This window comes from Denticeps clupeoides, chromosome 17 (assembly GCF_900700375.1).
Source record: "Denticeps clupeoides chromosome 17, fDenClu1.1, whole genome shotgun sequence".
Classification (NCBI taxonomy): domain Eukaryota; kingdom Metazoa; phylum Chordata; class Actinopteri; order Clupeiformes; family Denticipitidae; genus Denticeps; species Denticeps clupeoides.
This window is the reverse complement of record NC_041723.1, coordinates 18173550-18295445: the sequence shown is the minus strand read 5'-3', so window position 1 is coordinate 18295445 and position 121896 is coordinate 18173550. Positions and strand designations below refer to the sequence as shown.

The 121896-nt window shown below is 41.8% G+C and overlaps 7 protein-coding genes, 1 long non-coding RNA gene, 3 other non-coding genes and 1 pseudogene across 25 annotated transcripts in view; 4 read left to right on the top strand and 8 right to left on the bottom strand.

The window, feature by feature from the left end:
* Positions 1-1996: 1996 nt before the first annotated feature.
* ppcdc (phosphopantothenoylcysteine decarboxylase) lies at positions 1997-6803 on the bottom strand. Of its 3 annotated transcripts, XR_003742915.1 has the most exons (6): positions 6525-6803; positions 5935-6030; positions 5716-5844; positions 5471-5639; positions 2449-4874; positions 1997-2338 (listed from the first exon to the last, which is right to left on the bottom strand). XR_003742915.1 is itself a non-coding variant. In XM_028958936.1 (5 exons), the coding sequence occupies exons 1-5, from the start codon at positions 6645-6647 to the stop codon at positions 4768-4770; spliced, it is 624 nt and encodes a 207-aa protein (XP_028814769.1). In that variant the 5' UTR covers positions 6648-6803; the 3' UTR covers positions 1997-4767. The 3 variants fall into 3 exon arrangements, 2 of the variants coding, with proteins under 2 accessions (XP_028814769.1, XP_028814770.1); XM_028958936.1 differs by having other exon boundaries at positions 1997-4874; XM_028958937.1 differs by having other exon boundaries at positions 1997-4874; positions 5935-6071; positions 6525-6656.
* Positions 6804-7128: 325 nt separating this feature from the next.
* hacd3 (3-hydroxyacyl-CoA dehydratase 3) lies at positions 7129-11318 on the top strand. Its single transcript, XM_028958930.1, has 11 exons — positions 7129-7376; positions 8193-8235; positions 8308-8381; positions 8457-8621; positions 8702-8750; positions 8859-8969; positions 9240-9367; positions 9496-9608; positions 9767-9873; positions 9953-10084; positions 10511-11318. The coding sequence occupies exons 1-11, from the start codon at positions 7296-7298 to the stop codon at positions 10585-10587; spliced, it is 1080 nt and encodes a 359-aa protein (XP_028814763.1). The 5' UTR covers positions 7129-7295; the 3' UTR covers positions 10588-11318.
* Positions 10392-20993, bottom strand: ints14 (integrator complex subunit 14). 2 transcript variants are annotated; one of them, XM_028958922.1, is made up of 13 exons: positions 20578-20644; positions 20359-20387; positions 19970-20201; positions 15696-15803; positions 14598-14753; positions 13565-13683; positions 13336-13478; positions 13153-13245; positions 12926-13070; positions 12711-12844; positions 12142-12260; positions 11810-11875; positions 10392-11707 (listed from the first exon to the last, which is right to left on the bottom strand). In XM_028958922.1, the coding sequence occupies exons 1-13, from the start codon at positions 20596-20598 to the stop codon at positions 11453-11455; spliced, it is 1620 nt and encodes a 539-aa protein (XP_028814755.1). In that variant the 5' UTR covers positions 20599-20644; the 3' UTR covers positions 10392-11452. The 2 variants fall into 2 exon arrangements, with proteins under 2 accessions (XP_028814755.1, XP_028814756.1); XM_028958923.1 differs by lacking the exon at positions 20578-20644 and adding an exon at positions 20890-20993 and having other exon boundaries at positions 11453-11707.
* LOC114767572 (uncharacterized) lies at positions 13998-14147 on the bottom strand (annotated as a pseudogene).
* Positions 20994-21006: 13 nt separating the features above from the next.
* Positions 21007-33427, top strand: slc24a1 (solute carrier family 24 member 1). 2 transcript variants are annotated; one of them, XM_028958908.1, is made up of 11 exons: positions 21007-21164; positions 21547-22858; positions 24161-24223; positions 24834-24942; positions 26325-26375; positions 26676-26756; positions 28180-28271; positions 29441-29695; positions 29785-29874; positions 29984-30150; positions 31546-33427. In XM_028958908.1, the coding sequence occupies exons 2-11, from the start codon at positions 21722-21724 to the stop codon at positions 31793-31795; spliced, it is 2295 nt and encodes a 764-aa protein (XP_028814741.1). In that variant the 5' UTR covers positions 21007-21164; positions 21547-21721; the 3' UTR covers positions 31796-33427. The 2 variants fall into 2 exon arrangements, with proteins under 2 accessions (XP_028814741.1, XP_028814742.1); XM_028958909.1 differs by lacking the exon at positions 26325-26375.
* Positions 32615-64149, bottom strand: dennd4a (DENN/MADD domain containing 4A). 8 transcript variants are annotated; one of them, XM_028958898.1, is made up of 32 exons: positions 63882-64149; positions 59486-59815; positions 58958-59204; positions 58346-58415; positions 57988-58157; positions 56349-56587; positions 56161-56227; positions 56000-56058; positions 55740-55884; positions 54151-54326; positions 53656-53756; positions 52249-52467; positions 51372-51517; positions 50994-51020; positions 49206-49339; positions 48226-48358; positions 47895-48101; positions 47649-47777; positions 44742-44892; positions 44016-44138; positions 42914-43057; positions 42311-42415; positions 41344-42215; positions 39732-39957; positions 37107-37198; positions 36852-37027; positions 36370-36535; positions 36067-36285; positions 35830-35950; positions 34813-34969; positions 34665-34729; positions 32615-34561 (listed from the first exon to the last, which is right to left on the bottom strand). In XM_028958898.1, exons 2-32 carry the CDS (start codon positions 59797-59799, stop codon positions 34425-34427), a joined length of 5337 nt encoding a protein of 1778 aa, XP_028814731.1. In that variant the 5' UTR covers positions 59800-59815; positions 63882-64149; the 3' UTR covers positions 32615-34424. The 8 variants fall into 8 exon arrangements, with proteins under 8 accessions (XP_028814731.1, XP_028814733.1, XP_028814732.1 ...); XM_028958900.1 differs by having other exon boundaries at positions 41344-42212; XM_028958899.1 differs by having other exon boundaries at positions 42311-42412.
* On the top strand, positions 35919-40546 carry LOC114767302 (uncharacterized). The gene is made up of 3 exons (XR_003742919.1): positions 35919-36995; positions 39346-39554; positions 39706-40546. It is a non-coding gene; the product is annotated as an uncharacterized LOC114767302 (long non-coding RNA).
* An 848-nt stretch (positions 64150-64997) lies between the features above and the next one.
* trnaq-uug (transfer RNA glutamine (anticodon UUG)) lies at positions 64998-65069 on the bottom strand. Its single transcript has one exon. It is a non-coding gene; the product is annotated as a tRNA-Gln (tRNA).
* Positions 65070-65620: 551 nt separating this feature from the next.
* trnaq-cug (transfer RNA glutamine (anticodon CUG)) lies at positions 65621-65692 on the bottom strand. The gene has a single exon. It is a non-coding gene; the product is annotated as a tRNA-Gln (tRNA).
* Positions 65693-65966: 274 nt separating this feature from the next.
* trnaq-cug (transfer RNA glutamine (anticodon CUG)) lies at positions 65967-66038 on the bottom strand. Its single transcript has one exon. It is a non-coding gene; the product is annotated as a tRNA-Gln (tRNA).
* A 230-nt stretch (positions 66039-66268) lies between these two features.
* rab11a (RAB11a, member RAS oncogene family) lies at positions 66269-69194 on the top strand. Its single transcript, XM_028958935.1, has 5 exons — positions 66269-66600; positions 67334-67529; positions 67620-67813; positions 68220-68300; positions 68705-69194. Exons 1-5 carry the CDS (start codon positions 66561-66563, stop codon positions 68839-68841), a joined length of 648 nt encoding a protein of 215 aa, XP_028814768.1. The 5' UTR covers positions 66269-66560; the 3' UTR covers positions 68842-69194.
* A 2241-nt stretch (positions 69195-71435) lies between these two features.
* The window catches only part of megf11 (multiple EGF-like-domains 11), a 124585-nt gene continuing 74124 nt past the window's right edge, over positions 71436-121896 (bottom strand). For 3 of the 4 annotated variants that reach the window (XM_028957890.1, XM_028957893.1, XM_028957892.1), the window contains exons 7-26: positions 114488-114734; positions 113197-113317; positions 112652-112788; positions 110953-111165; positions 110266-110440; positions 105964-106084; positions 103448-103611; positions 102630-102732; positions 92897-93043; positions 89331-89465; positions 83841-83969; positions 82932-83060; positions 81651-81779; positions 81152-81280; positions 80113-80346; positions 78262-78380; positions 77620-77674; positions 75017-75076; positions 73804-74001; positions 71436-73094 (exon numbers count right to left, since the gene is read on the bottom strand). In XM_028957890.1, the coding sequence (XP_028813723.1) occupies positions 72919-73094; positions 73804-74001; positions 75017-75076; positions 77620-77674; positions 78262-78380; positions 80113-80346; positions 81152-81280; positions 81651-81779; positions 82932-83060; positions 83841-83969; positions 89331-89465; positions 92897-93043; positions 102630-102732; positions 103448-103611; positions 105964-106084; positions 110266-110440; positions 110953-111165; positions 112652-112788; positions 113197-113317; positions 114488-114734 (2921 nt within the window). In that variant the 3' untranslated portion in view covers positions 71436-72918. The remainder of the gene's footprint in view (positions 73095-73803; positions 74002-75016; positions 75077-77619; positions 77675-78261; positions 78381-80112; positions 80347-81151; positions 81281-81650; positions 81780-82931; positions 83061-83840; positions 83970-89330; positions 89466-92896; positions 93044-102629; positions 102733-103447; positions 103612-105963; positions 106085-110265; positions 110441-110952; positions 111166-112651; positions 112789-113196; positions 113318-114487; positions 114735-121896) is intronic. The other variant, XM_028957894.1, reaches the window with a different exon arrangement.

Here is a 121896-nt window from a genome sequence, read left to right as displayed (position 1 = left end):
ACCTTCCGTTTATATAATTTTTTTTTTTTTTAAGTCAACTGAGCATGTACCTAGACAGCAACAATATCCATGAACTATATCAATCGGGATTTAGACCTCATCATAGCACTGAGACAGCGCTGGTTAAAGTGGTTAATGACCTGCTGTTGGCCTCTGATCAGGGCCACATCTCACTGCTTGTCCTGATTGATAAGCTGGCTGACTAAATCATAACTCTGGATAGCCTTTCTATCTCACCAAAGTAAAGGATCTAGGTGTTCTCATTGATGCAAGTCTCATTTGATTTGCATGTAGATAATATCACTAGGATAGCATTCTTTCACCTTAGAAATATTGCAAAAATAAGAAATATCATCTCAATGCACGATGCAGAAAAGTTGGTCCATGCATTTATTACATCAAGGTTAGATTACTGCAATGCACTACTGTCTGGATGCTATAGTGGGTGCATGAGTAAACTCCAGCTAGTTCAGAGTGCTGTGCCAGAGTTCTAACTAGAACTAGGAAATTTGACCACATCACCCGTCTTACAATCACTGCACTGGCTACCCATCAAATTTAGGATTGACTACAAAATCCTACTTTTGACCTATAAAGCTCTAAATGGTCTCGCCTCGCAGTACCTGAGTGAACTTTTAGTTATTTAAGACATAGACTAGACCCACTAGACTACCACCACCCCGGCTACCAAGACCCGCCACACCCCACTAGGCTACCAAGACCCGCCACACCCCCTGTGATCAACGGGTGCGGGGTCACTAATGGTACCCTAAATGCAGAAGGTCTCAGCTGGTAGCAGATCCTTCGCCTATAGGGCTCCGCAGTGGTGGAACGGCTTGCCAGCCAGTGTTTGGGACTCAGACTCAGTTTCAGATGTGTTTTCAATCTAAACTGAAAACACATCTGTTTTCACTGGCCTTCTGTTAAAATCCCAGTCCACTTTATCATACAGTCACCCTGTAAAGCACAGACAAAATTCACCTCAGTTAGGCTGTTTTAGTTAGGGTACCAGGCCACTGTAGCTCCGATATACCACTATAACCACATATTTCATTATCAGTCATGCAATGTCACCATCTGCTGCTGCTTCTGTTTGTTTTCTCTGAGACATTAAATCAAGCGCACAGACTACTGGCAGACTCCAGTGAAGAGACAAGCAGATAAATCCTGGTTCCTGGCAACTGCTAAATGAGGACTTAGCATAAAATGAACCAGAGGGTCATCACAGCAACCACCACCTAAACAACTAAAGTTACAGGGATTTTTCAAATGGACCAGTAGCATCATAATGGACATTGTACACCAAGAGACTGGACTACATTTTGGACTTCTCCACCTCTACAACTGTAGGCTTTTTTCTCTTATTGGACAATCACAAACCCTGCACTGACACCACTTGTAGGCTCACTCTCTGTATCACTTCTTCCCAAGGTTTCTTCCTTTCTTTTTTTCTCTCTCCTAGAGGGGGGTGAGGGGGGTGTCAATGTGTTTTCTTTATTTTCATGACCATTTACACTGAAGGCATCAAATCTATGAATGAACACATGTGGAGTTATGTACTTAAGTTAGGTACAAAAAGTAGAGACCTGGCCTCCACAGTCACCGGACCTAAACCCAATCAAGATGGTTTGGGGTGACCTGGGTGAGTATGTCTGCAAGATGTATGTTTTTTATCCATTTAAATCCATTTATCCATTTTATTTATTTAATACGAGAGTGGCAATCAAGATGGTTTGGGGTGAGCTGGACTGCAGAGTGAAGGCAAAGGGGTCAACAAGTGCTAAACAGCTCTGGGAACTCCTTCAAGACGGTTGGAAAACCATTTCAGGTGACTACCTCTTGAAGCTCATCAAGAGAATGCCAAGCATGTGCAAAGCAGTAATCAGAGGAAAAAGTGGCTATTCTGAAGAAACTAGAATATAAAACACATTTTCAGTTATTTCACCTTTTTTTGTTAAGTACATAAATCCACATGTGTTCATTCATAGTTTTGATGCCTTCAGTGAGAATCTACCAATGTAAATGGTCATGAAAATAAAGAAAACACATTGAATGAGAAGGTGTGTCCAAAATTTTGGCCTGGACTGTACAGTATATATGTGTGTGTGTTCCAGTGAAAGCATGTGAGTACCCGTTGGTGCTGAGCAGGTTGGCATGAGCACACAGTGGCAAGGAATTACATCAGCAGCTCTTCTCAAAAGATGCTAGCATGTGAGTGTCCCTTGGCTCCATCACCAAATAACCCACGGGGGGAACAGCAGGAAGTGTCACGGGTGTTTACCCCCAACGAGTGTGACAGCTCAATACACAACAGTCTGCTGGGAGAGACGTTGCCCACCTATGGAAAAAAAATGCACACTGGTGATTGCTTTTTAAGCCTATTAACAGTAAACAAGATAGATTTATGCAAGTATGATGCCTGCTCTGATGTTTTATCAAATTTCAAACCTTGTGAAAGGCACAGTGATCCCATTTTTCTGTCTCACAAACAGAAACTTCCTGTTGCATGCTGTGTCTGACCTTCAAACTGCTCGGGGGATGATGGATCCCACATGTATTAGCAAGAAGTTCAAACAGCCATGATGTCACTTCCTTTGAGGCGCTACATAACTAAATAAAACACTATCTCTCTCTTCCAGCCAATAGCAGGCGGACAGCTCACTGCCCTAGAAATTAAAAGCCAAACAGAAAGCACCACGCACCTACTGTACATCTTCCTGTATTTTTTTCCGCATCCAAAACCACAAAAACATAGCAGTTTGCAAAACAAATTAGGTTATATATGCTGCATGGCAGAGGGATAACAGATTTTATCAGGATACCTATTTTATCAGGACATATATAAATTAAAAATGTCAAATGAAATGCTGGATCAGAGCAGGTTCGATGCTCTTCTCTCTTACTGAAAAGATTAGCATCATATGATTAATACTGCAAAATTGCAAAAGAGCATGTAATTTTAAACTAGAACTTTCTTATTTTGCAATGCGGTCCATGTGACATGAGCTGAAACAGGAAGTGTTCACTCATTCTGCTTATCTTCTCAAAACACTGAAAGCTTGTTAGGTTCATGAAATCCCTGTGTCATTTAAAGTGCCACCAGAAAGTTTTCACAGCCCTTTACCTTTTCCCTGTTGTGTTACATTACAAAACAACTTTTTAGAAAGATGTATCATTTTTAAGTTTTCACACCCATGGATTAATCTTGTTGTTGAAGAATCATTGGCTGCAGTTTGGCACACCTGAATGGCCAGATCTGGCTGCTGTAGAAAACCATCACACAACCATTCATCAGACCACTTGACTTTCCTTGTTATGGTCTGAAAAGCCTTATTGTGCCTTTTGGCAAACTCTGTGTGGGCTGCCATGAGTAGCGGCTTTTACCATAAAGGCCTGATTGGTGGAGTGGATTAGCTATGGCTGACCTGGGTGGTTTCCCATCTCCGCAAGGGAACACAGGAGCTTGACCTTATAGTCAACATTGGGTTCTTGGTCACCTCTCTGACCAAGAAATAGCAGAGGATCAAAATACCTATGTACCTAATGAGTTTTTGGAAAAAGTAATAAAATGTCTGAAAACATGTCACTTGGACCAGAAAACAATATTCAACTCGATAGAGGTTGTAACTTAACAAAATATGAAAGAAGGGCTGTGAACACTTCCTAGTGGCAATGGACCTGAGGAAGACGTAGCAAACACTCTCACACTGACAAATACTGTACAAAACACCAAATATGACAATCAACAATAAGTTGCATTACTTGTAAATACAGCAGCAATTACTTTAATTGCACATGTACAGTACAGGCATGTTGTCATCGCCTGAGTGAAGGAAGGAAAAACACAGTTCGATGAAGAGCAATTGTGATGTTCCATTCACTGCTATTAACTATGTGAAAGTAGCTTCATCACTGCAGTTGATCACTGGCTCCAGCAGCCGCAACCCTGCTTAGGAATAAGCTGTCATGAGATGAGTGAAGTACCGTCATCATATATTTTTACCATTTTACCACTGCTAGCAGGTTAGCATGCACGCTTAATTCCACATCACTGCAACACAAGGCATGCGTCTGACATAACATCAGTTTTTGACCAATTTAGTAAAATAAACTCTCACACATTGCAACATCCACATGAAAGGAAGAGCCACAGTTTGTCCATGCCAGCTGGCCTTCTTCCCATAGTGAATCCAATTGTGCACTCATGTCTTCCCCAGGTGATGCACACACAAAGGCATCACCTGGGCCTACATGTAAAACACATTTTACATGTAGTTAAATTTCATGAATAAAGCTACAAACTGCATAGTCTTACTTGAAAACTGAATTTCCTCAAATATGTGCTGATCGAACAGTGTCTTACGCAGTGTCTTACAACCAAACTTGAATTCATTAAGATCTATGAAGCAAACTAGTGGTTACTGTGGCTGAGAAAAAAGCAAGTGGAACATGAGACAGAAACGGGGCTTAACTCACAGTGTCCTTTCATTGAACCAAAATGCAAGATCACTGAGGTGATATGTTTCTTAAGACACCTCAGATCTCGACAGGAAACGCGGTGCACGCGGTGGAGCATGGATACCCTGCATTAATGATTCAAAATACAGTGGTTTTGAAGCACTTTCATAATTTCATTATACAGACAATGCTAGGACACAAAACAATCACATCTAGATCATTTTTATAACCTCATCACAGAAAAAAAAAAAAGAGTTGTTTTAATCACATGATTAGTTGGGTTTGGTTCTGATATCAAGGTCGGGTCTGTTAAATTCTGTCAAGTGTCTCACTCCAACTTGACTGTGCAACAGGTTTCTGAAAGTGTTGTTTAACTGCATCCACAATTGTCGATACTTCTGCCATCGCACCTTTACCTGTGGGAACAGAAAAGCCTTATGTTGAAAGGCTCCTCTGTGGATGACACTGTCGTCATTAAGGGACAAGTAATGCTACAGCCTCCTGTTGGACTCACATATTCCCAGTAAACAAGATGTTTACTGGACATAATACACACAAAGTATCTGAAATTTTAAGAAATCCATCTGATGATTTTTTCCAAGTGAAGTGACAGTCATTGTGCAACACTGCAGCACAGAACACGGTGATACAAAGAAATGTATCCTCTGCATTCAACTCATCACCCTCGGTGAGCAGTGGGCAACAATGAAAGGCACCCGGGGAGCAGTGTGTGGGGATGGTACATTGATCACAGGGACCTCACTGGCACCTAGGCGGTTCAAGATTCGAACCAGCAACCTTCCGATTGCGGGTCTGCTTCCTTACCCTTACAAGGCCTTTGCATAAATATTATGCCAAATTATTGAAGTTAGTATCTTATGCATGATGTTACAGGAGACTGAGCTGTGCTGAAACATCAGAATTGTCATTTTAGCAGTGTTAACATTAATGCCATCAAAAGACCAGCTGACTGCATTTTGAAGGATGCATTTGTAAAAATTTAACAACACACCTTCATCTCCACACACAAGCTTCTTGGCAATGCAGGGAACCTCCATGTAACCAAAGTCTCGCAGCAGAGCCACCTGCTTGGCAGTGATGGGATGGTGCCACATGGCCGTGTTCATTGCTGGGCAGAAGAGCAGCGGTCGGCTGGGGTCCCAGGCTCTCACTACACATGTCTGCCATGACAAGCATTATCGGGGTTTGACCTATCTCTTTATATCTGCAAACACATGCCAGCTCAACTTCACCCACCAGGAGGTTGTCACAAATCCCACTGGAAATTTTGCCAAGTGTGTTTGCATCCAGGGGAGCGATGACCATCAGGTCAGCCCAGCGGCGTAGCTCAATGTGCAAAACAGGGTCTGAGCGCCGGGTCCACATCTCAACCACAAAGGAAAAAAAGAATCTATCTATATAAAACCAAATGACAGAACTATTAGCCATTCACGTTAATTTGTGACAGTAGCTCACCTCCCACTCGTCCTTATCACTGTATACACGGACGGGCACCTCTGCAGGGCTGTAGAAGTGTGTGGCATGGTCAGTGGTGATGACTCGCACAGCCACCTGCACAATAAACAGGGGAACAGCTCATTCCCCAGTCACTTCTAAGAAGCAGAAGATGAAAGACTAGATCAGCCGTGTTTAGAAGTTTACCTTCTGACTTACATGTCGAGGGAAAATGTATGTATGTATGTGACCTTGTACGTGATGTGAATGATGATAAAAATGCCAATACAGCATTTAAAATGTAATGAAAGATGTAATAATGCATGTAATGTAATGTGACATCATACACCAAACATCTTTAAATTTAGCCATAACGACTGAATTGTATTTTAATCATGCAATACTTATACATTTCGTGAATTAAATGTGTTATTAATTCACGAAAAAAATGTATAACAGCTTGATATAACGTAAAGTACGTTTTGAATTAAAATGCTCCACCGCCATCTGGTGGGCAATAACGTCTATCTCTGTTTCAACAGTCCTGAAGCCACCAATTCTAGACAGGCGGCTCCAGGCCATCAGAAAACGACGAGCCGGGCATAACTCACCCCTGGCATTTCCAGAAGCTGGGAGACCAGCAGAGGGGTTTTCAGCGCCGCAACGCTGCCAGTTACACCGAGCAGCACACGAAAGTGCGGCCGCGTACAGGCGACACCGGCGCCTTCCTGCATTCTGCAACCACAGCACGGAGCTGCTTCGGCGACCTGCTACGGTATCCTGAAAAATACGCCTGCCAATGCGGGGAAATAAAAAAATAAAACCACCGCAGAACAAAGTTTTCCCCCTTTCTAGCGCGTTTGTTTTTGGGGTTTTGACAAATGTGACGTTATAGCGCCATCTGCAGTACCGGAAGCTGTGCTGTAAAAAACGTAAATGAACAGATGTAAAATTAATATAAAAATTAAGCTTTATGGATTACATGATATTATACTGCCTTTATAGTTAAATGCGGTGGCTCAGAGAGCAATATGTTATTTGATCTGTTTCTGTTTATATGTACTAATAAACAATCTATTACGTATATTAGTTGTGTAATTGCGTATGAATGTGGAATGAATTTTTCTTTATCCATAAAATGTCCACTGCTTTTGGGGGATGAAATGGTTTGTTTTGGGCAGGATTCCCGCAGGCCGCGCGTTACTCTCGCGAGATCCAGCAGCACAGTGCACGAGCCCGTCACGTCCGCGGAATGCGGGGTGCGCGCACGCAGGCAGGCAGGGTCCGCTGAGTATTCCGGGCAGTTGTCAGAATCCCTGGAAAACGGCTTCATTCCGCTCTCCGCCGCGGTGTGCACTGCGGGCTGCTCGCTCCTCCCGACGATGCAGACACTCACGCCGCACGTGTACTGGGCCCAGCGGCACGGCGAGATCTACCTGCGTGTGGAACTCAGCGATGCACAGGTAGGTTGATCGCGGGACCCATGCAGACTCCTGTGGACTCTGGGATCCAGTAGGCCTGTCAGCGTGATCGATATTCGTGGATCCGACCTGGAATGCACCCAGTAGGACGGATGTGGAATCATGCACTATATGCTTTCTTTACGTCTACACATGGGTGAAATTGTGATCAGGACTTGATCCTGCTGGGCCACAGATGGCATCTGTTGTGACAATAGGGAAAGCATCTATTATTTATAATGACACACGCGTCCATGGTTCCTTAACACTGTGTACGACAACTGGTAATACAACTTTAACAGTCATTGCACACAGAGCTGGTACCACTAGGAGTGTGAACAGTAGAAATAAAGCACAGAGTATGCACAGTATTTTAATACTACAGTAAATGTGCAGATATAGGTTGTGGTCTAGAACGTTGAGTAAACACGAAACATTTACATTTACAGCATTTATCAGATGCCCTAATCCAGAGTGACTTACAATCAGTATTTACAGGGGAGAGTCCCCCTGGAGCAACTTAGGGTTAAGTCTTGCTGAGGGACACAATGGTAGTAAGTGGATTTGAACCTGGGTCTTCTGGTTCACAGGCGAGTGTGTCACGAGCAGCAGTCATATGAACCCACTGAGAACAGTGGGGTATTGGATTGCTGGACATGTGCAGTGCTCATGGTGAAAACAGGTTTGATGCAAATGAAGGTGTGCAGCCGCTGCTGGTCACTAGTTTGTGTCATATTTCTCCACCAGCTCCACCCCCTCTAAAGAAGAACAGGAGGAGCTTGCAGTCTATTAATCTCTTCTGCCTGTTTTGTTTTGCAGAACCTGAACATAAGGGTTCAAGAAAACACCCTCTGCTTCAAAGGTAAGTGCTCATTTTTTCTGTATGCAACGGGTATGAAGGATGCCCGACTGATTGTGGGATATTTATTGCTAGGCCAGGGTCATGGAGCGAAAGGAGAAAATGAGTACGAGTTCAGCCTTGACTTCCTGAAACCTGTGAAAGCAGAGGTAATGAGGGCCACTTTCTGCTTATCATGAGGGAAGGGTCTTGTCTTTTAGGCCTTTTCTTCTGCTTCTGCGCAGGTGACACACAGGTCCACCCAGCGGCAGGTGAACATCACAGTGAAGAAACGAGAGCGTGGCTGGTGGGACCGGTTGGCAGCTCAGGAGAGGAAGCCACTCTTCTTAGCCCCTGACTTTGACCGATGGCTTGATGAGTCTGATGCAGAGATGGAGCTGAGAGAGAAGGTGATGCCGTGTGTATTGTATTATGTATATTATTGTCTATATCCTACTTGTTTCAACTTTATCATTGTTTATATGTGCAGGAAGAAAAATTAAATAAAATCCTGTTTGAGTCCAGGATTCCCAAGGACCGTGAGTGTGATTTTTTTTTTTTTTTTTGTTGGGGGAAACATAAAACATTGAAGAAACCAAATGTATAAGCATTGCATCATAAACAAATATTTGTGTGTTTCATTGCAGCTTACCTGGGCCTGAAAAAAGGATACCTCTTCATGTACAATTTAGTCCAGTTCCTCGGGTTCTCCTGGATCTTTGTCAACATGACTGTACGTCTTTTCATTCTAGGACAAGGTAAGAGCTTCTTTGGCCGTAGACAGACATTCGGGGGGAAAGAAGATGATTTCCTGTGTTAAATTGGGTGTTCTGCAGCGTTACTGCACCACCGGAAAGTTGACTTGATGCCTTCTGCAGCTTCCTTTTGTAAAAGATCCTGTAATGATTTGCAGCCCTGATGCAAATCTGTGCAGGAAATGTTGATAGAGACTTGTTTGTGATCATGAGCTGTGCAGCAGCAGCAGCATCTGCTCAGTTTACCCCAATGCACCCCACCTTTCCCAACAGATTCTTTCTATGACACCTTCCACACCATTGCCGATGTGATGTACTTCTGCCAAATCCTGGCAGTCATTGAAGTTGTAAACCCTGCTTTGCGGCTGGTCCGAACTGGAGTCTTGCCTCCCCTCATTCAGGTTTGGTACTTTTCATATGGAGGTTTTTCAGGGTACCTAGTGGGCTCTTCGGGTCTTACACAATGTGTGAATAGAACAAACTGTAACATATAATGTATATAATGAAATGTATGTGTTATTTTTTAAAGGTTTTTGGGAGGAACTTTCTCCTTTTCATCATTCTTGGTGCACAGGAAGACATGCAGAACAAGCCAGTGGTGTTCTTCATTTTCTATTTATGGAGCACTATTGAGATCTTCAGGTAAAGTAGGGTGTAGATTTTGAGTACCTCTGTGTTTAAATACTAACTGGTCACATTATAACTCTTGATTGTGGGTGGCTGAGTGTCGGAATCATTCATGATGACCATACAGCATGTCTGGAATCATAGTTCCTTGTTTCTGCCGCCGCTGCGACCAGGTACCCTTTTTACATGCTGGCCTGCATTGACACAGAATGGAAGTTGCTGACTTGGCTGAGGTATTCTTTGTGGATTCCTCTCTACCCACTGGGGGTGATTGCCGAAGGTGAGTGACATTTCTGCTTCATGAGATGTTTGCCAAGATGAGCCGACAAATTCTGCTAAAAGCAATTGAACATTTCCAGCTGTGGCCGTGATCCAGTCCATCCCCATCTTCGATGAGACAAAGGTTCTCAGCCTCCCACTGCCCAGAGCGCTGGGCACATCACTGAGCTTCTCCTACATCCTACAGTTATACCTAGCAGTCATGTTCCTGGGTGAGTTGTCAACGCTTCCTATATAGTGGATAAAAATACTCAAATAATCCCATAATAATCATTGTTATCAAGAAAGTTTAATAACCCCTTACATCAACTGGACAAGGGTTGCCTGATAAGACACTTTCTGAAGGTTAACAGCCAGTTGTATGTTCAATCATGGCATACCCAGAACTTTCCCATAATGCAGCGGAGGTTCTCCCGCAATGATGATGGTTATTTGCATGCTTGTTTATTTCATAATGCTGCCTCCCAGTAATCATGCAAAGCTGACAGAGCCAGGAGGAGAGAACGTAACAGTGTCCTTTATGTTTATCCTGATAAAAGTAGAACCATGCTGGTATAATATAGAAGCTTTAACCTTACGACCACATGCATAAACAGCACGTAAACGCTATTTTCTTTTTTTTGTTCATGATATTGCAGGGCTCTTCATCAATTTCCGCCATCTTTACAAGATGAGGAAGAGGCGTTTCCGTGCCAAAAAGAAGAAAGCCAACTGAGGTTGTGCTCAAGGCCTTCATAATTCCATCACCCTCCCATCTGTATTCTCCCCTTCCTCCGACTGACGCCTTTTGTTAGAGTAACAAAGACAAGTGCATTGTTATTAATGATAATCCTCATTTATTAATAGCATGGTTTAGAAGTAGAATTATTTTTTTTATTTATTGACCAAAATGAATTTTTTTTCAGTACCAATTTTACCCAAAAAAGTGAAAGTTTTTTTTTAAAACCCCCATACTATAAAATGTAATTTTTGCATGGACCAAGTAAGCCTTGTGGAGGCTACAGAAGCTAAAAATTGTCTTTATTCTAAGCCTTGAAAGAACACATCTGAAACTCAACAATGCCTGACTTCTAATTAATTTCTGCTTAAAGGCACAAACTAAACTAAAAATGTGAAAGATTATCTTCTATATTTTTCAGAATAGAATACCATATATTCTATTCTATATATGTGGCCTTTACATATTAAAGTGAAATTACCTACAGTTGCAGATAAGCAAATGAAATATCATCATCAGTCCAGATATTTGAGTAACTATGTCTAGCCCCTGGTCACTGAATGTTTCCTTCCTCCACTGTCGCTCCGACTACTGAAGAGAAGAATGCTGGAATCTCAGGGAAAGTGGAATTTTAAAAATACCTTTTTTGTGTGTTCAACATTGGAGGTACAGATCCTGCAGAATGGCACGTGTTAATGACTTCATTTAAAAATAAAGATTTAAATTCAGTTGTTGCAGCATTACTTATAATGCATTAGACATAACCTTTATTACAACCAAAGATCCGTTTTTATTGAATATAAAAATTATCTGTACAATATTCAAAAAAGCCAGCTATCTTTAACAAAAACACACAACCACCCTACATCCTGTCCCCAGCCCCGCCTCCAGAGAAGTCTGTATGCAGCGGGGTGATGTTGTGGTTGAAGGCAGAGTACTGGGAGTCGCCTGTGCTGGCCAGTTTAAGCTGCTGGGCAGCGTGGGAGAGCTGGAAGGCGGCGTCTGGGTGAGCCGAGTCCGGAAGCAGGGTACACTCCCTTTCCAGAAGCTCAGCCACACCCTTCAGCAGCTCCCAGAAGCCGAAGGCCAGGGCTGCTTTCCGCAAGCGGTTCAGCTCCTGAGCAGATACACATGCAAATATATTTCACACACACAATGCAAAACAACACAGAGACTAGACTGATGGTGGCACAAACGCTTTAAGGAGCTGGAAACTCGCCTTGTAGAAGGTTTGGGTCTTCTCCGGCAACTTCCTGGCATTTCTCAGGATCTTCTGCACATCAGTCTGTAAGTAAAAAAACAGAAAAGTGGCAGGGTGGTAGTAGCCTAGTGGGTAAGACGCTCGCCTGTACACCAGAAGACCACAAAGACCCAGGTTCTACCCCAAATATTACCACCGTGTAACCCTGAGTGTCTCTACGGGGACTGTCCCTGTAACTAATGATTGTAAGTCACTCTGGATAAGGGTGTCTGATAAATGCCATAAATGTAAAAAAAAAAAAAAAACAATGTCGGGTTTATCTCTTGGTCGTAATGACTGATCAGCAGTACCTGCAGGCCATTGGCTTTGATCCACACGGTTACGTTTTGAGCATAGCTGCGCTTGTTCTTGGGCTGCAGGGGGAAAGGACTCTTGCTGTCGTCCTCTCCGTAAGGGTTCTCAGCAGCGTCTATACGGTCAGACAGATCCAGGCAGAACTTTGTAAACAAAAACAGTTGTTTGCTTACAGAACATCTGATTATAAATACACAAGACTTGAGTGTTTTCTCTGAGCGCAGAGGAACGCCATGCCTCTCCTATGCCATAAATGTTTAACTACTGGTCTGTTTAAAACAGCAGCCTTCTAGAATGTTTTAAAGTGTCACACCTATCCAGTAGCACACAACACAGCCAATAAATAAGGTTCTCTGCTTAGTGACAGGAGCTTCTTTATCCCTTTATGCATGCTTCTGTCATGCTTATAACCCTGTTATAAAGCTTATGGCTTAAGTACATGCTGATAATAATAATAAAGAGGAGTAAGGCTTCAAATCCATTTTCAAATTAGGTACTCCAATCATGCAATGTCCCAAATGTTCCCATTTCTTCATAAATGAGTTATTTTCTCTTCTGCACTAACCTGAAATGGGTCCCAGTTGAGAGATTTTACCCAGCCAGGGTAAAGGCTCAGGGCCAGGCTCAAAGAGAGACATCATGAGGTTGGACTTCTTCTTGCTGTCTGCCTGCGAGTAAAGCATCCCATACCACTCTGGGCTGAGGGGGTCGAGGTTACAAAAATTATTTTGATTTAACAGTACAAACTGTACCAATCAAATAATTAAATCTATGCTTTACCCCAGCTGAACAAGCGCCACCATCCCCTCCACCTTCAGGCTTCCATGCAGCAGGACACAGAAGTTGGGACTCTTTCCTGCCATCTGGTTGGCTGAGGGTTCCTCTTCTGCATCTTCAGTGGTGCCGGCCCCCACCTCGTCAACCTCTGAACAGAGTGAAGTACAAAACATGCCTGAAATGCTTTTTCTTATTTTAAATATCTGTCTTTATTATCTGTGTGCAGTGACCTTTATTCACAGCTATGGGCAAGACCAGATGCCGAGACAAGACGGGGGGGCTGGAGATGTCAGCAATCTCAATGAAGCCCACAATCTCCAGATCTGACAAAATGAGAAATTATTATTTGAGACTTTTTCTCATATGTGAAAGCAAAAAAGTAAGATTTTACCTGGGTCCCCTGTACTCAGTACCTGTCTGAACAGCCTTGGGTATGGGGTCCACCTCCTCATCAACCAAAACAGGCTCAGGCCGGGGGAACACCTGCACGTCCGATGCCAGGTTCCCACAGTGCAGAACTGCATAAAATGGGGTGTAGGCCTGGTCTATCAACTTCCTATTAAAATAGGAGTCAACATGACCATTTGAGTGAAGACACCTGTATGCATGCACACATACAGAAATATGCTTCCAAACACACACCCGAACATGGACTGGACACTTTTCAGGCACAGTGGTCCCTCCATAGTGAAAATCTGGCCTTCCCCTCCATTCAGACCAATGAGTTGCTCCAGGTTGTCCATGGCATCAGTAGATTGGAGCTGGAAACAGTTACTCACAATCCCACTGACCAACATAATGCAAACACACTCTTGACCTACATTAGGGACGGGTATTACACTTGCACAAGGATCAGCTTGTAGATCAGATATTTGAATTCTCAAGGGCATTCGTCTGAAATATTTCCTCTGCATTTAACATCACCCTGACTGAGCCGTGGCCTGGGGAGCAGTGTGTGGGGATGATACCTTGATCAAGGGGACCTCAGTGGCACCTTGGTGGTTCGGGATTTTAACCTGCAACCTTTCGATTACGAGTCCGCTTCCTTACCTGCTAGGCCCCCACTGCCCCAAAAAAAGAATCGGAGCATACACCGTCCTCCACTAAAAACAAATTCCCACATTTGGAGAATTTGCAGTGGTCAGCACAGCCAGAGGGCAATAGCTGAGCCTCAGCCTGGGTGAACCGCCTTCCTGATCATATATCTCCTCTGCCACGTAAGTATATACGTAATGCTAACTGATGGTGCCAGGGTGATATTCACCACAAATTCACTGGTTCAAACCCCACTTGAAAGTGAAGTGATTGTCACATGTGATACACAGCAGCACAGCACACAGTGAAATTTGTCCTCTGCATTTAACCCATCACCCTGAGTGAGCAGTGGGCAGCCATGACAGGCAACCCTCTGATTACGGTGCCGCTTCCTTAACCACTAGGCCACCACTGCCCCATTTTATGCACTTACTACCATTGTGTCCCTGAGCAAGACACTTAACCCTGAGTGTCTCCAGGGGGACTGTCTGTGTAACTACTGATTGTAGGTCACTCTGGACAAACTTTAATAAGTATTACTTTAAAAAGTAATAGTTTTTTGAGCTTAGAAAAATGGGAGCATCTTATAATTAAACCAATACAGTAGGTAGTGTGAAGAATTAAACTAGCTGTCTGGTACCTCCTCTACATTGGCGATGCACATGATGAACATTTTGGCAGGGAAGGGGAAAGGCAGAGGAAATTTCTTGTCTTCCACGCGCTGCTTCAGTGTGTGCAGAGAGTGGCGCAGAGAGCCTCTACCAATCCCCAAAGCTCCATCTGTCACCAGCACCACCTACAGGATGGAGGATGAAAAGAAAGCAGAGTTTTGCCTGTGTTTGTTCACACATGAAGAATCACCAGCCAAAGTTTTACAACACACCAATTTTTCCTGTTTTTTTTTTTTTTTTTTTAGTTTGGTGTCTCACTGTACTCTGAAACAAAAGCATTGAACAAAATAGTATATATTATAACTGAAAAAATAAATAAATAAATAAAAAATCGTCACTTTAAAACTTACCTCTGTTGCACTACATGGTTTTGCACTCTCCACCATGTGCCCTTATTTGTATATGGTGTTTTTAAAAATTGTATATTGTGTTTTTTTTTTTTATTGTATTTATTCCTTGTATTCAATGTTACTGTTACTGTTTTTGTATTTAATGTTACTTGTATGGGTCAGAGAGTAACGTAATTTCAATTCTCTGCATGTCCTGTACATGTGGCAGAATTGACAATAAAGCTGACTTGACTTGACTTGAATATTATATATTATATATATATATATATACACACACACACACACACACACACACACACACACACACACACACATACATACATACATACATACATGAACCCATGACAAACTAGCAAGAATGTTGCTGTAAAATGCTGTGGAAGCATTTAGCTTCAGGGTGCAGACACTGGATACGGCAGAACAGCCCCAGATCATCACACTTCCTCCTCCATGTGTGACAGTTGATATCACACACTGAGGTACCATCCTCTCAACAAAATCCTGCATGATGAACTGAAGACTTTTTTCTTAACCCAATTTCTTGTTCTCTTAAAAATCACCTTTTGAATAATTCTGAAAAGTACATTGTTTTTCTGTTTTGGGTAACCTTACCATTTGAACTTGAAATGCTTGAGTTTCAATTAAAAAACCCATAGTGTACATTTAATCAACATTTCTTTGTACATCTGTGTAAAAGATAAGGAGCCCTGTCCACACCTGGCAGGGACAGGTGCTTCCCCACTCCTGCTGCACAATGTTGCTGACTCCATGCAAGGCAGACTCCAGGCAGGTCTTGTCATAATCCTCCAGGTTACTCAGTGCTTCCTGCATGCAGAAAATAGGACACAGAGTTGGCATATATAATTATCTATATACAGTACAGGCCAAAAGTTTGGACACACCTTCTCATTCAATGTGATTTCTTTATTTTCATGACCATTTACATTGGTAGATTCTCACTGAAGCATCAAAACTATGAATGAACACATGTGGAGTTATGTACTTAACAAAAAAAGGTGAAATAACTGAAAACATGTTTTATATTCTAGTTTCTTCAAAATAGCCGCCCTTTGCTCTGATTACTGCTTTGCACACTCTTGGCATTCTCTTGATGAGCTTCAAGAGGTCGTCACCTGAAATGGTTTTCACTTCACCTTCACTTGTGCCTTATCAGAGTTAATTAGTGGAATTTCTTGCTTTATCAATGGGGTTGGGACCATCAGTTGTGTTGTGCAGAGGTCAGATTACTACACAGTCGACAGCCATATTGGACAACTGTTAAAATTCATATTATAGCAAGAATCAATCGGCTAACTAAAGAAATGAAGGTCAGTCAGTCCGGCAATTTTGTGTCCCCAAGTGGAGTCGCAAAAACCGCTACAACGAAACTGTCACACATGAGGACCGACCCAGGAAAGGAATACCAAGAGTAACCTCTGCTTCTGAAGACAAGTTCATCCGAGTCACCAGCCTCAGATAACGAAAGTTATCAGCAGCTCAGATCAGAGACCTGATAAATGCCACACAGAGTTCTAGCAGCAGACCCATCTCTAGAACAACTGTTCAGAGGAGACTGCACAAATCAGGCCTTCGTGGTCAAATAGCTGCCATGAAACCACTGCTAAGGAGAGGCAACAAGCAGAAGAGATTTGTTTGGGCCAAGAAACACAAGGAATGGACATTATACCAGTGGAAATCTGTGCTTTGATCTAGGGCTGCAATTAACGATTATTTTAATAATCGATTAATCTGTCAATTTTTTATATTAATCATAGAATCGGATAAAAAACAAAAAAACATGAAAAGGATTCATTTCCAACCCTTTATTCAAAAACAGAACCGAAATCTTTAGAAAGTGCACAAACATGTTGCTCCTTGAGCTGTTATAATAATAATAAAATAAAAATGGACTAACACAAAACATACACATGTATGCTTTACATCTGCCAAATATAGACTTTTTTTATTTTAAATAAAGTGCCACCTGAGCTGCCAGAACGATAAATAATTTATATTAAAAAAAAGAACAATACAAATCAGAAAATGTAACAGGATTTGTTTGAATGTCAGAACTTGTTCTCTACACTACACTGCAGATGCACACACTCACAAACTCTCACACTGACACACACACACTGCAAAAAATGATTTTCTAAATTATTAGTTTTGTCCTGTTTTTTAAGCATCACTTAATTTTCTCATTCCATTTTTCTTGTCTAAGATTTTTTAGATATTTGGACTGGAAACGAGACAAAATTACTAGGTAAGAAAAGCTTTTTTTGCAGTGTAGCTATACATGACAACAAATTGAAAAATGAATGGTCCAAAAAAGGCTAGTGAATAAAAACATGTCTTTAGTCTTTTAATGCAAAGTAACTATAGCACCCCTGCTTTACTACTGTTACAGCATTTATCAGATGCCCTTATCCAGAGCGACAATCAGTAGTTACAGGGACAGTCCCGCTGGAGCAACTTAGGGTTAAGTGGACACAATGGTAGTAGGTGGGATTTGAACCTGGGTCTTCTGGTTCACAGGCGAGTGTGTTACCCACTAGGCTACTACCACCCTCCGTCGTCCACGCGGAGACGCAGAGAACAGTGTAGGTGGCGCTGTAAGTCCCCGTCTAGTTCTCCTCCGGGGTGAGTTAAACACCAGCACCAGGGACATTACGTTCCTGACTTCAAAACAGAACAAAAGTAGGATTCTGTAGTGACTTCCCCTGCTGCTGAACTCCCTTCTTCCTCCTCAAACACTCCAACATGTTTGCATTTCAGGTGCTGGATCATTGCCGTGGTGCTCCCGTGCTGTGCCATGTCGCTTTTGCAAATTTTCGCACAGATTTCTCTGCCTCCGCCATGTATCTGTCCTCTACCTCCACTCGTTTTTATTTTTGCTCTGCGCTGTCTATGAGGCGGCAAATTCAGCTAGCATCTGTGTGTTTGATAAATTTTTTTTAATAATCAAACATCTCCGCGTCGCGCAACACAACGAATCGATTAGGAAATTTGTTGCCAACTCTTTTAGTAATCGATTTTTATCGATTTAATACATTCGTTGTTGCAGCCCTACTTTGATCTGATCAGTCCAAATTTGAGAACTTGTGAGCGGCAGAAAAGTTGAAAGAATGGATTCCACATGGCTGGTTTCCACTGTGAAGCATGGAGGAGGAGGTGTGATGGTGTGGGGGTGTTTTGCTGGTGACACTGTTTTTATTAAAAATTGAAGGCACACTGAACCACCATGGCTACCACAGCATTCTGCAGCAACATGCCATCCCATCTGGTTTCCGTTTAGTTGGACGATGATTTATTTTTCAACAGGACAATGACCCCATACACACCTCCAGGCTGTGTAAGGGCAATTTGACCAAGAAGGAGAGGGATTGAGTGCTGTGGCAGATGACCTGGCCTCCACAGTCAACAGACCTGAACCCAACTGAGATGTTTGGGATGAGCTGGACCGCAGAGTGAAGAAAAAGGGGCCAACAAGTGCTGAACACCTCTGGGAACTCCTTCAAGACTGTTGAAGCTCATCGAGAGAATGTGCAAAAAAAAAAAGAGTGTGCAAAGCAGTAATCAGAGCAAAGGGTGGCTATTTTGAAGAAACTAGAATATAAAACATGTTTTCAGTTATTTCACCTTGTTAAGTATATAACTCCACATGTGTTCATACATAGTTTTGATGACTTCAGTGAGAATCTACAAATGTAAATGGCTCATGAAAATAAAGAAAATACATGTAATGAGGAGGTGTGTCCAAACTTTTGACCTGTACAGTACATAAAGCTAGAAGTGGGATACATTTATGCACACAATTTTTTTCTTTAAAAGTCCAATGAAAATTTCACATTGTGAGATTATTTAACCTTAATACGTGTACCCCTAGCCTGTCTATGGTCGTGCAGTGGCTAGAAATGGCAATAGGTGTTAAGAGTGGTCGTTCTGCTTCACAGTTTATAGAGTGGCAGCTTGGATGGTCTGTTCTGGAATTTGTCGTTATAAGGGGAAAGGTTACCTCCCGTTTCTCATGCTTTGTCCACTCAGAATTTCCCACCCCTTCCATAAAAAAGTAACTCCACAGACAGTTATGGCTTCCAAATGTGCTAAGCATTGCAGTTGCTCTGTGATTGGATGTAAAAATGAGACTGAAGAACCAAAAACGCAGACATGATTTCCTGTCTAGGCCAAACATTGTGTTTGGTGAATGGTGTTGATTATGTATTTTCCTGCTCACTTCTATAGGTTGCTCTCCATTTAAAGCTACACCGAAACAGTGCATCCTGGGGAAATCTCATTGTGGGACTGGCTCAAAGTGGCTGTAATTCTGCACCAAGGCTGAATTTCTGAAAGAGACTTCAGATACAGTATTGGGGAACCACGAAGACCGATATATAAAAGCAAGAAGAAATGAGAATGAGGATGAATGATGATGAATGATGTCTGAGAATGAGGTTGTTGTCCAAAAAGCAGCATGATCATCCCCGAAACAGTGATGAGTTAACAGGGTTGATCAGTTAACAGTCCGCATCTGTGTGTGGAGGAGGGATTAGAGGGTCTGGGAATATGTTTAGCACTCTGATGGCTTGTGGGAAAAACCGATTTCATAGTCTGGAGGATCGGGGGTATGAAGTAGGGATGTGCAATACCACTGAATTCCATTTCACTTTGATACCAAGTAAATTTTGTACTTTATACAACATAAAAAGTGTCTGTCCTGCGGTACATGAGATTTTCTGGAGGTGGGGGTCTGGTTCGGTCTTGGATACTGAGCTGCTGGGGGGCAGGGTTGGTGCTGCCCTTTTCTGTGATGTCACTGAGTCACATTGATTGATGAAGGAGTATTTCTACCGGCACATTTACTTTCAGTTGGAATGCGGTACAGAAATAGAAAACTGAAAATATAGATACCATTTTTAAATGTATTCTCATAATCGCAGGTATTACAAGAATGAACAGTACGGAAGTGAAATGTGGGATTTAATCTTCTGTACCTGAAGGGTGTTGTAATCTCGGGTGAAAGGCACCATGAGCTCCCAGAGAGAGGAGAAGGCCACTAGTGAAGTGAACTCCAGTTTGTAGTTGGTCGCCATGTGCTCGAACAGCATGGTCAGTCCATGGACGGCCAGGTTTTTCCTCTGGAACTCCTCGCTGCCCTCCTGCGACACCGGTCGCGTCATGGACAGCGAGGAGTCCATCAGGACCACAGTCGGCATGGCTCCCGACCTGAAAGGATCACAAACCTTATTTCACAAACTAAACTGCAGTCTCATCGGCGAAAGGATATGTGGATATAAAGCTCTGTACGATGTAAGCGTAATAATTAGCGGGAGGAGGAACATGCCACGCGTTCGGAATTAAACACATAAGAAAAAGCATTTACCTGTGGTATGTCGAAGTGAACTCTGACAGCTAAAAATAAAAAACGGCTAAATCAAATACGCATATTCCTAAGCATATTGTATAAAACTGAACAATTCGCAATTTAAAGTTAATTTGAGAAACTATTCAACAATGAATTCAAGAGCTATCACTGTGTTCGGAATGCGCTGGAAAAATATCACCGGAGGGAAACATGGAACTGGAGATAATGCGTTCCTACCTTCAGCGCTACGAAAGGCATAATGAAAGAACTGCATTTAGCTCGACATCTTCCACAACGTGTGCTCTAGCTAATTACTTGCAATTAATTTCCAAATTAAGATAATATATTAATCATTTTTGCTGACATGCAAAAAACAACGGTTGCCACAGATAATTTAAAAATGTGTTTATATTATATTACAAATATGCACGTTATAACTACGTTTTTCTTTTTGCTCATTTGTTAAATGTTTTATTTCTTTTTTCCATATTATTTTTGTTCCCTTTACGATTTATCCTAACAATAAACAATAAGAACCATATAATTTACCAACTGGTCCGCATATGTTGCGCAATTAAAGTAACTGTGCAGAAAACGTCTCGGCTGTGTAATGAGAGTGTTGTTGAAGTGGTGAACGTAATCCTCTTAAAAGACTTCAGGTATTATGTATAATGCTGATCCATTGTGAAGACCTGTCCTGCGGTGCGTCCTGGTTGACCTGAGCCGCTGTGCGCAGCGCGCACTCCTCTCCCCGCAGCTCCCGGCGCCGCTGCTGCTGCTGCCAGCTGCCAGCTGTGGGCACCGAGTCCAGTCACCCATTGCAGGTAAGATTTACTACTACTCTCATCCTTTAGCTAATAGTCATTTGTCTTACCGAGATTTATTCTTGAGGCACCATCACTGTCAGTGGCAGAATAGGCGCTATTAAATGATGACCAAATTGTGGTCCCCTTATGATAAAAAACAAAACAAAACAAAACAAATGTGGTTTTATCATAACCTGCACACCTATACCATTTTTGCAAGTTTTTGATAGCTATAAGATGTAGCTGCTATGTTGCACTTTAGCCAGGTGTCCTCAAGCAGGGCTAGAGAACCTCTTGAATAATAAAATATTACAAGTGGTTTGTGAAGAAACCACACAGAAGTCTGCAAACCTGTTGCTTGATCCTTAAAGCCGTTATTTCAATTCTGTGATCCCAACAGGGCTGGAGAACACACACACCAAGTTCCCAGAGAATGAGATGAAACACTCTGTGTCTGAATCTCTCTCTCCCCCAGCTTGTTTTGGGGGGAATCTTGGGACTTGTTGGATTATATAGCTCACATATGCACATTTGCACTCTATAGCAAACAATCACCTTTGGTTTGTTGGGGAACAATGTATCTGATGCGGAGAAAGAGACTTCAGCTGAGCAGGATTATATTTCTTCTCTCTGGAGTTCTTCTGTGCTGCATATACCAGCTGTCCATTAGAGCCAGGCTGCCAGAGCCGTTGTTGGAGGCTCAGGTTGGAGATGGCCCTGTTGAGGGCTTCAAAGTTGAACATACTATGGATGAGACTGGAAGCAATACTGCGCCCAACATCAGTACAAAAAAGCTGGACACGTCCAATCAAACAACGGAGGAGCCTCCATCAACAACGTCTGCCACCAAGCCACCAGTAGCAGCCATAGCGCCAGCAATTACAACAACTTCTACTACTTCTTCTATGACTTCTACTACCACAATCACACGGCCTACAAAGTCAACTCCATCAACAACATCCACAAAAGAGAATCCTCAGCCAACTACAACAAACAGGACGATCATTCACTGCATCTATGTAGATCCAGACCTACCCAAGCCCACTCCTGCTCCAACACTGGTGCCAATCACCACTCCTCACGCTCCCAGCACTACAGCCGCCCCACCCGGAGATACCCCACACATGAAGGGAGAATACCCAGAGGACATCTTCTCTGTGGAGGATCGACGGAGAGGCTGGGTGATCCTTCACATCTTTGGTATGATCTACATGTTTGTGTCCCTAGCCATTGTGTGCGACGAGTTCTTTGTACCTACCCTGGGGGTTATCACAGACAAGCTGGAGATCTCTGATGATGTTGCTGGGGCAACATTCATGGCAGCTGGAGGTTCAGCCCCAGAGCTCTTCACTTCTCTTATTGGTGTCTTCATTTCTCATAGCAACGTTGGAATTGGAACAATTGTAGGATCAGCAGTCTTCAACATCCTTTTTGTGATTGGCATGTGTGCCCTGTTCTCCCGAGAGATACTTCACCTCACCTGGTGGCCACTCTTTAGAGATGTCTCATTCTACATCCTGGACCTCATCATGCTCATCATTTTCTTCCTTGATAATTACATAATGTGGTGGGAGAGCATCATGCTAGTTGGAGGCTACGCCACGTACGTGTTCTTCATGAAATTCAACGTGCAGCTTGAGAACGCCTTCAAAGGGCAGCTAAGGAAGCACAAGAGCATCGTCAAAGTCATTGCAGTGGAGGAGCCTGATAAGGTGTGTGGCCCAGTTTTCACTCTGACTCTTATATTGTAACACATGACCTGAAATTTTGCTCACAGTTGGGTCATGTAATCCAATGCTATCTTTATGCCATATATGTGTGTGTGTGTGTGTGTGTGTGTGTAATATTTTTTTGTAATATTTACTATAATGATCATTATATTTTATACATAAATTAATTGGAATTTGGTTGCACAAGATACTAATAATTACAATAAAATACTATAGTAACAAATGGAACATACATCTGTCATTATGTCTTTTTAGTATAGCATTTAGAGAGGGCCTGGCAGAGTGCCTTGGACGGCATAGCAATCTTTGGTCATGGCGTGAGCAGATTACAGGGTATTGGTTTGATTTTCTAATGTTTACCATTGTGGGTACTTCCATGTGCATGCATGTGGCTGCCTTTGATTATGAAAGACGTGATAGAGAGATTTAAAGAGGTATATTTAGGCATAGTTTTCTTCAAATTAACCACATTAATGATTCTGTCTCTTTTTTTCTGATATAAAATTGTCAGTTTAGACCCTACATTTTGCTCAGTCTGCACATGATGGAAGAGAGGTTAGGAAGACCCAGATTTATACCCCTACACAAAACTTTGGAGTGCATTCATCTGTAATTGAGACCTGAGACTACACTGACACTCGTAACAAGTGTCTCACCTAAAAACCTTTTATTTACTTACATTTAAATGCATGCATATTTGCACAGTACATGAAAAATACATAAGATACATAAAATAATTATAATTTGATAATTACAGGTTATGTGTCACACCATCAAACCATCTGTTTGGGCTTCATTTATATTATAAAATGTATGTGTCTGCTATCACAATCACAGCCAACACACAGTCTCATATTACCAAGGCCTTAACAATGCAAAGCCAATCACCCACCATAACCTGAAATCCTTTGAGTGGCTACAGTGTTGCACAAACATGTCTTTGCACAAGTAATGTCTTTGGATCTTATATAGTTTAGCATCAGAGGGCTTCCTGTAGTTTTAAGGTGCCAAACTGCATCTTTCAAGGCATCGATAATATAGTCAGCATCTGAAATGACAGGATGCAAAGTAAGTAGAATGTACTGAATGTACTCTGAATAATCTTAATCATCAACACTGAAATGTGAACAAAATAAAATTGATTAGTAAAGAATAGAAATGAATGCAAATGTGAGACGTACATCTTTCATCAAACTGAAAGCTGTCTGTGTTTCATGAATGCTGTAACATGACACTAAATGTAGAGCTGCACTCGCTTTACCATAGCCATTTTCCTGTTTTCAGGATAATGGAAGTTCAGCTGAGGACAATAGACCTCCTGGGCCAGAGGACAAAAATCGACTGAAGGTAAAACAAACCAGAACATGTTCATGTCTTTGATTTCACCTTTCACTTCTGCTCTTGACTTATATGCCTAAATAACAAAATGTTAGTGTGTTTGTTACAATTGTTATAACAGAAACTTGATTTCTTTTGAGAAACATCATTAAGAAGCTTTCAATGAATCTGCATTAATAAAACGGCCATGGTTCTTGGCAGTTATGGGTAAATTAAATATTGAAAGTGATTAGTTGTCACATGTGACACACCACAGCACAGCACCCAGTGCACACAATGAAATGTGGTCTCTGCATTTAAGCCATCCCCTGAGGGATGCAGTGGGCATCCATGACAGGCGCCTGGGGAGCAGTGTATGGGGACGGTGCTTTGCTCGGTGGCTGGGGATTTGAACCGGCAACCATCTGATTAAGAGTCAGCTTCTTTACCTGCTAGGCCACCACTGCCCTGCTAGGCCACCACTGCTCCTTGAATTTAGATTAAGTGGTGTGTGTGTGTGTGTGTGTGTGTGTGTGTGTGTGTGTGTGTGTGTGTGTGTATATATATATATATATATATATATATATATATATATATATATTTCGTGACTGTGATGATGTGACTGTTTTTCTTTGAACAGTTGAAACCTGCACTGCAGCGAGGAGGAAGTTCAGCTTCCTTACACAATAGCACCATGAGGAGCACCATCTTCCAGCTGATGATCCACACCTTAGACCCACTAGGAGAAGGTAGAAACTCACTCACTTGTCAGTACTCTTGTTTTCTGGTTTGCACTGGACCGCTGGGATTGATATAAATATAGATTTTATACTGTTTGTGGCATTATGATCTTCATGGCGTAATACTGAGAATCTGATTAAGTGATTTGTAGCACTATTATCCTTCTTTTTTTTGAATGTCATGAACATCTTTACTGATGTTAGCCATGCTTTTTCATGTTGTCAGAAACATATTATGTATAAGGTGATAAGTATAGATCTAATGATATTACCACAGAAAATGCTTGAAGATGACTGAAGTCCATTTGTCCTTCCCGTTGTAAAAGGGATTAACAAAGTTTCCAAAAGGCAGCACTAAGTCCAGCTTGATACTAAGCAGATAAATGCCATTCTCTCTCTCTATCGCTCTGGCCTGAGATGATGAGTGAGGGATGACAGATGTTTAAATTGTTCATATATGAAATATTCATGTGAATAATGTCACAATTACAGCCTAGTAGAAGAGTGTTTTTTGTAGTTGGGAGTAGGAAGTTTTCTATTCTTCACCACTGCAAAACGAAATATGTATAATGTCAAATAAATCAGAAGGGAATTTGCTTTGTTGGTTTGATAATGTAATTTTGCATGGCTGGATAGATGTGTCACAGCATTGTCACCCTCAGCTGTGTTTGGTCAGAGTACAGGTGGAGTGGGTTAGGTGTGTTTACCGCCGTGATCTCTCGTGAAGGGGGTATGTGAGGGGGTCTCCATTTAGTGCTGACCTTCAGTGTCCAGGACCAAGTTGAGAGGGCTCCACTGCTGCAGCTCATTAAGCTGCTTTTGATTGAGCTCATAAAAGCTGGATAAGGGCCAAGCCTCCACCAGCACAATCCCTTCATCTCACTAGTGCTCTCTCTCTCTTCCACCGTGTGTACCCTAAAAGTGAAAGCTGATCTTATTGATCCCTGTGATGCTTTGTGTCATACAGATTTTTTGTTTATAGGTATAACTTTTTTCAGCAATAACAATATCGCTGTTGATAAAAAACAATGGAAAATTTTCATTGTCAAACTCAAATCAAGTTAAAGCAAAGGCACATTTAATTATTCCGGTGATATACCTTAAGTAGTACTGAATTCAATTAACATGTAAATTGTTTTTAAGATGTGCTTTGAATGTTAAAAGTTAAAGGCAATTCATTATTAAAATGCAGTATTGTTTTGAAACATGATATTTTTGTACATTCACATTCTTATAACTTTGTTAGAAGTTATATCACACAAAAACCATCACTCAAATAAATCACTAAAATACAACCTCTCTGCTCATTAACTCTGACTTTTATGTTCTGAGATGTTGAATGTCAGATTATGGCTTTTGTAATTATGTTATCATTATCGTTTTTTCATTAGAAACCATATTTAATAGAGATATAAAGCCTGGCAGTTCATTTCAGGGTGAAGGTAAGGAACTGGGCCTGCCGCAAGATCTGTGTGGTGTCTGTCTGATGAATGCATCTAATGTGTAATCCTTTGAGCTTGTAATACTTTTGTGGCTTATTGATTTTTATTTTTCCTGTAAATGAGATGGTTGCTTTACGTTGTTGTATTCCATTGTGAGTGCATGTCTGTTTTATTGCTGGATCACCTTTCAGTCACCATGAGACATTATTGAGAACTTTAGAAGACTGTGAGGATTACAGGCATGTTATCATATCTGAGTGCTTTACAAAAAACACTGACTTGTCTCATTTTGCTTCACAGTGAAATTCAAAGACAAGGCTCAAATTCTGAATGATATGGCCAAAGGCAAAGTTGAGAATAAGGAGCAGGCAGAACCTTCTGGTAAGTCTGTCTTTTTGGCCCTGTGGCTGTATTTGATTAGGTTTTGCTCAGGGCTTTTGAATAACAGCAACCTCATTGTTCCTCCTCGCAGGTGAGATGTGTCTGTGTGGAATAATGATGAGCATAGCTTCCTCTGTAGAAATAGCACACCTGCTGCTGCTGTGGAGTATCCAGGATGAAAGGGGGAGAGGGAGGGATCTCTGCCAGTAATCTGCCCCATTGTCTCCTCTCATAAAGTGCCTTGCATCATCCCCACCACCCCTTTCATTTTGGGCCCAAGTGCTGCTTTACACATTAGCTGTCATAATAACTGAGCTGGACTTCATGCATTAAACATGAGATGCTGGATCAATGAGGCTGATGTGACCCTCATCGGCACGGTCCCCATGTGCTTCTCTTTACCTCACTATTTACTGAATTGAAATGCATGTACTGTTAAATGGGTGTTCTGTATTAAAAATATTACAGTAAAGGATATTCAAGAAATATACCATACTAAATATACTTTAATCTAATATATTTATATTATTTATTAAATAGAAAAGTACAGTGCATCCGGAAAGTTGCAACCGTGTCATATTCACATGTAACTGAGGACACTGAAGCTGGTTTCTCTGCATGTATGCACTGTGTGGTTTATTTTGCTTGTGCAAAAAAGGACCAACATAAAAGAAAGTCTCTGGATGAGTAAGATAATCATCCAAGCATTCCCAGCAGACGAGGTCAGTAGGGCTAAGACAGAATACATGTTTGTGAATGAGAAATACAGCAGGATAGTTGCTTAAATAATTTTAATGGTTGTAACAGTGAGGGACAGAAACATTAACACAAAAAATACAAAATAATGCATTTCAAAAAAGCTATAAATTAATTAGCATTTCCATGAATTTTGTTTCACTTATTGGATCAACCTATTTGTGCGCATCTGCATTCTGTTTTGTGAAAATAATCAAGTAGAAGCACAGCTCCACAATGACAAATGAGCATCTTGTTTCCTGTCTAAGACTCTTACTCCCCTGACTATGAGAAACTAGCTGCATCTTCCCAGTGACAGCGCTCCAACTAAGGTCCCACTAATTTACACTTTTCCAATTTGGAGAATTACCTAGATTTGTCTGCCTGTTAAATATGTAGAAAGGCAATATCTATTGAATAATATCAATTTATTGTTAGATTAGTTCTGTTTATTTTATCTGTCTTTTATTACCCTGTGAGTACTGAATACATCCATTGCACATTGTAATGTTATACTCAACATGTCTTGAATGGGTGTATAACTCGAATGGGTGTCTTTACACAATATCCGTTTTTGATTTTTTCCAGAATAAAAAGAATGTATAAAGGTTCTTCCAAACATCCATTTGTGCTTGTGCAGATGATATATGATTTGATCTCTGTTGTGTGATTGTATGTAAAATAACAGATGAAGACCAGAAAACTGAACAGAAGGAATCTAAGGAAGCCGCACCTGAAGGAACGGAAGAGGAGGCAAAGGAAAAAAATGATGGAGGGAAAGTAAGAGATAATCTGGGCTTCAAAACCCTTAATTAAAGTTTTAGCACATGAGATTAGTTATCATTAAAAATATTACAAAGCTATTTTAATTTGCTTTATTAGAAGTCTTGGTTAAGAATCTCATTATTCATGTGATAAGACAAGTGGATAACCCTAGTACAGGGTTAGTTAATTGTTTAATCAATACACTGTATCTGGCATATTAAAAACCATTATATAATTACTCAAGTGATCGAAAGAGCAGGATAATTGTAACAAACACACTAAACAGGATCCATGTGTCATAGTGATTGCTGAGGCAGTGGGTGCGTGAAGGAGAAGGAGCTGATAATGATGCTGCCAAGGTTGCGGGTTTGACTCCCGTATGGACCATGTTTCATTTATGGAGCACTGGTGGCCTAGTGTGTAAGGAGGTGGATCCCTATATGGAAGGTTTCTGGATCCCGGCATATGATAATGTAAATCCTGACCCACTGAGGTGCCGCTAAACAAAGTACGAAGGTACCCCACACACTGTTTCCCGGGTGCCTTTCATGGCTGCCACTGCTTGCTAAGAGTGATGGTTAAATGCAGAGAACACATTTCATTGTGTCACTGTGTACTGTGCTGCAGTGTTTCACAATGACAATCACTTCACTTTCACTTCAAGAAATTGAACTGTTACAGATATAAAGTTCACCAGTATGTATTTTTTAACACTGTAATGATGTATATACTGTTCAAAGTTTTAGGCAGTAGTGAAACTAATTAAAGGTTTTTCATCTTATCAAAAGCAACTCCAGGAAGGGACAATCTAAAAATGCACAAATAAGGATGTAAAGTAATGTAAAGTTTCGCAGCTCTGTACACAAATGAATAACAGGATCAGTCCTCCTTGAGATGCTCAGGGTTAAATATCTTGCTCAGGGACACAATGGTAGTAAGTGGGATTTGAACCTGGGACTTTGTGGTCTTCTGGCTCATAGGTAAGTGTGTTACCTGCTAGACTACTAAATAAATGGCGGTTTGGTATTCAGACCCTTGCACAGGAATTTATATTAAATTTCACTGCATTTTAAATCTGTATGCAGGTTTACAAATTGGATATAATTCAGAATGATAATTATTAGCGTTCTTGTAGACTATTATCACATGCTCCATTATAGGTCTGCTGTTTCTCTCCATTTCAGGAAGACCAGGAAGCAGAGAGTCAAGGTGAGGCAGAAGTCTCGGATGGAGGCGAGGAAGATGACAGTGATGATGACAGTGATGATGACAGTGAGGATGAGGATGACAATGAAGAAGATGAGGCTGAGGAAGAAGAAGCTATTGAGGAGCCTTTGTCTCTGGAGTGGCCAGACACTAGACGCAAGCAGGCCACGTACCTCTTCCTGCTGCCCATCGTGTTTCCGCTGTGGCTCACGGTGCCTGATGTCCGGAATCCTGTAAGAACTTCATTGTAAAAATAAAAAATCTGAAGGTTACCATGTGTACCATGCTGTCAGGTACATTTATAATCTTCTTCATTTTACAGGCATCCAAGAAGTTCTTTGCTATTACATTCTTAGGCTCTATAATATGGATTGCTATTTTCTCCTATCTGATGGTGTGGTGGGCACATCAGGTTTGAATCTCTATTTTGCCTCTCTTGTGATAATTTTACTTTTGTTATTTGCAATATATTAATGATGTGCCTAAACAACTTTTCCATTGATCACTGAGTTCTTCTTCAGGTTGGTGAGACGGTTGGCATCTCAGAGGAAATCATGGGTCTTACTATCCTGGCCGCAGGCACGTCCATCCCTGACCTCATCACCAGCGTGATTGTGGCTCGGAAGGGTCTTGGGGACATGGCCGTATCCAGTTCTGTGGGCAGCAACATCTTTGACATTACTGTGGGGTGAGTTGGAACCCCAACCAATGCACAACTACACACACCAGCCACAACAGGTAAAGTGAATAATACAGATTTTCTCATGACACTGTTATACATCAATGGTTGGCTATACCAGGGAGCAAGTGAAAAGGCTGTATGGAGATTTTTATTATTATTTTGTATTTTTTTTTTAAGTTGTCTGGGAATGGTACAGTAAAGACACAGACTGTGTGACTCATTTATTTAAACGTGCCACACATAACAGTCAGCTCGGGTTCAGCTCGGGCTGAATTCTAACAGGCCGAGTTGGTCCTGAGTTGGTCCTGACTGCTCACAGAACAGCTCACTCACTGAGCACTTTCAAACGGCAGATCTTCCTCTTTAGGGAATATTTTGATTAACTTGTAACCTTCTTATTGTCTGACTTATGTATAGAAACTACAACAGAGTGAATAAAAGATTGTATTCATAGTTGAGGGTCCTAATTAACCAGAACTGATCACTTAATTGATGGTAACATGAAAGCACATTTGTAAGTCGCTCTGGATAAGGGCGTCTGCCAAATGCTTTAAATGTAAATGTAAATTACAGCTCTACTATAGACTCTATATAGTCTGCAGTGTAAAACAAGGAGAATAAAACAAAAACCTACAACTGCTGTTTTTGCAAATAAAAGTTTATAATTAATTATTTTATTCTTTTAATATGTGTACATAACTCCACGTGTTCATTCATAGTTTTGATGCCTTCAGTGAGAATCTACCAATGTAAATGGTCATGAAAATAAAGAAAACACATTGAAGGTGTTAACTTAAAAGCACGTTGCAAGTCGGTCTGGATAAGGGTGTCTGCCAAATGCCTTAAATGTAAATGTAAATGTGTGTCCAAGCTTTTGGCCTGTACTCTATATGGGAAGGAATTTGGGTTGTGGAGGTCCTGACTTGTCTTGGACACAGGCAAGGGGGTATTCAGGGAAAAAAGATTGGGAACCACTGATTTAAGGGATACTATTGTGGCTTATCTGTGTGTAATCTGAATATTAACACTTAGTTAATGAAAGATTTAGACTTTTTCCACTTTTTGTGCTCTGCAATATTGGTATTTTGACCTGATCTCATTATTCATAAAGACTACAGAACATCCCAGGTACAACAAAACTTCAACATCCCTCCAATGCACACAGCACCTGCATTGTGAATTCAATTCCCATTATTTAAAAAGTTTAAAACAATGTTTTGTCTTGTTCACCTTGTATTTTAGTAGACTCTTCACTTTAATCCGCATTTCACCTCATTAAGTATTTCAATTGTTATAAATAGGCTATACATTAATAGATAATATACAATTATAATGTGTAATGTAGTTTGTGGTAGGACACCCACATTTAGGTAAATTCACACACATTATTATGCTCCCCAGGCTGCCGGTGCCCTGGCTGATGTTCTCCTCCATGAATTCCTTCGCACCGGTGGCAGTCAGCAGCAACGGACTCTTCTGTGCCATTGTACTGCTCTTCATCATGCTCCTTTTTGTCATCATTTCCATCGCATTCTGTAAGTGGAGGATGAACAAGATGCTGGGATTCACCATGTTCCTGCTCTACTTTGTGTTTGTTGTACTGAGTGTCATGTTGGAGGATCGCATCATCGTCTGCCCCGTGTCCATATAACAGCCCCCCTTGATTCTTTAGCATGGACTCTTGTTGGATCTTCCACTGTAGGTGCTTAATTTCCAGCTTTATTGAAGGATACTGTTGATGATACATCTGGTGCAGGTTGCTTCAACTCCACTCCTGGAGAGCCACAACCCTGCACAGCTTAGTTGTTTCACCACGCTTGATTCTGCTCCAGAACTAGGTGGTAATTAGCAGAGACGTGGAACCAGGTTGATTTAAAAGAGGGGAAGCCCAAAATGGAGATGGCTACCCCCCCCCCAATCTAGTGCATCTTGGTCTTGCTGACATTGATTGTAAAGTTTGTTTGTCATTACCTCACATCACACATCTCAGTATGTTCATGATAGGAATTTAAATCATACTGTAATTTAAATTCTGATCAGTCTCATATTTTAGAACAAATCTTTGTGCTGCTGATATCAACAGCAAATTAAAACATATATTTCAGAATTGCAGGGCTTATCACATGATTCTGGTTTCAGGCACAGGCATATCTGCAAAAAAAAAAATGAAAATGGTTTCTCTTGTCACATTGTCTGCATCCCATTTGTCTCATTTAGGTCCCACATGTATGTAAAAATATGCAGTCATGTAAGAAAACCACATTTTTTAATCTTGCAATGAAATTTGCAAGATTACACATTTCATTTTTTTGATGTAAACAATTTTTTCCATCCAATTTAGTAAATGTCTAAAACACTACAACATATTAAGAAATGTTTTTGAGTGTCATTTTGTGAAATTCATATCATAGTTAAATTAGCAATGTAATGTATGTATATAATCATTTCTGCAAAAAAAGTGAAAATTGTAGCATTTTCATAGTGTTTTTATTTACATTATTCTGATTCAGATTCTAATTAGTCAGATTCTAAACTAATGCACATACAAATTTAAATAACAAGAATTAAAAACAGTAAGTCATATGTGTAAGTGTATAAGACAGTGGCCCAAAACTGAATTAACAGTATCATTTACAGTCACAAACTGGTTATACAATAAGCTGTTATAAAAAAATTTCATTTCATCATTTTACTTCATTATATTTTTAGCCTTATGCAAAAAAGCCAGGTAACCTGCCACTGTAACCTTCACATAAAAAGTCAAAAGGCAACCTTTTTTTTTGTTTTGTTATCTTTGGACAAAAATGTTATCTGGCAGTCATTTTATTATCCCTTCATGTGGTTCAGTGCAAGTCTTTTAGCCTAATTTATGAAACCTTAACCGTACATGTTCAGTAAGTTAATCATTTTCCTCCCAACCCCGATATGCTAAAAAATATTGTACCAGTTAAAGATTTTGGTAAACCAGGCCATTATAAAGATTCTCCACTTCATAACCAGGCAGCACTACTGCTATCTCAGCTCACTGGAGTACTCTTGATGAACGCATTGCACAAAGACAGACACATATGAGAAGTGTTTAGCAGTGCAAAATTAGTTATGTACTAATATAGCTGTGCACGTGTACCTTTACTGCAGATCAGCTCACTGCTGTCACTATGTTAAATCCACAACTACATAGCATCACATTTCATGAAATTGTACCATACAAGATGTTGCCTTTGAGAGGATAACAATAATTGTTGTATACTACATATTCCATTAAAATTTACAGCAACAGTCAGTTTTGGATTGGTTTTGACACTTCCAATACCAGTTCCAGTTCTAGAAGTTCAGTTCAGTTCAGTTCTCTGCATATAATTCTGATTTCTCCAGGTAAGGTACATAAAACATAAGTCTCCATTTGGTCTTATTCTGTAAGTCAGCACCTGTGGTATGTCCAGGATCAAGACACTCACAAAAGACATCAAACGCCACTGGTCATCAGGACCTCAATACTCTGTAAACACAAACCGTGCTCCCTCAAAATAAAAGCTGACATTATGAACTTTTTCTGTTTTTACAAATGAATATATAAGCAATTTAATCAAATACCATAAAATATACCTGTATGATACATTTTCTGCAATACATCGATACACTATGTACAGCATAATGTGTGTTTAACATTTAAAGACAAGTGCCCCTGTGGTACCATTAGAGTGGAATGTGAAAAAGCTCCGAGTTACTATTGGGTTACATTGATTGTGCTTATCTATTAAGTGCTTCATATCATATCTCATATATATATATATATATATAGAGAGAGAGTTTAAAATTGAGTGTCATAATTGTTGGTCTGTAATTCGTACTGGTCCCAGTTCCCATCAAAATTGCAGTCAGCCTCAGCACTGCAATACTGCTCCTTATCTCAAGTGACAGTGCCATTTATTTCCTGAGTGATTCTAATATATTTTTTTTTGTTTTAAAGAGTGCAGTGTAGAAAGGAGTTTGGTCAAGGTGGTGGCATGTGAGAGCAGAGTTCACAATTAACACACACACATTTAAACAGGAAATACTGACAGGCTTGTCACAACCTCTGACAAATCAAAAGTAACAGTCACAGCAAATGTGTGGTGTTCTCCCTCATGAAACAGGTGAGAATGGGACTCATGGAAGTAGCTTTGGTCAAATGTAACCAATTGGGCAGATGTAGAACAATCAGGTAACACCCCCCCATACCCACAACTTGCTTGGAGTAGTCTCAGGTCTTTCAGAAGGTGGACTGGTCAAGGTGAGAGTCACAGACTGGGCAGCCCTACAGTCTTGCGGCATTCCATCACCCCCGCGCTGGGAGGCCGATCACAGTTGTGTGTCAGTTTGACCTGACTAGGGGTCAGGCGGTCGTAGGCCATCTTATATTCACGGTCAAAGGCATCTGTGTCACAAAAACATAAAAAACAAACTGCGTTAGCACAATTTTGCAATAGTGATCACCAGAATGTGTCTACAGCACAAAATTTCAATCAAATGAAACTTACCAATATTAATGCTGTTTTTGCCCAAAGCCACCAAAGACAAAAACAAAATCTCTCTGTATAAACTCCTGTAATGAGACACAGAGCGTTAAAGAGTCAGATGAATGAATGACAATGACTCCATGGTGGAAGAATGTGACCCCATCCTCACCTCTGTCTGCTGAAACTCAGCTTCTCTCCCAGCAGCTTGAGGACCTGGCTCAGGGGCTGGTACACTTCGTTCCTTTTGATGCTCTTGACCACGCTCTGCAGCAGCTCTGTACTCGGCAGAAGCTCACAGCCGCCCTCCTCCCACTGTGTATTCACACCTGAAAGCAAGAAAAAGGGGAAGATGCACAAAACAGGCCAACTCCCAGATATACATTCCCTCTCTAAGCATGAACCAAAGACATGTAGAGCTAAATTTAAAATATCCAAAAAGACATACTTCATGATGCATGCTGACATCTGACATATAGACTTATTAGGCCATCAAATTACAGCCCACATTAAATATGTTTCCAAACTTCTCTTCTTCTCTATGTGGTGGTTCTTTGGCATAGTAGGTAGAAAATGGTTCTGAGCTTTGATGGGCACCTCTTGTGAAAAAAGGACTGGCACAGTATAAACTTTTCACAAGGCTCTAGTTTTCAGGTGTGGGCAAACTACTGTTGGTACAGAATTGCCCAAATGAAATTATGACTGCTCTCATTTGACCTTGTCCATGCAAAAATGGAACTAAGGAGACACTAGCCACTTGCAATTAGGTTTTGCTTTCGTTTATGGTGCAACCAATGTCTGGAATTGCGGGAAAATTGACCATGATGTTAATAAACAGAAAAAGACCAATTCTTTACAAAGCAAAAGAGATGTATGTGTTGCGCAAACAAGAATAATGTGTCAAGGTTTCACTGAACCAGGAATAACATGCAACACATCTCAACATGCAACATTTAACTAATTACATTAATTTCCAGCACGTTTCCTTTCCTGCTTAAGCTAGCAAGCCTTTCTCTGAAGTGAAGGGTGATCAAAACTTCATATTTACACCGGAATGTAAATATGAACACAGTAATGTCTGATAATTCAATGTGGCCCATTGGCTAAAAGGATTGCACACCCCTGCTTTATATGGACTTATTACTACTGTACTTAAGTTAGTTGGCAGCTAGTTGTTATATTAACTTACCATTCAGCTTTTTCCATACCATGTAGCAAGGCGGGATGGGATCCTGGTGGAGTTTGGGGTTGTCCCACAAAATCTGTACCAGGACGTTCCTACTGTCCTCTGAGCTGCTGGCCTGAGGCACCTACAGAAGATCGAATCAAAACGGATTACATGTTTCTGCATCAGCTTAATTATTTTCAGTCTAAAAGTTTGAACACATTTCTACATTCAGATGGTTCTGCTAGCCACTGGACTCACAGGTTCAGCGTGTTGACAGTGCTGGGAGCTCAGGATTAGGCCAGGCAGGCAGCTTGGCAGCTCTAGCAAGCGGAAATACCACACCAGGTTCCAGAATACTATGGGGTGGTGATCCACAATGGCGGCTGAAGAGAGTGCCTGGTGACCCTCGTTTTCCAGTAGGCTCTCCAGCTCCTTCCACAGGACCAGTGGGCTCAGGTAGGGCACAGTCACGAGTTCCTTCATGAAACATTCAGCATTTATGAAACATCAAAGCATAGTAATGATGTGGCAGAGACAAAAAGACAAAAACATTCTTCTTACTGTTTTGGTGGAATGGCTGAGAGGACTGTCTGTAGAGGGCTGGAGGCATGGTGGGACTGAATCCAGGATGAGTGAAGCACTGGAGTCATTGGGTGTAGAATTTTGCTTACCTTCAGACTGGCCCTCAGTCTGAGAGGCAAAGACTGTAGAGTCTTCAGAAGAAGACCTGAAGATGCATATCACAAGATCTGTCTGTGTGACACAACTTTTATAGGGCCCTTCTTGGCCCTATCTTTAATTCTGAAATCTGTGGAACACACCCATTCCCGCTTTTTGTTCCATTTAGTAACTAGATGGTTACAAATGGACTATGATTCTGTTTCATGTGGTTTTAGTCTAAACAGGTAGAAACAGCTCATAAAAGGTCAGTGCTAGGTTTGGGTAAAGTTGTATGCCAAAAATTTGTAGCATAAACACCTTGTAATAATTAGTGTCCGATTATTTATCAAGCTTCAGAGGAACAAAAATGTACATATGCCGACCTTTTCTGGTCCTGCAGGTCTCTGATCTCCACGTTGAGGAGTGGCAGGAATGGGGAGCCACAGAAAGGGCAGGTGCTGTTGAGGTTGGAGTCATCAGCAGTCCAGCCGGCCATGATCTCCTCATTGTACACCAGACACTCGCAGGTGTTGCAACATGAACAGCTGGATAACAGCACCTGAGAAACATCCAGTGGCTCTTAAACACCCTTCGCATACTGTGCTTTCTGTCATGAATGTAAAAAAGCAGACACTCACTTCAGCAGCATAGACATGGAGGATGTTTGCACGGTGGCTTTCTGGAGATGAATCTGCAGTCAGCGCAAGTCTGGAAAGGGCCACAGAGGAGCCTAGGAACAAAAGGGCAGTTCAGGAAATCTGAATTTAAGAATGCATCCTACAGTGCCTAAGCAATGATTGGTGCAGAGAAGGCCAAAAATCTTTGAGCTTGGCCAGGGTTGGGATGTAATGGAATATAAACCTGAAATTAGAATACAGGTTATACTAAAAAAAGAGTGCATATTAAAGGTAAAATCAAGGCTGTTTTAATGCATTTATATGCAGCAAAACATTATATGGAACATACAGTGGGTTGCAAAAGTATTCGGCCCCCTTGAACTTTTCTACATTTTGTCACATTACAGCCACAAACATAAATCTATTTTTTTGGAATTCCATGTGAAAAAGACCAATACAAAGTGGTGTACACTTTGGTGGAACGAAAATCCTACATGATTCCAAACATTTTTTACAAATAAATAACTGAAAAGTGGGGTGTGCATAATTATTCAGCCCCCTTTGGTCTGAGTGCAGTCAGTTGCCATAGACATTGCCTGAAGAGTGCTAATGACTAAATAGAGTGCACCTGTGTGTAATCTAATATCAGTACAAATACAGCTGCTCTATGACGGCCTAAGAGTTTGTTTAAGAGAATATTGGGACCAACAACACCATGAAGTTCAAAGAACTCACCAGATAGGTCAGGGATAAAGTTATTGAGAAATTTAAAGCAGGTTTAGGCTACAAAGAGATTTTCCAAGCCTTGAACATCCAACGGAGCACTGTTCAAGCGATCATTCAGAAATGGAAGGAGTTTGGCACAACTGTAAACCTACCAAGACAAGGCCGTCCACCTAAACTCACAGGCCGAACAAGGACAGCGCTGATCAGAAATGCAGCCAAGAGGCCCATGGTGACTCTGAGATCTACAGCTCAGGTGGGGGAATCTGTCCATAGGACAACTATTAGTCGTGCACTGCACAAAGTTGGCCTTTATGGAAGAGTGGCAAGAAGAAAGCCATTATTAAAAAAAAACCATAAGAAGTCCCGTTTGCAGTTTGCCACAAGCCATGTGGGGGGGACAGCAAACACGTGGAAGAAGGTGGTCTGGTCAGATGAGACCAAAATGGAACTTTTTAGCAAAAAAGCAAATCGCTATGTCTGGCGGAAAACTAACACCGCACATCACTCTGAACACACAATCCCCACTGTCAAATATGGTGGTGGCAGCATCATGCTCTGGGGGTGCTTCTCTTCAGCAGTGACAGGGAAGCTGGTCAGAGTGGATTGGAAGCTGGATGGAGCCAAATACAGGGCAATCTTGGAAGAAAACCTCTTGGGAGTCTGCAAAAGACTTGAGACTGGGGCGGAGGTTCACCTTCCAGCAGGACAAGGACGCTAAACATAAAGCCAGGGCAACAATGGAATGGTTTAAAACAAAACATATCCATGTGTTAGAATGGCCCAGTCAAAGTCCAGATCTAAATACAATCGAGAATCTGTGGCAGGATCTGAAAAATGCTGTTCACAAACACTGTCCATCTAATCTGACTGAGCTGGAGCTGTTTTGCAAAGAGGATTGGGCAAAAATTGGGCAAAAAGCTGGTAGAGACATACCCTAAAAGACTGGCAGAGGTAATTGCAGCAAAAGGTGGTTCTACAAAGTATTGACTCAGTGGTCTGAATAAATGCGCACACCGACTTTTCAGTTATTTATTTGTAAAAAATGTTTGGAATCATGTATGATTTTCGTTCCACTTCTCAAGTGTACACCACTTTGTATTGGTCTTTCACATGGAATTCCAATAAAATAGATTCATGTTTGTGGCTGTAATGTGACAAAATGTGGAAAGGTTCAAGGGGGCCGAATACTTCTGCAACCGAATGTATTATATGGAAAAAACATTATATGGAATATATTCAGTATTGAGCAATCACTATTTTGAAAGTATTTGCCAACAACTAATGATGAAAATGATTTTGCATAATGATGTATGCCGCTGTCTATATCTTTACTGAACTTCCAGTCCCGTTCTCATAAACATGCTAATGAGATTAACCAGGGCACAACTACCCTCCCAGTGCTGCTAATGAAGAGTGCGAGGCTTACCACCAGTGTGTGTGAATATGTGTGTGTGTGTGTGTGTGTGTGTGTGTGTGTGTGTGTGTGTGTGTGCAACTGTGTCAGATCCAGACTGATTACAGAGCTCTCCTGCAGGCCACACAGCCATGCTGATTGAAGACATCCAATCAGAGACCCACTTCAGAGCGAGCCAGACAGGACACCCAGAGGACACCAGGTTGTCTGTCTGGTGCCCTATTTGCGATCAGCAAGGCAGACAAAAAGAGGAAAACACAATCCCCCACCAATACATAACAACATGAAAGCCTGGGGAGAACACAGGCAGGAGCTTGGAAAGGTCTCTGGTAAGTGGTTATGAAAAATGAAAACCTGCTTCAAGAATCTGTTTCGAACAGATAAATGCTTCCACTAATCAGAATTAGCTTTAATGGACTGAAAGATTTATGGTCTCTAATCAGGCTGTGGCACTACTTCTGTTTATGCTTGACCTGACAGGAGCAATATAAGATGTGAACACCCACCATTCAGGGACGACCGCCGGTAGAGTCTAGGTGGTGCTGTTGGGCTTTCCAGGCTCTGGCTGACCCTGCGAGGACTCCTCCTGGGCCGTGGGACTGGAGGAGCACCGTCCCGTTTGGGGGAGGTAAATCCATCTGGGTCAAGGCTGTTATCCCCCTCAAAGAGAGACAGGCATTCTGGGTCACATGACCCTGCAGACGAGATACTGACCCGGTCTGAGTTCAAATCCTGCAGAAGAAGAAACAGAAGACCTCACTTCATGTATATTTGGTATTGAGTTAAATAGGACCAACAGCGAATTGCTTGGTGCACAGTGTTCAGGCCTAAATCAGTCAAAACTATAATTTAATTTCTTAAAAATACTCAAACCATACCTGCAGAGTAAACACTATGACACACGAGGTTCTGTAGTAAACAGAAATGCAAACAAGAAATGATTCATGAATTTCTTTTCTCCAGTTAAAAAATTATTTCCTGTATACAGTGCATCCGGAAAGTATTCACAGCGCATCACTTTTTCCAGATATTGTTACGTTGCTGCCTTATTCCAAAATGTATTAAATGTTTTTTTTATGTAGAAAGTCAACTTCAACCAGTAGCTCTGACCAGTAGCTATTTTAGATTTTGCCTCCTAACTTATTTCTTTCAAAATACAAAGCAGATTTTGAGGCATTTGTTACATTAATAGCTACACGGTTGAGTTTGTTGAGGAGTAAGTCTTCTGTTCCCCCTTTTCAAAAAGACTCTGTCTTTTGTTAAAGTTGAACTCTGTAATGTTATACTCTCAAGTTCCTGAGTGTTCATTTTCCAGAGTGTTCCTGAGTGTTTCCTGTGTTGTTTATGTCTGTTTTTGTTTATGTCTGTTTTTGTATGACAATTGCAATCTAGTTCCATTTAACATTTGGTGATCATCTGGTTTGACTGTTGCTGTACATAATGTATGTCAACTGAAAGTGAAGTGATTGTGATACACAGCAGCCAGCACATGGTGCACACAGTGACAGTTGTCCTCTGCATTTAACCTATCACCCTTAGTAAGCAGTGGGCAGCCGTGCTGAGCAGTGTGTGGGGACGGTGCTTTTCTCAGTGGCCCCTCAGGGATTTGATTATGGGGCCGTTTCCTTAGCCCCACTAACTGGATATTTTTATTTAATTTTTAATGTTTAATAATTATTATTTGATTTGATTGTTTACTGTGTATGTGTGCAGGCTTTTTTTCCTCTCAAAGGTGTGCAGGCTTTTTTTCCTCTCATTAATGCTGAAAAAAAAAAACACACACACACACAGGCCAAAAGTTTGGACACACCTTCCCATTCAATGTGCTTTCTTTATTCTCATAACCATTTACATTGGTAGATTCTCACTGAAGGCGTCAAAACTATGAATGAACGCATGTGGAGTTATGTACTTAAACAAAAAGTGGAGACCTGGCCTCCACAGTCACCGGACCTGAACCCAATCGAGATTATAATTTTGAGGCCTTCAGTGAGAATCTACCAATGTAAATGTTTTTTTTTCCTCCTGTATTAGATTCTTCAATATATAGTCTCCATAGCCTCCAAATGTTTGACTTGTACAGTATCTAAAGGGAAATGCTAAATGCAAGGTGTGTACCTGCTGCAGAGAGGTTTGGGAAGAGAGCCTGGAATAGAGGCGACTGGCCTTCTCCGCCACGCCCTTCCCAGCTGACAGGAAACTTGTCTTGAAGACGTCCAGGGTGGGCGTGAGCAGTGAGTCCATGGAAAATGAGGATGGGGTTTGGGAGGGGGAAGAGGGCGAGATCAGGGAGGTCGGCCGTTCCTTCTGCCTGCACCTCGGTGCCCCCTGAGGGAGAGAGGGTGAAGAAAAGAGGCGGCTGCGGGGTTGGGGGTGCGAGTATGTGTGGTGGAGGCGGGCTTTGGATGCAGACATCTGGCTGGGGGAACTGAGGGGAGATGGGGTGCATTGGCCCTTGTGGTCCAGGCAAAGCGAGCGTTGGCTGCCCGGACTGTTCAGGTTGTTCATGTAGAGTTTGATCTCCTCGGCCAGGTGGCGGCGTGCTGTTGGGGTTCCTGGGTTCTCCTCCTTCTTCTGGTTCTGATTCTCCACCATCAGCATGGACAGTGGGTCGAAGCCTGTCTCTATGCCAGTTCTCATGGTCCCGCTCATGCCACTGCCACAGCTAATGCTCCTCTCCACAGCCACTGTCTGCCTCAAGTTTGCAGTGCTGCCTCCAGAGCTGCTCTCCATGGTAACGCTGCTGCTGATGCTTCTCTCCACCTCCAGCTTTGTGCCTTCTGGCTGCTCCTTACTCTCCAACTCCTCCTCTTCTTCCAGTTCCTTCTGGTTTGTACTGGGGGTGATGATCAGAGAGCTGGGTCTCACAGGCCTATGTGCAAAGATTTCAAGAGTGTTGGGCCTTTTGCTCTTCGGCTCACATCCAGAGAAAGAACTTGCGTTGGGACAGTCCACCAGTGAACCAGCAGGTGGCCCAAATGATGAACCTGCTAGGAATTAAGAAAATAATGAGGTATTAACAGCCAAATGTGTTTATGCTTCTGAGAGGATATTACATATTTTTAACAATGATGTGTTTCCTGACCAGAGCTGTTATAGCAGATACTGGCAGAGCTGTGCTGTGCAGTGCTTGCAGTGAGGTATGGATGATGGAGAGATTCCTGGTCTGATCTGGAGGCTTCATTTACTGCTAAGAGATGTCATTCGTTTCTGCATTTATACTCACTAGACACTGTGTTAGCTGCCCAACTTGATGCACTCATATGAACCCCATACCAAACAGTGTCAACATCAAAGCTGTTTGGAAAACTATATAATGACCCAGAACAGTCATTTAGCCAGTAATGCATGGAGTAGTTGCAGGCTGACTATACATCAGCAGTTCGACAGGTGTTAATATTATTGAATTTTGTGTTACACTGTATTTATATGAAAAAGCAATATAAATAAAATTTTATAGATTAATAGATTTGACAACAAAATAGCACCAAGCACAGGGTTGCAGTAGACAGGCATCGGGTCAACAAGAGTGACATTTCATTTCAGAAAACATTTAGGGACAGAGTGATCATTCACAGCATTTATCAGATGCCCTTATCCAGAGTGACTTACAATCGGTAGTGACAGGGACAGTCCACAATGGTATTAAAAGGGGTTTAAACCTGTGGCTTTGTGGCGAGTGTCTTACCTGATTGGCTACTACCAGCCTCACAGGGGCTGGAATATCTGGAGTCTCCCTCTTGCTCCTTCACTTCTGAGTCCTGCTCCTCAGCGCAAACCAGTCGCACCTCCTCTTTGGACAGGGAGTCATAGCCCTGGTCAGACTGACCACCTGTTACAGACATAAAAACACACTAGTAAATATCGTTTAAGACATTTACATTCACAGCATTTATCAGACGCCCTTATCCAGAGCGACTTACAATCAGTAGTAACAGGGACAGTACCCCTGGAGCAATTTAGGATTAAGTGTCTTGCTCAGGGACACAATGGTAGTAAGTGGGATTTGAACCTGGGTCTTCTGGTTCATAGGCAAGTGTGTTACCCACTAGGCTACTACCACCTCCACCTAACAAAATTTACAAACATTTACATATTGTTCAAGTGGCACACAAACACAGATAATATAAAAAATTAACTATTTAAAAAGATTACACAGTTTAAAAAATAGCTATGAGAATCTCTCACAAATGGAAACAGGCTAACATGTATTAATGCATGTTAGCCCGCACACACATCTTAAGAAATTCTCCCCAAAATAGGCTTCTGAGTCACACAAAAGCCATTATTGGTACGTGGATTTAACATCAGCATTACAAGCTGCCTCCAGAGGAGAGCTAAAATAACACCATTAGTCATTCTGGCCCCGCCCGCTCCACTCCATCTTTCCCCTGCAGATCTCTGTATCTCGATCTCGTCTCCTGCTCACCAGATCTTGTGAAGCTGATGCAAATCTGTCAAAGTTTTCTGTCAAAACCTCTGACTGGCACTCTCTACAGCTTTTACACTTTCATCCAGCCATGCAGCTGTAGAAATGTCACCTTCTTAATGTGTGTGTGTGTGTGTGCAGGATTAATGAAGAGACAAAAAAAAAAAAAAAAAACTTGACAGAGTATTTTTTCCCCTCCTGTTTTATGTGATCATCTTATGAAAGCAACGCAACTACACAGAGACTAAAAATGTGCAGACAGAGAAAAGTGATAAACTGGAAGGAAGAAAAACAACACAGATGAGTAATGATGCAGGAATGGAGACAAGGACAACAGGCAAGCTCAGTAATCCTACAGAACCTGTGCTTGATCTGTCGTCGCCGGAGTCCATCTTTGTGAGGTCGGTGTCGAGGGAGCCACGCTCGGCAGAATCATTCGTGCTGTCCAGGCTTCCGTGACTGACATTGTCAAGATCGCTGCCATCTGCACAACCACAATAAAATTGGGGAAACTGTGTAAGCCCTCCAAACCAATCAGAGGACAGAGCATCAAGCAGATTCAACAAGGACACATACTTACCAGATTTCATTTACAACAATAACAAAAAAAGTGCTGATGCTTGACCACATGCACAGAAATATTTTGTCTAGACTTTCAGGATGCTGTTTAATTTGGGTGCAGAACCAAGACATGCTGTTTCAATAAACGCAGCCTCACACATGTCTCCCTGTAATGAGGCGTTAAAGAAAGGCCCTGTTGGGAATAGGAGGAGACGACATCCAGAGCAGGCTGTGATCTATCTCTGCTCATCTAAATTGGGCCTATTAATACTGTGCTGTGGTAGGGAAACGGGGGCTGGTGCAACTCGGGCAGGGAAAGAGTTTTATAACACTGGAGCAGCAAAAAAAAGTTCTCCTAGCTAATGGAGAATGAGGATAGCTGTTAATAGCCTTTGGTGGAGAGTGGGTGTGGGAGTAAGGAGAGTGGGATAAATTATGAATTTTGTTCTTTTCCAAGGTAAAACTAAAGCAGCATGCTGTCCAAGGAAACCTGGTGGAACCTGGTGGAACCTGGTGGCGTCTCTACCTGAGAGCTGAGCCTCTTGTTCCTTCGGGACGGCTGGCTGCCTCCTCCAGACCTGTTTGAACTGAACCACACCCAGGAGGACGTTTCTCAACTTGCCCCACAAGAAGTAACCCCCCCTGGTGGTGGAAGGCCATGTGCTCTCCAAAACAGCCTGCAGAAGACAATACAAAGACTGTGAGACACACACAGCCCACACAAACATACATAGATTAAGAGAGTAATTCCACTGTGCAGCCCTCTCATTATCTTAAATAGCTTGTCATGCTTCGCTGTAACGACCAACTGTAATTACCACGAAAAGAACTGGATCAAATCTCAGTTGGACCAGTGTGTGTGGGTGTGTAAGGGTGTGTAACTGTGTGTTCACGTGTATATCCTAATTAGCAGGCAGACAGGATGTTCTCCTCTGGAGAGAACATTTCTATAATTCTGACTGTTTTAGTTTTTAATATGTGAATGATTATGTAAATGATGAGAACATCTAAAACCCTGTCTCTGTCAGAAAGTGCTAATTATCTTCTCCCAACGTATTCTACTCCGTTTAAGAACTGGACAACTTTGCAGCAAATTAAGGAGGCAATTATAACTTTTCTTTACTTAGTAATGAACTTTTACTAAATATTTTTTAACATGAGTCCCCATACCATAAACTGGACCTTTCATCTGTTGAGCTTTTGTCAGGATTGGCTCCAGTGGATAAGAAGCACCGTGGTTCTGGCTCTGACATTTTCGTGGACTCGGTCATGAACTTGACCTTGCAACTGTTGAGTGTGTATTTTGAGTTCTGGCAATCGCGCCACGTTTATTTATTATTTGTAATAAAATAATAAAGTGTGAACGATAAATACATTTGTAAATAAATAATAAAGCGCTTTCTTCCCCCGTCAGCTCGCCGACGTGACAGCTTTACCGCACAGTAAATGTTGTATGAGGGTGTATTTGAGTGATGTCCCCCACCCTAGGTTCAGCTATTGCTTTTGTCCCTCCCATTATAGTTTTTAATCACAAATATCTGTAACGGTCTCTTTGCTCTAACTTAATGTCATCCAGACATCAATCTAATTCAGGGCTCTAGAAGAAGTGAAGTGTAAGCGAAGTCATTGTCATCGTGAAACACAGCACACGGTGACACAACAAAATGTGTCCTCTTCATTTAACCATCACCCTGAGTTAACAGTGAGCAGCCATGAAAGGTGCCCGAGGAGCAGTGTGTGGAGACAGTACTTTGCTCAGTGGTGCTTACCTGCTAGGCCAGCACTTCCCTAATTTGGTTCCAAATTCAGCCTAATTAAAAAATCGGGAGGTCACACCGTTGTGACCAGCCATTTGGGTGGAAAAGAAAATCTCTGTAAACCTCAGACTTTGCTTTCGTTGCCACTGCAACCAGAATGTAATCGGCAAGACCTAGTATTCATTTCACCGCCTCAACAACCATTTTAACTCTAATCGAAATGCTCACCTGACCACTCATTTGCCACTCATGCCCAAGTAAAATGATAGAAACCACTGAAAAAGCACAATGAATCTAGTCCCTGACAAAAGTCTTGTCGCTTATCTATTTTGTAGAAACACCTGCTATTAACCTGACTTTTAATTAATAAATTGGTGTTAGAAATAGCTCATATGAAAAGCTAAAACCCTACCAAATGATGTTTAATGCATTGAAATTAACTAGTTTCACTGAAAAAACATTTTTCATTTAATCAAGACAGAAAGGTCAAATTTTGACAAGACAAAAGTTTTGTCGCCTATACAGAAATTGAACAAATTTACTGCAAATACAAAAATATGTCAGCAAATTAAGTAGTGGTGCTGTGAGATCCAAATTTAATAGCTTGTATGACTTCCATGAGCTTGAAGGACTGCATCCATGCGGTTTGGCAAGGATTCATACAATTTATTGATGAAGTCATCAGGAATAGCAAAGAAAGCAGTCTTGCATGCCTCCCAGAGTTCATCGATATGCTTTGGTTTAATCTTCCATGCTTCCTCTTTCATCCTACCCCACACGTTCTCAATGATGTTCATGTCTGGTGACTGGGCTGGCCAACCCTGGTGCATATTGATCTTCTTCGCCTTGAGGAACTTTGATGTGGAGATGGAAGTATGTGATGGAGCACCCTCCTGCTGCAGAATTTGGCCTCTTTTATGGTTGGGGATATAAAAGGTAGCTAAGATTTCTTGGTATTTCAGACTATTGATGTTGCCTTCCATCCTGCAGATCTCTCGCACACCCCCATACTGGATGTAAACCCAGACCATGATTTTTCCACCACCAAACTTCACTGTTTTCTGGGTGAATCTCAGATCCATGCGGGCTCCAGTAGGTCTCCTGCAATATTTGCGGCAACTGTGGTATAAATCAGATTAATCTGAAAAATTCAACCTTCTGCCACTTTTCCAGCTTCCATCCTATTAGCAGGCTGTGGGTCTTGGCAAATGCCACACGTTTTTTCCAATTGTCTTTTGTTTAGTGCTGGTTTCTGGGCACTTATTCGAGGAGGCCATTTTGAGACAGAATCTGACAAACTGTTCTGGTTGACACAGGGACTTCAGGGACTGAAAATTGACTCAGTGGGCTTTACCAAGATTTGAATTTTAAAATACTTTTTGACAGTTTCGTTTTGCACTGAAACATAATTACAAAAGCTGTTGGGAATAAAATGAGCCATTTCTTGTAAAAAAAAAAATCTTGATTAGAAATATATTTCAGTGGCACGGACGGAAATAGGGCTACTTGTTCTTTCTCTTCTTGCATGCTTCATGGCTGTACATCAAACACATTAAATGAAGTTCATTTTTCTCTAGAATTGTTATGTTATGATGTTTCAGAGCCGGTAATTTTTCATTTGAACTTGAATTATTAAATCTAGAATGTGTAGAATGTGTGTATATGACAGCACCAACCCTGTTGTAGTAGCCATAGGTGATGGCATTCGGCTGCACGCCTGCTTTCTTCATCTCAAACAGCACGCGCACCGCCAGCACGGGCTGCCCATACTGCCCACACAGTTGCATCAACACGCGATAGCAGACCTACAGTGGCAGAGAGGAGATGTTCATAACCACCCCAGAACAAGCAGCTGCACATGGATGGATGGATGGATAAAAGGTGAAACAAGGAGGATGTTTAAGAATGTGTGGGGGGCAGACCTCGTCTGGTGGCTGCAGCTTCTTGTCCTCCATGTTCCTCAGGACGTCATATGCGGTACGAAGCGCCCGCACCTTGGAATGACAGGTGCTTGCGTAAGCGGGCAGGCAAATGAACCACAGGCCATGGCAGTTTCGAAGCAGGCATTTGGACCACATCTGAGGGATGGAGGAGTATGTCTTGGCCATCTTCTGAGCTGACTTGATCTCCTGAGGGGAGAGTGAGGTTTGAAAAGACTGGCCTAATTGACAACAAAAAGAATTAATGCTGAATCAAAGCAGTTAGCACTAAGCTGGTGTTGGCTGCTGGAGGGCAGATGCAGGGGGTACAGACCTGTTTGGAGCGTCTGAAGATGGCTGCAGGGCTGGTGGGGCTACTGTGCTTCATGGACAAGGTTGCCATGGAGATGTGCGCAACCTCCTGGGGCTGGCAGAGCTCAGCTCTTAGCACAGGAAAGCCAGCATAGCTGCAGATGGGAACATGACATGAGTAATCTGCTGGATAGCGTAGTATCGATATCAGTAGTTTTTATTCTATGAAGTATTCTGCTACTCGCACTATGTGGCAACAAACACTGAACAGACTGAAAACATGCTGCCTGGGAGTCCTTTCTAGTGGAAATAATGCAGATTACACCAACATGTTTATTACCTTCAAATTCAGAAACCTTTTTCTTAGACGAGTAATAAAAGCGCACACTTATTAACATCTATGCTATGAACATAGATGCATACAGGAAAATTGGGTTTCTTCTATAAATGTCCCCATCTATATCAAAACAGCAAAAGAATCCTATGCATGCCATCTGAACAGCAGCATTTGTAACTACACATATTATCTATTGGGTTCAGCTCCTGGTATCATATTCTAAGATACTGTATTGATGTCAGTATCAGTATATTATTATAAACCGCTTGTCCTGTTACATTGAGACGTGGCAGTGGGTGGGATGTATTAGCTGCAAATAAACATCCCAACCCGCCACAGTGCCACTGAGGTGCCACTGAGCAAAGCACCATCCCAATACATTTACCTTTACATTTATGGCATTTATCACTAATGGCCCTAATGGGTCTTCTGGTTCATAGGCGAGTGTGTTACCCACTAGGCTACACCACCCTTACACTGCTCCCTGGGCGGCTGTCATGGCTGCCCACTGCTCACTATGGGTGATGGGTTAAATGCAGAGGACACATTTCACTGTGTGCACCGTGTGGGTTTGTCAAGTTTTCTCTCTATTATCTTTTGCTTGACCACATGTATGAATTATTTGCACATGTGCATCCTTTGTGCTTCGTGTCTCTGTTAGGTACCTATAGCAACCTGCAGCCTCCTCTCCCTCGTGGGCTGGGGGCAGGTCCGGGGGGCTAACAACAACGGTGTGCTCACTGCGGTGAGACTTATCGAGTTCTATGAGCCTGGAGTCCTCTGGCCTCTCACTGTCCACCTGAGGGCATAAATCACACACAATCATATCTCATACACATCAAGCAACAAGCAGTGAGCCAAGACCTTTTATGACTGACAGCGCAGACAAAAGTGTCTCTCCCTATGCGAGAAGGTCCGATTCAAACCGGCCAAACATCCTCCCATCTGGCCCCTGCCCCTGGAGCCTGTTGACCTGAAGTTAATCCCTTAATGTGACGCTGTTCCAGGACACGAGACAGCACTCTGCCATGTTGGTGAGGCTGCCAGCATTTCAAGTGCTGGTCTCAATCCATCTGATGTTACAGATGTATCAGTGTGGAAAACTGTATTTTCAGAGATACCTGCCAGAAGCACAATCAGAGACCCCACCCAGGACATTCTAAAACACATCTCTCTTAAAATACATAAAAAAAAACTGAATAATGAGATTCCGGGTCTTTCTGTGGCTCAAGCAGCATCCAAGACAGAATTATTCCAGAGCTGTAGTCAATGAGTTCGGCACAGTTAAGATCCATTTCATATAACCGGAACCCTAAATAAACAATTGCAACACCTCACGCATCAGCAGCGATACGTGATGCTTATACTCAGGGCCACCAATCACTTCCCTCATCTTCCACTCGGCTACGTTAACCAAATTACCCGACTGACTGAGTTCAGGGCCACAGGGCTTTGGTGTTGCTTTTTTTCTTCTTTTTTCCCCACATGTGATGTTCCTGAATCAGCTTCCTCTCTCCTCTCTAAACTCTCATTCCACCCCCCTCACAAAATTACACTTAATATCCATATGCAAACACAGACGCACAACTTAAGGCATAAACACAGGGTCCCACAGGTAGGCCGTGGCAGGATAGGGTCCTCGCTGTTGCTTGTGTTTGTAATAAATACAGTCTCTGGGGGAAATGTTGTGCTTAATTTTTCTCTGAGGTGAGAGCTGTGGCTATTTTGTCCCTCACTGCTGCAGGAAGTCCTCTTTCACACAAAGGGATGGATTGTGTGATGAATGTGTGTTCTGGATTTGCAGAAAGGGCCGCTTGCTAGTTATCTACAACTATGTGGATTTGTAGATTCCCAAACACACACACAACTGTAGCACAATGTCCAGTCTCACCTCTTTCAACCCAAATTCCCTCCATGAACATGCAGGTGGTCAGTGAATTTCATGATCTATACCTTAAAGCCTCAAAAATGTCCCCAAAGAGAGCAAAGTAAAGTACAGTGAGTCAGTAGCAGGGTCCTCATGTGACATGTAAAGCCCTGGAATGTGGAAACGTACAATGGCATAGAGCACTCACCCTTAAATAATGTATCTGGGTCGGCGTGAGTGCCTTCCTTCCCATCCGAGTACAGAAAAGTCCAGGCTACGCTGTAACGCTGACGTTATTTATTTTAGTTTTTGCTCGAACAGTTTATCTCAGAAACTCGAGAAGACAGCCCGGGTGCATCCAACATTATTGAGATCCAACGCACTCAGTGGAGTGTTATTGTAGCACAAGAAAAAAGGTGAATTAGCCCTGTAGCTCTTGATAGCTCTGGATTGCAGAATAAAAATCACTTGGCAGTGGATAAGTTGGATGAGTAGGAGAATGATATCGCCGAGTGCAAATGCTTTGACAGTTGAGACATTTTAAAAAGATCCCATTTCTAAACTTGCATGACCATGCCTTCCTTACCTTGCTTCCTTTCTCCAGGCCAAAGAGCTTCACGTAATAAGCAGTAAAAAGTGAGAGATGAGAAGGTCGACAAGAGAGAAAAGGTAGATCAGAGAGATGCAGAGTACAACAGTGAAGACATAAAACTCTGGGTGAAAATGTTGCAGTAGAAAGAGAAAAGGCAGCAAAAGAGAAATTGAACTAATTACTCCAAAATCTCCACACTAATCATAAGAGCATGTTAGACCAGTGTTGTTATAATTATCTGGTATGTTCTTTGCAAGGTCTTTTCATTTTTTTCATCATCTTGGGTTTCCTCTGATCTTTTGTGAATAAGCAAATGTGTTTATTTTTTTTTCTTTTTAAACATCGGAACAAAGGAATGGCTGCTTGTTTTACCTTGTCCACACAGTCATCAAAGAAGGCCAAGCTTGCATCTTTGTCACTAACAAAGGAGCACTCCTCTATAAAACGGATGAACATCTGAGTCTTGGTCATCAGGGAGTAGAACTTGTGATGGGAGCGGTCCCGGCTCTTTAAAAACCCTGAGGGAATGACAAGAAGCTTTGAGCCAACACATACTCAAACAGACGTTCCTTGCAGGAGCAGAGGGAACACCTAAAAGGTGTGAATCGCTCATCTTCTGTATGTCTCCCAGATGAAACCCTCAGTGCGCTCAAAGGAGGCTTAAATAGATGCATCTAAAGTCGTCGTCACCGTGGAGACGACATTCTGAGGCTGAGACTCCCACGTCTGTAAACAGTAAAATCCCAACTGTCTGGGTGCTTATGTAAAAGGCAGCAGATGTGCTCTGCAATGCTTATGTCTGTTAGTCATACTTCATTTCCAGCAGATCTTTAATGAAATCACAGAACTAATTTCAGGGGTTAGTTAAGGCAGACTTCCAGATTCCCACATTCATACCAGATGCACAGAGCTCAAGTCATATGTGGATTAAAGATTGTTTTAATCTCTTCTCTTTCTCTGTGGGTAATGCAGCAAAATGTAAAAAGTTTGGAAAAAACACATTTTAATAAATTGATAAAGTTGTGTCACTGTCATAATAAATCATTCATCAGTTAATGTAAGGCTAAGTGAAACTTTTTTCATTATTCTTCATCTTAACAGTATCAAACTAGATCTGGGTACCAAATTATATCATTTCACTTTTTCCATTTTTTAATACTTAAATCAAACTTGATCAGCCTATTAATAAATAAGGTATATGGCATTCAATTTGATACTAACTGACACTAAGAACGATTTTATCACCAACCCTGCAGGTCGAAGAGTGAGCTGGCATCTGTTGCCTTCTCTGAGGGGGCTTCTGTGATGGGCAGCAAATAAGACCGATACCCCTTCAGGATGGCTGCCATAAAACGTAGAAAAGCCTCCTGAATTTCTAGTTCCAGAGTCTGTAGGGTCTTCCCCCCGAAGCCTGGGTCACGATCACTCATGGTTTCTATCTGGCCATCCTCACGTGTCACCACGTCACCTTCGGGGAACACAAAGCCTTGTAAGCTACCAGACTTCAGGTGAAATAGATATTACATTATGTAAATCTTACTTTACATAACCATTGGGCCACTGCAGAAAACAATTACAATTTCACTAGATGAACCCAGAGTTGTAGGGTCATATTAAAATATGAGCCCATTTTTGCACTCAAGCCATGACTGGTGTGAGAACATCTGCATAATCCTCGGTCGAGTAGACATTCCTCTACAGGGCTGCATATCAGCGGCCCAGATAACATCTCCCTACCCAGAGAGACAAGCCGTGGGAAAGGACAATTACTCCCCTTACTTCGGGTGAATGACAGCTCTTTCAGCTCTAACAAGCTTGATAATTTCAGCTATAAACTTCAATAAAGACATTAATCATTATTGTACGGTGTGCAATATATTAGCACAATCTGCAACTATGCATCCCAATTTGTATATATAACCCATTTTAAAATGGGTTTCTAACAGATTTCTGTATGAGGTACAATTCAAATATTTCATTGTGCTGTACATTATGCAAAAAAACAGATATTAGTTACTTCCATTGTGTAAAATTTAATTGATCAAACACTGAACAAATATCACAAAGAGCTGTGAATAATAGCAATAATAATCAATACAAATAAATAAAAAAGAACACAACTTTCTGTAAGTAGGTCATCAGGAGCAGCATTTATATATTCCACAACTGCCAGCAGTTTATTTACCATAGCCTAGTATAATAATGCACATACTTTAAGGTGTGGCATCACATGACCGGACTTGTGGGCAGCATTGTCAGTGCTATGTAGTACTGAATCTGAGTGGGTTTTTTCCCTCCCATGTGCTACACATAAGGGTAGAATCGGCTGTAAAAAAATAAAATAAAATCACTTCCAACTACTGGCTGAACAAAGCCTACCAGCAGCATTTTTCACTCAATTCAGACCTATTACGGACACTCTTGTGTCTTGTATATAATGAATGTGTTCCTTTTGCAAGATGTTTGATTTAATAAGTCTAACTTGACATTGTAACTGTGATGCAGCTGCTGCTGAAATATCATGTAGACCTTATTTCTGACTCCAGAAAATGTGCTTTTTTTGGATGAATTCAGAGAACCGGGAAGGTCTGCTCTGGAGATAAACAGGGGTTCTGTTCCACTTTTCAAATAAAACCACACCAATCCCACCAATCACCTTCTGCCAGCTGTTGGTAGAGATTGCTGAGGGTGTTGATTAAATGCTTGGAGGCTTTCCTTGGCAGGATCTTCCATGTCAGTGTGCGCCGATCTTCTTTGCTGAAAAACCACCACACATGTTTGTCATTAGTGCCATTAGTGAGTGCAAAGGGCAAGTATAAACTGAGGAGAATGGGGATGGGAGCAGACCACAAAAACACCCAGATGTCTCTCTGTCAGTTCACCAGCTACATTCTTCAGCTTCGATTTACTTCAAGTCAGTGTGAGCATTATTTACACCAGGATTAACTATCTGACTAAAATCTGAACCCTTTGAGGTTCTGTACATTCTTCAGACCAGCTGAAGGACACTCAGCATGTTATTCCACCTTGACACAGACAACTGGCACCATTACGTTCACATAAAACATGAAAGGCCAGTCGGAAAGGGTTCAGGTCAAAGGTCACAGACAGTGAATGGCAGCTGAGGATGGAGAAGAAAAAGGTCACTCACTGTGAAATAGTGTTTGTGTCCAAATCCACACAGCTGACATCAGGTGGGGGTTCATAAAGGTCGAAGTACCGTGAGTCCACACCAACGATGAAAGGACAGGGGGCACTGAGAACGTCCGCCAGGGCGAGGGGGCATAGTGGGATATACGGGCAGGGCCAGTGGAAGGGGAAGATCATCTGGAGGACAGAAAAGAGACCAGTGTTATCTTAAAATGTCCTTCATCACTGAACACCACAGACAACAAAACCAGCTGGTGACCTCACACAGACCCAAAAGGCAGACAGGCAGGCACACAATTATTAAGACCACCCAAGGACAGGTCAAGCCTCTCTGACTGAAAAACCAGTCAGACTACAAATTCTCTACAGTCATTCCAAGCACCAGAGGGGGTACAAAAGAGCTAAACACTTCTTTTGGGCTTTTTAGGAATTTCTATGCAGATTTAAATTTACAATTAAAGCAATTGTGAAAAATACAAGGGTAAGTATCTTTAGACCTAGCACATCAGCTCCTGAACCGGCTGCACTCCAACGGGAAGTCGAGGAATTAAAGCATATTATTATTAAAGTGTATTAAAGTGTTTTATTTCATGTTGATTTAAATAGTTGGTGATGGGTCCCTGCTGGCTCTCAAGAATACATGGGAGATAGACCTTGGTCTAATACTGCAGGAAGATCTGTAAAAATATAAAAAGCATGTCAAAGGATGCTAGAGTGCATTTAATCCAAACTGCTGGCAATGTAAATCTGAAGAGGGCTGTCTTCTATATGCTATATGGTCTTGTGACAAAGTGTGAGTGTTCTGGAGGAGGATAGGATATGACAGATATTTCTTAGAAATTGGAAGACCGAGGGAATACCTTCAGTCCAAGAGGGAACTGTGGAACTGGAAAGAGCGGCAGCATGTGAAAGGAAGTCCTATAGGAATGCTGGAAGATTTGATTTGTATGACTGTAAATTGGGCAATATTTATTGTTTTATAGTGGAAGCTATTTATATTGATTTATTTATTTAATCCCACTCCATGCTCAGGTTCCATAATTAATAACATAATTGTACACAACCAAATTCAATCTGTAAGCGGTGAGGATTTGGTGGGGTTGGGTGTGGGCATTTTTTTTTTTTTAAGTGAAGTGATTGTCATTGTGATACACTGCAGCACAGCACACAGTGCGCACAACTAAATGTGTCCTCTGCTTTTAACCCATCCTGCATGGTGAGCAGTCGGCAGCCATGAGTTTTTGTTTCTAGTTGTTTCTTTCTTTGTTGATTTACTCAGTTATACCGAGAAACAATACAAAAAGTCAAATCACACGAAAAAAAGAAAAACAAGGGTCCAATCGTACCTTATAGAGAATAATTTTCTTTTAAGAGGGGAAAATGAAGTGTAAGGTGTAAGGTTTGTGTGTCTGATAGTTAAATACTCCATCCTATTTGAAGATCCAGACTAAAGATTTGTAAATCCAGGTCACTTGCAAGCCTAAAGCTGGACTGGCATTATCTCAGTCAGCAGACAAACAGCAGAGCAGGCCTCCACAGCTAAACCTACAGCAAGTCGGGATTGAAGCGCTGGCTCTGACTGGCACTCACCGAAACCAGAGCCTCGGCCACACTTGTCAGCACGGCAGGACGCAGGGAGTGCAGCAGGATCTTGTGCTCGGTGACTGCCAGCACCAACAATGCCACCGCATTCTTAGGGCCCAGATTCAACAGCAGCGTGGAGAGACGTCCTCCGCTAATCCATATAAAACAGCAGTGACGGTAACACACAACACATTTTATTAAAATATCCATCTGTCTGCTTGAGTAAGATCGTGTCAGTGTGGCTATTTGTTGGGGATCAGACTGACCTCAGAGGCAGTGGAGAGGACACAGGCTGGCATAGCATAAGGTTATCATGTGGAGACAGCTGGGAAAGACACACACAAAAAAAAACACTGTTTAAACGCTGAGCCAACACTGAAGCCTCACACAAAAGTTACAGTGTGGGCTAGATTAGCCCAGAACTCACCTGAACAAGAATGCGAGGCCTTTGAGACGATGGGAATGGAACCTTGTGCATGAAATGACAAATGTGTCTGTAATAGAAAAAAAAAAAAAAAGAGCAGAAATGACCATTATGCCATCATCAGCACACAACTGCCAATCAAGCAATACCACACCTTCATCCACTCAATAAACCCAGTTCACATGACTCACTTCTCTATTGGCAACAAATGTGGGCCAGAGATCGAGTAGCGGTACAGGAAGGTTAGAAAACTCCGGAAGGCATCAAAGAAGGGCCAGTGTGACAGCAGGCAGATGCTCTTGTTTGTGTGGACGTCGATGGAACCATCAGGCCTCTGGCTGCCACTCTGAAGGTCCAGCTGGGAGCGCTGTCGCTCAGTCAACTGGTCCTCAGGGTAGGGCTCATAGAACTGGATGGCGGCTCCATACACCTATAAAATTCACATAAAAATAGAGATTAAGCTATTTATTAGAAACTGCATTTAAAGGTGACCAAACATAATGACTTTTAAAAGGCAAAATCTGCACAAGCATCTGGTGTTCGTGCCATTTTCTGTCAGGCTTTCACACTGTCATGACCTCCTGATGGCAAAGGCAGTCATTTTAAATTTCTTTACACAGGCTGTCTGTAAAGACACCCAAATCAAGGCCCTTACTGATCCTGGCTACAACCCAATAACAATAAGATGTTTTTTTAAAGGGTTTAAAGAACAAAAACTGCCTTCAACGTCTCCTCCCACACCACAAACTTACTTGTTTTGACTTAACAAAAACTGTATTCTTTCACAAGTAAAAATACATCCGGGATGTTCCTGCTGTTTTCCACCATTACTGGCATGAAAAGGAGATCCCGCTGGAAATGTTTTCTATGTGGCACAGTCATGATCTGGGGCACATTTTCCTTTAAAGGTTGTGCTGGACATGTGGAGATGATGCACTGGGCATCCTTCTTACCTGTGTGGTAATGACTGGGCCTTTCACCTGGATAGAGTTCACAATGGCTGCCTGATGAATAGCACTCAGCTTTTAGTGGTGTTTTGTGGGCTATGGTCTTAAACTTTAGATCAGCTGACGAACAGCATGTTTAAGCTGATATTTGCATGTACCCAGGAGTGTATTCAGTGGCGGGTTTTAATGCAGATTCCTACACAGATCCTGTGCTGATTTTCCGTTGAATTCAACACATTCGGGTTACACTCAGAACAGCTGCTTTGAGGTCATTCTTACCTAAATTAATAAATGATAAAATGGTGAAGAGCCTAGAGACATTTGTTGGAAGATGCCTTCAACGTCCCCAATCATCCACCTCATACATGCAGCAGACCAAACAAGGCTGCAGTTATTTATTATTAATTACACTGTCTGGATGTGTGTCTCGTTTGGAGATTGCCTTTGTAGGTCACATTTCATCCTTTTCAATGCTGAACTGTTTCAATGATGTGTCTGCACCATGGTGGCTGCTGAGTTGTTGATACATGTTTCTGAATGATTAGTCATGGCTCGAAAACGAACCCCATGCTTGTGTCTGATTTTTCATAAAATATTGCGGATAATAACAGCTGGGTCAAAGTGTGTGTATGTGTGTGTGTTTGGCTGGGCCTCTATGGTGTATTTTTGCCAATGGTTGTTACTACTGTTTTGTTATTATTGTACTATTTATTATTAATAAATAATACTGAGCAAAGCACCGTCCCCACACACAGCTCCCCAGCTGTCATGGCTGCCCACCACGTGTGATGGGTTAAAAGCAGAGGACACATTTCATTGTGTGTACAGTGTGCTGTGCTGCAGTGTATCACAATGACAATCACTTTCACTCAGTGACTCTCACCTTTTCACCAGAAGCTCCAGTCAGGACAAAGGTTGAGAAGACAGGCACGGAGTACTTGGTGTGGGAGGGCCAGCACTCTATGGAGGCTCCCATGGGGAGACAGAAGAGCGGCACGGACTCAGGCAGGGGAAACGACTCATAGTCCTCCTCTGGATATCTACACAGCAGACCTGAACACAACACACCATAAACCAATGCAGTAAACTCTTCCAAAGCTCTGAGCTCGAGGAAAATATAATTACAACTGACATGACACCAGCAACAAACATTAATTCCTAGAAATCGACATGTCTGAACAATTTTGCAATAGTGAACACTCTCCAGAGATTATCACAACATCACCGTGCTGTTCATGTACCTGCTTTAAATGCAAGGGTGTTGGTCTTGGCAAGAGACTTCTTGTAACACAAATACACAGAAGATCCCCACTGCAAAATGGAAGAAAAAATATGAATATTAATAGACAGACCAACCTAAAACTCATTAGCACCCATGTGCTGAAGTGTAAATGTCAAGTCACTGTTGTTAAAAACAAAGAAAACATTAATATAAAGACATAAAGAAATAAGATATAAAATATCATAAAAACAGAAGAATAAAATAAAGCACACTTCTGTCCAATAAGTACGTTAGTCAAGGGACAGATGGGTTGTTCCACAACCTTGGCCCAATCACCGATAAAAACACGCATATCTGTTTTTTTGCAGTATCCCATGTGATAATATGCATATATCTGCATATATATATATATATATATATATAATGCAAATAGAAATTAGTATTATAAATGCACCTGATAACCTTTCATTTGGAGCTTTGATGACTATACTCTGTGATCCTTGTGTACACTAATTCCCCTCATGATCTGGCTGTCTATCCATAGTGTAATGAACAACTGTATAGACCAGACAGAAGTGCGGAAGGAGGGCCAAGTTGATGTTGCTTGTTGTGCATTAAACTTTGTGCTCACCATGCTGCTGTTGAGATTTTTCTCCACCTTGCAATAAGCATGTGGAGCCATCTCCCCTTTGCCTGGAATGATGACACAGATGTTGGTGACAGCCAGAGAGGCATGCGAGTCACTCTCATGAGCCCGGCGGTACGTGATGTAGATACGCTGTGAGGAGGAGCTACTGATGTTGGCCGGGCGCCCACATGGCGTTGTCTGGATCATGTGACAGCCTGGCTTCAGCTTCTCTCTCCACTCATACAGGACCCTGTATGACATCCCCACAAACACAGGCAAAAAACAGAAGCAAAACACACACGTTATTCATCAGAATCAGCTTCTTCTCCAGAACTGTGGTTTGCTGAGACAGCCACAGGAAGTGAAACATTTGGACAAAATTAGAACTAACAGCAAAGCTGCAAACATCACACAAATCCTGCATAACCTACCTACAGGGGGTGACCATGTACACAAAACACAGCCTAAAGACAATTTCATCTGGTTCATGAAGACACCACTCTTCATGTCCATCTGGCCCTGCCGACTCACCCCAGGTCCGTAATGGGTGGTTTGTCCCTGCCCCTCCTGTAGCAAAGGAAGATCTGGGGACCCATGAGACTGCCGCCATTGAGCTCAGCCGGGAGCCCCGAGGGGGTGGTCTCCAAGCAGGTGTACCCACGGGGCACATCCTCCCCGTGTGATCGCAGGATCACCGCGATGTCGGTGATAGGTGCCTTGGGCTGGTCTGCCATCCGGTGGCAAACATCATCAAAGTTCACCTCCTCTTCCAAAGGCTTAGATGAATCTGTGAGGCCAGCAACTACAAAATAGTCGGCTACGCGTGGGCTTTTGTCTTCCATCATGTTCCATCACCCTCCACTGTTCAAAACACAGAGAAAAAATGTTAAAAATGTGTAAGTAGGTCACATATGGTTCACATTACAGGATGCCACTCAGTTAAGAACTTTACATGAAACTCTGTACACTCAGAAATGGCACTGAAACTTAACTTATTGAGCAATAATACTGAATGAATGATGCACCAAGAGAAGGAAATGATTGTGTAAAAAGTTAATTTTTTAAAAAAGTACATATGATTGAAATCCCTTGCGCCCTTCTCCGCTTGTAAAAGTGGAAATGGACGTGACTTAGAAAGCCAGACAGTGTGCTAGCATACCTCCTGTAGAATGCAGTGGGATTCGTATGTGACAATTTACACATTCTTGTGGTCAGTAAGCACACTGGCAGGCATACACACGCCCTCTGACTTGGATGCACACACACACACACACACAAATAATGGCAAAAACTTTTTTTATGTATAAATATCATCTGGAATTTGTTACCTATGAAGTATTCTTGCTGTACATAAAAGCATATTTGAGCTGGTGCATGAGAACCTCCAGTAAGTCAGAAGAATGTGCTTACTCCATTGATTTCTAGAATACGAGCATACGACCTCTATGATGGCTGAACACAGAGAGGTGGCGAGGGTGACATTAAAAGTGGATACGAGGCGGTCTGGCACACCGGTGGGGTTCCTGTCCAGTTGGGCCTGTTTTTTCTCAAACAACAGGCCACCAAGGACAACCTTAAGATAGCTATTTGAGGAAGTGGCAATAATGTCCCTTTTCATTGTGCGCTAGTCATCCTTGTCTAATATGCCACATACCCTCCATCTGTCTCTACACTTCAAGGAACACACGGACCCCAGAAAGCCACATCATGTGACCCTTGTCTTAAGAGCTTTAGCTTAAGGACACCAACCTACTGACAGACACATGTGTCAACTTTGCCCCTTCCTTTTATCTGACCCTTCTCAGAATAGTGTGTACATGTACAGCTTTTACTTATCCTGTAAATGTGGATAAGACGTTGACAAAAAAAAAACACAATTTACGTACAAAAGGATGATTTTCGGGTGAAATGTTGCCCAGACATTACAACTCTGCCTAATCTCCTTTCAGGACTTTAAGGCTGCGAGGGCTCAGGCTAAAAGGAGCCACTGTGGAATCCTCTCCGCCTGTCTCCACTGGGAGAGTGGGAAAGCAATATAAACTGCATTATCCTGGCCAACACTCTCGCCAACTTTCACATCACAGCTCTACGCTCAGCCGAGTGACCCTGTGCACCAATAAATAAATAAATAAATAAATAAATAAATAAATAAATAAGAAGATTCCACAACTCTTGATTTGCTGCAGTGGGCCTGACATAATCCACAAAAACAAGTCTGGAGTCACCCGCACATCCAAGATTTTATATGGATATAATCTTTGGACACCAACTAGCACAACATCTGAGGGGCCATCCCACACAGCAGTCAGAGCAGAGGCTTCAAAATTATAATCCTCACCATGGCAACAACAGTCTCAAAAACATTTCCTCTTAGGCTGCAGGACTATGAGAGAACATTCTGATCAAAAGCAACCCAGAGGAGGTGTATTTACTGGGATTTCAGTTTTTCTGTACTTTTGTAAATGATTTTAAATTTATGAAACTAACAGCACTAAGCACTAACTAATGGCCTTCCTCAGGAAGCTATTAGTACAGTTCTGAAATGTGTTTGCATCAGTTCCCTGCTATCATTTTCTGGCCAGATGAACGTCAGTTGCCAATGCAGTCATTTCCAGATTGAGAAACTCTGTAGAAACATCACCAGAGTTTGGTCAATATCACCCAGAAGCAACTGGGATTGGGCTCTCTGTGAAAGGACCATGCCGGAAATCCAGCCATATGTGGCTAAAACTAGACAATTGCGCTCGGTTTTTGTCTAAAATCCGAAGAGAGGGAACTTCTTTCACATGAAGAGTGAACAGACAAAAAAAGAACTGACACTCTTTCCCAATTATGACTCATGGACAGAGCGATTTTGAAGAGACGCAGACTGCTCCTTCACTCCCTCTTTTTCACATGATTATGGTGACATGAGTCACAAAAATCACCTGTCAGGAACAATTATTCAAATTAAGAAATTTCCTGCAGAGTGTATTGCATCAAGCCCATATCTACATCAAGTAAATTTAGTGTTTATGTTTTAGTCACTTTAAATAACCTTTAAGTCAGTGCTACTGTATATTTTTTTAAAGTGAAGTGATTGTCACATGTGATACACAGCAGCACAGAACACGATGCACACAGTGAAATTTGTCCTCTGCATTTAACCCATCACCCTGAGTGAGCAGTGGGCAGCCATGACAAGCGCCCGGGGAGCAGTGCGTGGGGACGGTGCTCTGCTCAGTGGCACCTCAGTGGCACCTTGGCGGATCGGGAATCGAACCGGCAACCTTCTGATTACAGGGCCGCTACCTTAACCACTAGGCCACCACTGCCCAGCACAATATTAATAGTTTATAATATTTCAATGGATGCTTCAAATGACATGGCAAAATAACCTTTGAGTTGAGTTTTAGTGTGTAACGGTCATCTGAGTTTCATGTATTAATCTATTTGTTGGTTTTGTGTCAAACTGGTATGCTGTTTCAGTTGAAAGGCGTGGTCTGTCTGTTCTAACAATTTTCTGCTCTATTAGCAAGGTGTGCTTCACAGACAACCTTGAGACAACCTGTCCAGAACAAAAAAATAAATCCTGTTTTCATCCCAGACAATAGCAACACACTTTGTGGTTTGCAGAGGGAATGATAACATCGGCCTTCTGGCTTTTAGAGGTGTGGCGGAGAACCTGGCACCCCACAGTGTCCACTGGATTGCGAGGTTCCTAACATACAGCTGTGCTCCAGGGGAGTTTGGCCAAGCATCTGGTCCTGCTTATCCCATGGAGGCGGACATTTGATTCTTCTCTTGGCCTTGCAAGAAAATGCAGACTTCCTGAAAGGAGGGGACTAGGAAGCTATTCCTATTCTGCAGAGCAACATCTGCATGCCTGGCCAGGGTTCTCCCCACATATGCTGCTACAGAACAACATCTGACAGAGAGAGTTCATAAAGCCAGTTTATAAAAGTGACAGAAATTAAAATGTAGCCTGAGTGTTTTTTAAGGGGAGCGTCCCACAGTAATGGAATGACGAAATGTTAAATTCTACATTTTAATCAACACCCATGCCTCAGGCTAGTAGCCATAAAACAAGAACATGACAAGTAGAAGCAGCGCCATTCATCTTTCTGGTACACAAATCAGACGGTGACTGTGTTGGATTTGTCAGTTACTGTAACATTCCGACAGATGTGGCCATTCGGTGACGATATCCTGGAAATCGGATTATTCTGACATTAGGCCTGCTTGATGGATGCCAAGGATCACATGGCTGGGCGTTTCACAAAAAAGCTTGCTGCCAAGGCCTACTCCACTTTACAGAAAAAAAATATTCCCATTAAATTACAAATTATTTAGAGGTTACCATAACAACGAATAGAGAATGGATGGGGGGAAAACCATTGCCGAACATTTCTGGACTTTATGTACACTGTTTATTACATAAAAAAATGCAATCAGTAGTGAGAGGGAAACCACCCATCTAGTAACCACAACAATTAATATTTTCACGTTTCTATACAGACCGTCTTCATTCCACAACACACAGCTGCTCAGAGGTCAGGGAAGCCGTATATGAGCACAGGCCTGCAGACGGAGGGCAGTAGGTGGATGTGAGAAACAATGGTCACTGGCCACAGCATCAGGCTCTGCTCCCTCTAATAAAACAAACGCGGTAACCAACACCAGGAGCGCAGATGTTCGAGTCCGTCCGTCGCCTCTTCGTTATGGAAAATGCATGCAATACGGTGCGAGGTTCGTGTATTTTTCAAGGCGTGCAATGACAGACGGCGACACACAGCTACATCACACCAAGCAGACGGTCACGCACCGAATTGTACAGTCTGGCACGCAGGCGTCGGCTTAACCCACGTATTTAATTCCGAATAAGATAAGGAGATGGAAATAAGAGTAAATGGTGGTAGTCGATACCCGTCGTTGTGTTTTGTTATACCTCACATGTGAAGAACTCGGCGGTTGTTTACAGATGAGCAGCTCCTGGGCGCGTTTAAATATCCAGACGCGCTCTCCTTCCAATTCAGCCGGGCGTCTGGGAGAAATAATCCACCATTTTCGTCAGATGTAATATTAACTCGCCTCTCGGTTTGTCGGGATGATAAGCATAACACAAATAAAACGAGTCGGTGCGCAAACGTGCCGCTCGCGGGATGCGCCGCGCTGCGCTCGAGCGGAGCGTCGCTCGTCAAAAGCAGTCGTGCGCACACGTGACCGCCCACAGGCCATCTACGTCACTCTCCAGCACGCCCCGGCACAGACGTCGACGCAGACCCCCACACGGTGTCGGGGTCAGGTCTTGGAGACGTGGTGAATTGTTGAGCACGCCGCACGACGGCCAAGAGCAGTGCTCGGCCCAGTTTTATTCCAATTTACTCATCTTAAATTCCAATGGATTCCAACAAGAAAGGCAGCGCGAAACTAGCGAAATGATAAATAGATATGTGAAGTAAAAGTAGTGCAATACTGCTGTTTATAATGGAACAGTCAAATAATAAATAATTTTACTCAATATAACAGAGGTAGTGTGTGTGTGTGTGTCAGTCCAGAGTGGAAAGTCCCTGAGTGTTCAGGTGTCTGATGACCTGTGGGATGAAGCTGAATAAACATATTGACTAATTGTAAAAATACAACTTATTTTATTATTTTTTATAAAAGCTTTGTTTTATTATTGTTGTCTCTGATATTCGTTTTAGCTGTATGTATTCTATTGGAGGTTTTATTACATTACATTAAATGCCTACTGTGCACAAAACATTGACGAAGTTGGAAAATAGCGCTTTACTGTCCTCTTGCGGCCTTTAGCTGACAAATCATTTTCCTCAGTTCCACCGTCAGGTTTCATGGTCCTCTTTCCTCTAGTTGGTTTGCATTTGTTGCACCTTTAATGTTATATTTCCTTTGCTTATAGATCTTATAGAAAGCGAGGGGAATGTTCCCACACATGCCCCCGGCATTTTGAACAAAACGGGTTTTAATAAGGATAACTGAAACATGCCCTGAGAAGAACATACAAAAGGAAAAAAACATCCAGCACAACATTGGGTTAGAAAATAGGTTCCACCGAGATTTGAACTCGGATCACTGGATTCAAAGTCCAGAGTGCTAACCATTACACCATGGAACCGCCATGTCATTTCGCGGGTCGCACTGTGAGAACCCTCTTTTTAGAACTCTGGAAAACCTGGACTAGTTACCTGGACCATGTCTTAAGCAGTTTTATAGAAACGGATTTCATAAAAAAAAAATTAGAAGCGAAATTTGAGTGTCTGGGGCATCACTTTTCACTGGATTTTGTTTTGATCCAGCAATTCTTTCATCTGGTCATTAGAAACACAGATTCACTGTAAGCCTATTTAACACCCACAGCTGTCATTGTTGTTCTTCATAACACATGTCTTCATTTTGACTCCATGGAATTTTGAATAATAGCGAAAATGTGTTATTTTACAGTTTTTTTTGGCAGTGTGGTACTCGGAACTGAGAGTGCACTATATCATGGGTCGATGTACAATGTCCGTTGTCATGTTTTTGTGTTGTGTGTTATTTTAAATTTCCACTTGAATGTCTTTTTGGACACTTTGAGTCTCCGAAGGGTCTCTCCGTGTACTCTGTATATAGTCAGATGAGGACAAAATTCACTTCGAATTTGCGGAAAGGGAACTCCTCCAAAAAGATAGGTCCCACCGAGATTTGAACTCGGATCGCTGGATTCAGAGTCCAGAGTGCTAACCATTACACCATGGAACCGCGACTCAACGCTGTAGTGTGCCGTGACCACCCCAGGGTTATAAGGGACATTGCACCCCATTGCATATGTAGGTCTTCAACGGGGCAACCTCGTCGTACTAAAAGTGCCTATTTAGTCTTCAGGTCCCCAAGCCTCGAATCATTCTATGACAAAATATCTAATATGAGCAAAAACTGCGTAGCTATAAGCAGTGAAGAGCCAGCGAGGCTCCCATTTTATAATACGGCAGGTCGTTTGATTCGGAGTTTAAAGTTCAGTAAATCATTTAAAATTAGGTCCCACCGAGATTTGAACTCGGATCGCTGGATTCAGAGTCCAGAGTGCTAACCATTACACCATGGAACCACTGCGTCAGTAACACAAAATGTTCATTTTCATTCATTTGTTGCAGTTCGTTTCAATATTGCAGTATATTTCGCGAAATATATGTACTTTATTTACTAGTTTAAAAATGCACATATTTCTTTCTAGTTTCTTAATAAAACTCAATGTAACCAAAAACGAGTATATTGCAGAGACACATTAACAGTTAGCTCCAAAATGGGAAAAAAAGCGCTGGACGTGTCGAGCAGAAACACGCAGCGTGTGACCCCGAGCCGGGGCTGGCCATTGTTAACCGGCTGTTAACGAGGCAACGTCCCGGGCTACCGGAAGAAGGCGTCGAGCTCCGACCACAGGAAGGGAGCTCGCCTCGTTTTAACAGCGGGAGAGGCGCAGCCTGCCGGCGGACCGCCAGACTGCTGCTCCCGCAGTGCAGCGCAGCGTCGCAGGGGCCGGAGCCGCCTGTCTTCACTCTTAGCAAATTAGCACGCCATTTTACGAGCTGCTTGGGGTCTTAGTCGCTTTTTCCGAAATTAAAACTCCAAGATGGGAACGAGAGACGACGAATATGATTATCTGTTTAAAGGTAACTCCGATTCTTGCTCCATTACGTTACATTAAATGACTGTTTATTGTTTAGCGAGGCTATGTGACCGTATAATGACAGAATTAGCTTCTTAGCCGGATGGTTTGCTGAACGTAAAAAACCGACTGATTACCAGACGAACCGTGATGTTTGCGTGCTTGGTTCTCGCTGTAACATATCATGATCGTTTTATGTATATTGTCGCTGTGTTGTCATTGTTAAACGTCCCTGCTCGTGCACAAGATGGGTGGGTTTGTGGCGGCGTAGCTTGTCCTGCTAAATCGAGCTAACCGTCAAATATGTTATCATGTGGTGCGCGATTTTTATTTGCTTTTCCTGGACGCGCTGCTGAGGTGTGGCCCTCGGTTTCATGTACGAGGATAGTGGCCTTCTTTCCTTATCGATTAAAAACGCCCGTGTTTTCTCTAAAGTGAATCTTTCGTTCAGTTAGTTCTCCTTCCCCGAAGCTTAAGTATGATTCCATTCTTGTAATTTATGTTATTATTAATTAAGGCTGATTAATCTTTCTCAACATCTGGTGTGCGTTAAGATTAGAATAAGGGTTTCCAGTTACCATAGTGGGGAGGTTTTACGGAACGCTATATAACATTTATCCAGTGCAGATTTTGGGAAAGCCAGCCATTGTCCAGGTCTAATTATGTTTTATAAATTATAAACCAACAGTAAACTGGTGTTTGTCTTTATATTCTGCTGGTTTGTGTGTCTGTTTCAGTGGTCCTTATTGGAGACTCCGGTGTGGGGAAGAGTAACCTGCTGTCCCGCTTCACCCGGAATGAGTTCAACCTGGAGAGCAAGAGCACCATCGGGGTGGAGTTCGCAACCCGCAGCATTCAGGTGGACGGGAAGACTGTGAAGGCCCAGATTTGGGACACTGCCGGTCAAGAGCGCTACAGAGCAATTACGTCAGCGTGAGTTTGCGCCTCCACTGTAAAACAATTTCTCTAACTTGGCTTAATTTGGAATGGGATGTGTGTGTTTGTCGTGCTTGTGCCCGACAGCTATTATCGCGGGGCTGTGGGTGCACTCCTAGTGTATGATATTGCGAAACACCTGACCTATGAGAATGTGGAGCGCTGGCTGAAAGAGCTACGAGACCATGCTGACAGCAACATCGTCATCATGCTGGTGGGCAACAAGAGTGACCTGCGCCACCTGAGAGCCGTACCCACCGACGAGGCCCGGGCATTCGCAGGTCAGAAGAAGCACTACGCAGCTGGCGGCCGACGCCTTTATGGTTCAGACGTCTGTATTTGATTCACAGAGGTCATTTTAGCCCTTCAAACCTATGTGGCCCAAATCCATTGCAAGCAGCTTCATAGTATAAGAGAAGAACATCTATATACAAATTTGGATAGAGTTCCATTACACCAGTATTTATTATAATTACTTGTGCTTTGCAAAGGCTGCTCTAATGATTAAAAAATAAATGGTGAATAGAGTTTTTGTGGGGATGGAGGAAACATTTATAAGTTGATGTGGCAATTATGTGTTTATTAGGCTTTGGGTACTTGTGATGTGGTCTGAATTTTGAAGGTTCTTGAGCTTTTAAGTGTCCCTGATGTATTATCAACACTGATAGCTGTCTCCATGCCCTGCAGAGAAAAATGGTTTATCTTTCCTGGAAACTTCAGCCCTGGATTCCACCAATGTGGAGACTGCCTTCCAGACCATTCTGACGGGTGAGACTTTTATGAATGTGATTGTAATATCTGTATAAGCGCAACCTTGCACTGAATAAATATCTGGAGCAGCGTCGGTGTTTTGTTGATGAGAAGCACATCGGAAGCTGAGTGATAGGAGAAGGGGAGGTGTGCAGGGACAGAGATGAATTGTGAGCAACGGCCAACCCCTTATGAATGACCAATCAAAGCTGGCCTTGGTGGAGGCGCATTCACAGTCTTCCTCTGGCTCTACGTGATTGTACTAAAAAGCTGCTGCCTTTCACATGCTGTTCTGTCCTATAAATTTACTGATTGATCACGTTTTGTCTGTAAATATAAAATGTTAATTTGCAACACAAGGTTACTGCTAATAACAAGGTTGTTGCTTTGTGACCCACTCACCTCCTCCCTCATCTCTGCAGAAATCTATCGCATTGTGTCCCAGAAGCAGATGTCAGACCGCCGAGACCATGACATGTCGCCTAGCAACAATGTTGTGTCCATCCAGGTGCAGCCCACTGAGAACAAACCAAAGATGCAGTGCTGCCAGAGCATCTAGCGGCCCCCGTCCCACCCACCCCATTCCCTACCAACGGCATCCTCATGTCTTCATTCCCTCTCCTTTCCCATCTCTGTCCCTCGCTCGCTCTGCCCTCCCTCCTCGTCTTCCCCACACTTTAAAGACTGCTCCAGTTCTGGGACGCAGCTGCATGGCTGCAGGGGCTCATGCCGCGCCTCCCCACCCCACCCCAGGGCTGTATGTCCACAGAAGTCCCCACCTGCAGTCTCTGAACTTGTTTTTTTTTTTTTTTCTTTACTTTTCTGCCATGGTAGGCTTTTATATTGCAGAATTTTAATAATCTGATGTGCTGATCTTCACAGAAATGTCTTAATATATATTACATGTTACAATTTTGGTTTGCAATGTGTGTTTGTTTCATGCTTTGAGTCTTTTGGAACTGAACGGCTCCCCTGATGTAGCTGTTTCTTCTTTTTTGTTTTGTTTTGTTTTTTGAGCGGGTGGGGGGCTGAGCTGCAGTGTTTGGATGCTACTGTAGGCGCTGTGACGGCAGGAGGTGTTGCAGATGGGTTATTTGGTTATAAAAGGTTGACACTCTGAGCACAGCCACGTTTTTTGCTACCTGTTCTCTTAGCATGTACAGAAACACATGAGGCTGTATTTCAATGACTTGCTTTCGGCGCAGGACAACACAGAAGATGTTTTGGCATGTTAAGTTCCGAACCTCCTCACTGAGGTTCAGTACTGGTTTCAGTGCCTTTCTTTATGGAATGTCACAAGGGGATGCCTTCCCGTTCATGCATGCGCTTTACATGCAGGCCTCATCTGGTTTACTTTTCTCCTGCGCACGTCACACACTTGTTCTTAATTTGCTTCCCTTGGTATGTCTGCCTTTTAAAACGCCGGCCTGTTCTGACTTGCTCAGACACTTAAATTTTTAAGCCTCCATAAAGTTCCCAACCATCCTTCCTGGGATCAGCAACACCTCTGCTGATCTCGTAATGTAGTTCCGTAATCACCACAAAAATATTTGTTCTTATGGTGGAAAAGTCACACCCATCCATTTGTTGTGGTTCCTTTCACATCAATTTTAGCTTCATTTATTAAGAAGAAAAAAGAAAAAAACTCTAGCCCTCTGGGATAGTCTGAAACTATTGAGGCAGACGCCGCCAATCCCTCGCAAAGTCCAAGAATTTTGCAGAGCATGTTCGAACATGTAGCATTGCGGCAGTGGCGCACACAACACACTGATCGCCCTCCTATGGCAAGGACGTATAGGCCCAGCACACTGCATGGCTGACATGGCCACTTGACTGATTCACAGAACGTTTAGCTCAGACACTCACACACTCTCGTCCGTTCGCACTGAGCACCGCCAACAGTGTTGTTCCCTACTTTACAAACAGCACTACAATGAATGTTCTTTATATCTGTTATTATTCTGTATTTATTCTGTGGTAGCCTGTTCACCTCAGCTATATTAATATAAATATGGATGTGAATGATAGCCCCGCCCCCAACACAGTACTAATTAGCTTCATGTGGGTTGAATAGCTACCAGTAAATACATTTGAGGAGTAAGATGCACCTTGTATATTAAAATTCTTGCCTAAAGTATAAAAGCACTCCTGTGTTTTCCAGCTCACCCAGAGACCATCTTGATGCTGGTAAACAACTTCCATTTTCCAAGACTGAAATAGTTGTTGTGTAATGTGGATTTCATGGCATATACTGATGCGCTGCAGGCTGGGCCAGGGTTCGGTGTCCGGGGAGTAGTAGTAGTAGTAGTAGTAGTTGTTGTTCAGGATGATTTGCTTAAGTGCTTAATTTTCAAAAATTGCTCTCTCTGGGTTCCAGCGCTGACCCTGCTCGCAATGTGGTGCTAGCCGGTGATTTAGTACTGAGGTAGTATAGGGCAGATATAGGATAAATAGAACAGACATTTCTTTTTCAGAGCAGAGTCGCATGATTGTATTCATTCCCCCCCCCCCAGAATTTACGGACTCTGAATGTAAACGGAACTGCATCCATTCTGTAGGGCCAACGTGGAAATGACCAGAGGGGGTTACTTGCTGAAACAGTTCACATGACTGTTCTAGATGGTCTATTTCTGTACGCTGTTTGCGGCTTTGCTGCTGACTGGTTAACACAGAGCCCTGGGGCCACTGGTGTGGCCGTATGGGGCAGCAGTGCCAATGATGTGAGGGTACAGATGGCATTGCCTTGGTCCTGCCAGTCTGGTGCAAACAGCCCAGTGTGAACTGACTAGTTTACCTTGATATGATATTGTTGTGATTTATTATTATTTTTCACATACTGCCTCAGAAACCATTTTTATTTTAATGTCTGTGCTGTGACTTTTTTTTTTTTTTTCCATTTTAGTTTCTTTTTGTATTGTTCTGATTTATTCTATTACTCTATCCACTGTAATTCTAAAATGAAAGTCAAATAAAAGAAAAATTACAATTAAACCTTATCTACTTTTTTTTTTTTTTTTTTTCTCCGTTAGTTATGGATTTGATATTGGGCCATGTTTTTTAATATGGTTTATTTAATTACTGTAACATGGCGAGAGGAAGTACACTGCTTCACTGTAGTATTTATATATAAGATATGCATTAATGATAACCAGTCAAAGCTTTTTATTTCAGATCTTATAACAAAACATCAAGCAGCATTGAAATGACATGAACCCGGGGTGGTGGTGGCAGGACATGAATTTTAAACAGCTTGGGTGAAACGTTGGCATGATTGTCAAAATGTTATTGCTTCTGGAAGGACTAATGAGAACCTTGTTGTGAAAAGTATGAAGAACTGAACCTCACAGCAAAATGGAAATTATATACATGGCCTGCAATGGCATCATGCTGAGAAAATGGTTTAGGTTTGTATTTTTCTGTGGCCTTGCCATCTCAAAATGTCCTTAAGACATGAGCTAATACACTTAATTTTTTAACAGTATAATTGCAGTGATCACTATAGTTATCTACACTCAGACATGGTTATCTACACTCAGTACCCATAACATTTTGGTCATGCTTTTCATCATTTAGTCCCCCCCTTTTAATAATTTTAATAGAATCTTTAAAATCTGACATTTATATTTAAAATAACACTTCACTCTCACTGGTGTAAATTTGTAAATAAAATACATTGAAACTACAATACATAAATAGAAAATTAATATGCAAAGAAAGTTCACAGCTTATTCAAATATTTAAACAAATATGAGGTAAGAAAACAAAGGATACTTCCAGAGGTTTTATCTGAACAGTATATGCTTTTGGACAACCACTTGCATTCCATTTAGCCTTGTTTAGTCATTGTTCTTTTTTTCACTTGTCAAAGATATTCAATGTATTCTCAAAGGTCAAGCGTTGTAAGTGTTGCTCCGTGGGTCTCATCTGGTAATGAGTTTATCCACCCATAACAGTCCGTCTGATATCAGTCACCGCTGACTGACCCTGTGAGAAGAGCAGATCTTGAGCCTGGCAGGAATGATCTCCGATACGCTTCACAGAGCCCATGTAGCTTGACCAAGAAGGGTGAAAAAAGTGTGGGGGGGGGGGAGAAGGTCCTGAGATCTTTGTCTCTGCTGAAATTTGGGGCTAAGTCCAAATCCCTGCTTTTAGTCTCAGTTTAAGTCCAGTGTAGGAAATCTATAGATGTGTAACTGCTCCTCCATCAGTCCTGTACATCAGTGTAATACACATCACGTGTTGTCAAGTTGGCCACTTTTGGACTGTGCTGTTCCATCAGATTCTTGATTAACTTTTGATCCACCCGGGACCCAGGGTCGGAGGTCAAGAAATAAAACTGTAATGAATACTCGCTGGTGTTTTTCAAGGAAACAGTGCATCTTCCTCGGTATCCTCCGCTTCTGTCTTTCTCCCTCTCTCCTTCACTGATTCATCCACAGTGTTACTGCACAGCATTAACACTCAAACATAAAAAGCTCCAGCCCTGATGCAGCTGATGCCTGATAAAGGCTGAGGAATACACATAGAGAGAGAGAGAGAATGAGAGAAGACAGGGATTTTGGCACCTATGGGATTTTTTACTCCAACTAACACATCTGTTGCATTGTGGATGCCACCCAACTCCCCAGGTTCGGTTCTACAGCAGGGAGCTGGGGGGACTCTCGGGGGGAGGTGGGGAGTGTGTGGGGCTGTGGCGCATAGGCAGTATGTCATAGTGGCTGGGGATGTGACTGTTACGGGGCATGTCATAGGGATTCTGGGAGAAGCCAGTTGCCATTCCATTGGGTCCCTGCAGAACGCTCACAGTGGGTTCTGTTAAAGAACAAAGCAGAAAAAAACACTGGGATATTAAAATCTTTGACTGTCCAGCTGAGCCAACAGGATATTACTGCAATATATGATACAATCATGAACATTCATAATACTAACTTGTTTACTTTACTTACTTTACTTTACAGCCGCTTTTATCCAAAGCGACTTACTCTTGTTCGATTTCTATAGATTTTGAGTTTACAAAACTAAGAGCCCTGATAAGGCCTAATCTAAAATACACCCAGGGTTAGGCAAAATACTGTAGTGGCTTAATACTAAATACCTTTATGCATGTGTAATAATGCATGTGTAATAATACATATTATTATACAATAATTTTCTTAACTTTTGCATATCAGTATTAACATGAACATTGTTTATTAGTGATCATCCACATCTGTATTTGAGTATGGAAAGCAGCTGAAATTTTTATGTAGACGTTTGCTAAAAATTACTATTTTAAAAATAGTAATATAGTGCTCCCTCAGGGGATGACTTAAAACTAGAGACAATTTCACTGTGTGGACTGGGTGATTTGCTGTGGTGTGTTATATATGGCAATTACTTTCACATTGGTGTTGGTTTCACAATCTAACCCTGATCACAGCAAGACATTAATTTCTTACAAATACACAATTTGCATGAGGAGCTAGAGACTGTTCCTGATCACTGTGGGACTGTGTAAATAGGCAGAGTCTCGCTTACTGACCAACGTCGTAGATGTTCCTGCTGGTGGCGCCACTGGAGGAGCAGAATGACAGATCGTGGTGTGTTGGTGACTTCATTTCCACATAGCTGCTCTCTGTATGTTTGCAGGCCAGGCCAGGTGGGTCTCGAATGGTGGCGTAGGGGTTCTCGCTGTTCAGGGAACATGAGCTGGAGCTGCACATGGCCGTTTTGATGTAGTCTGCTCAGGAAAAGAGAAAAGAGTCCGAAAAGTGAACCCAGACACATAATGTACTGTACATTTTACAGGGGATGTTTTGGAGGTGCCATATAAAGTGTAAGGCTTGGGGAGTGTTTGTGACTGTCATATTCACTGTTTTTGTAGTGGTTGTAGTCCTGAGAATTTTACAGCAGGAATCACATTGGGATATTATGATTAAAAGAAAACAGAGGGAAAGGGTGGAGGAAGGGAGGAGACAGGATTTTGCTTTACAGCTGGGTGTCTGACGTACAGTCAGTAGTCAGTAGTACAGTCAGGAACTACTGACTTAGTAGTACACTAAGTCAGTAGTTCCTCCTCTGCAAGATATGGATAGTAAGATGACTAGTCATTTCTTGATGACTAGTCATTTCTTGTTTGTTTATTTCTGTAAATCATGTTAAGTGAACATTCACAATGCATCTAAACTAGTGCTGAACTGGAATCAGAGCAATAACCCTCTAATGAAGATGAAAATATCAATCAACCATACTATATGGGGCAGCTTCTCCATAGTAAACAGTTATGAGGTGTGGACTGCAGAGTAATGACCACACAGAAGCACCTGCCAAAGACACATCAATCTGCTTAAAGTTTAGCAGAACGGCCACAGGGTGCAGAGCCAAGTGCCTTCTGGACCCTCCTTCCATGTTCTATAATTCACACAATGAAGTCTTTACACGGGAGATCAAATTACTTTGTAAAAAATGCAGGGTGTGAGTCACAGGTAGGACTGTCTTCACTATAATAACCTGTAGGATGTGGAAAACTAAATCGATGGGACACTCAGAACGACACCTACTCATTGTGACCTTAGCATAGAAGATCCTTAGAAGGGCAGAGAGGGGGAAATGTGCAATGAAAGAGAACTGAGGTAAAGATACTGAGAACAAAAGAAGAGCTTTGAGCTGGTGGCCCAAGACAGAAGGACAATGGGAATACAGTATTTAACGTCCAACCTGAAGTCTGGACATTACTCTATCAACAGTATAATTACCTTTAGCGGCTCTAGGGGTTTTGTTCTCTCTCAGGGTGAGTGTGTCGCCTCGTGGCACACCTGGAAGAAATAACCAAAAATATATATAAAATAAAACTGTTTATCAGCATTATTAATGCAGCACACCACACGGTGCACACAAGAAAATGTGTCCTCTGCATCACACTGCTTCCATTTTCTTTTCCTTATTCTTCACTCCCTCATCCTACTTTCTCTCTTCATTGTTCTTTCCTTATTACACATATTTTATTTTACATACTTTATCACATACAATGTGTTCCATCAGTCATAACTTGCAGTACTTTTGTTTGAATTACTTTACTTTACTTATTTTACTTGGCAGATGCTTTTATTCAAAGTGACTTACAAGAGGAAGACACCAGCAATTCTCATTCGGTTTCTATAGATTTGAGTTTACAAAAGTAAGAGCCCTGATAAGGCCTAACTTGGTTCAGACTCAGTTTGTCGTCAATCCAAACTCCAAGGCTTTTTGCAGACGTCGTGGGTGTTAACAGTAGACTGATACACAGAGCCACAGAGTCATCAACAATGAGATAACAATGCCTAAATCCTAACCGCTACCAATGAAATTATCAGTGAGTTGCTGTGCTTCGTCACTGATGCTAAGGATTTCACAAGAGGAACTCCCATCCTAGTGCTCAGGTATTCTCATGTTGTTTAGAAGAATTAGTAATGCTAAATCACCTTGTACCTAAATATTGCTCCATATTCTCCATGACTCTGGCTGGTCTAAGTGTGTGAAAAGAGGCAGATATGTATTTCAGTTATTTATTTAGCTAGATTACTGTGAAGACAGCTCTTGCCCCATTTGAAATTTGGTATGGATATAGTCCTGTGGGGCAGTTCCTCTTTGAGAATCTCCTTAGCCACCCTCAGTGTGTAGCTTGTACCAACTGATTAGCAACACTGAAAAAGCTTTCAATAATTATTCCCCAGATTGTGTTTTAGCTGTAAACTAAGTTGAGAACTAGAACTCCAGGAAGATAAGGCCTCTGTATATTTGCTTTGCTTTTTTATATTCGCTGTCAAATGTTGCCATGGCCATGTGAAAATCACAGATTACACAGTTGTTGTCAACTTCGTCATTGGTGAAACGTTCTCTTTCAGCTGTTCTCTGAAGGATTTCATTGGCACAGGGCTTTGACACAGTCCTATTTCATATGACTTTGTGAATATTTCTTACAGAAAAATACTGTGCACTGTCCAAGGTGACAATAAAGAGCAAAACTGCTTAGTCACTTGGCTACTGTTCCACTGTCTCTTCCTGTTATGCACAACTCACTCACACCACCAAAGCTGGGGCACAGAATCCTCCTGCTCATATTTTAATATAGAAGCAAAAGTCACATGTAATGATGCATACAGCTTCTGTAGGGGAAGCCACAAGCTAATGAGCTCCCCTGTTCTCCAGTCCAGTGTGACACTGGCAGCAGATTTGTTTCTGCAGCTCTCCCTATGACCTACTGAGAGTCCTTATTTAAAACACAGTGGAAAGGTCACACTTAATCAAATTAAAAGATTCAAATGTCCACAGTCTGTATGGATTACAGTTTTCCAATGTTCAAGTTTACTAAAATCCTTCACAGACTGAACGAGTCCAGCTTGGCACTGTGCTCTGAAACTGAAATAGTTTTCTGAAGAGTGGCTTGTGCGGAGGCCAGCAGAGCGGAGGTGCCCATGGGCACACAGCGAACCTCCATAAGCCTCTGCAGAACTTTGACCTATGTGCGTTGTGATGTATTAACGTGCAACCAATAGGAACAAAGCATCGAAGTGCAATTCAAACAAAGATGCAGGCCAAGCCACTTTTGTTTTTTATACGGCCCGCTGAAGTTTAGTATAGAATTGCCACAATAAAGTTAGAATTATGACTGCATTCCTTTGAACTGGTCCTGTAATGCCTGGCATTCCACTAGGTGGCGCATTAGCTTTTTACTTGTACAAACTGGTAGCTGATGTCAACAGTACAACACGCTCATTTTTTACTTACTGACTAGCAAGAATGCGGCTGCTCTTACTCTCTGGCACCACACAATGGAGATGGTGTTTAACTGCCCACCTACACTAAACTGTGTTTAACCCCCATGTAACACACATCTCAACATGCAACGTTCATCTACTTACATCCAACCCGCTCATTTCCTGTTCTCCAAAGTGGAGGCTGATAAGCAACACAGTTCCCACTAAAGGTGAATGTAAATATTAGCATTGTAATGCCTTTTATATGTTTATATCTGATATGCATGGATCTGGTGCTGGCCTGGTCCATCTGACACATTTTATAAGTCAATGTAGCCCCTGATCTTAAAAGTTTGCCCTTGTGTTAACCACACCGAATTTTTGCAGCTCTCAACACAGAGCATTGGGTTAAAAATACATAACAATTTCAGTCATATAACTTTTTTTTTTTTTTTATCCATGAGTCTGCTAACCACCCCTCAGCCAAATACAGACATGAGTGTTTGTTTACTACAGAGACACTAAACAATGAACACTGAATATCTATCAGCTATACGAATATACCGTTTGATTTATACATATGAGACTTCTGTAGCATATAATTTGAGTTCATTTGTACTGACCTAGGTCATTGAGATTGCAGTATGCTCTCCATTCTGAACTGTTTCTGTCTGTTTTCTGTGGAACAATAAATAAGAAACAAGTAGGAAAACAGTTAATCATTATTTTATCACGATTTTTAAACTGGTGCTAAGTGCAGTGTGCAATGCTTCATGCTAACCATGGGGCTTGATGCTTGTGTTCTGGGTGACATAAATATTCACACATATAAAGGTTATTTAGTTTCTTTTTTGAAAATATGGATGACTACCAAGCCATTCTTTCTTCATTAAGTCACTCACTTTCCTTATCTGCTTAATCCTAATCCCTGTCATGGCTTTCAGAAACCATGCCAGGACATTGGGCACCCATGGGAGGGCAGACAAACCACTCACAATCACACCGATTGTCAATTTAAAGTTCAATAAGTGTGCATGCCTGTGGGTGGCAGGAGAAACACAGAGAACACATGAGTGCATGCACAAGCCACACACACAAAGTTGGAGTGGGGAATCAGACTGTAAGGCCATCACCACACCGCATGACCCCCAAACATGTCTTGCTTTATGTCAAATCTGAGGACAACACTAGTAAACATGCTCCATGCTTAGTTTCAAATTAGTGGCTTCAAAGCACTGAATATGAATATTTATATATATGTTTGCCTTGATGGTGAGAGTGCCATCCAGGTTGTTGGAAATGGATGAGGTGATATTGCACTGGGCCACGGTGTGGTAGCTGGGGTTGGAGAAACATTGACCACCACTGCTACTCTGAGAGGTTTCTGTAGAACAGAGAATGTCATAAAAAGCAGCACATTTACTACAGGAGGAAATATAACATCATCACAACTGCATACTCATTAAAGCGTGAAAGAAAGCATTCGTGAGTTTTCTTTTCCTCTTGCTGGCAAGCAATTCCTGTTTAAGCCAGGTATCACTGCCTTAAACTGCACAAATGCTTTTAACTGATGCTGTAAAAAACAACTTTGTTCTTAAAAGTGTCAGACAAGCTCAATTATAATAATTAGTTTTCATTTGTTCAATTGTTTTTTTCTTATATGTTTTGAGTTTTTCAACAGACCAGTAAAATTAACAATTTTATAATTCATTATAATTCATATACAATTTTGTGTTTCATCATGAAACACAAAGCAAGGATGACCTTGCTTTTTAGAAGACTCTTTTATTCAGTGAGCTGAATTATTACCATTCCCTATATATATAAACTGCACCAGAAAATGGATGTCATCTGTAAGGACCCTGGTTACCTGCCCAGACCTTCTGCTTCATGTATGATTGGTAGCCTGTGGTCCTAACAATATTTATTTCAAGGGAGGAGACCGGCGGCTGTTCCACTAGCAGGATGTTGCTGTTTGTCGGGTTTAAGCACATCACCATTGTGCAATAACAGTTTAGGTAAGGAGCATTCCTATTGGGCAAGTGTGACTGCTAGCCCCCAGGCACTGTAACGCCGCTATGTAACTTTATTTTCAACAAAATTGTAATTGTAATCCAGAAGAAGAAAGAAAGTGAAGTGATTGTCACATGTGATACACAGCAGCACAGCACATGGTGCACACAGTGAAATTTTCCTCTGCATTTAACCCATCACCTTGAGTGAGCAGTGGGCAGCCATGACAGGCGCCCGGGGAGCAGTGTGTGGGGACGGTACTTTGCTCAGTGGCACCTTGGCGGATCGGGATTCGAACTGTCAACCTGCTGATTACGGGGCCGCTTCTTTAACCGCTAGGCCACCACCGCCCCTTCACCGCCCACTACAGTTACTGTAGAAATCTGTTAGTCACATTTTAATATTATATACACCGCCCACTGTTGCCAATATGTTTAATAATGGTGGTGTAGTGGGAATCATGGGAGTGGTATTTGTGTCAGCCAATCAGTGCTCAGTGGCTATAAAAATTCCTGTGAAGCGGACGTGGTTAGTTAAAGTGACAAGTTGCCGGTCCTGACATGGAACCTGTCTGTTCGGATGTTGGAACTGGACTGGATCCAACAAAAGCTATCTCTAAAGGGTTAAAGTCAGCTTTATAAAGTAACAAGATGTTAGAAAAAGAAAGAAAAACGCACTCCAAATAAATATAAACATAAAATTATTGGCATATATTATTGCCATTTGAACTTTGCGTGCTGTGATGCATTGTCTCACAACCAATACAAAAACACAGCATAATAGCACTGATTATAAGTTAACTTTAGCAACACTACATGGATGGTGGTCTGCTGGTGAAAAAATCTTCACTGTTCTGAGAGTAAAAAGGCGCTGGTTTACTGGGACGGAGGTAAGGAAGCTTCCTCTAATTATTCAATGAAAGTGGAGTGATTGTCATTGTGAAACACAGCAGACCGTGACACAATGAAATGTGTTCTCTGCTTTTGATCTTAATGTAAAATGAGGCCTTTGCTTAAATTCCTATTATGATTTCACCTCATGTTTTTGCATTACAGCAAACTTCAATCTTAAGGATGAATTAAAGAATGAAATGTTTGCCTTACCAGAGAGGGAGTAGTCGGTGTTGGTGATGCGCAGGGCAGGCGTGTACGAGACACTGGGCATGTCCTGGGCCTTGTCACGCTGCCGCTGGCGGTACCACACAAACACGCTCAGTATGGACATAATTATCAAAAGCAGGAAGATGATGCCCATGACGGCCCCAGCCGACTGCTTCTCTGAGCCCAGTGCTGGACTGATCTTGGTGTACGGGTTCAGCTCTTCCATCATCAGGGCAGCTGAAGATGCACAGGGCATGTGCAGGTTACCACAGATCCTGACATTCTTAGGCTATGAGAAGCCACAATATATCACTGAACTGAGCTGCATATTTTAGTAGTCAGTGCATAAAACTACAGATTGTAGTAGAAACTGTAGACTGATATACTGAAATACAGAAATATAAGTTATAATAAGAATCTTAATTATTAGGTGAGCCATTAGTTCTTTTAGACTGGCAGGATTAAAAATGGGTCTCAGCAGTTCTCACATGCACTGTGAACAACAGACATGAAATCCAGTTTAAATCAGGAGAGCAGAACTCCCTGATATTAGTCACATTACTGCTATAACCATGGGGATTCAAATCCAAAATTCACAACACATTGTAACACAGTTGTAAAATACATATTACAGAGTACAAATTTCACAGAAATCATTGTATAATAAATGACATGCACTTTTGACGATGTTTCATGTGAATGCTGAAGTGAAATGTTCAACATGAACACAAAATTAAAAGTTAGGCAGGAGTGTTTGTTCAGTGAATAATGAAAATGTTAATGGAAACAAAAACAGTGGTGAGATTTCTAACATTTAATGTGTCTTTCCTAATGCTATTTTAATTATCATTATTTGTTCATTATCAATGCATGCAAAACTGGCTCTCCATGCTTCAGTATGTTGATTGAATGAAAATGAAAATGCATTTCTATTAACAAGTTTAGTGTAGTGCTGGCTTCACAGGGGTTAATCATCTGCCAAAAAACCCAGTATGAGGGAGACATGGGAAGGTGGTGTGGGACAGGTGGAAGGGATGTTTACCCTGATCACAGCGAATCCCTTTGTACCCGGGACTGCAGTAGCAGGTTCCCGTCACATAGTCACAAGTAGCGTTGTTCATGCACTCACACAGCTGCTGGCAGCCGTAGCCAAAGGTCCCAGGAGGACACTCTGCATGGAGAGATAAACATTCACACAGAGCATATATTACACAGTTCTGTCCATAATTTCAATCAACAGAAAAAAATTACATTACTATATATTGCTTCTGTTGTATATAATCTGTATGTTGTTAGGGATAATGTTGTCCAGTTATGGTTTCTAGCATCACTGTTAAAAAATCTGCCTGTTGTTAAATGCATGTGTGCTTCAGCTCTATACTTATAGCAATGGAGCAATGACAATAAAGTTAACTTGCACTTCCTGACTGTGTATCAGTTACTGTACTGCACTTCAAGAGAAACAGTCATCTTGAAATGCAGGCACAGTAGATGGCGCCCTCTCCAGCAGCAGGAATGGCTTAATAGCTTGAGATACTCACTCTGCTCACAGCTGCTCCCTATGAAGCCTGTCCTGCAGGCACACTGGCCAGTCATGTGATCACAGTCAGCCCCGTTCTGACAGCGGCAAACCTCAGCACAGTCACGCCCGTAGAAACCAGAGGGGCAGCCTGAAACAACAGGATAGCAGATAAATTACAGATACACAACATACAGAACAGATCAGTTCCCATAGAAACGGTCATATAACTGTTATACCAAGCCACATCACAAGAAAAAACTCAATTGCAGAACACCAGAACCAGATTTCATCATCCCACTCAGAAGATCCCCCATGCAAACATACAGTCATGAAAAATAAACAGAACAACAAAGGAAGCAGGATCTATGGAAAAACCAGCAGCAGTATTTGGTGTGACGTCTAGATGGCTTTGACGCTGGGAATAGAAAGATGATGAAATGGATGTTTGAGATGAGAGATATGGATTTTATGACGCCTGCTCTCAAACCGGGTCTGTAGCTCCGACACTCTGGGCTGTTCTGTAAAACTCAAACTCATCTTAGAAGGACAAAATTCCAGCAATGGCCAGTAGATGTCAGTATTAGTTTGGCAGCCGAATATAGGTGTGCATGTGTGTGTGTGTGTGTGTGTGTGTGTGTGTGTGTGTGTGTGTGTGTGTGTGTGTGTGTGCACGTATCTGATTGTGGTACAGTGAGGGAAAAGGTGTGAATGCGTGGGAGTAATTTGGATGTACAATTTTGTGTATAACAGCAAGTGTGTCAAAGTGCAGATGTGTGTGTGTGTTAAAGTAACTGAAAGTATTATTATCTCTCAAAATTTCAGTGACTTATGCTATGTGTAGCAGTGTATCTATTAGGGCTATGCATTGGCAAGAATAAATACATGTACCACAATACCATGGTTACGATTCAATAAACTACAATGCATTGCAATAATGTGAATAAGATAATAGTTTGTTAAAAATAGTAAAAAACAAATAATGTAAAAGGGCATAAATTTCATTTTAATTAGCTAATTTGTTAAACTAATATATACAATAATTGGAAGCAGTCGCGTTAGACTGTATATATTTTGAGGTCCTACTTAGCTAATTTGTTAAACTAATATACACTAATTGGAAGCAGTCACGTTAGACTGTATATATTTTGTGGTCCTACTTTAAATCATTCTTGTTAAGCCATTAAATTCTTTATGAAAATCAGTGTCGTATGTTCTTACATGAAGAGCAACTTTTTTTTCTTACATGTAGAGTATTGTATTGTGGGTGTAACAATGTATTTGTATGTGTGGGGGAACTCACGCTGTGTGCAGTACAGACCCGTCCAGCCAGGGCCACACCTGCACTCTCCATCGTAGACGCTGCACAGGGCACCATTGTGGCAGCTGCAGGAGTTGAGGCAGTCAGGACCCCAGTGGCCTGCTGGACACACTGCAGGTGCCAGAAACAAAGTCAAAGGAAGACACACACATCATTTTATGTCTGTTTGAGGACCATCGGTACAAAATATGTCAAATATAGCATTAGACCTTCCTAAATGTTTATAACCTGCACCAAATATTTTGACTTTCAGTTTTGAAAATGAATATAAATGTCATTTTTGACATTCGGCCCTCCTAAATCTCCTAAAACCAATAACTTTACCTGTATACCAAACATGTATCCCATAACCCATTAAAAATGACCAACGTAAGTGAACTAATGAACAAAAATAATGAATAATGAAATAACGAACTTCAGTGAGGAGAACTGAGCGTTTTCTGGATTTAACATTGTAATGTCTGTGGGAGTGGAGACTCTTCCTGTTAGAACACAGCTCCGAACAGAAATATCTTTTGATCTCAGTGATTAAGCCTGTTTCAACAGAATAACTATGATGCAATTATCCCTGTCCCTGTCTCTCTACCCCTCCACCACCCCTCTTCTTTCTCATCACTGCATCATCCTTTTTCTGTGACCACTTAACACAGTAGGTTCATATCGAACCTTCTGAACCTGTATTCCAAAATACATCTGAACTGTGCTGTGGCTGAGCACTGGCTGTCTCTTGGCTGCTTGTGGAAAAAAGGAATATACTGTTGGTGATTTATATGGTTCTGAAGGTAGAAGATGAACATTAGTAAGAAGATAAAGAATGTGAGACGATGTATGTGAATGAATGGGGTTATGGAAGAGAGAGGGAGAGAGAGAGAATGAGATATTGGCTCATACCCTGTGAGCAGTCCTCTCCTATCCAGCCTGGGAAACACTGGCAAGAACCGTCGATGGGGTTGCAGGTGCCGTTGTTGGTGCACCGGCACACCTCAGCACAGCCCATTCCATACCTGCCACTAGGGCAGACTGTCGAACAGAAGAAAAACAGGACTGCTGAGGCCTAACCCACTTACCACCATGCTCAGAAACACCTTCAGCACACTACCTGTTAAAAATTCATCATAAGCATGACTGTCATGTTCATTCTGGGAAGAGTCCTCTGACACCTTTAAGCACTATTGAAATTCGCAGCTGCTCACATGGACAAGCCAAAAGTCTTCTGGAGGAAAGATTTATGGTCAGAAGAGAAGGAGGGGTTTTCAAACCAAACTTGGTGTTGGCATCACATTCTTTTACTGCCAGTGGTACCTGTACATTGCACAAAGTTGAATAATGAAGTAATGTTTTGTTTCCAGATTCTTCTTCAACATCCCCTCAGATCAACAGCTGAACAAACATTAAGGTCTTCCAAAAGTCCGACCTCAACCCTATTGACAATTTGTACATTTGCATTTACCAGACGCCCTTATCCAGAGCGACTTACAATCAGAAGTTTTTAGATTTGTATATAATGCTTAAAAAGAAACCAACCAATTTAATGAACACTACCAATTATGCTGCTGTATTATAGCTGCTTTTTAAGCGCTAGAAAGACTTCACATGTATAATATGCCATTTCATTATATACAAATGTGTCAAACCAGAGGGTTGGAAAGCAACAGGGCTGATGGTATTGCTGAAAACAGAAATTAAAGAAAAACGTTGAATCCAAAAAAAATAATAATACAGCAAAATGAAGACTCACGTCTTGTTTATGTTTTCTATCTTTTTGTCCTGAGGTGCTCTGGGACAGTGTCTGCTTCACCAGGGCTGTCAAAAAGTGCTACACCAACTATGCTTCTCAGCTTACCCTAACTCCCCCTCAAGATAATGGTACAGCAAAAAGCAAATTTTGGTTTCCGCACAGTGCACAGCGGTTAACAATGTGACCTCACACCTCCAAGGTCGTCAGTTTGAATGTCAGCCCAGCTTTCCACTTTCCGGTTCATAGGCGAGTGTGTTACCCACTCGGCTACTACCACCCTACAACCCCGACATGCTCATCATAATGTATTGGTAAAGTATAGATGACTATTAAAAAGCATGGTCTGTATCACAGAAGATTTGACACAATTTGGAATTACAGATGCAAGCAACTACAGGCAACTGTAGTTGTTTTACAAACATTTTGTGTCTGTTAACTAACAATTTACTCTACTCCAATAACAATAGATTTTCTCCATTAACACACAAATATGTACAGTTGTTGCCAAAAGTTTTGAGACTGAGACAAATACTGGTTTTCACAAAGTTTGCATGTTTTGTTTTTAGTATGGATTTGCATATACTCCAGAATGTTATGAGTGATCATATGAATTGCAAAGTCCCTGTTTGCCAAGAAAATGAACTTTATCCACCCAAAAAAAACATTTCCACTGCATTTCAGCCCTGCCACAAAAAGACATGCTGAGATAATTTCAGTGATCCTCTAGTTAATACAAGTGAGATAGTTGAAGATCACAAGGCTGGAGATCATTCTGTCATGCTGATTGAGTTAGAATAGCAGACTGGATGCTTTAAAATGAGGGTGATGCTTGAAAGTCTAGCAAGTGCCAGGACCATCTCCTAAAGATGATTCAGCTGCAGGATCGGGGTGCAACCAGTGAAGAGCTTGCTCAGGAATGGCAGCAGGCAGGTGTGAGTGCATCTGATTTTTGGAAGATGGCCTGGAATCAAGAAGGCCAGCATAGAAACCACTTCTCTCCAAGAAAAACATCAAGGATTAGACTGCTGAGGACTGGGGTAAAGTCATTTTCCCTTAAGACATTAAGCCCCTTTCCAATCTGGAAAAGAGAAGAGAAGAAAAGGTGAGTGAGTGCAACCATCAGTCTTGTCTGAGTAAAGCATCCTGAGACCATTCAAGGGTGGGGCTGTTTCTCATCCAAGAGAGTGGGGTCACTCACAATGTTGCCTAAGAACACAGCCATGAATAAAGAATGGTACTTCTCCTGACCATCCAAGAACAGTGAAGAACAATGCCTGAAGGAGCACCATAAGGCCAAAGTGATAACTAAGTGGCTTGGGGAACAAAACATTGAAATTTGGGTCCATGTCCATGTCTGGAATTTAATTCAATTGAGAACTTGTGGTCAATCCTCAAGAGGTGGGTGGACAAGCAAGAAACCCACAAAATAATCTCCAAGCACTGATTATGAAGGAATGGGTTGCCATCAGTCAGGATTTGGCCCAGAAGTTGATTGACAGCATCCCAGGGCATCCTGAAAAAAAGAGCAAACTTTGCAAATATTGACTTTTTGTATAAACTTGATGTAACTGTCAATAAAAGACTTTGAAACTCAAACACGCATGCTTGTAATTATACTTCAACACACCACAGAAATGACTGACAAAAAGATCATGTCACGATTGGGTGCACCTAGAGGACGCACCTGGCGTTTCAGGGCTCCAGCAATGGAACAGGTGTGAGTAATTAGGGACATAGCTTGAGCCTGGTTATAAGGGACTTCGTAGCAGCCGGTCGGGCTGTGACATTTTTATGTGGACTCTGTTACTCACCTCGTGTATGTTTTTCAGTTCCTGGCACACGCCTGCAGGTTTGTTTCAAGTAGTTCCTTTTGTTTCCCCTGTTATTGGCCCTCGTGCCATTTTATTTGTGTTTGCTATTAATAAATCCCATTCCCAGTATGTCCCTCCTCTGCGCTTCATTCCTCCGTCAGCTCGCAGACTTGACAGATCTAAAAACACTGGAGGATCGAAATTTGTGAAAACCAGTATTTGTCATTCTTAAAAATCTTTGGGCAAGACTGTACTTTGGGAAATAAGACTAAGAGTTTGAGTTCAGAATATATACTTGTACAAGGGTTTCTTTAAATTCAGAAGACCGACACATGTCTGTTACAAATGCATTTGTGTAGCTATTTCTGTATTTTCCACAGTCATTCAATGCTTCATATCTTTGACCTGATACATTTGTATCCACTCATAAAAAGGCACAACAGATTCGGTGTAAGTATTGGTCTTTTGAACCAAGTTAAAGTAAAAGTCTCCCCAAAAGGAAATACATTAGTCAAAGTAGACATACTATATATTGTCCTCTGTATAGTAAACAAGGTGTATTTAGCTTCTTCTTTTTGTAGTGCATCATACAAGTGGACAAGTGGAGGTTTCAGACACAGCAAGAGAGTTGGCTAAAATAAAACCAATAATGCAAGAATAAGACTTCCATGTCACCGGCTTATATCGGCTAACAAGCGTTTTTGTCATCAAACAAAATATGCTATCAGCTTTTGAAAGACGTTTTGCCTGCTGAGTTTGTGCAATAAAAGAACTCCTTTGGCTTATCCTAGGAGCTTGTCTGTTATATATTGTCTATTATATATGTGGGTGTGTGTCTGTGTGTATATGTATATGTTTTCTTAAGTTATGACAGGAACACTAGGATTGCTCCATCCATTACCAATGATACCAGACAGTTAACCCTGTAAGTTGGGATGTTTTGACCCCAGGACTCAACAGAAGGACATTAACCTTTTAGTTCCTCTCCAGCATGCTATTTTTGCTGCTGGAAAAAACTGAACCAAAACATATGGTGTCTTGGTCATGCCTGATCTCCTAGTTCAAAGAATATAAGATGAAGACTGAGAATCAGAGGCAGTAGAAAGCAGACCACCCAAACAGGAAGTGATTGAGAATCGTTTGCACCAGCTGCAATTAACAATGAGGCAGATCCCCCAGTTCAGTGGAAGTGAGTCCACTTGCACACAAAGGCATTAATCACTTCCTCCAATTATTCATCTGTGCCACCTCTGCATGGAGAGGAACAGAGGTGGTTGATGTGGTTCTGAATTAAAATACGGCTTGTGTACATTTTTAATAAAACGAATATTTCAACCAACTCCTGACAGACTGCTCAATTAGAGATTTCATTTTAGATTAAAGTTTCATCAGGCCTTCCTGGATTGTGGAAATTCAGAGGTACATGCAGAGAATTAGGGTTGCTGTGTAATCATCACAAAAAGAGCAAATAACTAAAAATTCCCAATAATAATAATAAAATACATTCAGAGGTCATGAGAAAAGAGGACGATGAAAATCAGACAAGGCTTGCCTTGAACTTGCCTTGAAGGGCAAGTTCAAATTAAATCTTTAGACAAGCTCTCATTTGAATAATTATTTCTCAACAGTCCTTCGACCCCCACACTTATGAAGGCTTCAACTTTCCTCAAAGCAGGGGTCTTATTAGTTTTTTGGGGCCGTGCTCACCAACACCAAGGCAAGTAGCATCAGACTGACTGCTGGAGCTTCATTAGTGACTTGGCGCATTGTGCTGGAACTCGACCCGACAGCTAAGGATGCCAAAATAGGGGAAAAAACTACAAATAGAAGGTATATGGGCTAGCTAACCTTCCCAAGAGCCCTGACTTTCTTTTAGTAATTATGATTTGAACAAATTAACACAGGACTTTTCCGTTCCTTCTTTTTCCTTTAACATATTAAACTTTTATTCATGAGACAGCCCTCAAAGAGCCATGAAAGTGAATTCTATATATGCCTACTGCCTTTCCTTAATTCATGAAAAGACTAGTTAATTATTATGAAAAGTTATATCTATTTTTCATTGGGAAGTTTCTGCTCAGCTGGATGCTTTGCTATAGAGCCTGGCTCAGAAAGGTTCATTAGCGGGAGAAGGAAACACTCCATGTCAACCTGGAAACGGACTCTTAGTCAAACAAGCAGTCTACTGTTCATCTCACAAAGGGACCAATATTTATCAGAAAAAAACATATGATGTTACAACGTAAAAACAAAGATCACTCATCAGATTCATGCTGATTTGGCCTAATTCACAATATGAACAAAACAGTAACTGTGCTTAATTTCATTATTGTGTGTCTGTTGGTGTGCCCTCCTTTGAAAACAAACTATTCTCCAGTCTTTCTATGGGGTCTACATAAAAAAAATGAGCGCAGATACTGACCTGACATCCACACAGCCACTGAATATTCCAGAGTCACCTCAGCAATATTCAGATTTCCTCTGAAGGAAATTTGTCAGTGTCACTGATAAAGCCAATTATTTGCAGCTTCGCAGCATCGCAGATTCAGCTTGGCGCACCTTCGATGGGCACCGCGCCTGCCTTCCTGTCCGCAACACTGATGAGCATTGAACCTTCTACATGCAATTGTAACCTTCTACATGAAATACTAATGATTATTTTACTCAATATAGCTTGTGTTTTTAACATTACATTTCATGGCTTTATGCATTCTTTTGGTTAGTTGTGAATTTCTGTTTGTTTCAGTGGAAAAATAATGAGTTATCTTTCAACCTTCTAAAAAATATTTCAAACACCGATACTACTAGAAGTCTTGTATGGGGGTTACCTACCCTGGTTACACAGGGGTCCAAAGAAGCCAGACAGGCACTCGCAGTGTCCAGTGACATGGTGGCATGGACCCGTGCTGTGAACACACTGCGGGCACAACTGGCTACACCGGTGGCCATAGAACCCGGGGGAACAGACTGGCAAAAAGAGACAGAAAAAAAGGTCAGAAAAAAGGGTTAGCATTGTGTAAACAATACAGATTGAAATTGAAAGATTATAAATGAAGAAAGCACAACTGTGAAGAGGTTGAAAAGCACATCAAGAAAAGTGGAAGCTGATAAAAGAGACATATTTGTAAATTATTTATTCATCTTCTCCACAGTCAAAGCAGAGGTTAAACGAAGGTGGAAAATAAAACATTTCTATCACAAACACAAAATGTGACAAGGATAAAGATGAATTTGATATTGTAGTTTTCACAGTAGAATAGATCCGAAAACAAAATACTAGAAATGAAAACTAACTAAATTAAAAGGCAGGAAAAGAAAAAAAAGTCATATACAGAAAGTTTACATACACTGTATAAAAAGACATAAAACTTTTTTCTTACTGTCTTTCTTAAATCATACAAAACCCTTTCAGTTATAGGTCCGTTCGGATTGCCAAAATAATTTCTATTTGCTAAATGTCAAAATAATGTGTGAGAGATTTTTTTTATAGATTTTTTTATTTTGATTGATTGGTGAAATTGAGTCAGGTTGTAGGCCGTCTTTTCAACTCTGACCCATTTGCGCCCAAGCTTCCTGGCTGATGTCTTGAGAGGCTGCTTCAATGATGCCATCTATTTTGTGAAGTGCACCAGTCCCTCCTGCAGCAAAACACCCCCACATCATGATACTGCCACCTCCATACTACCCAGTTGGGATGGTGTTCTCAGGCTTGAAGGCTTCTTCCCTTTTCCTCCAAATATGACGATGGTCATTATGGCCAAACAGTTCATCTTTTTTTTCGTCAGACCACAGGACACATCTCCAGAAATTAGGGTCTTTGTCTCTGTGTGTATTTGAAAAGTGTAATCTGGCTTTTTTATGTTGCTTTTGGAGTACTGGCTTTTTCCTCGCTGAGTAGCAGGACTCGTTTCACTGTGGATAGTGATACACTCTTACCAGCTTCAGCCAGCATCTTCACAAGGTCTTTTGCTTTTGTTCTGGGATTGATACGCACATTCTGTACCAGAACACGTTCATCTCTTGGACACAGAAGCCATCTCCTTCCTGAGCTGTATGATGACTGGACATTCCCATGTTGTTTATACTTGCGTATAATTGTTTGAACAGATAAATGTGGCACCTTCAGGGATCTGGAAATTGCCCCCAAGGATGAACCAGTCTTGTGGAGGTCCACAATTCTCTTCCTGGTGTCTTGGCTGATTTCTTTAGACTTTCCAATGGTGTCACAAAAGGAAGCAGTGTGTTGAGGTGTGCCTTTAAATACATCCACAGATGTTCCTCCAATAAACTCAATTGGTGTCAGTTAACCTATCAGACGCTTCCAAAGCCATGACATCATCATCTGGGCGTTCCCAAATAGTTTAAAGGCATAGTAACCTTAGTGTAGGTAAACTTTTGACTTTGAAGAAAGTAATAAAACAATTCTCACACATTATCATAACATTTAGCAAATAGAAATTATTTTGGGATTCTGAACAGGCCTAAAACTTGTTTGATTTAATATCAGACAGAAAGAAAAAAGTTATATATGTCTTTTTATACAGTGTATGTAAACTTTTGGTTTCAACTGTATAATGCTACAAATATAGATAATGAAAGGCAAAAAGAAAAAAAGAGATTGATTAACCCAGAAGATACAAACACTTATGTGTACATTAAAAAAATTGTAAGATTAAACGTAAGATCTGGCTTTCTTGTGGATATAATATTATATTTATATTATATTAAGTTCTTACTTTTAGAAAGCTGTCCATAAACCCTGAAGTAAGTCTTACAACATGATTAGCCCTAGCTGTAATATAGTGTTACGATGTCACTGATATTCTTAATCAGAGAACGGGTCCTTGTCTTGCTGTTAAATCTCATTAGTACAAATGGAGAACAATAATATTAGGCATTCATTACACACCAATATCTCATGAATATATCATCCCGGCATTAATATGGACATTATACTTATCGCTTCTGAATATAATTGTGCATATAATTTCAGAAGCAATTTTGTTCATCGCATGTCCATGGCAGATGTTGTAATATTTTGGTGAATATTGATTTTATATTTGTTACACTCAAATAGAGATGTATTAAACTCAGGATTTGGGCATAAATGTCACAGAGGAAATACAGTTTATGAACAGGCTTTATGGTATAAGGTACAGTCTGCTTTATATAATTAAACCCTTGCTTGAAGCTGGGGTTTGCAGAGAAATATCTTATATGTGAGCCAATCTTAAGGAATATCAGGTTTAAATTATAATAAGAATCTGAAACGGGTCCCATAGACCAGAATACCACAGAAGGATGAAGCCAAATAGGTCTGGAGGTTTCACACAAACAAACAGTGTATTATTGATGGGATTTGTGTTCTTTGACAGATACCTTAAAATGGACAAGTTCCAATCGACCAATCACCCAAATTGATCAGAATACAACACATGACATGTGATCCTGTGCATCTGCACCTCAGGGATCAGCATCAGTACCAGCTCATTCCTCTACTAGTTGACCCTTCCACCATTAATCCAACAAAGTCATGTATTCACTATGACATTAAACATGACCTGATTTAATCAAAGAATACATCTAGGCCAGGAGGTTTCTCCCGGCATTGCTTTTAATTGTTTCAAATTGCTATAATTGTTTCTTTGAGAAACACTGATGAAGGAATCAGTGGGTTTGCGTTGTCATTGTTTGGCACTGCATGCGTCCATGTCTTCAGCTGCCACTCACACTGCCTGTAACTTCCGTTTCGGGGTCATTTTTCTTCATTAAAATACTGATTTACTTTAATTGCTGTTACTCTAAGTAGTGAGAAACTATTGCGCTGGATGACCTTTCTTTCTGTCGGTGACGAGCCTTCGTGATTAAGATAATTGCAGATAGAGCTGGGAAATGAATAGCATTCTCTTCCCACCTCACAAGCATTCGCGCGCACACACACAAACACATATACACACACAGCCCTGCCATTTGTAATTTGTGTCTGTTTCTGGGTGCTACTTATAGGGTTTGGTCTCTGACGGTGGCCACCAATCAGTGGGCTTGTCACTGGATAGCAGTGTCTGTGGGGGGTAAACAGTCGAGTAGAGGGGGCTGACGAGACCCCCCCAGGGAACACAGTGATTAAGAGATGGCCTGTGATTTACGTTGGACTATCAGCCATTTATGACCAGGCTGCTAAGTGCCTCTCTGTGGATCTCCCTGGATGATTCCTTCAACAAAAAAAAAGTCCTGTAGAAGGTCAGCATTCTGACGGAGAAACCACAGCACTTAATTGAGTTGGAATCTCAGCTATTCTTGGCTCGTCTTGAGAGAGTGAGGGTCTGGCTGGGTCACGGTAAGTGCAGAATTGATTGACTGATGACGCATCAGAGTAGAGATGTGAGGAGGAAACATACTCCTTTTGCAGGACGTCCCACGATACCCGGGTGCGCACACACACATCCCGTCCTCCGGAGAGCAGGAGCCGCCGTTCTGGCAGGAGCAAGTGAAGGAGCAGTTTGGTCCCCAGAAGCCTTGAGGGCACACGCTGTCACAGTGAATCCCTGCAAAAACAGAAGAGCATCAGCGAACAGCATCCAGCGCCACACGGTGCCTGCACCTGAAACACTCTGCCGCTCAGAGGCTGACAACAGAATAAAGACGGGAACAAGAACATTTAGAACAACAACTGAGAATATAAGCAATGCACTACAACCTTCACAGCCTGTTGGAGTTTTAGATGCATTCAGATCTTTAAACATCAATCGCATCAAGAGCCCAGAGAGGCGCCCTGGTGGAGAAGTGCTATCTGCTCTCAATGCCATGAACACAGGCGGAGAATCCAGGTCTTTTTCTGGTCATTTATTTATTTATTAATTATTTTAAGCGCAGACTTGACACCACCACTCTATGTATTTTTGATGAGACCAGTCCTCCCCTCCAGTACGGCATGTTCATTAAGGAGCCAGTGTCCCCAGAGTGCTGCCAGCTCCTCTCCCATTCTCTTTCAGCAGCAGCAGCACCACCACCACCACCCAGGAGCTCCAGAGCGGAGACGTGGTTGGCAGAAAGACGGTCCACAGTCTGGGTCACAGCCAGGCATGTAGTCACAAACCAATACATTCAAACATGGATCTGGACAATGACAGCCATACAGTTGGGGAAGTAATTTTTAGAACCCCTGATGATTTTGTACAATTGGCCATTAACAAAAATATAATTCTATAATTATGTCAATTATAACAGTGAGAGCCAGAACAAAAACAAAAATGCATTTGACAATGGTTATAAAGGAATTCGCATTTTCTTGAATGACAGAAGTATTTGATCCAAAAGATGCCTCGGTACTTAGTGGCAAAACGTTTGTTGGCAGACATTTCTTGTAGTTGGACACAAGGCTTGCGCATGTCTTGGGGGGATTTTGACCCACTCCTGTTTTGCCATTTTCAGTGTCCTGACCGAGGGAAGGACATTCTCACCAAAGATTTGATGGTATATGTCCCCATCCATCCTTCATTTGACGTGGTGCAGTTGTCTTGTCCCCTTGACAGAAAAACACCCCCGAAGCATAATGTCTCCACCTCCATGTTTGACAGTGGGGAACGTGTTCTTGGAGTCATGGGCAGCATTCCTCCTCCTCCAAACACGTGGAGTACTGTCCCCACACACTGCTCCCTGGGCATCTTTCATGGCTGCCCACTGCTGACTGACTAAGGTGATGGGTTAAAAATACAGGACACATTTCAATGTGTCACAATGTGCTGTGCTGCAGTGTATCCCATTGACAAAAACAACCACTTGCACTACCTTTATACCTGGAATTAATCATGATTGCCTCCAGTCATGCTGTAATCAACATTTTATATGACCTCAAATAGTCAAATTTGTTTTTATTTAATTATTTATTAAAACATCTATATAATTAAAAATTCAACAGTAAATTGTGGTGAGAAATAATTGTAACAGTAAAGGCTGAATAGTTTGTAGTTGCTCTGTGAGGAACTGAATTTTTTTTTTATGCCTGTATCTCATACAAATAAAACACATGGAATAGATCAGGCTTCAGGCATCTGACGTGGAATGGTGAATGTTTATTAAAAGAACAAAATGTCAGAACAATATGATGAATATAAAAAACAAAGCAAAAACATAACTCAAAACCAGGAACCAGGACGCCACTTTTCCTGATGGAACCTCACTGTAAACAGCCAAATGGCAGATCTACTAAAGCCATATTAGTCTAGGAGCCTTTGGTCTAAGCCCGACTTAAAGCCCATCACACCTGCACCTGGCTGTGTGGGGGTGTTGAAGGCAGATGGGGACGGGGGCGTAGCAAAAGCAGCCACTGATGATAAAAATGATGATAATGATGGGGATGATGATGAGCTGGGAGTAAGGAGGTAGGGGAGTTTGAAGAGGTGGGCGATTAAAACAAGACCAGCCACCAACTTCAAAGTCACGGGCGAGCAAGAGAAGAGCGTTTGAGTTTCTGCTGGGGAGCGCAAAAAAAAAAGAGAAAGACAAAGAATAAAAAAAACCGTCCCTGCCTTTATTGTCAGCAATGAATGAGAATAGAAGAGTGCAAGCTGAGCTTAATGGTGACAAACATGGAGCCTCTGGAGCCACAGAGGGAGCAGAAGAAAGGCAGAAGCCAGGGCTCAAGCCCCTTCACAGCAGCCTCTTTGCTGAAAAGTGCCAGGGGTCCCAGCAGCCAATTAAGTGTGGAGTGAAGCCAGAAGTACCACGATTCCAACACGTTCAAGAGTGCACACACACTTGCAAATGCACACTTTTACACACATTCTTACAAACGTATGCACACCCCACTTGTGTACAGACACATATAGCACATATACAGTTTTTATAGAAAGTATTCAGACCCCCTTAATATTTTTGCTCTTTGTTATATTGCAGCCATTTGCTAAATCATTTAAGTTAATTTTCCCCTCATTAAATGTACATACAGCATCCCATATAGACAGAAACACAGAATTGTTGAATTTTTTACAGATTTATTAACAGGGAAAAAATTAAAAATCACACGGTCCTAAGTATTCAGACCCTTTGCTCAGTATTTAGTAGAAGCACCCTTTTGCTAAAATACAGCCATTTGTTTTTTTGGGAATGATGCATCAGGTTTTTCACACCTAAATTTGGGGATCCTCTGCCAATCCTCTTTGCAGATCCTCTCTTTGCAAACCCTCACACCTAGATTTGGGGATCCTCTGCCATTCTTCTTTGCAGATTTATGTGGTTCATGGTAAACGTTGATGAACATTCACGGAGTTGTTGTGTAGCCACCGTTTCATGTTTGGGGTCATTGTCTTGTTGGAAGGTAAACCTTCAGCCCAGTCTGAGGTCCTGAACACTCTGGAGAAGGTTTTCATCCAAGATATCACTGTAGTTGGCCACAATCATCATTCCCTTGATTGCAACCAGTCGTCCTGTCCCTGCTGCTGCAAAACACCCCCACAGCATGATGCTGCCAGCCATGCATTCCAGTGATCAGCATCGTAAAAGCAGAACAAAACAGGTTCTCCTACTAAAAAACAGTCACTAACCCAACTATTACATTTACAACATTTATCAAGATGCCCTTATCCAGAGTGACTTACAATCAGTAGTTACAGGGACAGTCCCCCCCTGGAGCAACTTAGGGTTAAGTGTCTTGCTCAGTTTCATAGGTGAGTGTGTTACCCACTAGGCTACTACCACCCCTATTAGAATCATAGTGTCAGATTTGTGTGGCTAAACTGCTAATTCCAGCACCATAAAATCAGGGTTCAACACAGCGATTAAATAACTTGCACAAAAAATACTGCATTTCAAAAAATGTGTTCAAAGTCACTTTTCTCGTCATATAGCAGAAATGCGAACCTCCTTATATAATGAGACGCTGTGGAGGAGCTGCAAGCTCCCCTATGTTTATTCCCTCCCAGCAGTGTGTGGTTTTTCCTGTCTGAAATATTGTGCAGAGCAACCTTTTTCAAAGGCTCTCTGACAGCCGGCTCATCAGCAAAAGCAGGAGTAGAGTTTAAGTAGTTGTATCCCGTTTCTTATCTGTTGCTGCTAGACACACACACACACACACTCAAACACACAATCCCCTTAAATACCACATTGCTCACCCGAACCACATATACACCTTACTCTGAAGCCATTTAATATTTTGCTCTGCACCAGTGTTTTTCTCTCTCTCAGCCTCTAATCAAACTGGTTTTCCTTCTGTCTCTCCTCAGGCAATCCATCTTTCTCCAACCTCCCCTACATCTTTCCCTGACTGGAGATAAACAGATTCTTTTTACCCACTGTCCCTTTCTGTCATTGTGTTTATGCCATTTGTTTCTCCTGTTGTTTTTCCATCAGTCTAATGTAAAGCAGACCCCTCAAAACCTCTCTCCAACTCAAATCCAGATCTTTCTGTGTATTTTCTATTTATTGTTATGCCTTTGTCATGCATTGTACGAATTCCCTGAAAAGCACTCTTTAATTTTACAGCAGACCATTTCAAGGTCTTTCTGTGCAAAAAGACACAATCAGTGTGTTGGGCAGTTGGGCAACTGCCAAGAGCTTATTCAGATTTGTGCCTAAAAATGCTGTGAATGCCATGTGTCACGGTACTGTGTGTGTTTAAAGAATTTGCACTCTCTGCGTACCTGAAAAAGGATGCTGGACACACCCCAGGTGAGTTGCTCCAATGTTTGAGTGCATCTGAATCAGCTCTTAAACTAATTCACGGTCCATTTTCTTGGTTTTGTAGGAATTGTATTTGGTTCTTTAAAGGATGAATTTTGAGTCTGAGTCATGGGTCAGACATAACATAGATAAGTATACTATAATCTTTACAGGTGAACATAATGTGACCTTCCCAAAACCTTTGAATGAACACGTCCAACTGTTCAATCTTTCATAATATTACACAACTTGCTGTTCTCTAACAACGAGCTATACCCAAATATTCACAACAAGGGTTTGATCCATGAATTGATCCATGAATAACTCTCCTGGTTCCAGATTTGGCATTTAAAAGTCCTCCTTGTAAAGATGACACCTAGCAACTGATCAATAGTACCTAGCCATTGCAAGGCTTTAAACAGGGTGCTCTCAGATGGAAGTGGCCACTGAGATTAGAGTGTCACAGAGTATCATCAATAGGTTGCAACAGAGATACAGAGAGACTGGAAGAGTCACAGAAATACATAAAAGTGAATGTCCTTTGGCCATATCCTACACGGATGACAAGTGTGAGCAGTGCCCTGCAAAACTGGTACCTCAAATGGAGTTCTCCAGACCTGAAACCCATATAAATATCTCTGGGATCAGCGGAGATCAGTAGAGTCTCATTACTCTGTACCCCAGACCTCAAAGACCTGAGGGACACCCTTCAAAAAGAGTGGGATGCCATGTGACTTGTGAACAGCATGAGGCGTCATTGTCAAGATGTAACTGATGCTCAAGGGCACATGACATGTTATTGAGCATAGTCGCCATTGTTGTTGACTTTTATTTTAATAAATTGCTTGTCATGAGAAAATCACCATGGCATGCTTCTGCTTAAATGGCAGTATTTTCCAGTGAAACATGCCTAACTTTTGTGAGTGGTTTAATTGTGCAGCTAAATAAATACATACATAAATACATTCAAGTTGCATGTTCTATACACCATCATTCACTGACAATAGTATAATAATTAATTTAACCCTAATGAATTTATTATCACTGAATCATGGGAACATTAAGAGCTATCAAAGGAACAGTTATGCTATGTTTATTATTAAACATAATTGTCAGGATTGACTGCAGCTGGGCTCATCACCTGTACCCAATCCTGACAATGCATAAAAGGGAGAGATTTCCGCCCCTTCGGAATCTCCAGCATTTTCGTGAACTCTGTCATGAACTTTACTTTTGTGAGTGACTGTGTTTATGTTTTGAGTTCTGGCAATCGCCACACGCCTGTGGGTTAGTTTAAGTTTCTCCCCTTTGTTTAAATCGTTTTCGGCCACCGCGCCATTGTTTATTTGTATTTATTGTTTATTTTATAATAAAACCCCTTCCCAGCATGTCCTGCTTCTGTGCACGTTGGCGTGACAATACAGACCGTACAGACAATTTATTGGGGTTCCCAAATTTTATGTTCACACAGTCCCTGACAAAAGTCGCTTATCTATTTTGTAGAAACACCTGCTATTAACCTGACTTTTAATTAATAAATTGGTGTTAGAAATAGCTCATATGAAAAGCTAAAACCCTACCAAATGATGTTTAATGCATTGAAATTAACTAATTTCACTGAAAAGATTTTTCATTTAATCAAGACAGGTCAAATCTTGGCAAGACAAACGTTTTGTCGCCTATACAGAAATTGAACAAATTTACTGCAAATACAAATGAAGTAGTGGTGCTGTGAGATCCAAATTTAATAGCTTGTATGACTTCCATGAGCTTGAAGGACTGCATCCATGTGGTTTGGCAAGGATTCATAGAATTGATTGATGAAGTCATCAGGAATGGCAAATTTCTGGTGACTGGGCTATCCAATCTTGGAGCATCTTGATCATCTTCGCCTTGAGGAACTTTGATGTGGAGATGGAAATATGTGCTGCAGAATTTGGCCTCTTTTATGGTTGGGAATATAAAAGGTAGATTTCTTGGTATTTCAGACTATTGATGTTGCCTTACACCCTGCAGATCTCTTGCACACCCCCATGCTGGATGTAACTCCAGACCTTGATTTTTCCACCACCAAACTTCACTGTTTTCTGGGTGAATCTCGAATCCATGCGGGCTCCAGTAGGTCTCCTGCAATATTTTCAGCAGCTGTGGTGTAATTTAACAGAAGATTCCTCTGAAAAATCCACCTTCTGCCACTTTTCCAGCATCCATCTTTTTAGTAGGCTGTGGGTCTTGGCAAATGCCACACAGTTTATCAGTTGTCTTTTGTATAGTGCTGGCTTTTGGGCACTGATTTGACCATGGAGGCCATTTCGAGACAAAATCAGACAAACTTTTCTGGTTGACACAGGGACTTCAGGTGACCAGGTCTTGTGGAGCTCTGCTGCAGTGGAAAATAGGCTGGCCTTGGATTTTCGAGCCAACAAATGGTCCTCTCAAGCAGTTGTCTTGCGGGGTCTGCCTGACCTGGACTTGTCAAAAACGTCTCCAGTCTCTTCAAATCTTTTTTTTTATCCTCTGTATTTGAGAAACATTGAAGGTGTCTGCCACATCAGCAGTGGATCTGGTCTTCAGCCTCTTGATAATCAACACTTTAATCTCAGAGTGAATCTTAGGCATGTTTGCAGAGGTCTAGTTGCAGTTGATGTGAAGGTCTAGTGTACTGGGGTTCTTTTTATACACACCTAATTGATCCATTATTAGTCAAAGGTGAACCTCATATGACAAGGTGACAACACTTATGTCTTTGCAAAAATTGACTCAATGGGCTTTACCAAGCTTTGAATATTAGAAAACTTTTTGACAGTTTTGCACTGAAACATTATTACAAAAGTGGTTAAATAAAACGGCATTTCTTGTAAAAATTAACATGTCATTATCCAAAATTAACACATCATTATCCAGATTAATGTGACAACCTTAATATACAAACACAGAAAAAATGTTAATGTATATGTAATAAAAATAACAGGCAGTAAAAATCAAGATTTGCATACAAGTTAAGGGAATGTAATGTGTGTTGCTGCTTCAGGTAGGTTTTGGAGGTCGCCAGGCAGTTTGTACTGCTGGTCAAATCTCTTATTCATTTGTTTAAATATTTTACATTTAGAGCATTTATCAGACTCCCTTATCCAGAGCAACTTACAATCAGTAGTTACAGGGACAGTCCCCCACTGGAGCAACTTTAGGTGTCTTGCTCAGGGACACAATGGTAGTAAGTGGGATTTGAACCTGGGTCTTCTGGTTCATAGGTGAGTGTGTTACGCATTAGGCTTCTACCATTTTGAAACATGTTCAATGGTTGCATTGTTGTGGCAACACACTGAAATACACTTTATAAGTATATGTCATATGTCCCAGTTGGTTTAGTTTGCAGGTCAAAAACCGCTGAAACACAGAACATCTAAAAAGCAATGGCAGACATGATTTACATTTTTTTTCATATTTAAAAGAAACAGGGATATAATTTTTCTTGTATTCACACAGTTATCTAGTACCTAATTTAAATGACTGGTTGGTCACACTGGTATCATTGAGCTAGACAGTTTATTTGCTTAAACCCAGCAGATGAAAGACAAGTGCAATTTATTTGCTTACAGCGGGATGTCTGTTTACCCCACTGGAACTATCAGTTATCAGACCATGCTAATAGTCAAAAATAATTGGCAAAAAAATCTAATTTAAAAAAACCACAAAAGCCCTACACAATGGTCAATCCAAAAATAATCTTTAAACATGAGGAACTAGGCATTTACTTTTTTTGTAGGGATCTAAAGGCCAATGCATTCCTTAATATAAGGATCTGAATGTGCTCTGCATCTACAGTTTATAGTTTCTGTATGTGACCCACAAACGTCAGAAGCATAAATCTGTTTCACTACATTCAGAGAAAGGTGAGAAATCAGAGAGAGAGAAGTGTGTCAGTATGGTGTACATTTCCCAAACCTCCCAAACGCAATTTGGCAGCATGTAAATACGCTTTCAGGAAACAGATTTATTTCAGATTTGTTTCCTTTTTTATAAATAAGTGCACACTTGATTTAATTTGTTTTGAGTCGAGGATCATTTAAAAATTTCCAAAAATATATAAAAAGAGTTTGAAAAAGTCATGATATATAATTAAGACTGATTAATAGCTAGCACATGATTTACATTCTCTGCATTCTAGTTTAGCACATTCTAGTTTCTTTTTCCCAATCTATTTATTTTTTCTTTCTCTCTCACCTAAATGACTCTCCTGCTCTCAGTATGGTAGGTCCTCTCAGCCCAACCCGCTGCCCCCTAGTGACTCCATTAGAGCAGGCAGATGGCCCAGCACTGTGCGGGATTCAGAGCGTGAGTTCTGTTCGCTCAGACTCTTTCTAGCGAATAATGAAACTTGTGTCATTTCCTGGGACTAAATGCCCACCACCCAAACGCCACCGCGCAGGTCAATGCATCCCCGCAAGGCTGCAGCTTTGGAGAGCCAGCAGGGGAGCACACTACCTGCTCCTCTCCTTGCCACCAAGCGGCCTTCCGTGCTTTGACCGCCAACCGTTCCGTCAAAGAGGGGTAAAAACGCCATGAGCTCTCACTGTGACATTCATGCACCCTTTCTGCCTCCTGGCCCTCCTCTCAAGGACTCACAGCAACGATCCATGGCCTGATGGCCCAGATGGAGTTTAGCACAGTGGCAGAATGCAGGTCACGCCTGCGCAGAAATGTGAGGCATTTACAAAATGAGCAGAGCGCCGCAAATTAGACAATGCGTGAAATGCAGTCAGTAATTAGTGCGGCTTCATGGATTGTTGACAGTGATAATGCTCTCCAGTGCTAGAGCAGAGTAAGGGAAGAGAGAGATGGAATGAGAGAGAAAGGGATAGAGAGGCCAGAACATCACGGAACAAACGGCCTGAGCTCTCCCTTCTTTAAAGACTAATGCCTCACTCTTCATGAAGCAGAAACAAGGGATGCAATTAAAAACTGATTAGCCACCATTATTTAATGTGTTTACTTTGAGCATCTAATTAGGTTCCTTACCTAAACATCTCATCATTGGAACATTTTCATAAAAGGGTATATTTTTTATGTTTATATGGTGCGCCATGAATAAGACAGTGTGAGGTTTTTGCCCCTGGGGTGGGAACAGGTGAATCACAGCTTCCCCACAAACTCGGCTCCCTCAGAGCTTAAGAAACTTGGAGAGCGTAAAGCTCCTCCAGATATTCTCTTTTTTTTTTTCAGCTGCTCTGATATCCGGTTAAATTTTGATGGTTGTCAAACTCACAGAGGTTTACACTTTGGTCGCATCAAACCTGAGACTCGCCTGAAATCGTGTGAGTCACATACGAATCACGGACAAAAAGAGAATGTAATGTGTCTCCCTGGAGAACTGCCATTCCCATCTAGTTATCTCACGGTCATTGTCAGTGATGATGTGTGTATGCGATTGTGTGTTCCAGACAGCTTGTCACCGAGTGTCAGCTGTGTCCTCACCTGTCCAGCCGGGTAGGCAGCGGCAGTGTCCACTCACTGGGTCGCATCCGTCAGCGTGGTTGCAGTCACACAGTTCCCTGCACTCCAGTCCATAGGTCCCATCCTGACAAGTGGAACACCAGATCCACATTACACACCATTCACACATATTTAAACACAGTAAACCCCTAAAACAAGACCTCAGCACAGCACAGCACCCACATTCACAACTTTATTCCAAGCACATTCACAAAGAGGATTAGCTGTTTGTGATATTAAGGGGTTCATATTCATATTGCACTTGACTGGATGTACTCCTAGAAAGGGTACCCACATACGTCTACAAATAAAATCACGATAACACAGCTATGTGGACAGCTGTTGCTTTCCTTCCTTTATCAGATAAACAACTTTCTCAGTTATGGTGTCTGGTGTGTCTAATTGGAAGTAGATATATACCACACCCTTCCACTCAGGCTGTATAAAGTTTTCCATGTGAGCTTTTTAGGAAGTTGTTTATTGTGTCCAGAGAGGGTCTAAGTATGAGGGGTGTCATCTGAGGTGTCTGGAAAACCCATTGAGACATACTGCATATGATTTTGGGCTGTACAAAAATAGATTGTTGTTGTTGCTGTAACATGTGTTGTGGTGACAAATGTTAATATATCGTTATGATCAAATTGTGATATTTATCAAATCTGTGCACTTCATTAAAACTGTTATCATACACTAATTGAAATTATGAGCCTTTCAAACATATTTAAATGCCAGCAACAAATAATTTTATTCATAAGTAATGATGCTGTAGCTCAATTTAAAGTGAAAAGTGCTAAACTCACCAGACAGGGCTGGTCACAATGTTGTTCTCTCCACCCAGGACCACAGGAGCAGGTACCATCCATGGGGTCACAGGCTGCCCCATTGGCACACAGACATGTCTGGTTACAGCCCAGACCCCATGTCCCACTGGAGCATAAAATGGAGCAATCCACACCCTGCCAGCCTGAGAGAAAAGGGCCAGAAAATAAGAGACGTGACTCTTAAAAAAAAAAGATGATCAACTACTTTCAGCTTGCCTGGACTTGATTCTCTGGCCCCCAAAACTTAAAATGTTACACTAAAGACCCTCAGATTTGCTCTTAATGTTGATCATGTGTTTTCTGGAAGGTTCTTGTCTCTAGCGCCAGCAGTCTAACCTAACCTCACCTCTACACGACCCCTGGATTTACCTTCAACCCCCCGAATATACGGGATAGTTATGTGAAGAGGAATAGGATGTGAGACCATTTTCTGATAGCGGAGCCACAAAGGACCTGCAGATCTTGCAGTCCCTCTCCTAGTGCATTGTGGTCAATGAGCAGAATATATTCATCCAGCTAAGACCTAACGTAAGAGCCGGGCAAAAGGAGATAAACAGAACGAAGGGCACAGAGTGTTTTAAAGCAAGGATCAGCTGAGGTCAGAGAGAGAATTGACATTCCGGGAGTTAATTATAGATGGGGAATGGATTAAGGACTGAGCCTCTAATGGGAAATCTAGTAAACTGAAAGGAAGCAGGTGGACTGCAATGTCCCCTCTCTGTCCACTTGACTGATGCCATGATACCATTGCGCTGAAAGAGTTGCACCCACATTTTGACTTGACTACAGGCAAATGAGAGCAGAATTATAAATTCACGCTACGTTCTGCTGGTGTAGGGATTTTTAAATAGGCCACAGCACTTCTCCGGAAAACACAGTAATTCATACAAATGAGTTTTGGCCAAAAAAATTGCAATATTATGTGTATCCTGAAATGTCCCCTGACATGAAATTTTCACTTTATGAGATTATTTTACATTAATACTAGTTCCCTGAGCCTATCCATGGTCCTGCAGTGGCTAGAAAGGGTGATAGGTATAAAGAGTGCTTTGGCTTTTGTTTCGATGTTCTGAGAGAGCGGCAGCACAGACAACCGGATCTGGAATTTGTCCCCTTATGTCATCATTGTGGCTGGTGAATGGTGTTGATGATGTCATTGCTGCTCTCCTCCTCGTCCCGCCTCTCTCCTCCTCATTAGCATTTAAAGCTACAGACACCAAAACAACATGTCCTGGGGAAATATCATTGTGGGACTCGCACAGTTTTCATGTCAGGGGACCTTTAACATGTATCCTTTACAATGGATAAGGGCCATAATGAGCATGTAAGAGGTAACAGTGGCAAGGAAAAACTGAGCAATAACAAGACACCATGAGAGGAACTATGACTCAAAAAAGAGAACGCATCCTTATGGTTGTTTTCTTCAACAAATTTTTTGGCACAATATCTTTGTCAACAAACCTTTATGATGTGATGTGATGGAGATGTAAATGCTGGTCATGTGATGATAAGGATAACAAAATATATAATGTAACATTGTTGATGAATAATTTACAAATAATATTACAGAATAAAACTACACAAAAATGTCTGACAAACGAGACAAGACGTTATTTCCTCTCATTCAATCACATTATTTTTATGCAGTATTTTTGTTTCCTGTGTCTCACATTCGGTCACACACATGACGTCACTTCCTCAATTCCTATTTGGGGTATTTTTTAGACTTCAGAATACTGGGACAAAAAGACAAAGCAACCTTTGGACTCTTCCAGGAAACAAAATGTGTCTCAAAAATGGATTTAGAGAATTAATATAGAGTATTCTTGAGTCTATAAGGTAACAATAAGATAACAATACCTCGTTTTAATTGTGACTGGTTTGACTAAAATTATTTTTTTGTCTTTTCTACTCAGTACTTGTTCTATATTGACTTATTGAAAAGGCACTAAAATACCATTTTTATTGACTAAAACTAAACTAAAATAGTCATGGACCTTTAGTCGACTGAAATTTGACTAGACTAAAATGAGTCTGGATGTGACTAAGACTAATGAAAACTAAAATGACAGCTGGAAGCAAAGACTAGCCTAAAACTAAAATTAAAACAGGCTGCCAAAAACAACTATACCCACCCTCCTCTAGTCAGCACTAGATGACCATAAATAGCACATGTGAAGTTACAGGGTAGAGTGGACTGCATCAAACCAAGAAACACTTGAATACTAAGTCTTATGTGGGTATTGATCTGCACTGGGAGTGAATTTGCATGTGAGCGTATAGTCCATTGTGGTTAATATACTAGGGCCATCTAAGCAGGTGTGAGCAGAAGATTGATCTTAAAGTTAGTCTTGGAGATGAAGGAGGACATCATAAGTTGAGTAGTTGTTGCCAATCTAGATTTTTTCACCTATATACAATTTTATTGACCTGTTATATTCTACCCAGATTTTCATATAACTCCTAGTTAATGGCTGATTATAAATAGATGTTACCTTCTCTGCAGATGCAGGAACCATCCACAGGTGAGCAAGTGGCCATGTTATGACAGGAACAAACAGACAAGCAGTTTATCCCATAAAGCCCAGGTGAGCAGGTCTGGGAACAGTCATCGCCCTGGAAGACACAAGCAGACATCTAATATGAGACACTTGCACATGAGACCTTCCAAGCAGAAAATGACTCTGCATTAGATGAAGATACTTGGTGAGATGATTCCCCTGACAGCAGCACTGTCCAAAGAAGATGTGCAAGTGAAGAGCTCTCACTGAATGATGCACTTGGTGTACAGACCCCTGCTCTTCACAAAATCTCAAAGGAAGCACTTATTTTTGGAGTCCACCCAACACATCACTGCACAACCCGTGCCTGATCTCTGTGTGCTTCTTGACTGAAAAATTACAGTCTGGGGTAAATGGTATGACCCTATGACAGACAACTCTCTAAATCAGACGCTAAATTGGATTAAAAAAGGAGCATGGGATCAAGATGCAAACTATCCACTTTAGCAGCTAAAGGCTCAAAGAGCACCGCTGAGGCCAGTCAACTTTGAGGTGTGGGTCAAGAGCAGGTGTAGAATTAATAAGGAGAGAGTGAGTCCAACCAGGGCGCCACTTTCATTCCGCCAGCTAGCCACTCCGAGCCACATTAGAATAAGCCCGTCTGCTAAAAGGGATATGAGATGCTCTAAAGCCCCATGCCCTCCAGAGCAGACACCATTAGAAAGCTTCTCAGTCTGCATTGGCAAAGAGCCCACTCTCTCGCTCTCCTCACCAAAGAGCCTCATTGACTGACAGCTGACACAATGATTTAGACTCTCAATTAAAAGGCGCGTGGTGTTGGGCTCGGCGGTTCCAGCCTCCCCTGTCACTCCAACCTCTCCAGCCTCAGCGGCACTTGGGATCCCTCCTGTCTTTTCCCTTTCGCCTCGCTCATTAGCATCATGCACCCGCCTTTCCGTAGTGCTCAGCAGGGCAAGCGATGCTGACGGCATACGGCATGTCAGGATTCTCTCCTCCGTCTGCTTTTCCTTCCCACCTGTCACATCCCTCTCTCTTTACCATATGCACTTCCGCCAAGATAAAAGACGTGCATCAGTGAATTAAATTTTTATCAATCATATCCCATTAATCTTTGTTCTCCTAAAAATGATTGCTTCAAGACTGCTAACAACAGCAATTCTGTCTTTGAGGTGACAACTCAAAAAAGGGGGGCTGAGCCCATTTACAGAGATTCCAGAAAATCTCCAATTTGCTGCATTGTGGCTTTCATGGCAACTTGGTCTCTCAACCGCGCATGACCCCAAGGATTTTGCCATAGCCCTGAGTGCACAGGATTACCGTCCACGGGTATGTACCAGAAACCAGCCATTGGACTGAAAGGCTAAGAACAAGGGGATTAGGCAACTTGTCCATTAGAGGTCCAAATTGTCTCCCATTTACCAGACTGTGCCAGACAGGCTCTAATGTCCTGAGACATTCAGGAATGCATTCCAGGAACTAAAGTTAACAGCTCTGATAACTGACTAAAATGAACCCCATATCAACCATACAGAAGTTGTGTATATAGGGGGTAAACTTGATTCTAAACTTGAATCAGATGTATCCCAATCATACCAGGTCAACGGGACTAAAAAATTTTTTATAATTATATCTGAAAAAATTAGTATTTTGTAAGACATCAACTCAGAAATATATCTGATGGAACTGTTATCTATGCTGACAGAGATGAGATAACCCTTGTTTCTGTTTAATAATTAAATAATTTGTTAGCTGTTTATTTTCAATTAAATACATTAAAGTTACACCAGTGTTTTGATTGCATATTAATAACGTATATCCTAGTTAAAATAGATAGAGCTACTCAAACTAATCTTGAGCTATTTTTGCAGTGTGGAAGCATGCATTATCTTGCTGAAAGAGGTTAATTGAAATAAGGCAATGGCACTTCCATGAAGGGGTTGTACTTTGTCAGCAAGTGAAATCTACAAGAATGCAGAACCCAGTCGAGAATTACACTGCTTCCAGTGGCCTGACTTCTTCCCGTAGAGCATCCTGGTGCCAAGGTAAGTAGCACATACACGCAGTCATACACAAGATTCATCCTCCATTGCTCCTTTGGATTTGGAGTCAAATGCTTCTTTGTTGCACATTGCACATTGTTCATGCTTTTGGTGGAGGACCAGCATGGGCAGGGGCACCATACTGTGACAAACTGTGATGTGTTCAGGTATCAGTTTTAACTACAGTAGCTCTTCTACTTGATCAGACAATGCAGATCATGGCTGCCCCTTTCTGTGACCACTGCTGACAAGAGGTGCAGTTCTGGAGTTACCATGATGCTGCAATCACAATTTGGTCCCTGTCAAAGTCACTCAAATTCTAATGTTTTCCCAGCATTTTTTTCTGCTTCTAAAACATCATATTGAAGGACACAGTGTTTACTTGCTGCCTAATATATCCCACTCACTGCCAGGTACCACTGTGACAAGATATCTATATCTATACCTGTCTGTCCATGGATGGAAGCAGCTAATCTCTATGGTGATGTGATGATTTCCTGAAAGAAACTGATGTGAGTAACAATATGAAAGACTTTTTTGGTTCGTCTCAGGTTTCCATTGCTGTTATAACCTGGATCTCTCTACTTTTTACCACTATACCTGGTGCAAAAAGCTGCATACAAGAGGTGAGACACACTGACTTGACTTGAGTGAGTAAGTGTGTCATCCACTCTTCCACTGACATCAAACCTGGTATCCAGCAGTGAATGCTGTTCAATACGCAATGAAAGATTCATCACAAGCACCCAGCGAGCAGCAGCGGCAGAGCGTCGTCACAACTCCTTCCAGTTCAGGCACTTACAGCCAATCCCATCTGTGGCCGCCGATGTACCAGCACCGTTCCCTCACATACAGCAATAAACTATCCACCAGGTCCTTTGAGTCTGTAGGCAATTTCATTACCATTTATTAACAAGGTTGGTCTTTGTTATCGTTTTTGTGTGAAATAACAAGTCAGTCACCGGCGTAGCCTGTTTTTATCCACAGCAGTCCTAAAAAGCTCCTCTGGCTGGCTTTAATAGACCTGGCAGCGCTGCCTCAAGCCCACTGACGAACAGGTGGAGGAAATTAAGACTCAGCCTGCGCCTTGGCCTATTTGGTGCTTCAGCTCTCACTATAGAATCATTCTGCTGCTGGACACAGAGCTACAACCGCCAAGGAGCTGCTGGCACCAAGGCATTTTGTCTCTTCTCCACGTGCCTCTCTTTTTGGCACCTATCAATCTCCTTCTGTTCCTCTGGTGGTAAGTCTGTTCACACTGAACAACAATATATATATATATATATATTAAAAAAAAATCCATCTCCAACACTCAACACATTTATTAAAGATAACTCAACATATCCAAAACCCTCATTTGGAATCCATGTTCAGTAAAAAGCTATTTTATTATTAATGGCCTGACAGTTTTGTCTGGGGGACAAAAAAAATAACCGATTTCAAAGTCCATGCATCTGGCTCTCCTTCCTGTATTTGGCAAGGTCTTTGTATAAGCCCAAACCTGCAGTGTAATAGGCTACATCCATTATGAGGGGCGCATAATGCCCGCTCTCTGTGCGTCTGCGTGTACGCAATACAGAGAGCGAGAAAAAAAATAAAAAATGAGAGCGATTCAGAAATAGCTAGAGAGAATGCAGAAGAGTGTCTCCCTCACAAAAGCCTCTGGGATAATTTCCAAAAATGCATTTCTGGTGTGCATTTATTTTACTTTACAAGAGAAAATGACGCTTTAACAGCCATTGGAGAAGAAGCTTAAAAGGATGTCAGTGTGTGTCTGGGACCATTTCTAAACAGGAGAGATGCTGCTTCATTCTATCACTTCTGTCTCACACTGTTTAAACTCTTCTGATAGATATATAGATGAATATACAGACATATATACAGATTCAGAAAATGCTATGAAAATTAAATGAGCTCAGTATATATTTCATGGCACCAAACGAAGCACAACTTCTGCGTATCTTTCGGAGGCCATGCATTTTCTGATCCAAAAATAACAATTTCCAAGCAATCCACATGTACAATGTATTATGCATGCAGTCATTATTGCTTATGGATGCATTTGTAACACACGATTATTCACTTAAAGTGAAGTGATTGTCACATGTGATACACTTAACGCACTGTCAAACACTGTGAGCTGTAATATATTTTCTTCCCAGCTCATATTCATTATCTGCTGATCACTGGTCTCATCATATCACACAGGACAAGACGCCAAACTGCACAAACTCACCAGGAAACCAGGGGCACAGGTGCAGGTGCCAGAAACGCCATGACAGTCGGCCCCATTGGCACATTGGCAGGGCTCCCTACAGTCCTCGCCATGGTAACCAGGAGGGCAGGTCTCATTGCAGTAGAGTCCCGACCATCCAGCCGCACACGAGCACTCACCTGATAGAGGGTGGCAGCTGAACAATAGATGGATTGACAGACAGACAGAACAAAAGTTGAAATCCCCCAATGCACCCTTCCATCCTCAGATGTCTTCTGATGGGCAGTGCCTTCCTCATTTCCAATCCTGCTGTAATGAGCTCTACACTGTAGCCCAAATGGCCAACAGTGGGACATTTACTAACCACATATCATAAACGACGTTCAATAATAATGAATCTTCTAAAGGTGTTAAAATTCTACTAATGAGAGGTTGTGAGACAGCAGTTAAGATTTAAAATGTAATTTTACATATACTGACCTTCACGTATTTTATCCTACTTCTGGATAGCTCTTATAAAAAACTGACATAAACTAAAATGCATTAAAAAATGTGAAGTGATTGTCACATGTGATACGCAGCAGCACAGCACACAGTGCACACAGTGATTTGTCCTCTGCATTTAACATATCAGTGAGCAGTGGGCAGCCATGACAGGCGCCTGGGTAGTAGTGTGTATGGCTTTAAAAAGCCACAGCAGGATCATACCTAATAGTGTTTGTGGCATTGCAGGGGCAGTATTTGTCACAGATCAACCCATAGAGTCCTGGTGGGCAGAAGCGATCCTGGCAATGTGGGCCTTTGAAGCCTGTGTCACACAGACACGCACCATTGATGTGGTAACACTTGGCTCCGTTCTGGCAGTCACATGTCAGGGAGCACTGTGGTCCATAGGTGCCAACTGGGCACTCCTCCTGGCACCTAAGTAACAAAGAAGTCAAGCCAGGTTCAATCTGCCTCCATGACAGCCGTTGGTAGCCATTACCAAGTGCACATTGACCTGGATAATGACGAGTGCCCCCTCCCAGAATGCATTGCCAGCTGCCTCGCTGATGCTGGGAGGTAGGAGAAAAGGCATTAAGAAGCACAGAGGTAGTTATCTAGCAAGCTTGTCTAATCAAAGGGTGGCAGGTCAATGCTTTGGGCACCCCCCTTCTTCGTTAGCTGGGCTCATCACAGTTCTGGACCACCTTCAGAGCTCACCAAGGTGAGGCAGCCTTCATTAACCACAGCAGTGATAATTAGAGCTGGGCAGATTCTCAGTGCAGTACAGCAGGGAGACTTAAAGAAAGGACTTTTTTCTTTTTTTACAAGAAGTTAAATATACAACCCTGGCAAGCCATCAATCTAAGCTGTCTGAAAAGCCATTAGGAGGCAGATAAATAGCTCAATTACATTACAAAATGGACTAGTTATGTTTCATGTTTAAATTACATTGGCTTAGGCTGTACCCGAAGACACTGGTGTTATTATATCGGGGGCAAGGGTAGGTGGAGGCTAATACAATCTAACATTATTCCTGATGGGTTAATTCACCTGTCCCTGACAATAATGAATGAGAGCAATTTTGCAAAATATTGGGGGAGAAAGGAAAAGTGGTTTTCAGGAAGCACTCTCCCCGCAGACAATTGCTTTAGCTGAGTTAATAAACTGTGTGCTGCTTCGACGAGACGTGGGGAAATAAAGGGACGCAGGAATTTCAATTGACTCCTAATAAAACTTCACAATTTGTAATTAATGAGAAATTTCTAGAGCTATCCAGTATGGCAGTAAGGGAACAGTGGAGAAAGTGTGAGACAAAGAAAGGGTTTTTAGGGGGTTGCGATTAATAAAGTAAAATCATTTTTTGTGCTGCTTCATGTGAGATACAGGTTAAAGATCAGGCATCATATTATTATTCATTCTGTTCATGTTCAAGAATCTAGCTTAGCGTCTAGACAAGTGTCTATTAAACCACAACAATCACTAATAAGTAAAAAAGCATCTAGTATAGAAGTGTTCATTTTAGGGCTAATAATTGTGCCATTTAATTTATAAATATTTAATGCAATTCAATTAACAAATTTAATTCAGCTGCATTTTGTTCACTTCTAAAATGTTTTCCGACCAAAATAATGAGAAAACCAAAGTAATTAGTATTCAATTTGAATAATTTTTCCTTAGCTAATATCTCCTGAGCAAAGTGTGTGATTAATCAAGGTGGTAGTAGCCTAGTGGGACAGACACTCATCTTTGAACCAGAAGACATAGGTTGAAACCCCACCTACCACCCTTTTGTCCCTGAGCAAGACACCAGGGGTACTGTCCCTGTAACTACTCATTGTAAGGTTCTCTGGATAAGGACATCTGACAAATACTGTAAATGTGAATGTAAATCGATTGACAGTCCTAGTTTATTTTTTAGTACCTTCGCCCGCTGTAGCCTGCCATACACTGGCACTGGCCTGAGATGTGGTCGCACAGCCCACCATTGCGGCATGAGCACTCCTTGCTGCAGTTGATGCCATACTTGCCAAATGGGCACGGCTGGGCACAAACAGACCCCTGTGGACCAATCAGGCAACAGCGAATTAGAGATGCTTTTAATCCACCCAAATCCAGTCAAGAGTATTACTGTTGCTGTAAGAGTTTAAAATGGAATAAAGGCAACATAAGTAAGTCATGAGGGACATTTTGGAAACTTCACAGGCTTCCTCTGTAATAATATTAACTTTCTCCTTCTCCTTATTCTGTACATCTATCTCGCCCACCCAGCCTATCTGCTTCCCTTCTGTTCTTTCTTCCTGTCCTTCCTATTCCCCTTTCTCCTCTGTCTCTCATTATCTGTGTCTCATTTAGTGTCCTTCCCTACCCTTGTGTCTCCCTTCTGTGTCCACCCTCCACATGTCTCCTTGCTTGCATCACTCTGGCTATTTAAGCCACTCTACTTCATTTCTGTGTTGAGCACCTCACCGTCCATCCAGCAGGGCAGGAACACTCTCCTGTGATGTGATGGCAGGTTCCTCCATTTTGACAGGGACAGCGTTGCTCACACTGTGGCCCGTGGCTGCCTGAGGGGCAGCGATCTCCACAGCTTCACACAAACATACAGATATACAGACACACACACAAATACAGACATACACATAAACAAGTAAACAAATAGTGGTCAGTATGTGAACCCCATCAAAATGAAACAAATACAACCCACTGGCATTGAGAGTTGAGCTAAAGGGGTAAGCAATTTTACAGTTGTGGGATCACAAGCTCTGACCTGACTGGGTCCACTAAGTCAGAGACTAGTCCCCCATCATCCACCAACATCCTACATCTCTTTTGAGATGTAGGATGTTGTTGTGTCCCTGAGCAAGACACTTAACCCTAAATTGCTCCAGGGGGACTGTCCATGTAACTACTGATTGTAAGTCGCTCTGGATAAATGCTGTAAATGTAAATGTAACTGTTTTGAGACACTTTAAATCCACTGGAGAACAGGACCGGGCAGTTAAATGACAGAAAAATGTTTCATGGTGGGGAAAGAGTCTGTAGAATGTGCTGGCTCAGTTGTATGTCTATTATAATTTTTTCTCAAAGATATTTTATTGGATTAAAACCAAAAATACTTACAAAAGTATTATACAGCGACTAAATACCATAGTGATCACTTAGAATAACTAAATATATAGTTTAGGGCAAGGATCTCACGATAAGATACGTATCACAATACACAGCTCACGATACATTTATTTTACAATATATTGTGATACTGTACATATTGTGATTCTCTACAGTTCACTGAAAATGTAAAAACAGAGCTGATATACAAGATGCTGTGATTGGTCTGTCATTTCACCCTGCTTGAAATGCCAAGCAGTAAATAAAAGTACATAGATGTACAGCACCATCCACAGGAGTGGAGGTTGTAGTCGCACGCTGATTCTCATCTCTGCTGACCTCACTAAAGAAAACATTCGACAGCACCACTAAACTTGTTTACAAAAATCGACATTTTTGATGTCTCTGTATCAATACAATAAACGTAAAATATTGCGATATATTGCGGAAGCAATATATTGTAACACTCTTAATAGATAAACTAACTGTGATATGTGGCTGAATAAAGTGTTTTATATAATAACCCCATATTCAAGTCATGTTTATTAACATTTGATTCAGTGTTCCATGTATGGCATAGGAGTAGGTAACCACAGCTTGAACTTGTACAGTGGTGAGGCATAAAGAAGACAGAGTCACTACTACTCACAAAGCTCCCGTGTATCCCGGGGCACAGATGCACTCCCCAGTCTCGTGGTGGCAGGTGGCGCCGTTGAGACACTGGCACTGCAGCTGGCAACCCTTGCCATAGTAGCTGGGTTCACACTGGTCCTCGCAGCGCCAGCCCTGGTAGCCGTCGCTGCAGACACAGGCTCCAGTGATGGGGTTACAGAGAGCCCCGTTCTGGCACTGGCAGCGATTGCTGCAGTGAGGGCCCCAGTATCCAGATTCACAGCCTGGATGGAAGCACACAAACACATAAATCACACAGACACACACACAAAACAAATTCCAACACCCAGTTTACAAAAAGAGAAAATGTTAGACACATACCATACAATGAATCCCCAGTACAGATGCAATTTATTTCAAGTCCATAGTGAATTTATTCAAAACCAAGGTGCACATGACAGACATGACACGGAATTGTGGACATAAGGCTAATGTGTGTTATTATTATTTTTTAATCAGTACCGACACAACACATTGTAACACACCAGCTGGGTGAGCGTCACAGTTTGTGTTTTCAATCATCTGTTCCAATTTTATTTGTTTAAAAAAATCCCCAAAATACAGTAAAAGAGAAACAAGTATTTTAAACATGAATATTGTCATTAAACTATTAAACTATACCTGTCGAGTTTACAGACTTCAGGTTACAAGATTTTGCATTTTTTGAGAGTACTTCAGGACTCTGTAGGTACATCTGGCAGTGAGAGACAGAAATCTATTGCAATAGTTTAATTCATTCTTTTTTATTTATTTTAACATTAACATTTCTTTCTGTTTTTTGTGTGTATATCGGATCACAGATTTGCATCAAACAGAAAACCTTGACTGTTAAATTCAAGAGACGACAGCATTAACACCCCCTGTGTGTCAATATTTTTGTTGAAGGATTATGAATGAGCAAAACACACATTAATGATAAAAAAGCCAGTAACAAATTTTGTGCCAGTGTGGCAACAATTGGACCCAAATAAACATTTCAGCATGAACTTTCCAGGGTTTCCAAGGTTCTGGAGAAGCCATTAGAGTGATAGATAACATCGGCGCACAATTACAATTCCACCATCCTTTTTCGTCTAATCAATTTCTAACAGAAAGGAAATTGCACACGAGTAACGACAAGCTCCAGGCAATAAATCCACAGCTGCAGTTTGGTACTAGTGGCCTGAATCCGGGAATCGGAAACGGTCAGAGATTTGTGAAGTCATAGAATTTAATAGCCATGCATGTGTTGAGCTATAACACAAGCGCTAAATGTTTTATCAATACAAGCACACTGGAGGCAGAGTGAAGTGCAGGTGGCTATTGCCCAACGCACTGCTTCCTTAATACCCATATCAATCTAATCTCTTAAACAAACGCGGTCAATAAGATTAGTCCACTTCAAATCAAGCCGGTAATTTCACAGCACAAAGTCAAGTAGTTATGGAGTCACGTTTTCACTACTGCAAACAGTAAAGGCGTCTTGAGTGAGTCCCAGTTAGTCCTAGTGAGTCTTTAGTGAGTCCTAGTGAGTCTAGTTATTCCGACGTCAGTCTTAGTGGGTCTTTAGAGAGCTCTACATGAGTCCTAGTGCGTCATTAGGGAGTCCTATGTGAGACCTAGTGAGTCTTTAGTTAGTCCTACGTCAGTCCTAGTGGGTCTTTATTGAGTCCTACAAGTGTCTTCGTGAGTCCTACATGAGTCCTATGTGAATCCATGTGAGTCTTTAGTAAATCCTATGTGAGTCCTAGTGAGTTTTTGGTGAGTCCTATGTGCCCTAAGCAGACGGTTACATGAAAAAAACAGCGTGAGGTCCGGTTCTGGCTGTATATTCATGTATCCATTGCCTCACCATGACTGGCTTTTTTCCTGCAGGTCTTAACAGTCTGGTAGCCACAGCCTGCCGGTGCTCTGATCAACCAAGATGGAGGTCTAATGAAGCCCGCTGGCCGGGAGACGATGGAATCAGGCCTTCGTGCCAGGCAAACATCAAGCGGATGATCAGCACTTAGAGAGAGGCAGGCACTTCTGCGCCAAGGGGGGTCAGAGAGCAGCAGGGTGAGGTGGAAGCAGCAGACAATGTCTGACAGCACTAACCGGCTGGGGAGGAGTGGGAGGCTGGTTATTGATCGCGGGAGCAAGCATGAAGGATGGGTTTCCGCACGGAACGAGTGGCCACGTGAAATCAGCTGGGCCTGTGGGTGGGCTGGTCATTAGGGAGTAGAATGGAGTGATGGGGGTCCGGTCAATCGAGGGGGCATCAGCTGCCATTCAGCTCACCCACACTGATAGCAGAAGCGGCAGAAAAACAACACCACCCCACAGAAAATCTCATCAAGCTGCTCTCCATTAACTCGTAAGTGCAAGAGAAATGAATCTAGACAAACCCCACACACAGACACAAGGAACATTTCCTCAAAAGTATTCTGGCTGCAGATAAAATCCACCAAAGATCTCTCCATAGATTACAGATCACACACATAAACAAATACATACAGGCAAAACTTTATTTTTCTGTTCTGTTTTCTGAGGAGCCATTTGAAGTCTTAAAGCCTCTTTTCCCAGCAGTGAGGCGCCTCAGCACTTTCCTAGGAAAAGCCCATTATCTGGCCGTCTCTCTCACACACAGCTTTCAGCCTCACCAAACTCTGTCCCTGGCTCTGTGGGCCTCTGACGGCATTTAACTTTGATTAAAGAGTCAGAGTTCACCCTACACCATTGGCAGTGCTGTTAAAAAACACACTTTCCAGTCTCTTTGTGTATCTTTCACCCCCCAAGGAATAATAATATTCTTGGTAGTGACAATATTCTGCCACGTATCTCTTAAATTATTATTTTGATTCATCACACAGTTTACACAATGTGAAATGAAAAGCTGCTGTCTGAACACTGCTTAAAAAAAGTCAGTTCATGCATTTTCTATATTTATATTTTATATATCTGCATTTTACCTTTAATTTTCTTGTCACCACTTTAAATTACTATAGTCAGGGACAGAACATCTGGAGCAAATGGGTTTCCTGTTCAGACTCTTGAGGTCTTCCATATATTCATTAAAAATTATTTGTCTTGTCAAACTACCTGTATCTACAGGTAGTTGTAACTTAGCAGCTAAGGAAGCAGACTCTGAGGTCCCCTTGATCAGGGTACCATCCCCACACACTGCTCGCTTCCCATGGCTACCCACTTCCAGGGTGATGGTTAAATGTTGTGCTGCATGATTTGGGAAAAAGTCATGTTGCGATGACTGAGATCAATATTGTGATATGCGATTGCAACATAGTAAATGTCGCTTGCTTGCATAGCAATAAGGGGCAGTGGTGGCTTAGCAGGAAAGTCAGCAGACTCGTAATCGGAAGGTTGTTGAATCTCAAGGCGCCAAGGTGCCTCTGAGGTGCTGAGCAAAGTACTGTCCTCACACACTGCTCCTGGGGGCCTTTCATGGGTGCCCACTGCTCACGAAAGGTGATGGCTTAAATACAGAGGACAGATTTAGTTTTGTCACCATGTGCTGTGCTTCACAATGACAATCACTTCACTTTCACACAAATACTCACATAAAATGAATGATTACTTAATCTTTACATCACTGCAAATGTTATTTTCCCAATACCGCAGCTTAAGAAAAATGGGATGTTTTAGATGCTGATACAAATTTGAACAGTTGCCACATGTTGTTACAGTTTTAACTACGAGTTCATGCCACCCGACTCCATTTCAATTCCAACATGGGCTGTCGTTGTTACATTACACATACGACTTTTATACGACTGCGGGGTACTTTAAGAGAGTGATGTTGGATGCGATGGGTGTGGCTGATGTGTGGTGTTTGTATAAAACCCTGTGAAAAGTAATAAGCCTCCTTCAATAATAAATATCCTGTATGTATTTGGCGTACCACCTGCCCAGGAAAAACAAGAGTTAGGCCCGACCCAGCCTGAGCCCAACAGAATCCCACCCAATCCCTACAGCTTTTTAAAATCTCAGCTTTCTTTGCACACGCTATGAGCGCTACACAAATGTGCAAGGAAACTAGTGGGTTTAAAACATAATTAATGGCTAGCATCCATTTTCGCATCTCTCTAGCAATAATCAAAGCTATTTAAAAATTAACATTTAATAAAACTAATTTATAACATGCAAAACATTTAACCAATCACTGAAACAAATTTACAAGCAGTAAATCATGTGGAAAGCATAGGTTCTATACAAAGATGGGAAATAACAATGTACAAATAGTAAATTTTTTTGGATATCTATACTTTACTTTGCTATTTATTTCTGTGCCAACTTTCAACTCTTATTTTGTTCATTTTAGCATACATTCTAATCCCTACATTTTCAAATCAGGGTCGTTACTGTTGTGTTTGTTTTTACCTATTGCTCTCGCCTATTGGTGCCTTTGAATCTATCCGCAAAAGGTGAAGAATGTAAAGAGAGTAAGAGAAAAAATATAAAACCAACAAATATTTTTGTAATACTGTCTAAAATGATAAAACTGGTGAAAGTGTTAGTGGAGCTTCCTTGGTCAAGTCAAGACCAGCAACACATCCCACATCCCTGGCCTTACCTCAGAGAAATGTTTCAAGAAAAACTCCTGAATATTGTGTTGTAAATTGTGTCTACAAAAAAAAGAACTTTTGGCATTTGTGGTACATAATGTTGTGTATACATGTGCTACCTCCCAGTTCTTGAATGGACGCACATACAGATGTTTAAAAAGATCCTGGTACCTGGTACCTAACCCATTGCTCCTTATGTTTGCAAGGGGCTTTACATTTCTTTGGAAACGTAGCGGAAAGTGATTTTGAGCAAAAGTCGGTAGTTCTGTCTGTATGGTGGTACATGACATACTGTCACCTCCATAATATTTTCTTTAGAACCAGTTACAGTAATTGAAATCTTTGATTATTGCAAAAATATGTTTGCAGTTTTGTCTTGCTGAATGTTTATATTTTACTAACATGCTTGTTCTACCAGTTCTCTACCCTGTGTAATTTTTAGAAAAAAAAAATGTCCCAGTGCGGCTACAGTTGGTTTAATGTTACCTGAGCTATATAGGGTTTGACCACGTGGGTCTTCTGGGATTTGCATGTTGTACCCCGTGACTCATTAACTCACAACATCAAAGGTTACACCTTCAGTGGCTTTTAAAGCCATCGTCTCGCCACCGAGTCTGTATCTAAAGCAGAGGCTGTACGTTGCCCTGTTTCATTTATATTTTCATCTGCTCAAAGAAGTCAGGGGGGACAGAGCGGTGCTTGAGCCGCACTTCTGCTGCAGCTTGTTAAACTCCGTCAAATTCAAAATGAACAATCCACAGCAGGGGAGGAAAAAAACATAGAGCTCTAGCATATTAATTAGACATCCAACGTAAGAGGCTGTTTTCAAAGCGTCTCTGGTAAAGTGCAACCCCATTGTAAGAACCTTCCTGACTACAGAAGAGAGTTGGGGGATCAGCAGTTCCCTGTCAGACACAGTCTTCATCACACATTCATGTTTCCTTTTGACATACTGTGCTATAACACCAAGCGAGATTGAGAATAATGACTATTCTGGTCCTCAAAAAGTCATGGGGCTGCATGGGAAACAGAGATATGATTATTTTGTCATTATTGGTGCTACCAGTACTGGATAGACCAAGTCAACATCAGGAGGAATAGAAATCAATGTTACAATTCCTGTATTCATCTGGGCTTCCTGACACATTTCCCCACTCTGAAGGCACTAAACACTGGATTGGGTCACAAAAAAACATTTATTGTATAAACTTGAGTGACAAATGCCTTTTTGTTCAACTTTTGGTTATAAAAAACATCTTCACAGTCCCCAAGCAGGACCCACTGCAATTATCACCATGTTATTTAACAGCCTTTTGAAAGACCCCAAAGAAAATATAACATTTTGAATTTATCACACAGTGCAAGGTGATGCATGTTTTACTAAATATACAGAAAAAGAGGCTAAATGTGGCATGTTATAGCAGGAAAAAACAAGCAGAGGCGCGCAATCGTCATTCTTGCAGGTGCCATGGTCTCTAATGGGCGTGGCATCCATCCATCCAGCCTAATTCATCTTGGCCCAACTCCTGCTGAACACCCACCAACCCCCTGAGTGCCAAGGAGCACAGGAAGGAATTATTATTGCGCCTGTGTTTTTACGTTCCCTGGAGGAATCCCTGCCAGTACATGCGCACGGCGTGTAATTCTAAAAACCACGGCCAGAGGTAAGCAGGCACATGCGCACAGTGCGTAATTTTAGAAACCACGCCCGGAGGTAAGCAGATGTTATTAACATCCAGGACCAAAAATGGGCAGCACTGGGTCATTTGTTGCAGTTTTATTTGGGAAGTGATTTTGGATCAATGAATTCTGTTGGAGAATATGCCAGGACTGCAGCAGTGTTAAGCGTTGGGTTGCACCCGGCAGTTAGAGGTGAGTCACCTTTAGAAGAGCCCAGGAGTCAGAACCTATAGAGGAGAGAAGGGAATTTTTGAAGAATGTGGAGAAGAGCCTTGACCCAGCGCTGCAAAACTTATTGGAAAAAAGTCAAAAGTGCCCTCATCAGCACATTGTTACACAGCAGCTCTGCCTCTCACAATTAATAATTCACTTGCACCCAGAACACGCCTCCTGGCCTCAATTGGCCAACTTTTTTCTGTTGTTGTTGACAGTCACAGAACCATGTGGCATCAGACACTGGACAGAGCCACTCATGTGGTGAGGTCAGTAGCGACAAATAAGAGGCTGCGCCAGAGACAATGTCAACCAAATAAAACCCACTCATGCTGCACTTAATTTGCACGTATCGATTTCCTATTTCCAATTATTAATTCTAATTAGGATGAAGTAGATTGTGCCAGGGGGACATGGCAGTGGGTCGATGAGGGAGTGGCCTTGGATTGTGTGTGTGTGTGTGTCTGTGTCTTGAGAGTTAGCAGGCAAAAGCAGTCAAAAACAGGTGCTTGGGATGCAGGGCTGCTTCAGAGCTGCTTTGCATGGAAAATATTTATTGTACAGTGTTTAGGGTTGAATAAGGGACTCTTAGGCCTTGTTCTTAGGCCAGGTGGGGACATCTGACAATCTAGGCTTAGTCAGGGTTATGGGGGCAGGTTAGCAGCATTTTGCCAGTAGGGGGCAGCAAACCCTTCATTCACACTGACCAGGGATCTCAACCACAGCCAGTGCCTCAAAGGACCTAGGCACCCCCAGTAGTTTCAGGCCATGTGACAGAGTGGCAGAGTGATGAATGTATAATTATGAAGTTGTCACTTCACATAGATGTTCTCTTCACCACTTCCCCGTCCCCCGTGCCGTCACTCCAACCACGCTGTCAAAGGCACAAAAACAACAACAGCAGCTCAATGCAAAAACCACTCTGTTCCTTAATAACCATAGCCTTCTGTTG

Bases quoted from the DNA above. Each gene is read 5' to 3' on its own strand.
- ppcdc (XM_028958936.1), bottom strand. From the start codon at position 6,647: ATGCAGGAAGGCGCCGGTGTCGCCTGTACGCGGCCGCACTTTCGTGTG. The intron at 6,031-6,524 runs GTGAGTTATGCC...TTTATTGTGCAG, and splicing joins AGCTTCTGGAAATGCCAGGG to GTGGCTGTGCGAGTCATCAC. The intron at 5,845-5,934 runs GTGAGCTACTGT...TTTGTGGTTGAG, and splicing joins GTGATAAGGACGAGTGGGAG to ATGTGGACCCGGCGCTCAGA.
- hacd3 (XM_028958930.1), top strand. From the start codon at position 7,296: ATGCAGACACTCACGCCGCACGTGTACTGGGCCCAGCGGCACGGCGAG. The intron at 8,236-8,307 runs GTAAGTGCTCAT...ATTTATTGCTAG, and splicing joins AAACACCCTCTGCTTCAAAG to GCCAGGGTCATGGAGCGAAA. The intron at 10,085-10,510 runs GTGAGTTGTCAA...ATGATATTGCAG, and splicing joins CCTAGCAGTCATGTTCCTGG to GGCTCTTCATCAATTTCCGC.
- ints14 (XM_028958922.1), bottom strand. From the start codon at position 20,598: ATGCCTTTCGTAGCGCTGAAG. The intron at 14,754-15,695 runs GTGTGGACAGGG...TCCATCCTGTAG, and splicing joins GAAGCACCTGTCCCTGCCAG to GTGGTGCTGGTGACAGATGG. The intron at 12,261-12,710 runs GTTAGTGCAGAA...CTGACCGTATAG, and splicing joins TCAACTGGGACCCATTTCAG to ACGCTGCTGAGAACCCTTAC.
- slc24a1 (XM_028958908.1), top strand. From the start codon at position 21,722: ATGTATCTGATGCGGAGAAAGAGACTTCAGCTGAGCAGGATTATATTT. The intron at 22,859-24,160 runs GTGTGTGGCCCA...TCCTGTTTTCAG, and splicing joins CAGTGGAGGAGCCTGATAAG to GATAATGGAAGTTCAGCTGA. The intron at 26,376-26,675 runs GTAAGGAACTGG...TTTGCTTCACAG, and splicing joins CAGTTCATTTCAGGGTGAAG to TGAAATTCAAAGACAAGGCT.
- dennd4a (XM_028958898.1), bottom strand. From the start codon at position 59,799: ATGATGGAAGACAAAAGCCCACGCGTAGCCGACTATTTTGTAGTTGCT. The intron at 49,340-50,993 runs GTAAGGAAGGCA...TTATGCCCTCAG, and splicing joins GCCTGGAGAAAGGAAGCAAG to GTGGACAGTGAGAGGCCAGA. The intron at 37,028-37,106 runs GTGAGTGTCTGC...GATGTTTCTCAG, and splicing joins TCCATGTCTATGCTGCTGAA to GTGCTGTTATCCAGCTGTTC.
- rab11a (XM_028958935.1), top strand. From the start codon at position 66,561: ATGGGAACGAGAGACGACGAATATGATTATCTGTTTAAAG. The intron at 67,814-68,219 runs GTCAGAAGAAGC...CATGCCCTGCAG, and splicing joins CGAGGCCCGGGCATTCGCAG to AGAAAAATGGTTTATCTTTC. The intron at 68,301-68,704 runs GTGAGACTTTTA...TCATCTCTGCAG, and splicing joins CTTCCAGACCATTCTGACGG to AAATCTATCGCATTGTGTCC.